This window comes from Halichoerus grypus, chromosome 14, assembly GCF_964656455.1.
Source record: "Halichoerus grypus chromosome 14, mHalGry1.hap1.1, whole genome shotgun sequence".
Classification (NCBI taxonomy): domain Eukaryota; kingdom Metazoa; phylum Chordata; class Mammalia; order Carnivora; family Phocidae; genus Halichoerus; species Halichoerus grypus.
In genome coordinates this window covers 60311378-60452844 of record NC_135725.1, presented here as the reverse complement: position 1 = coordinate 60452844, position 141467 = coordinate 60311378, and the positions used below count along the sequence as shown (strand labels likewise).

Below are 141467 nucleotides of genomic sequence, written 5' to 3'. Positions count from 1 at the left end.
CCCATCCTTCAGGTCTCAGCCTAAATGTCCCTTCCTCAGGGAAGCCTGCCCTGACCTCCCACTGTGCACACAGACACTCACCGTACCCAGCAGGCACGCTCTAGGACATCTTTTTTCTTAGTGATCTGTGTAAGGGCAGTCTCCTCTACTGTAAGGCAGCAAGTTCTCTAAGGCCAGAACCAAGTCTACGTGCTACATGAGTGTGGCCTCAGCACAGAGCACAGCCATACCTGGGACATAAGACATTGGCCCGGTGAGTCCCTGTGACTGAACCAGATGTCCTTCATTCATCAGACATTTATTGAGCACACACTGTATGCAGGAGCTGGGGATACGGCAATGCAAAACAGACGTGTGAAACAGCTGCCCTTGGGTTCCTGCTGTCAGGAACTGACATTTTAGGAGGGGAAAACAAACAAAAGCACACGCACACGCACATACACACAAAAGAAATGTATCGGGGTGATACGTGCTCTAGAGATTAAATAATTATATATTAACTTTATTTACATAAATATATATGTACGTGTTATATATAAATATAAATATGTAAACTATACATAATATAATTTATTATGTTAAAATAAGGTTATAGAGGGACTGTGTGGGTATTTAAGATTGTGTGGTCAGGGCAGGCCTTTCTGAGAAGGTGACATGTAAGCCAGACCTGAGTGACAGGACAAAGCCTCGGAAGAGAACCAGAATTCCCTGCAGGGCTGCATGTGGAACACCGTCGGCGTGCCTGGGGAGCAGGGAGATCGCTCACGTGACTGGGTATGGTGAAGGGAGGCAAGGGGTGGGATGCGGTCACAGGGGCAGGAAGGGACCAGTCACACAGGGTCCCCTGGGCCACTGCACTCCAGTCTCAAGAGCCTGAGAGTCTGCCTGGCCATGGTGCCGGGGGCATCAAGGTCCCAGCACAAACCCCCCCCCTTAGGACTCTTCGTTCCATTCCCAGAGAGGGATGGATGGGGAGAGGAAGGCTGTGGTCAGTCCAGAGCTGAGGCTGACAGGGACCAGCTTGTGCCTCCCCAGGCGGGTGGGGGAAATGGCTGGATTCTGCCTCAGCCCTCCCAGAAACAGCCCCCAGGACAGGCAACCCTGCCTGGCCTTGGTCCAGGGACTCTAAAGCAGTTCATTCTTAGTCATTGGTCCTGAAGGCCACTGGATACAATGGAGCCTAGAGATATGAGAGAGGACAAGATAGATACAAACCTTGCCCTTGAGGAAAGCCAACAGCACTCAGGTCCCTGAAAAGTCAAACACCAGGCAAGATTTGGGATGCTGACTGCTGACAGGGTGCAGCCTGGGTGTCCTGGTCCAGAGGGTCCTTTCTCTCAGGTGTCCCAGTCCTCATGGCCAGTGTGGGTGGCCCTTGGGGCTTGACCCTCTCTTCTGCCTCTCCATAGAAAACGTCATCCGTGAAAATCAGTGGGGAGGTGTAGACATCCGCCGTGGAGGCGTACCAGTCCTCAGGAGCAACCTTATCTGCTTTGGCTACTCAGACGGTGTGGTCGTGGGGGATGAAGGCAAAGGACTGATAGAAGGAAACACCATCTATGGTGAGGCGCATGTTCCTGGGGGAAGGGGTCTGGGATCTAGCCCCACCAGGGAGGCAGGAAGCCCAGGTTCCATCTCTAGCTGGTGGGTCCTGAGAAAGTCACTGCCTGTCCCTGGGCCTCAAAGACGCCCTGAAGAACAGCATCAGTCTCAGGCCACAGACACACGGCCCCTCTCTGAATACAGAAGCGTTTCCTAAGTCCCCTTGTAACCCACAGGGTCAGCAAAGCAGAGAGCTTCATCCCCATTTAAAATAGCAGAAGGCAGGAGTTGTGTAAGGACAGGGCCATTCAGGCTCTGACACGTGGGCATCTAACTCTTACCCTTTCTTCTGATCCAAAGAACTAGAAATCTAATGGGAGAACTAGGGTAGCCCTAGAAAGGAAACTGTTCTCACTCCTGCTGTGACTTTGAGCAAAGCCTTACTCTCTGGACTGCATCTCTAGTAATAATAATAATAGCAGCTAACGTGTTCTTTGTAGGTGGTTTATATGCTGTATCACATCCTCATGACTGCCTTCTGAGGTAGATATGGTTATTGACCCCATTTTAAAGATGAGAAAACTGAGACACAGAGAAGTTCAGTAACCCGCTCAAGGTCACACAGCTAGGAAGTGGTAGGGCTGGGACTCAGACGGAGGCCACTTCCATCTCTCTGCAGGACGGGGTTGGGCTGGATGAACTCTGAGGACCCCTTAGTGCTGTCCCTCTGGGCTTGTGTGCTTCCAACCTGGAAGTGTGACCTTCACAGTTCTCAGAGCACTTTTACACCCTATGGAATGATCCTGGTTGTGAGACTGACCTGACTGGTATCCCTCTGGTATGGAGGAGAAGCCTCCAGCCATAAAGGAACTTGTCCGAGGCCATTAGCACACCAGGGCCTCTGTCTCCCAGGCCAGTGCCATCTTTGCTGCCCCTCCTGGGGAGACACTGGGTGCTGCCTCACCCACTGCTCAGTGTCCGTGACAGCTCCTTCCCTGTCCCAGCTAATAAGGGCTGTGGTGTGTGGATGATGTCGTCCAGCCTGCCTCACGTCACCAGCAACCACGTCAGCTACAATGGCCTGTACGGAGTGGCAGTGTTTAGCCAGAAGGACGGTTCTGGGGGGTTCCCTGGAGGTCACGGGGCCCAGGAGAGCTTCAGCGAGGACGGAGATGCCATCCTTTGGGAGACCGAACTGGAGAAGGACGACGACCCACTGCGCCGGCCCGTCACCATAGCTCTTGTTGAGTCTAACAGTATTAATCACAATGGAGGTGAGTGTCTCCCTGCTCCAGAGCCTTCCGTGCTCACACCGCCTGCCTTGGGAGGCACCCTTCTCGCTTTGTTGGCCGCTTCTTTTGGCCACACACCCGATACTCCAGACCTCTGGACATCATCTTCCCTGAACTTAAATCCGTTCTGTCCTGCCCCTCAGCCCCGCCTAGCTCATGCTGTTTCTCTTGCCTGAAATTCCCTTTCCCCCATCCGCACATCCCAAACAACTTGAAGTTCAGAGCCCACTGTGAATGTGCCCTCCGTCCTTAACCTTCTCACCCCACTGGCACTTACAGGGCCTGGGACGGGATGTTTCTCTGGCTGTTTCATCAACTCTGATAGGCTATGAACGTGAGGCAAGGAGCCGAACCCCACTCCTGTCGGCGCCCCTGCCCCACCAGATCCCACACCTGTCATACACATTTCTTTTTTTTTTATTCATTTGATAGAGCATGAGCAGGGGGAGGTGCAGAGGGAGAAGCAAGCTCTCTGCTGAGCAGGGAGCCGGATGTGGGACTCGATCCCAGGACCCTGGGATCACAACCTGAGCTGAAGGCAGAGGCTTAACCATCTGAGCCACCCAGGCGCCCCCGGCATACACATTTCTAATCCATTCTGAGACACATTGTCCACATTTTAACATCTAAGGACATACATTTGCAGTTGATGGCATATCATGGTTTAATTGGCAATTTTTCTTTCTTATACAAAGAATAAGTGTGTTTTAAATCCACAAGTTATCTTAAACTGGATGAAAACTGATAGACATTCCAGTGTTTATTGAATTGAGGAAAAAAAACGTACAGAGTTGATCTAACTGCAGGGCTCCCAAACCTGGCTGATCATCAGGACCACTGTGGTGGGCTGATGGAGGCAGTCTTGTTAAAAGGAGGCTTCTGGGCACTGGCGAGCTCTTGCCCTGGGAATAGCAGAGGGCAGGGAGAGTGGGAGCTGACAGAAAATGAGTTCTGTCCCCTCCCAGTTCAGGGCTTTCTCCGTGTGGCCCTGCTGTCTGTAGGACAGGCAAAGCCACATAATTTCACAGATGCTTGATTTATATTTGCTCTTCCCCAGCAGGCCAGGAGAAGCAGCAGGTAGGTGGCACCAAGAGGTTGGAACTTGCAGGCTCATGGCTCCCATGTGACCCCATATTGTCCTCCGCACCGCCTCCTCCCAGCGCTGCCGATGTCTCTTGCTCTTGGGGTGGGTGGATGACACCACTGGGGAGTCCTCTCCTCTTCACCCCCAGGCCCCCCTGCCCCCCCGTCTCTTCCTGACCAAGTCATGCGGCTCTAAGCCTGCTAAGTTTTACGCTTTTTTTCTAAAAGCATATAGTGTCTCTAAGCAGATACAACCCCAAACACCATTTTCTTTCCAAAATTTCTAACACATTTTAGATATTTAGCTTACAAATTTTTCTATTCAAAAATTACAGAATTTCCCTTGTGAAGAAAATATCCCAAAACAAGAGAGAGGTAGATTCCAGCTCAGTACGGGAAGAGAAATGGAGCAGCTGTCCAGCTGGTAGCTCTGTGTGGAGGTGGAATGGGCAGCCGTAACAGGTGGTGAGCGCCCCGTCACAGGAGGTGCACACAGCAGTGGGATGGCAACACGGGAGGCATGCAAGCACAGGAGGAGAGCCTGGGTCTCATGAGCCACTGAGCCCAAGGAGTCTTGCATCACCTTTCCCTGTTTACCGAGCACTTAAGTTCAGAAGGAACAGAGTTTCCTTGATATTCCTGGTTTGTCATCCATCTTGAAAGATGTAACTCCCAGGGGCCGGTTCTGAGTGTGGCTGCCTCTCCCCCACCTCTCTGCCGGGGTGCACAATTCCGTGGAAGTTTTTCCTGACTGTGTTGTCAGGGCTGACCCTGCTCCCCAACCCCTCCACCCATAGCCTCAGGCCTCTACGTCCAGAGCAGTGAGGTGCTGCACGTCCTCACCAATGTGATCCACGCTAATGGGGACAGAGGGATCACCGTGGCCCAGAGCAGCCAGCTCACCCGCGTGGCCAACAACAGTATCTCCTGCAACCGCCAGAGTGGGGTCAAGGTCGAGGCCCAGTGCAAGGTGGAGCTCCGGGGCAATGGTATCTATGACAACAGAGGCCATGGCGTCATCACCAAGGGCGACAGCACCGTCGTCATCGAAAATGACATCATTGGCAACCGGGGCAGCGGGCTGCAGCTCTTGCCCAGGTCCGACACGAAGGTGTGTACGTGTACGTGTGTGTGACGCGTGGTGCCAGCACCGGGCTCAGCCCTGGGACAGCCCTCGTACTCACCACTGAGAAGCCCGAAGCACTCAGCACCACAAGGGACAGCATTCCTCCTGCCCAAACCCAGCCGGGGAGACGCAGGTGGGGCTTCCCATGGGAGGGGCACGTGAACTGAGCCCTGAAGGAGGGGCAGGAGTTACGAGCAGAGAGCCAGGGTGGGGGTGCCCCTGAGGGTATCTTTCTGGTCTCCAGGTCAAGCCCAGGGCTCTTTCAGCCCTCCCGCTAACAGAACAGTCTCCCACAGGACCTAGTATGCAGTAGGTGCTTAATGAGGAGGGCCTGTGTGCACACTGTTCCCTGAATACCCAGCACCCCCTTCTCCCCTTTCTGTGCCTCTTCAGGAAGCCTCCCCCGACCCCCCAGGCTGTCTGAGGTACCCCTTTTCTGGACATCGGGGTGCTTATGCCCACTGCTGCCTCACAGAGCACTTCCCACAGTGCTTTGCATCTGCTCCTCTGCCTCTGTGTCTCCCCCAGAAGTGAGCTCTCAGCTCCCTTTTGCTGCAAAGCACTGCGCTTGGGTGCTAGGGTTTCAGCGTTGAGCCCGTCCGACCCAGTCCCTGCACTTGTGAAATTACCATCCCAAAGCCTTTCTCTGGTTCTCCAGCTTCATGAGTAGTGTGACTTAGGCAAGCAGTAAATAATTCTTTAGCTCTACATCTGAATACTGTGGAAGCAGAGGAAGGGGGGCGGGGGGGACACGCTGTTGCCTCAGTCGAGCTGCCAATGGTCCTTGCTTCTGGTGCAACCTCCCCTCGCTGCCAGGCCTTTGCATGTTGTTCCTTCTTCCTGGAACAGCCGTCCCCTGCTCTGCATCTGGTAAGCTCCTACAGCTTACCCATCATCCCCTTCGGGAAGCCTTCCCTGGTTCTCCCTGCCTGATCTCGAACACCCTTCCCTGAGCTCCCATGGTGCAATGCTGCCCTACTGAGCACGCTCTTACCCCTCCATTTTATAACAGCTATGTCCCTTACCTGCGCCCCCCCCCCCCACCAGTCTGGGAGTCCCCGAGGTATGACAAGCTCTGACGGTCTCTCCCAGGTAATAAAGAACCGGATCCATTCATTCCGGGCCTACGGCATTGCAGTGCGGGGCCGCGCCAAGGCCCTGGTGCAGGAGAACATCATCTTCCAGGGCAAGACCAGCAAGACCATTTTTCAGCAGATCTCCAACAACCGAGAATGTGTCCTGCAAAACAATAAGTTCCTGGTGTTCAAGAAAAAGTAAGTGTCTGCAGTCTGCCTACACCAATCTCCCAGAACCACAGTGAGGTCACCGGAGAAGCCAGGCCCAGTGACTGTGGCTGCCCTTGTTCCCCACGGTCCCGCCAGCCCTTGGCCCTGGTCAGGTCATTCAGGCCGGTGCTGAGGCCCTGCGCCCGCCTCCCTGGGAGGGAACAGGCTTTAAGAGTCCAGGGTGTGTGATTGCAGATCTCAGCTCTGCCACTCACTGGCTGTGGAACCTCGGGCAAGTTACTCACCACCTGGAGCCTTAATAAAACCCAGTTACCGATGTCTGCATTGTAGCACCAATTTGGGATAAAATCAGGTCATGTGACCTAGCAGACTGGTATTCCCAAAATGTTAACTGCTGGTGCTGCAGCTGTCACTTGCTTTTAATACCTCTGCCTCTGTGTACCACAGTGGCTTCACACACTTCTGCTCCAAACCTTCCTGTCCTTCCCTGTCCCCCATTTCAGTGACCTCACCATCCCTCCACTCTGTTCTGGCAGCAAAACCTCTGCGACCAACTTCCCCCTAACATCACAGTTCAGTCAGTTACTAGGCCTTCTCGAGTCTGACCCCTCCTCTTCCCAGCCGCCATCACCCCTGTTCACGTCTCAGCACCCCTCACCCCGACCTGTGGCCCCGCTGCCAGGATGCTGGTGCACTTGTCTGTGGATGGACTCTGTTCTGCTTGCTTGGTGCTCTGCTCACTGGTTAGGAAGGTGGTGATCATACTGTCGTTGCTGTTGGCATCACTCACTCCTGCACCGCAAATAGCCCTGTCCTATGGCGGCAGCCTCCTACCTTGTGTCCCTGCCCGACCCCTGCAGGCTGTCCTAATGCATCCTGCCAGATTAATCTGTCTGAATCAGCTCTGGTCCTTCACGTCCATGGTCAGAAACCTCTGATGGAGCCCCTCTTTCTCTGTTCCTCTTTTAATTATACACACTCTCAGTAAAAATAGTTGTTGAGAAAACCTCATATATGCATGTTTTGTATATTCATAACTTATAAAGCTTAAAAAAATAGAAATTATAATCTTTTCTACCTACATCCTGGCAATCATATTGTGGACTCCCTGGGGTCTGCTTCCTCCTGCCCCTCTGGAGACCTCAGAATACAGGAATCGCAGACCCATCAGCCTGGCATTATCCACCATGCACTGTTGGGTCCTGATTTTCCTTTCCAGGCTCACTCTCTGCTGCCAAATTCAAATGCTGGCAATTCTTTGAACATACCTCCAGGCTTCTCACTCACCTTACAGTAGCCAGCTTCTAACTATCCACACCTTTACAGTCCTACTCATTGTAACATAATCATCCTAAAAAGGCACAGAAGACATTGTCACTGGCTTAAGCAATTTAGGATTTGGTGTTAAGAGGTGGCTCCTTGTAACTCAAATGACAGAAAGCCCTGAGCAAACCTTTCCCTGACCCTTCATAGTCTCCATAAGAACTCGAGGGACTGGAAACTCACCAACTTCTGTCCCCTACAGATTTGCAGTTTCCAGAATGTCATATAAAAAAAGAAATTGTACAGTATGTAGTCTTCCCAGTCTGGCTTCTCTCACTTAGCCTAGTATACCTGAGATTTGCCCATGGTGTCACATGTCATTCATTCTTTTTGTTGCGGAGTAGTGTTCCCTTATATGGATGTACCACACTGTTTATCCGTTCATCAGCTGAAGGGGTAAGTAGTTTCTAGTTTGGGGTGATTATGAATAAAGTTTCTATACACATGGATGTCATACACCTGGGGGAGAGGGGATGAAAGAGAAGAAAAAGTCACTGATGTTCTCCAGATCCTTATAGACATGGGGAAGCTGAGGCTTCTAGAGGGAACTATTGCAAGTGTAGCTGAACTAGAATACAGGACTTTTGTCCCTTATGTGTCCCACCTCCTTGAGCTTTCATGGACTTGGAGGCAAAACCTACACCTGGATCCAGTGATCCTGAACCAAAGGAAATTGTGCGGGGCATTCAGCAAAAGCTCCAGACTCTCAGTTCATGGACCGTCATTTTGCACCCCCAGATCTGATACGTGGCGCCTGGTGAACCCACCGGCACGGCCTCACCTTGAAAGCTCTCTCCGAGGCCCCTCTGCAGCCCACAGTGGGCAGAAGGTGACAGCCATGGCAACTAGGATCACAGCCCGCGTGGAGGGTGGTTACCACAGCAACCGCAGCGTCTTCTGCACCATTCTGTAAGGATGGGAGCCGCGGGGTGGGGCGGCTGGAGGGCTGTCCAGACTCCGGGAGCAGCAACCCCATACCCTGCACTCAGGCTTGTGGGTGTTCAGGTGAGCCAGGAGGTAAAGGCAATGTCAGGATGGAAGAAGCGGCATCTGAGGGGCTCTAGGCCCCTCTCGGTCCTCCTACTCACCGTACCCCAGAGAAAACAGGCTTCCACGCTTCCTGGGAACTGAGGGAAAAAAAAAAGATTGGTGGGCTTCCTGTCATTCAAGCTCTTATAGAGGTTATGGAGTTGGGGAAAATTGATACTAAAGCTTCAGTCAGGTCTTTCTGTGTGAATGACAGGGAAGTGGTGTTTTACACACACCAAACCCGGACTCTAGTCAGAGAAGAGCAGATTGACTCCTGAGGGAGGAGGTGATTCTAGTGAGGTAGAAAGAGCCCCAGAATTTTCCCCTTTCTTGGGCCTCTCGATCCCTGCAGGGATGCGGCCACGCCCTCCCGGCTATCTACAGAGGCTGGAGGAGTTGAGTTTGGTTCCCTTCAACTTGAACGTGGACTGTGAGGGGAACAGGGAGCCTCTCTGGACAGGCTGCCCCAGGGATGACAAGGGACATGCTGAAAACACAGGCCTCCTTTGAGCAGCCTGGTGCCAGGTTGGGCAAGGCAAGGACGCACGAGACTCCACTCCGCCCTCAGGGAGTTCCCAAACTCAGGAGAATGCTGCCTCAGGTCCTGCGCACACCCCCACCAGCTGCCCCTCCTGGGCACCAGACTGGTGGAGATGGAGGTGCCCAGGTCCCCTCGTCTGTGTCCGTGTTCTCTCATGGATAACTGCCTGCCTCTACTGACCCGACCACGGTTCCCCACTCTGTGCCTTGGCCCGTGCTCTGTCCTCCTCTTGGCATGCCCTTCTCACCATCTGCACATGTCACGTCCCACCTAGTCTTTGAGGTTTAGCTGAGACCCTGCCTTCTCCACAGAGCTCCCGTCCCTGCAGTGACCATGCTCTTCCCCCTCTGAGGCTCTGCTGCCCTTTCTCTGCCCCCTCTCAGGTACTGAGCACTTTCTGCCTTGCTTTGGAGTTTTCTAGGTCCATCCCTGTCCCACTCACCTGCCTGTGAGCTCCCGGACGGTAGGGCCAGGTCTCCCAGTCTGTCCCCAGTTCCTAGTCCAGGGTTGGGATAGGGTCAGTAGCCTGAGTGAGGGGAGGAAGGCCTCCCAAAGGGCTTTACTGTACCGTACTGTGAATGTGTCAAGGTTCCAGAGCCAGGTGGGCACAGATCCCACCTGCTTGAGGATGGGGGCTGAATGCAGGACTGGCTCAGCCAGAACACTCCCCCTCCCACTCGGCTTTTCATGCGGGGCCTTCACCAGCCTGTTGGGGGCGCTGTTGTGCACCTTACCAGTGGCTTCCCAGGCTGGTTCTGCCAGGCCCTCGGTGCTGCTCTCCTGGGCTGGGTGGAGGGGGTGGCTGGAAGGAGCCAGGAGCACTGGCTTCTCCCCAGGACTGTGGGCACATGAGCACCGGCCCCTCTCGTCCCCAGCACTGTCTTTTGCACTTCTCTGGTGGCCCCAGTGTGAGTCGCTGTACAAAATGCCGCCTTTGTTATTTTGTAATGACTCTTCTGTGAGCCAAATGCTTATGAAAATCTCTGCAACCAAAATAAAGTTCTATATTTTAAAAGAAGCCCTCTTGGAGGACTTTCTTGGCCTGGGTACATGCTAGAGCTCCCGGGCGGCCGGGTGCAGGCGCCTGCTTGGCCTTCCCGAGGCTGAAGGAGACAGAGGCCCAGACTGTCGTGTCCATTCGGCTCGTTCCCACGCTTCTGGGTCCCAGGGTCTGGATGGCTGCGTGCAGCCCCCCCTACTGCGGTGGGCTGTGTGGGGATGAGCAGTAACAGTACCTGGAGGAGAGGACTTCACAGTGTGCAGAACGTTCTGAGATCATGAACTCGTTTTTCCTGTATCTGCATGCCACCTGAGGAGAAAGGTAGTACTTATACTTTTCTTCAAATCCTCTTTTTAAATTAATTATTTTTAGAAGAGTTTTAGATTTACAGAACAATTGAGCAGAGTCCCCGTGTTTCCTGGCTCTACCATCTGACAGTCTGAGTGTGGTGCATCTGTCAGAATCAACCGATATGAACTCATTATTACCTGAAGTTAAAGAAGCTGTTCCCCAATGTCCTTTTCCCTTCCAGAATCGTAGCCAAGACATTTAATTTTGCAGAACTAAAAAATGTTTACGTCACTATTAAATACAAAGTTAGTGTTTTCTAATACACATCTAAAACTATTAAAATGAAAAGATAATACCACGAGCAAATAAACCTTTGTGGAAACCAGACATTTGGGGGAAATATGTTACTGCAGTTTATCCTAACCAGCAAAACCTCGTGTATTTTGATACACTGACATGGTCTTATGTTCCGTCAGCAGTATGCCAAATACTGACTTGGTGGGGTCACTGCCCTGTTTTTTTACAGAAGGAATTGAGGCTCTGAATGGTGATGCTTGTTAAGGCCCAGCAGTTGAAAGTTCACTGTCGAATGTTCAGAGCCTGTAGGCAGGAGAGGGCTGGGTAAGGCTGTTAGCTAAAGCTTTGGCAGCAGAAAAAGGAACAGCAGAGACACACACGGTGCCCATCTCCTGCCAAGTCACTTGGCGGTGGGACACCCATCCTTGCTCTTGCGGGGGGGGGGGGGTGCGGAGCCTGCCCTGCAGCAGCCTGCATGAGTGGGCAGGGCTAGCCGTCCCACACAGCAGGCCAGACCTGCCCGCCTACCCGAGAGAACCTGTTCTGATTTTTGTTTTTCCCCTCAAGGGAGCCAAAATCTATCTCTCTGGCTAAATCCTACCCATACTTCAGGATCTTCATTATCACTTCGTAGAACATCTTTCCTGATTCCCTCAAATCTCAGTAGTCCCCCTCCATGTTACCCCATGATGGCACTGAACCCTCCATATTGCAAAAATCTGTTGATTTGTCTGATCCCCTACCCCATGCCCTGTGAAATCCGGCCCTATTGATCCTCTATGCCCAACCAGACCAAGATCACTAAGTGTTGGATGCATGGGTAGATGGATGGATGAATGGAGGGATGGATGAAGAAATAAACCCACCCCCACTCCTAGCATCCCTGCCTTCTGGAGCCCCTGAAGGACACACCTTTTCTGTGACAACCCTCCAGAGATTTGCAGACAGCAGCCGTTTGCCTGTGGGGGCCGTCCTGCTCCTGGCCTCCTCTCGTACGTTCCACTTTGCAGACCATCTCACCCCCCTGGTCATTGCTCAAGACCCACTCCAGTGGTTTGTGTCAGGGGGAGCCCAAAGGCAGAGTGGAGGAGTCCTGTCCTGTATCTTAGGATCTCCCAGCTCTCTGGGTAGCAATTATACATCTTGGGTCCCTTGCTTTCAAACTGCGGTAGCTAAGGGTTCCCCTCTACTGGGTTGTCACAAGGTGAAGGCTTAACCCTGGTACAGCGTGCAACAGGTCTCAGCGGCCCCCCCACCCAAACAGCTTAAACTGTGGCCTCCCTGGCCTTTCCTGCTGGCCAGTCAGGCCCCAAACATTGATGCCTACTGATGCAAGTGTACAAGCACAACAAAGACCAACACAGCTTCATCCGGGTCTCCAAATTCTGTTGAGGCCACTGCCCGGGTATCCTGAGGAGGTCCTGAGTACAGGGAATGGTGGATATGGTGTGGCCAGACCAGACACAAGCTAGCATTGTGTCTTAGAACAGCATATGATCCTACCCGGTCCTCAGCAGCCTGGGGCCCATTCCTTCCAACAACACAAAGAAAGCCTCCTCTCTAAATGGTTCCTCATGGTAGGCTCCCATGGGACCTGATGGGCTTGTTCCAGCCCTAAGCAGTTTCTCCCGACTTGAACATGCTCATTCCATTAGCTCTTTCTCCCTTGTCCAGAATTTTGCATCGTGCAGTTATGGCCATGGGGCTCCAGAACCAATCTACCATGATTAGCATCCTTTTTAAGTGAAGTCGAGCCTAGCATGGCCCTCCTGGTGCAGTCTGAGCAACTCACAACACAGCTGTCAACATCTGCTTGGAACATTGTTCTTGCCTGAGCACAGCTAAAGATCCTGTCTAATTGTCAGGATGGTGTTTCACTCCTGGTTTTGGCCCATCGTTTATGTCATCTATTTGGGCTCCTTGGATAAAAGGCTGATTCTAGGGCTACAGCAGGGAAAATACAAGATGGCTGGAATATCTTGGGACAGAAAGGAAGCACCCTTAAAATGACGGGGATACAGGAGCTAGTGAAGGAACTAAGATTGGCCAAATGTGGTACAATCGGAACATCAAAATAAATAATAGTACCAATGTTCATAGAATAAAATGAGAATCTACAAGTCTATCCTATCACTAAATGAACGAAAACTATTTTAACAGGAGAGAAAAGAGGGCTTCCTCTGCATAAGAAATGATAGGGTTAGAAAATCATTTTGCAGCCATCTTGGTAATTGATTCACCAAGAACGCTCAATGAGGCTAAAACTCATGGTGACTTCATGAGGGAGCGAACACAACCTAACCAAGTAGTAAAAGTTAACATCACAAGTATAGGACAAACATCACATGCCTCTACCGTGATGCTCTTGGAACACAGCATCATGTCTGATTTTCCTGAATCTAAACACAAGGAAACCCCAGACAAACCCAACTTGAGGGACACCCCACATGATAACTGACCTTACTCTTCAAAACAACAAGGTCAAGAAAGCAAAGGCCAAGGAACTGTTTCGAGAGGTTAAACAAGAGAAGTGTGATGGGCAAGATCTGAAGACGAGCTGCGGGCTAGGCGCTTGTATGGTATCATTGTTCTGTTTCCCGCTATTGATGAAGGTGTCGTGGTCATGGAAGAGAAAGTCCTTGTTCTTAAGACACACACACACTGCAGTTCTGACAGGGAAAAGGGTAGGATGCTACTCTCAAATTTTCTCAAATGGCTCAAAAATAAATACATAAATGTATAAAGCAAATAATAAATGGGACAACATATCAACAGTGGGAAAATCTGGGTAAAAGATATACAGGTTTTTGTACCATTCTTGCAACTGTTTTCTAATTAGGACATTATGTAAAAATAAAAGTTTTTAAAAGGGGACACTTTGAAGAATTTTATCTAATTAGCTTTTTCCAGGTCGGGGTCCCCTGTAAGTGTATTAAATATAACTTCTCTGACCTCATCACTGTTAACAGCGTCCAGTGGGTCAGGGCCACAGGCGGGGACTTCCCTCCAGGGAACAGACTCATTCTGCTAATCAACACCCAGAAGTTGAGATGATCCCACAAACTCAAAATCTTACTAAAGGTACAAGCATGTAGCCCACAGTCTCCCTTTCTTCAAAAAGGACATCAGGAGACATTACAGCAAAAAACATTGTGGGATCAAGGTATCCTCTGTGAATGTATTAGTAAATAAGTGGTTTTTTTAGAGCTTGGAAAAAAAGCTAGTACGATTCCATTGTTCCACAAGTGTTGACCGCCTGACATCCCGGCTGTGGACAGAAGGTGCAGTTCACGGACTAGGACTCATTCAACAGACACCAACTGCTTATATGGAAAGCACAGGGCTAGGTTCCCTCTCGTAAGACTTATTCAGGTGGATCCACAAACCCCTTGATGTACAGACACGTGCTTTTCAGTCGTCCCCTGAGAACGCAGCCCTGCACTTGGCAAGGTGCACCTGTGTTGGCCCACACTAGGATTTGTTTGCTGTCCTGGACGTTTGCCCGCCAGTCCCGCACCTCCGTGTGAGTGTCTGAAGACAGGCCGCCTCCCCACCAGCACGGAGGGGCTTCAGAGTCCTGCGCACATGCTGTGATGCGAACAGCCCTGGAACTGAAGTCTCACAGTGTCACACCCATCAGAATCTGAAAGTGTTCATGGAAACACATTCTACCCTATGAGCCCACCAGGAGCTCTCTTCCCAGAGGCAGATCAGGATACTCTGTTTTCCGATGCAGACTCACATACTGGATTTTCACAGCAGCTTAACGGAAAACGAGGTATTTCGAGGTCCTGCTCACACCTCTGTTGGAGGCGGACAGAGGAGATGTTGATGCCACTACCCAGGACCAGACACAAATGGGACACCCCAGAGCACAGCCGGGAAACGCGCGGGAGGCAGGCCCGCGGCCCAGAGCGCAAAGACATACCAGGACGACCTGTCCCAAACGAGTCCTCCCAAGCCTCATTTCCACCATGTCTTCCTTCACGGTGGGCCCAGCTGCTGAGTGAACTTCCTCCCGTCGCATTTTCAGAGAGAACTGAATTTTACCTTCCCTCCTGCCCTGGTCCCGCCTCCCCAGTGCTGAGGACCACAGACCTCGGCCACTCCCACTGCCTCAAAAGCACCCTGAGATCTAACTCTGAGCGCTGGCCCCACACCTGTCTCTCCAGGTCTCGTTCCTGCTGCGCACAGCGCCCCTCCAGACACTGACTTCCCTGTCGCCCCGTGGCAGGTAAGGTTGGGTGACGGTCAGCATCCACTCCCATCTCCTGGGGGGCCTTCCTGGAACTAGAGGCTGGAGAACTGACACTGATTTCCAGCCTCCCTCGCTGCTAGGGTTCTAGGTGCAAATCAGGTTCCTACATGTATACAGTTGAGCCTTGAACAACCTGGGTTTGAGCTGCACGGGTCCACTCATACATGGTTTTTTCAATAAATATAGTGCAGTATTGTACTTTAATATGATTTTTTTTTAAAGATTTTATTTATTTGACAGAGAGAGACACAGCGAGAGAGGGAACACAAGCAGGGGGAGTGGGAGAGGGAGAAGCAGGCTTCCCGCAGAGCAGGGAGCCCGATGCGGGGCTCGATCCCAGGACCCTGGGATCATGACCTGAGCCGAAGGCAGATGCTTAATGACTGAGCCACCCAGGCGCCCAATATGATTTTCTTGATAACATTTTTTCTCTAGCTTTATTGTAAGAATACACTATATAATACATAGAACATACAAGATATGTGTTCATCAGCTGTTTGGGCTTCGAGTCAACAGTAGGCTATGAGAAGTTTGGGAGGTGTCGGATTCTTGACTACATGGGGGGTGGGCACCCCTAACTCCCTCGTTGTTCAAGGGTCAGGTGTACAGTCACGTGCACAGATGAGCCTCAAACACTTATGCTAAGTGAAAGAAGGCCCACACAGAGGGCGACATGATGTGTGATTCCATTTACATGAAATATCCAGGTAAGTCCATAGAGACAGAACACAGATGACTGGCTGCCAGGGACTCAGGGGAGGATGAAACAGGGTGCTTCTGTTTAATGGGTACATGGTTTCCTTTTGGGGGGCTGAAAAAGTTCAGGAACTAGATCATGGTGATGGTGGCACAACATTGTGAACGTACTTCATGCCACTGAATGGTGCATTTTTAAATGGTTTTTCAGAGGTTAAGTTTACGTGTATATATTTTACCAAAAGAATATGTGAGCAACCCATGCCAAACACAGCCAAGACAGACAAAAGATAGACTCTGGTGATAACAAGTCCCCTGCTGTCCCCTGCTGCCCACAGCCACAGAGGATTCAGGGCGGCCTTGAGGCCGGGAGGGCCTTTCCAGCTCGGACACCACCAGATCCCACCGGCCTTAGCGTGCCCTTGACATTCAGTATGAAGTTCCTTCCCTCCCTATAGACTTGGTTTTTGCAAATGCCCTCCTCTGGTTAAGAAAAATTCTCTTGACAACCACCTGGACGTAACTCACAAAAAGGTGGAACCTAAACTCAAAGCCCAGACTTGTCTTTCACTATCCACTGAGTCATCAAGTATGAGGACACGCCAACTAACTTTCAGGGGCTCCTGGGCATATTTGCTAGCACAGGCCCCCAAAACGAAACCCACAGCAAGTGCCGTGCCTGGGAAATGCAGACCGAGGGCTCCTGCAGCTGCCCCAAGGAAGGCGGGATCCCAAATCCATCAGCCGACACACAGTAACCACAGTGCAGCCCAGAAACACAATGGCTTCCGGAGCTGGGCCCCACCTGCTCCACAGAGCTCCAGCCTCTGTGACCTGGGACATGAGGCTCTGTCCTGGCCAGACAGGTCTCAAGTCCTCTCTGAAAGTCCTCATCCTCCCATAGAGCTGGCACTGGTGGTGGATTGGGGGCCCCAGTCCCTGCAGGGTTCAAGTCTAGTCCCTGGGTCTTCAGACTCCAGTCTGAAGGGACTGCACCATCTCCAGTCAAGGGATGGGATCCCAAATCAATGCCTTTCCTTCGACTCATCCAGCACCTCTTGCGGCTGAGCCTCGTGCTGGCCGTGGTCGAGGAGACAGGTTCATCAGACAGTCCCCAGGGTGACAGAGCCCAGGGGACCCCTAGATAAGTAACTCCTGGCCAGGACAAGGCAGGGTGTGGGGCCCATGAGACAGGGACATCTAAAATGCTCCGGGGCGCCCATGAGCTGGCTCCTGCCAGCCAGCGGGACGGCGTGTGTCCTGCGCGTCGCCGCCTGGGGCTTGGGAATGGCTGACGGCTGTCAAACATCCAAGAGCGTCAGGTGCCACCTGCCAATCGGGACCCCGGGTGAGGGTTCAAACCAACAGGCCACTCTGGCTGGCGTCATTAAGCCCTGATTAAGCATTCTGCCCAGAACCCTCTTCTCCCTCCTGCAGTTACCCACTTTGGAGCAAACCACGCAGGGAGTCGCATCAGCTGCTGGGGGAGGGCAGCTGTTGGCAGCGGGGCTGACGACAGTCAGTGAATGCCACCTGGGCTCAGAGGTAGGTCACTGCAACCACAGGGCCCAAAGCCAGAGATGCAGCCCTAAGGAAGCCTTCTAAGGTGTAAACCATAGGCGATAAAGCCGTATCTACGCTCTGGACACAACACTAAAGTGACGCTGGGCAGAGACAGGAGACGCAAAACAACTTTGATCTGCTGGATGCTGGGTATGGGCAGTAAACTGGACTCTTTTTTTAAAAAAATCCGATTACTGTTAGTGCACAATGACACCTGTCTTAGGATCAGAGCGATTGTCTCTGAGAATCAAAGCCCCGAGGACCGAACACAAGCTCCCAGGGGAATGGCCCTGGGTGAGCCCGCGCCCACCAGCAGCCCTGCCCCTTCCCCCTCCACTCCCGCCTGCAGACCTGGAAGGGGTGGAAGGTCTGCACCCGGACTCCGTGCTCCGTCTGGCAGAGAGCTCAGAGGTCTGGTCGGTTCTCCTGGGACAGCCACGAACCGGCCCACCTTGGGGCGCACCTGCGACACCGACATCAGGAGCACCACGAACACCCCACTCCCTGGGCCCGGAACTGGGGCGTTGTTGGTCTGAGAGCCTTTGTACCCCCCTCGGAACCCAACCACTCTCCAGGCCCTGCTGCTGTGACCCCCACACGTCTCCCGCATTTCCACCTCTTCCGCCTCCGCTGCCATCACACACGTCCAGGCTCTTACGTGGGTCATGCAGCACCCGCCCTCCCTGCTTCAGTCTTTCTCTCCTGCCAAGCCATCTCCACACCACAATCTCTTTTTCTTTTTTGTAAGATTTATTTCTTTATTTTAGAGAGAGCGCATGAACAGGGGGAGTGGCGGGGGGGGGGGAGAGAGAATCCTCAGGCAGACTCCTCACTGAGCGGGGAGCCAGATACGGGGCTCGATCCCAGGACCCTCAGCTCCCGACCTGAGCCGAAACCAAGAGCCGGCTGCTTAACCAACTGAGCCACCCAGGTGCCCCACAGCAGTTTTTCTAAGATGCAAATCTGACCCTGCATCAAACCCTATGATGTCACCCCATAACTTTTAGGAGAATTGATTAGGGTCCGCAGTGCAAACTCTGGAGCCAGTCCGCCTGGGCTCATAAATGGTAGCTACTATTTTCACAGATGTGTGCTTTTTATTGACCTTCAAGGCCCTCCCCCCCACCCCCGTTCAGGCCCCATTCAGCTCTCCAGCCTCTTTAAGGTCCTCCATCCACCTGTGCTCCACCTCCCAGGGAGTTCCAGCCCCACAGACCCTCTTCCCTTTTGCTCATGCCCGTCATTGCCGGTACGCTCTTCCCTCTGTGGCTTGTCCACTTGTCCATAGTTTCCGTCTCTCAAAACTATATTCGACTATTTGTGTATATCCCCTGCTGGAGTAGAAGATCCTTGGGAGCAGGGCCTCAGGGGTCTGAGTCACCATGATTCTTCAGTATTTAATAAATACTGGCGGGATGACTGAAACCAACGGTGCTAGCCAGCCAAAGCCCAGGCCCCAGAAATACAGCCCTTCTGAAAATAATCAACAGCAACAGAGTCTTCTCTATACGACAAATACTAGAAGTCCCGGCACATCTGTAACTTCAGGACATCCCAGTTTGCTACAACTATTCCCAGGGGAGCCACCACTGCAAGAAGGCAGAGCCTTGTGAAATGAGCGAGGTTCAGGTGCCTTAACAGAGTCAGTCCACCACTGAGAGGAAGAATGGCTTTGGGGGCAGAGGAAGAAGAAGAGCGAGCTACATTTCAGGTGCTTGCTGTTCAGATTTTATGTGAGCTGACATTACCAGGTCATTACTGGGTAAAATGAATACACATTCCTTTTGTTTAAAAGAAAATGTTAGAAAAGAAAAGGAAGAAAGAAGTTCTGGAAGTTTCCTATGAAGCCCTTCTGTTAAGCAATTTCTATTTTCTTGCAGTTTCCTCATTACGAAATTAGAACTGTGTTTCCCTGGACAATAATCTAGGCCCTGGAAGCTCATTTCAAAATCCAATGACCACCATAAGAAAAGCAATTACCTCCTAACTAAACATTAGATGATGGTTCAATGTATCAACATACTGCTGCAAAACAGTTACAAAATAAAAACAGATCCTCCCCATTTCCCCTTCACCCACTTCAGTCTACCTCATACTCTGATGGCAGATTAGTTTCACTAAAAGCACAGCTCTGCTCATGCCTTGCCCTCATTCAAAACCCTTCAATGGCTCCCCATTGCCTTCAGGATAAAGAACAAACTCCTAAGTGGGTGTTTGAAGATCCTTCTCCTTTTGGCACTGACCTACTTGAATAGCCTCATTTCCTTCTAATCACCTTCAAATAACCCCTGGTCCCAACAAAATGCACTGGAAGCCACTGCCATGCCTTTATCTTCTTCCCACCTCTGCCCAGAATGTTCTTTACCCACCCCCAAACTCCCCATGTCAAACCTCTGCCTCCTTGTGAGACTCACTCCAACGCTACCTCCTCCATGAAGTCTTCCATGATGTCCTCTTCCACAACACCTGCCCAAAATCTCCAGGCTTCCACAACCTTTTACTAGAGATGATTCTCATTATTTATCCCAGCTGGCTTGCCTTACAGTTTTTTTTTTTTAAGATTTTATTTATTTATTTGAGACACAGTGAGAGAGAGAGCACAAGCAGGGGGAGTGGGAGAGGGAGAAGCAGGCTCCCTGCTGAGCAGGGAGCCCGATCTGGGGCTCGATCCCAGGACCCTGAAATCATGACCTGAGCTGAAGGCAGACGCTTAACGACTGAGCCACCCAGGTGCCCCAAAGTTATTTCTGAACATACTCTCTACCTCCTGATAAACTATAAACCCAAATACATTTTCCCCTCACACTGAACATATGTCATGCAAACACAAGGTACTAAAAATTCCGAATGACTAAAGTAACAAATGGCAGAAACAGCACAATATGGTCAGCAGCAGCCGAATTTATCACGGCGCTTAGAGAGGGAGCAAGTCTGGAAACGTACGAACTCTATCCAGAGGCTGGGACATTTGGTCTACAAACCCGTTTCTACTGAAATCCCCTATTTGCTATCATTATCTACCCGTATCTTTCACTCCTGCGGGATGTGTGTGTGCATGTGCACATGGATTGTGCAGAAGGAAGGAAGCAGAGTGAAGGAGGGGGATGATCACCAAAAACTGGCGGCGGCAGCAACAGAGAAGCTCCTTCTTCAGTGAAGACAGCTCAGAACCCACAAGAGCCAAGCAGGTCACTGCACTAGCATCAAACACAGGGAGGGTGTGATTTAAGTCCTGCCAGGCGGTGGTTCTGACTTTACCGAGGAGCTGCGGAGCTTGGTACAACACAGGGGGGCCCTGTGCCCAGAGTTTGTGTGTCTGCAGGTTGGGGTGGGGCTCAGATTTTGCATTTCTAACAAGCCCCAGGTAACGCTGATAGGGACCACACTTTAAGGATCCTCCTTGTAGATGGGCAAATGAATCAAGGGGTTCAAGGTAGGAGGATCAGCTGTGGTCTACAACACAGGCATTCCTTTTTTTTTTTTTTTAAGATTTTATTTATTTGAGAGAGACCGCATGAACGGGGGCGGGGCTGGATCCCAGGACCCTAAGATCATGACCTGAACCAAAGGCAGATGCTTAACCAACTGAGCCACCCAGGTGCCCCTCGACACAGGCATTTCTAAAGCTAGAAAATTCGTTTTTAATCAGATTAAAGCACATGGAAAAACAAAATCATACCGCGACTTTTCCTTCTCCCTTGTAATTCAGACACTAAATCCTATAGGGTAGACTGGAGAGTTACTGACAAAGGAGTCAGGAGACCTGGGTTCGAGTCCTGATTCTGTCACTGGTTCGCTGGGTAACCTGAGAGCCCTCGCTGCCCTCTAAGGACATCACTGCCCCATCAGAGCCACAGAGATGCTCAGCCTGAACAATCTCCAGGGTCAGGTCTTACATCCTATGAGCTCACAAATTTGAAAGCCTGTTGGCAATTTAGTTCCAAAACTAAGTATTATCCCACCTCTGTAGAAAATGCTTAAAGATACTGCAGTTGGGAAATGGAAAACATGAGAAAAAATTAACAGTTAAATTGGAGAAGAACCCATAATAAATAATTGCAATTATGAAGACTGAAAGAGCCTTCACTTAAAGAGGTTTCCCGAAGAATAAGTGCTCGAGAATATACCATGGAAATAAATTTTAAAATATACAGGAAAAATACAATTAGGAATATTACTCGGCCACAAAAAAAAAAATGAAATCTTGTCACTTGCAATGATGTGGACGGAGCTAGAGTATAATGCTAAGTGAAATAAATCAGTCAGAGAAAGACAAATACCATACAATTCTACTCACATTTAAGAATTTAAGAAATTAAATAATTTAAGAAACAAAACAAATGAGCAAAGGCAAAAAGAAACCAAGAAACAGACTCTTAATTAGACAACAAAACGATGGTTACCAGAGGGTGGGGGGATGGGGGAACAGGTGATGGGGATTAAGGAGAGCACTTATCGTGATGAGCACAGGGCGCTGCAGAGAAGTGCTGAATCACTATACTGTACACCTGAAACTAATACAACACTGTATGCTAACTGGAATCACAAACTTCATTTAAAAAATGCTGCAATTTTAAAAACCCAGCTCCCTTTCTGCGAACCATTTAGAGAAAGCAGGACATATTCCAGAATGAGAACACAACTCACCAGTGGCGCCGAGCTGAGGGGAGTCGTCCAAGGAGAGCAATCGGCCCCTCTTCCCCGCACGGGCACCTCCCCTCCTCCCCACAGTGCTCCTGGGCCTCCCAGCTCGCAGCTCTTTTTAAAGAGAAAAGGCCACCTTCCCAAGATAGTGGCCACAAGAAGGGGAGTATCAAATGACCTTCCCATAGCTCGTCCATGAGCCCAAGTAAAGCGCATCGCTGGACCATGAGGGCCAAGTGGGACGGTCCCCCAGGGGCCCGGCGCCCGCTCTCGGGCGGATCCTGGGCAGCCTCAGCCATGCCCCCGACCCCAGGGGTCTGGCCTCTCCCCCTTCAGCAGCACAGGCCCAGAAGCCCTCCAGATGCCACTGTCCTCCCCCCACCTCAGCCACCGGAACCAGCCCAGGGAGGAGACCCGACAGGTTCTTGACGCCAACCCGGCTACCGCCGGGCCACGGGCAACAGAGAGCGTGCCGGCTGCCCTGCTGGGGCTGCCCAGCTGCCTCGGGTTAAAGCGAGCGGCTCGGCATTAAGTCGATAAGCCTCCCGGCCTCCTGGGGAGGTAGGTCACCTCAAACACATTATCCCCCCTCAACAGATGGGGGGACGACGCCACGGGAAGATTAAATGACCTGCCCGGCCTCACACAACCTGCCATAGGAGGGGGGACGGGATGGAACAGGGTGCGGGTGCTGAGACGACAGGACAGGCATGTAGGCAGCCAGGGTGCAGGCCCAGCGGGGTTCTATCGGTGCCCCCGGTCCTCTGCACCCCGCCCCCCCAGGGCTCTGCACAAACTGGTGAACGGTGGCCTGGAATGATGCCAGTTTCACTCCTTTATCCGATGAATACTTGCATATCTAACGGGGGCAAGTCACTGAAAGACACACAAAGATGAACCGCACTATCCCTGCAGTCACGAAATGTCAGTGAGCAGTGCACATAAATCACTAAAATACCAAGTAGTGGGGCGCCTGGGTGGCTCAGTCATTAAGCGTCTGCCTTAAGCTCAGGTCATGATTTCAGGGTCCTGGGATCGAGCCCATCAGGTTGCCTGCTCAGCGGGGAGTCTGCTTCTCCCTCTCCAGCTCCCCCTGCTTGTGTTCCCTCTCTCACAGTCTCTGATATTAATTAATAATAAATAACCAAGTAGAGATGAGTAAGGGCCCCAGCAGAGGGGCTGGGAATGTTTGGTGATGGGAGCTCACGTCCAGCCATGGCTACAGTAGGGGGGTATCAGGGCAGGCTTTGTGGGGCAGGGGACCAGGCCAGGAAGGAGAGCGACACCTGCAGGGCTGGGGGCGGAGGACACAGAAAGTGCACAGAAGGGGAGATGGCAGGAGGCGAACTTAAAAGACCAGGAAGAAGGATGCAGGGACCAAGGCTATGTGAAATAGGTTTGAGGGACTTAGGGTAGGACGGGCAGGTAGAAGCCCCATCACCAAAGGCCTAAAGCATAGGACTAAGGAGATAAACTTCGCCTCTAGCCACGGTGCTCAGCACGGCACCTTGCTCACACAGACCCTCATTAATGCCGTGGAGCAAAGTGCAGGAAGGCAAGTTCATGTGTGTGAAATGTACGACAATCGTAGAAGAATATGCCACAAAAAAGGCCTCGACTCTTTTTATCAGTTGGTATCTGGTCAGAACCACTCCTGAGTTCAGCTCCACTATCTGAAGCGTTTGCTACCTTCTGCCCCAAGTGGAGACCATAATACTTGCCATCGCTTCTCACCCAAGAACACTGTGAAAATTAGTGATGAGGTAATGTCTGAAACGCTCCGGGCTCTTTGGAGATGTGTGGCAAAAGGCATCACTATTATTAATATTTAAAGAGATTCTACCCAGCTCTGATCTCTTTTTCTGCAGACTAATGTTACGTCCACAGGATAAGGTGATGCCAGATCGGCCTCTACATAAACCTTTCCGACAGACAGCGCCCAGCGCCGGGGCCTCACCCTGAGCCCCTTACCTGGGGCTGATGGAGCCTCAATCCCAACGATGCCGGGCTGGTTTCTGACTGGTTCTCCGGGGTTGTCAGAGCACAGGGGTGAAATGAACCAGGCAGAAGAGCAAGATAGATTTCAGAGGGTGGTCTTCCTTGGGACCCCATTTTTTAAGCACTCGAGAGAGTCCAGTGAAGACTTCAAGGGGAGTCATTTTAGCAAAACCCACATCGTATGCCAGTTAACAGTTTTACGTCTAATGCAGTGCCCAAGAAGGAAGAAATAAGAATACCTTCATGGGCTCAAATACAAATGGAGTGGAAAGAATAATTTCAAAAGTTCAGGGGAAAAAAAAATCAATTTCCTTCCCCCAAAGCTTTCACATCTATAAATACACTCACACAAATAGACCCAAGACCACTCTTCCTTATGAAAACACTACCTGTCTGGCATTTGCAAGATAAACCATAGTCGAGTCGCCATCTTGCTTTCAACCTCTGAAGCTCAAACAGTGCTCTCCAGTAGCTTCTCTCTTCTTAAATAATACCCATTTACCCCTGCGGATTATAGAAGTAATACATGTGCCTGGCAGAAAATTATGAAATTATAGTTGACTCTTGAACAACATGGGTTTGAACTGTGTGGGCCCACTGAACATGTGAATTTTTTTTTCAATAAATAAAGTACTATATTTTCCTAACATCTTTTTTTTCTATCTTACTCTATTGTAAGAACATAGTATGTAATCTGTGTAACATACAAAGTATGTGTTAACTGACTGTTCACCAGTGAGGCTTACAAGGGAGCAGGCTATCAGTAAAGCTTGGGGGCGGGGGGGGGGGGGGGGGGGAGTCAAAATGACATATGGCTTTTTGACTGTGTGAGGGCTTGGCGCCCCTCACCCTGGGTTGTTCAAGGGTCAAATGGTCACAGAAGGAAGCAAGATGGAGGCCAGCATCTTGATCTTTTGGCTGTTTGTGCTGATCAGCAAAGGAGTGGAACCGCGGGCACCGCAAGCAGGGCTGGCCGCCCTCACCGGCTGCAGGGACCCAAGCAGCAGGGTCGGGCAGGAGGGGCATCTCCATGCCTGGCCTGAGGAGCAGCCTCCGCTGTGTGCTCTTGAACCTAGCAGTTCCAGGGCCCGCCTCCTGATTCCCACACGCGCAGCCCTTTCACAGTTCTACAGCTTTCTGTCCATGCATGAAATCCCCTTCTAAAGAGATCTAGAACAGTGTGTTTTCCGTCCTTCACTCTGACTGCTTCCTCTCTCCCAAGAATGAGCTTTCAAGCTGCTCCCTGCCCTGTGTGTGGCCCGAGCCAGGCAGAGCGACTGGGGGGCTAAGCACTTCCTTGGGTTTGGCTCCCCGGTGACGGCAGCCTCAGACTCATGGGCCTCCTCCGGCGGCCCAAGGGCACAGGCGACCCACAGCTAGCTACTGATCAAGCCCGAGGCCTCCTCTTCCAGCCCAGCCGGGCTGTATCCTCCTCACCACGGACTCCGATGGCTCTTCCAGGCTAAGCATGGCGCTTCATGTTTCTCTTTATTAACAATTATCCATTAGATCTGCCATGGGGTGCAGCCCATAAGATCTGTGGACTCTGACTTCCCCAGGCCCCACCCTCCCACAGGAACCAGCTGCCACTCATAATCACAGCAACACCAAAGAGAGGTCAAGTCCAACATGGCCATCACTTTATGTTTCCACTGAAGACCAGCACAACTTGAGATGCTGCCTTCTGGCTTCATACCCATGCCACAGCAAGGCTTCTTTTTCCTTCTCATTGTAAAAATAAAAATGGAAATGAACAGAAGTAGTGGCTGTGTGTGGCCAAAATGCTCTATGTGGAAAGCACGCGTCTAGGTGATTCTCCTCCGCTTCGACTGGTGTCCCGAGGTCTGGGCTGGAGGCAGCGGGATGGATAGAGTGCCCAGTTTGTGACCCTCCTCCCCGCCAGCTGCTAGAGACACCCTTCTTTTAGAGATCTGCAGCCTCAGGGCTTTCGCCATCTCAATCATCCTAAGGAGCAAACACAGAACAAATGGGGGAGAGTGTCCTCAGTAGGCCTGACATGAGGGAGCAGCACATTCACGCTCCTGGCCACGAAGACAGAACCCCCAACGTGGCCACCAGGAGCAAAGCAGAGAAGGAAACAAGACCCAGAGCCATCAAAGGCAATTTCATTTTAATGTCTTGCCATCAGAAAATATCCATATAAGTAATGGAAAACCAGGCTATCTCGACACTATTAGTAACTCTGCTTACTTCTGATAACCAGCACTGGGCACTTGCTGGCATTTTGGTAGAAGCTGTACGGGCTCCAAGTATCTTATTGCTCTTTTATTTTCAAACTCACTGCCTGTGAGAATACCTTCTGTGGACAGCTCTCAGGATAACCCCTCCCGGGACTGCTAGAAGAATCCAGACAAGGGTATTCTCACAGGCTCTCTTGGAACACCAGCAGCAGCCTTGGATACCAGATGCCCCAAATCACCAACAAATGCCAACATATCCCACAGTTCACGATCCTGGAAGTTCTGCTCCCTACTTAGTCTGAATCTCTCCTAGCAATCCTGGAAAGGGCCCAAGACCACAATTCTGCCATCTCTCCCAGGACCCTCCAAGTCTGTCCCTGCTGCTCAGCAGGGCTGCTGGGTCACAGAAGTCCCCATGTGACATCCCTGACAAATGGCAGCCCCACCTTGCTTCCAACACCTCACCTGGCAACCCCTTCTATCTGACTCAGAGAAAGTTCTTTTTGTTAAGCTGAGATTGGGGTGTCTTACAACTTCCAGCCCTGGGCTCCACCCCTCACGACCATACAGACCCCCTCTCCCCAGTGACAGCAATTCCGAGACTGCTTGGTTACAAAGGGACAGAATGCTATGGGAAGGCTCAGGCTTGAAGCCCAACTATTTCCCATCTTGGTTGTGTGAGCCTGGGAAAGTCAATGACTTCTCTGAACTGAGGGTTCTCCTGTTGTTTTGTAGGGAAATCACTGAGATCATCACAGACTTAAAACTGTGCCTCACAGAGACAAGGCACTCCATGTCTGGTTGCTCATCCTTTTACTCACTCATGCACTGACAACTGTCCCCCGGTCCCAAGTCTCATCCATACTACGTGTCCCCAGTTGCCCCTTGATGGTGCGTCCTGCTTTCCAGCAGTACTAGAAATACATCAAGCACCCTGCAGGGAGCTTGTTATTCTGTGGTGCTCACCTTCTCTCACTGAGCTTCAAGTCTCTCTGTAACACGGTCAGGTCAATCTGGAAGTCGCTTATGTGCAAGGCAAGTATGATTACATATGCAGTGATCTTCGCCTTCATAGAATCCGAAATTAAGTTCCGGAGGCTACAAAAGCAATGGCAGTGAAGGAGAGACAGCATTAAACTAAGATGATTATTCCGAAAGCGAAATAAAAACATCCAGGCCTGTTCTCATGCACACTCAATGTCTTCCCATCTTGGGGAGAAGAAAAGAAAGATGAGCACCATTCCTGGTCCTGTCAAGGTGCCCACACCTTCACACACAGTGGAGAAGTGAGCCAACCTCAGTGTTCCCTCCAAGTGGGTCAGAGAAACCCACACGTATACTTTCCCCAGGCCCAGTTTGAGCCTCGCAAACACAAGGACCCTCCGGGCCTGTCTGGGCTGCTGGGAGACCAGTCATCCCAAACCCAGTTGCTGAGGATGTTTCCAAGCACACTCAGAGCAGGAAACAGTCCAAGCAAAGGGCAAGAACGGCGGCCAGATGTGCCGCTGGGGGTCCTCTCCCCAAGCCCCTACGCTGGCCTGCCCTTTCCTGCTACACCGCCTTCCCTCGGCACACTGGCTCGGTGGGCTATGAGGAGGGGTTCCTGGAAAGAAGTCTCCATGGCAGGACTTCCCAGAGCCTCTAATGGGAGCTTCTCCAAGGGGGACAGAGCATGTAATATACAGGGTTTTCTCAACTGACTTGACCCCAGGCCCCTGCAAAGGGCCGTGAGTGCTCTCCTCAGAGGTGTCTGCGGACATGGAAGCCAATCCATGCTCTAGTCCCACCCTCCCTGCCCGCTTTCTCCTTTATAGGCAGAAGCCCCGAAGTCAGTCTCCGACCTGCCGTTGTTGTAGGTCAAGCAGGTGAAATGCTTCAGCAGTTTGGTGTTGATGATGTGGGGGACTCCAGGCCCCAGGGCACCTGCAACACAAAGGTGAGTTTGCTCATTTTGTTTCCAAACCCTTGGACCACACCTCCTCCGTGAGCTGGGACAAGAGGCCAACAGCTGTGCCACAAGAACAGAACCATGTGGTAAGAGAAGCAGGGGCCCGTGAAACAGGAGAGCCACTTCCCGATGCAAGCACGCTCGGGGGTGCTTCAGCCTGCAGGCCGCACGCCCCCGAGAGACGTCTGTGATGGGGCAGCGGTGAGAAGGAAAAACAGACTCCAATGAGGCCTAAAGCAGCAGAATTTGTAAGATGCAACACAGATTGTGGCGAAAGCCCAGGGAGAGGGAAAGGAGGGGAGCCTGGAATGTGAAAATGAGCAGCAAGCAAGTAATGACAACATTCAGACTCCCGGGAGCTCAAGCACCGTAACAAGACGGCACCACCTTGTGCCTAAAACCACAGGTGGGTTTCCAACTGCAGGAAGATAGGAGTGCAAGGCAACCCCCCTCCCCCCACCCGTGGCCCTCGCTGTAGGTGACACGGGTTACCAGGGGAAATGGACTCTCTTCTTTCTCAGTGGGAGATAAGCTGACACAACATAGCCCTGCCACCAGCCTTCACGTGAGCAAGGCCGATTTTTCTCCACACAGGACTGATGTTTGTCCGACCGTCCCTTAAAATTTTCATTTGATTTGACTGGATACTACATTTTGCCCAATGCAGAAGAGAAGCAGTGAATGTTAGCTCTGAACAAGCGTACGACGCGGCCTGTCCCCACTTTCAGATGGGGACAGGGCTGGGCCGATCCCTTCGGCATGTCGGCGGCGCCTACAGGAACCCCACTGTTACACGGAAATAAAGATCTAGACAAGTACATGCATTTTCTTCTCTCATTAGAGCTGGCCTAAGAGACAAATAACAGGCTGGAAATAACTAGAATAAAATGTCTATCATGGACTTACTTTTCCGCTTAATCACTTTCTGTGCTCGAAATTTGATGAGTGTGTCCAGAAACCATATGCATCGGGCCTGGCGGTCTCGGCTCTCCTCATCTGATGGCAAAGACTTCAACGCTTCTATGACAAAGGAGCAGTGGCTAAAACGGGGGGGGGGGGCGGGGGGCAAGGGAGGAATGTGTAAGACCAACTCTGTCAGGAGCACTTCCCACTCTCACAATGAAAACAGTGGGCATCCCCCACAGCTGATACACACTAGCAGTCGAGGAAGGGCCATCCTAATGCTCCTCATAACACAGCGAGCACGCTTCAGAGCTAAGGCGCTAAAGGGCTAGTCAGTAAATATTTCGGGCTTTGTGGCCCATCTGGTCTCTGCTGCAGGTACCCAAAGCCGCCAAAGTACTGCGAGAGCAGCATTATAATACACAAACGACCGGCCGCGGCTGTGTTCACAGCTTCAGTCACAGGCAGCAGACCGGAGCTGCCACACAGGCCGCAGGCTGCCCCATCCTGACGCAGTGGTCTGGGGCACAGGCTCGTGGGTCAGACTGCCTGGGTCTGAACCCCCTCTCTGCCATTCAGTGGCCTGGGCAAGTTTCTATCTTCTATACGTCTCTGTACATCATCTTCACCTAAAAATTTAGGACAAAGATAGTAGCCTCCCCCTAGAGGTTTTCTCTGCATTAAATGAGCCAATGCGAGGAAAGTGTAGAAACAGGCACATGTAAGAGCTCCATCAGCGTCAGCTGTGATCTTTATGTACTGTGCCACCACCATGAGGAGCCCGGACTCACAGAGGTAGGAAGGCTCTTCAAGACCAACTTATACAGCAGCCTCGTTTTACAGATTAGAAAACTGAGGCTCAGAGAGGGGAAGATCACACAGCACCTCAGGCAGAGCTCAGGGCCTCAGTTCTCCAGACTCTCAGCCCAGAGCCCATTCCTGCACCTGCTGCAGGGCCACAAGTACATGAAGACAACCCAGAACCAAGAATAAGCTTTTCTGGAAACGTATCTTTGGAACAACAACAAAAAAAGCACTTTCAAAAATCAGGGAACCAACCTAGGGTTGGCAATTTTTTATTTTCTCAAGAGGAAATTATTTAAAAGAAAAAACTCAAAAGCAAGAAAATTCCACTATCATCATAAAAGAAAAGCTGATTTAAGGGCCAAAGGAGACAGGGGAGATAATCTGAGTTCTTTAAAATATACAGTACTTAAACACGTAAATTTAACTTTTTTTTAAAGATTTATTTTATTATTATTTTTTTATTTTTTCTATTTGTTTTAAAGATTTTATTTATTTATTTGACAGAGAGAGACACAGCGAGAGAGGGAACACAAGCAGGGGGAGTGGGAGAGGGAGAAGCAGGCTTCCTGCCGAGCAGGGAGCCCGATGCAGGGCTCGATCCCAGGACCCTGGGATCATGACCTGAGCCGAAGGCAGACGCCCAATGACTGAGCCACCCAGGTGCCCCAGATTTATTTATTTTAGAGAGAAAGCATGCGCATGAGCAGAGGGAGGGGCAGAGGGAGAGAGAGGGAGAGAAGCAGACTCCCTGAGTGTGGAGCCCGAAGCGGGGCTCAACCTCGGGACCCTGAGATCATAACCTGAGCGGAAATCAAGAGTCAGACCCTTAACCGACTGAGCTCCCCAGGTGCCCCATAAATTTAACTTTGTGTATAAAAGCTCACTCAGCACACCATCACCCCCACTGGCACCTACTCGCAGGCTAGCACCTGGGCCCCACCAGGGACAATCACTATCAGCATAACACTGGGAACACGGGCCAGCCCCGGTTCCAAGCCCCCAACCACAAGGCCTCACCACCCTCTGCTCAGTCACAGGCTCCATGCAGAGGCCACCTCTCTCTCCCTTGACTGCCACCCACAGCCTTGGGACAAGAGGCCTGAAAGCCCAAACATTTTTTCTTCTTTTTTTTTTTTAAAGATTTTATTTATTTGACAGAGAGAGACACAGTGAGAGAGGGAACACAAGCAGGGGGAGTGGGAGAGGGAGAAGCAGGCTTCCCGCCGAGCAGGGAGCCCGATGCCGGGCTCGATCCCAGGGCCCTGGGATCATGACCTGAGCCGAAGGCAGACGCTTAACGACTGAGCCACCCAGGCGCCCCAAGCCCAAACATTTTCAAGAAAACACTGGCTTGTTCATGTTCAAATGTTGAAAAGACATGCCCTCACCGACGGACACCCCTTAAGGTCCACTTCGTGTCTGACTACTGTCGTGTTCTGACATCACTGCCCCAGACACTCCATCTACCCAAGGGGTGGGGGGGTGGGGGGGTACCTGTTCTCTTCAATCATCTTCAGTATTTCCTCTGATGAGACATTCCTGAAAGCTTCGGATGGGCTCTGAAGAGCTTCATACTCTGCAGTGGAGAGAACTAGTGACAGGTCAAGAACATAATCTGGCCAAAATGGAAACATCCAACTAGCTCGCTCATCTCAGAGTAGCCCCATGTTAGAGATGGGAAAACTGAGGCCCAGATGGGGGAAGATCACACAGAATGTATACACTGGGGCTGAGTGCAGGGACTCGGTTCTCCAGACTCCCAGCCCAGAGCCCATTCCCTGCCAAGGCTTTTCTGCCTCCTCAGCTTATCACAAAGCTACTACAGGCATTTTCCCTCTGACTAGACCCACAAGTAGGGAAATTCCACGCTCTACTTATTACAAATCAGTCTGCCCTAGACTTAGGGCTGACTTAAAAGTCTTATTTGACTACTCATAGTGACCCCCCACAGGGCTGCGCTTGAGGGCACGTGGCACTTGGCTGAGGAATGGGCTTGCGGCTCAGGGGCTGAGGGCCGCTCCCTCAGCCAGTGAGGAAGCCTAGCTGACCTCCCAGCAACAGCGCCGGGGCAAGTGCAGAGGTCCTGCTGTAGCTTCTGTGAGCATCATGGGACCAGCAACATCCTCAGAGAGCCTGTCTGCCCACTCATGTATGCATCTCCCAACTTGTGAAATAAAGCAGTATTTCTACTGCAACAAGGATACGGTCTTCAAATTTATACACGTCTTCAGGCTTGGCTGCATCAGCGTGGCAGGGAGGAAGGTAGAGGGAGTCATCTTGCAGGTCATCATGGATGGCGTCATTGACCAGAGCTTTTCAATAAAGGAAGAGACGGGGTCGGTATCATCCTGTTTGGGTTCAGGTTCCCCAATACTCTGCAACTCATGCACTCAAGATTAATTGGTCCAAAAACTCCTAATCTGAATGCTTCAGCCAATGCAGGCTGACCAGGCTGATGGGTCCAGGCCGATGTCCACTCACGACACAAACCTAACCAGGCACTGGAGAAGGTGCACGCAGCGTGGTCCCCTCAAGTAACCCGACAGTAGTTGGGTGGGACAGGTGTGCTAATAAATATTTACCATACAAGAGAAGCTAAAAGTGAGGAAGAGAGCCTTTCATAGCTTAACTTCCAGAAAACTTCTCCACAGTGAGTAAAAACAAAAAACTTGGGGCGCCTGGGTGGCTCAGTTGTTAAATGTCTGCCGGCTCAGGTCATGATCCCAGAGTCCTGGGATCAAGTCCCGCGTCGGGCTCCCTGCTCAGCATGAAGCCTGCTTCTCCCTCTCCCACTCTCCCTGCGTGTGTTCCCTCTCTAGCTGTCTCTGTCAAATAAATAAATAAAACCTTAAAAAAAAAAATCAGAATATAAAACTGTGAACAACCCAACAAGAAAAACAACATAAGAATTAAGAAAGCAGGGCGCCTGGGTGGCTCAGTTGGCTAAGCGACTGCCTTCAGCTCAGGTCATGATCCTGGAGTCCCGGGATCGAGTCCCGCATCGGGCTCCCTGCTCAGCAGGGAGTCTGCTTCTCCCTCTGACCCTCCCCCTCTCCTGCTCTCTGTCTCTCATTCTCTCTCAAATAAATAAATAAAATCTTTAAAAAAAAAAAAAAGAATTAAGAAAGCATATAGATGTGGACAGAGAGGAACACAGGAACATTCTAATAGTTCATCTGGTAAAATGATAGGAAATGAGTGAATTCTTTTTCTTTTAAGGTTTTTTTTTTAAGTTTTATTTTATTTATTTGAGAGAGAGAGAGAGAGAGCAAGCATGGGTGGGGGAAAGGGCAGAGGGAGAAGCAGACTTCCTGCTGAGCAGGGAGCCCAATGTGGGGCTCGATCCCAGGACCCTGAGATCATAATGAGCCTAAATCATGAGTCCGACACCTGACCAACTGAGCCACGCAGGCGCCCCTTTTTCTTTTCTTTTTAAATGTCCTTTGACAGCTGAGAGTAAACTGAACAAAAAAATTCAAAAATTTACTTATGCTTTCAAATAAATGGAGACACATATTTCTCTGTTCCTGGATAAGAAAACAATATTGTAAAGAAGATGTTGATTCTCTCCATTTTATTCTCAATGGGATTTTGAGGGAATTTCACAAAACAATTCTTAGGATCACCTGGGAAAAAAAGGCATGCTACTCTAACCAATGTTTGTGAAAAATAAGGAGGGAAGGAGGAATTTGCCCCATCAGAAAATAAGCTGGATGATGAGGCTACTGAAATCCAAAGAGCCTAGTGCTGCCACAGGAACAGAATGGACAACTGACCAGAAGACAGAGGAGAGAGAAGGAGGACTTTTTAAATCATCTTCTACAAAAAAAAGGATGGAGCTGGGGACAGCTGGCTAATCCTTTGGAAAATATAAAATTAGTCTGTACCATATGCCAAAAAAAAAATCTTCATTAAGATTTAAATATAAAAAGTAAAATTGTGAAAATACTGAAAGAAAGCACAGGAAAATATTTATATAATCATAGGGTTTGAAAAGATTTTCTAAAAATTACTAAAATCCCATTTTATTTTTTTAATTTACTTACTTATTTTTAGGTAGGCTCCACCCCCAGCATGGAGCCTAATGGGCGGCTTGAACTCAGGACCCTGAGATCAAGACCTGAGCTGAGATCAGGAGTCGGACACTTAACCAACTGAGCTACCCAGGCGTCCCTAAAAATCCCATTTTAATAGAAAAACTGCTCTTATGTAAACTTTCTCTTATGTTCTTATAATGCATTTTAGCATTAAACACGTTTTTAAATAATACAATTAAATGCTCAAGGTGCTGCTGAGTTTAAGAAGAGAAAAAGGTCCGCTGATCCCAAAGTGAAGCACTGTCCCTAGAGGTTCAGTTCATCATCATCACAGCAGGTTTCTTGCCCCAAACCTCCTTGTGACCCCCAGAGACTGAGGGCCTCTCCCTCTGCGCCCCGCCAGCTGGAACCCTGGCGGCCAGGACACGGCACACACACACCCGTCCACACGCCGGTCTCCTCTACTTGACTGGGAGCTCCCTGAGGGCAGACGTGTCTTACTGTTTCCAGACTCTGTTCCCCAAGGAGGCACTCAGTGAGAGGAAGGAATCCAGCCCTGATGCCCTTTACTTCCATCTGTGGGGCAGGTAAAAGATCTCAAGAGAAGAGGGAGCCGTGTCTATGAGCAGACTCTTACCCCAAGTCCCAGCTGCTTACCAGTCACACCCTTTGCATCAATAATATTCTCTGCAGCTTTAGCTACTGCACAATTCAGAGATTCACTGCCAACTCTGTTCATTCTTCTGGAGTTCAAAGCCCGCTTCTGTTTGGTGGTTCCAAAGGCTTCGATGCAAGAATCCATCTGTGCAGAGACAAATCTGGTTTGTCTAGGGATAGGCTGGGCACTACTACTCCTAGCTGTGGGACTTGGGGAAACTCGCAGCCTTTCTGAGCCAGGATTACCTCACCTGTAAACTGGGCTGAATCATACTTCTCTATCTCACAGGCTTGTTGTAGTAACGGATCTGAAGGACTCACTTTGTAAACTGTCATGGGCTGTTTACAAATCAGTGGTGTCCCCGTTTGCACAGTGAAAAGCCTGAACTAGAAAGAGGATTGGTAAATCCAGCACACAGCCTACCATTTTCCAGCCCTACACCCGCAGCAGACGTCGCTAATCCCTCACGCTCTCCCACTGAGCCTGAAGACGGCCTCACGCCGTTCTCAATACAGTGCCCAGCCAGTGCTGAAGACTCAATCGATTTGCCATCTGGGGTGAGATGAGCTTTGTAGGAACCGCCTACACTGAAAATCCTAAAGTTTACTTTGTTTTAATGTGAGAGCTTCCAGGCTACAACCAATATTTTCTGAAACTTGCATTAAATCCAAAACCACCTGTTATGCTACACCTATGTCAGCCCAGAGAACCAGCTCCAAACACCGGCACGGAGCTGTGTCTAGCTGCCCCGGACGGGAGGACGGCACCGTGTGAGGCCGAGAAGCCTCTCGCAGGTAGACTGTCCGGGGAACCACAGACTGAATGAGCTGGGAGCAGCCGTGTGTTCAGCCGGCTCATTTTACTAATGGAGAAATGCAAAGGCTAGAAGAAACCTGCTTCAGGTCCCATGTCTCAGTTTGGTCACACTTACCTTCTCTCTAAAAGTTTTGGTCTCACTCTCTTGTATCGATTCACTCTCAATTGATTCATCTATCAAAACACAAAACAAGCAAAAACAGAGAAGGGGGGAGAAAAGCAAGCTGTGAGGCCCACAGGTTTTAAGAGTGATTAATATTTATTTCAGGGTTAATCTAAGAAAAACAGATTTCTTTACTACAGGACTTCCCAGAGTTTAACATCATGGATCCTGTGAACATTTAGTCTGTGGCTTTAGTATACAGTTAGAGGATACGGAGAATAAATAAGGAGTCAAACGAAGGGGTCATCGGGTCCAACCTCTTCATTTTACAAATAAGGAAAAAGCCTCCCAAAGAAATGATGTGCCCCAGGTCAGTTCACCAGGCAGTGGCCGAGATGTGACTAGAAGCCAAGACCTCAGCTCTTTCCAGTAAATAGTTTTGCCCTCCTTATAAAAGACCTAAAGGCAGGCATAAATGTGAGGTATGTGTTACTTACATGAAGCTCTCTAATCTCCCATAAAGTATTCATATAGGGGCAGTACAATCTAGTGGACAGGAACATAAGCTCTAGAGTGACCTTGTCTGAGTTTCACTCCCAGCTCCTATACATATATGAGATGAGATATATATAACATAATAACTCAACATAACTAATATAATTTAATATAAGTTATGTTAACATTACTTATATAATTATAAGTGATAATATAATTATATATTAATATAATTATAATATAATTTATAATTATATATTAGTATAATTGTATAACTTATATCGTATATTATATTATAATATACATCTATATCAGCAGTATGTCCCCGTCAAAGTCTGTGCCAGTTTTGTCACTGATAAAACCACCAGAGGGTTGTTACATGAAGTAAATGATGTTGTGCGTTAAAAGAGCTTAGAACGGTGCCTAGCACATAGTAAGGAATCAATAAATGTTGCATGTGCGTGCATGTATAAATATATATATGCTGGCTAGAATAAACCATTACTTACAAATTTTTTACATGTAAAAACAAAAATTTGTTTAATCAACAGATTAATGAACAATTTCCTTTGCCTCCTTAGAAGTCAGAAAACCATTTGGAGGATAATTTTTTTTTTTTTTAAAGATTTTATTTATTTGAGAGAGAAAGCACGAGCAGGGGGAGGGGCAGGGGGAGAAGCAGGCTCCCCGCTGAGCAGGGAGCCCCAAGTGGGACTTGATCCCAGGACGCTGGGATCATGACCTGAGCTGAAGGCAGATGCTTAACTGACTGAGCCACCCAGGTGCCCCCAAATACAACTACATTTAAATTATCCTCCAAATGCTGGGTGCCTGGGTGGCTCAGTCAGTTAAGCGTCTGCCTTCAGCTCAGGTCATGATCCCAGAGTCCTGGGATCGAGCCCCAAATGGGCTCTCCGCTAGGCGGGAAGCCTGCTTCTCCCTCTCCAACTCCCCCTGCTTGTGTTCCCTCTCTCGCTGTCTCTCTGTCAAATAAATAAATAAAATCTTTAAACATAGTTGTATTTGTTCACAAAGCAAGGAATTCTTAACCTATAGACTCTGTACCCCTAGGAAAGTCACAGATAGGTTTCAGGACTCAAGAGCCCTTTACAATCATATGCAAAATCTCATATATATTCTTGTATATTACGTACGTTTCTGGGAAGTAGGTCCAGGTCCTTCAGATTCTTAAAAGGACTGGCACCACTGCTCTGAGGGAATCAAGCTGCACTACTGCCTCGGAAGGTATGAGGCAGATCCACCAAGATCCTAACAATCCTTCCTCATCTATACCCTCCCCCACTGTGGTTCTCCGTATTTAAGATTTAGGGAACAGGAGCCCCTTGAGTCTGACCCTCTCACCTATCATTCTGGAAGATCCCACTCTAGCCTTGAGCATTCTAAGATGCCAACACAGAGAAGCAGTACAAGCTCTCCCACTGGATTAGGGAAAAAATGGATCCCCTCCTAAATTAGAAAAGTGTAGAGACTTCTCCTCAACATGAAAATTACTGTCCGACCCATCAGTAACTCCCATCACCTGCCAGAGACCCTAAAACCTTTACTCCAACTAGAACAACGAAGAGTTAAGAAAGACCTCTGAATGAAAAAAATATCAGACGTGCCCTCCAATATTCTGCTCTGATCACTGTTCAAGTGGCTTTAACTAAGACTATTTTCTTTTTTATTATTATTCATTAAAATATTTATTGAGCAGCTAGGGAGATACAAAAGTGATTAAAACATCATCAAAGAGGTGAGGCAAATGCACACATCACAGAAAGCCAAGTGTCAGGGGCCACTGAATCACAGCAGCCAAAAGACAAGTGCTTTAGGAGATCAAGAATGAGAATGCTTCCAGAAGACTATTTTCTGACCTCAAATCTGTAAACACTCTAGGGACAGGACCTATGTCTGGTTTGCTGTATCTCCAACCCCTAACTTGTGCCTGGAGCATAGGAGGGCATCAATAAATATTTGCAGGAAGACGCCCTTTCAAAAATAACGACAAAATGTGTTTTACAAATCCAAAACCAACTCATCCAACAAGCCTAAAACATGCAGTGTTTTTGTGAGCCTTCATAACAGGGCCCTACCTGAAAACAGGGGCTGCATGTTGAACAACTCAGCATCATACACCTCCATCTGGCCAGAGGTCTTGTTCAGAATTCCCACAAAATGCCTGAATAAAGGAGGAATAATACCAATGACAACAGATTATTCAAAACATATTGTTTATACAACTTCCTTTTTCCTGCTTAAAAGTTCTCACTGGCCCTTCTGCCCCAATACACTTGAGGAACACAACATTGGCTGCTGAGTAACAGTAATCCCCTACAGCAGCCATTCTTAGCATAAGAGGGAAAGGAGGGAAGGAGGGAGGGAGTTCATGAGGTAGCTCTGGAAGGAAAAAAAAAAAAGCTACCAGGTGATTCTGGTAGCCAATTACATTTGTGCTTACTGCCCTAGTAGTGGGAAACCCTTTGGGGATATAAGAGTCTAGAATTACACTAGCATTTATTGCACACATAAATTTTATGGAGGCAAAGACAAGTAAAACTGTGGGAATTATGGGGAGAAGACCAGTCTGAACTAGAGAACTAGAGAACTTCATAAAGGCAGGCCGCGGTGTTAACAGTTTTAAGCATATAAAATTAATCTGACGTCTATCAGGGTGGTACCATGGGGGCTTTGAAAGGGCCTTTTTTGTGGTTCACTGTTAGATACTATCAGAGGAACACTGTCTGCATTCTGCCAGCGCCCGACAGTTACTCAGGCTGTTCCCGTGGACAGTCCTCATCGCACCGAGGGGGAGCCTGGGGGTTAGTGAAGGGCAGAGTTGCCAAAGCCAGTTGATCAATGGTAGAGCTGTATGGAAACCCGGGAGCTTCTGACACTACCCAATCCTTTTCTTGTTCCAGCAGAAACTTCTGGCAAGCTTTGGCCTATTGATCACACACTCCAAGTAAGTGGAGAAGGCCACCTTTTGGGAACAAGACAGTTATAAAGAATATTGCAAAGTAATGAAGGTGATCAGAAGGTACTTTCAGTTACAAAATAAGTAAGCCCTGGGCATGTAATGTGCAGCATGGTGACTGTAGTTAACAATACTGTGTATTTGAAAGTTGCTAAGAGAGTAAATCTTAAAAGTTCTCACCACAAGAAAAAAATTGTAACTCTGTGTGGTAATGGATGACTGCTTATTGTGGTGACCGTTTTGCAACATATACAAATATTTATCTAATGGTTATGCTGTACACCTGAAACTAATGTCATGTCATATCATATCTCAACTAAAAATTGTATTATTTAAGTAATCTCTACTCCCAATGTGGGGCTCAAACTCACAGCTACAAGATCAAGAGTCGCATGCCTCACTGAATGAGCTAGCCAGGCGCCCCTAAAAAATTATCTTAAAGAAAATTACAAATAAATGAGGTTTTAGGAAATCCAACAAATGTAACTCATTTTTTTCTTTTCCGGCATGTCCACATGCTGGTGTGAGGGTCCCTGGATCTGGGAACACAGGGACATGGTAAACCTCTCCAGATTTCCCCTACTGCCCCTAAAATAAAGACCAAAAACAGCAGTGCCAGGCTCACCATCACTATCCTCCCCTTCTCGCATCCCTTCCCCTACCCCTACCTGCACAGAGTGTTGCATTTGAGAGCTCCGGTCCCAAAATTGTTTCCCACATAGGAAAGTCTGTCTGTTTCAGCTGCCTAAAATGTAAAGGGAAAAAGCACCACTACAACCAATGTTGAAACGTATTAAGCATCTTGACCCCCTTTCCCACATTTGCAAAAGCTTTAGAATCCAAACCGCAGTGGATTAGAACTAGAGAACCTCTGGGAGATGATCCAGCCCCACTATCCAAGTGAATCCACGGTGTCCCTGGGAGAAAGGCAAGAGGACTTTTGAAAGGGAAGCCCCAGATAGTGCCAGCTTCTAGCTGGTCTGAAAAGTTCTTGGGGGAGCTGCACCACAGGCCTTGGGAGACAGGTCCTGGGCTCCCAGCACTTAGAGGCATGCAATAAAATGGTTCTGCCAGCAACCTTCAGGAAGGGCCCAAAGTCCAAGCCCTTCCTGAACTTCTTCGCCCATCTCTCCCATGACTACTCCTTATATGCTGGCAGGACTATGGAAAGGGCTTATTCACTCCTCAATCACAGCCAAGCTTTTCCTGCTTCCCTATGTTTGTCCCTGCTATCCTCTTCACTTGGAATATGAAACCTCAGCTGTCAAACTGTCCTCCATCCTTCAGAGCTCAGCTTGGCCAGCCGCACCCTCCCCCAGGAAGGCCTTCTGGCAAGAAGAGACTTCTCTGACTGAGCTCGCTCTCCCTCCCTCAGGCTCTGAGCTTGTCCGCTTGTATGAGTTACTGAACTCAAAACACCAGTTCTCACCTCTCTAAAGCAGTGGTTCTCAACCTGGCAAATCCCCTCGGGGGACATGTGGGAATGTCTGACATTCTGGGTGTCACAAAGAGGAGGTGCTACTGATATCTAGTGATTAGGGACCGGGGAAGCTGCTGAACATCCTGCGATGCACCGGTCTGGCCCACAACAAAGAATTATCTGGGTCAGAATGTCAGTAGTGCTGAGGCTGAGAAACCCTGCTCTAGAGTAGGAGCTCCCTCAGCGTGGGGCCAGGTCCGATTTAGCTGTTTCCCTTGCAGCTTACAACACCGGGCCACAGTGGGTGCTCAATAAACACTTGCTGAATGAACAAATCAAGGAAAGGCCATCACGTCACCAAAAGTACATAACTGAATGGAGCCTGTCCCCATACCCCAACCTGCTGGGACTCACAGGAGTTCTTCAAAGGCTCATTTGCTATCTCCCTTTTCTCCTCTCCCTCCCGCATCCACCCACACCCAAGGGCCTCTAAGGCCTCCAGAGACCTGCAAAGTGGAGGCAACTGGCCACTGCGGCACTTACTAGGATCCGCTGACTCTTCTTCCTGGGGTTTGTGGAGTCATTGCTCTTGTACAAAGTAAAACGCATGTTGCCTGGATTCTGCAGCTTCCCATTGGAGAACTGGACTGTAAGATTGCAGCCCAAGAATGAGATGAGAGTAGAAGGACCCACAGTGTATGGCAGGGAAGAACTGGACTGTTCGTTGGGAGGGAGTGATTAAAGGAATGGGAATGGTAAGGAAGCCCAGGTCCTGACCTAAAGGGGGACTGAAGGAGGTCCTGGTCCAGTTGGGAAGAGGAGATGGGGAAGTGAGGGCAGTGCTGGGGAGGGCTGCAACAGAAGGAAATAACTAGGGGAATAGAGCTGAGGCCCAGCCCAGACCTAGAGAGACGGGGAATCTCTACCCGGTGGAGAGAAGCGGGGCAGGCGTGAGTGGGTGAGGTCATGGATGACCGGTACAGCCCTGGGGGGAAGGGTGCCTGGGACGTCCTCATCCAGCTGGGAAGTGGTGACAGCAAGATGGTGGGATGATGACAAAGGCACCCTGGCCAAGCCCCAAGTAGTGGAGGAGACTGGAGGGGGTCTTGGCCCAGCTGGGAAAGGGGCCCGACAGGGGCAGGAGGACTGTAGAGGCATACAAACGGAACGAAGGGGAGGGAGCTACGGGGAACTCTGCTCCGGTTCCGCAGTCTTTACCCAGTACTGCTCTCTGGCTCTCGTCGGGCTCCCCACAGTACAGCCACCTCGCACTCGGCAACACCTCCGCCGCCATCTCGCCAGTCCGGACACCAAGGTTAAGAGTTCAGAGAAACCCGGCCCCGGCAGCGTGAGCAGTCCACACGCGGTGTCGGAGCTGCGGGGCGGAAGAGGCGTGGCCTCACCGGCACCGCCTCGCGCGTGCGGAGACGGCGTGGCTCCGCCCCACCCGACACCGCCCCCTATTCGCTCTTCCCCTGAGGGCGGAGGCGTGCCATCCCCGCCCACTCTTCGCCCCGCCCCTCCGCTTGGAGAGGCGGGGCTTCCGCCCACTCGGGACCACGGTCCTCTCCTCCGAGGCGCGGCACTCCGCCTGCACCTAAAGGGTTGTGTGGGACCAGGGCAGCTACCACAGCAGAAGGGCCAAAGCAGGACCTTTAAACGTGGACTCAAAGGAGGGTATTTTTGAAGGACAAGAACTCAAGTCGTCTCATCTCTGTTATCCACATTGCCTTCTTTCAAGACTCAACAAATGACGTCACCAATTGTCCCAATAAAGTTTTTATAGCAGAAAGAACCTGTTCCAAAACACAGGTTGTGTTTAGTTTTCATCGCTCTTCGGTTTCCTTCAAACCAGAACAGTTCCTCACTCTATTAGTTTAAAATTTTAAAGATTATAGGCCAGTTGTTTTGTAGAATGTCCCTCTGGATTTGTCTAACGTTTCCAAGTGATTAGTTTCAGGTTATGGGTCTTTGGCAGGAATATCACAGATATGATGCTCATTGTATCCTAGTAGGTGTACTGGTTATAGTAACTTTGACCACTTACATGCCTTACAGTTTTCTCAGCTGTAAAGTTACTCTTTTCCCTTTGTACCTTCCCCTTATTTTGTGGGCAGGTACTTAGAAACTAAACATTCTGTTCATCACACTAACAATTTATTCATTTATTTATATCACCCTAGGCTTGTAGATCCCTATTTTATTCAATAGATTAGAATCTGCTACTATCACTTATTTTCAAGTTCAAGTTTTATCAGATTGAGCCAGTGGGAACCCCATTAAGCTGGTTTCTGGGTTCTTTTAACATATCTACATCATTTTTTGGAACATGTCCTTACTTTCGGGCACAAGATAGTTCAGCTCGACTTGGAGTTTCCCTGCCCCAACCCTCGAATCACCCATTTCTCCAAGAAGTTCTGGTTTCTCTTGGTAGAGGATGGTATTTAAAAACAACAAGATCTGTGTAGTAGGTAGGGACTGCTTTGGGGATGCCATGGCTCCCAGGCCTGAATGAACTGAGTTAGGGAATACATGTAAGTAAACACACTTTTACAACTAACAGTGATTTATTTCTAAATCCAGGATTTCTAAATCCATTTATTTCTAAAATTTAGTATTTCTAAATCCACATTGAAATCCATGAGATCATACTGACCTCTAATTCCAATTGAGCACCACAGGGTTTATTCTGATTTTCTTTCCTCCCATATTTGTAACTTCCTTTGCTGACAGTGAGAAACCTGGCTTCCATTAGCCTTAATATACTTATTTGATCAGTCCTCCTGTAAGTAACACATCTCCCATCACTACCACCACCACCATCACCTGACATGGAGGCCTATTAGCCCATTCAGGCTCTAACACCTTAAACCAAGCCCTGGCCTTTACGTGAACACTGTATTAGTTTAGAGTTCTCCAGAGAAGCAGAACCAGTAGGAGATCTATTTATATATTTAGAGAGAGAGAGAGAGAGATTTGTTATTATGAGTAATTGGCTCACACAATTATGAAGGCTGAGAAGTTCCATAATTTGCCATGTGTACACTGGCAGGAAAGCTGGTGGTGTAAATCCGAAGGCCTGAGAACTAGGGAGGCCAATGGTGTAACTTCAAGCCCAATGACTGGAGGAGATGAGATGTCCCAACTCACAGATGGGGCAGGAAAAAAAATGGGAAAACTCCTTCTTCCTCCACCTTTTGTTCTATTCAGGACCTTGAGGGATTGGATGATGCTCATCCACATTGGTGAGGGCAGTCTACTTCACTGAGTCCACTAATTAAATTAAAAGCTAATTAAAATGCTAATCTCATCCACAAATACCCTCATAAACACACACAGAAATAATGTTTAATCTGGCACCTAGAAGCCAGTCAAGTTGACACATGAAATTAACCATCACAGATGCCCTCCTTACTCTGCTCAGACTCCGACAACCCTCACGAGGGTGTCCCCCTGCCCAGATGTCCTTCTCACCTTGCTTGGGCTCAGACAGTCTGTACCAGGCCACACTTTTCCACATGGATAACCTGCTCATCCTGCTTGGGCTCCAGCACCTGCCCTTGACCACTGCAGGCTCCCCTATTCCTCTGAGTGGAAAGCTACTTTGCTTGACCCCACTGAATGGCTTTGGGGTTGAGTTGTTCAGGGGGGAAAAAAGGAAAAAAGGGGAGGGGGGAAAGGAGCTTAATTGCCTACTTATTTACCTGTCTCCCCTATTGGAGACAGACTTACTTGAGGTTAACAATAAACAAGTTGGGAGTTAAGCAATAAACAGATTTATGTGGGGTTTTTTTTTTAAGATTTATTTATTTATTTGAGAGAAAAAGAGAGAGCACACAAGCAGGAGGGGCAGGAAGAAGGAGAGAGAATCTCAAGTAAATTCTGTGTTGAGCATAGAGCCAGACATGGGGCTCGATCCCATGACCCTGAGATCATGACACTGAGATCATGACCTGAGCCAAAACCAAGAGTCAGATGCCCAACCAACTGTGCCATCCAGGCACTCTGATTTATGGTTTTCTTTACTGCTCCATCTCCAGTTCCTGGAGCACTGCCTGGCACATAAGTAGATCCTCAATAAATGTTGAATGAATGAGTGACAGGGCAAGGAATGAATCTGAATCATCACTAATCCTAGGAACCTCAGGACTGGAGCTCAAAGATGCTTACTAATGGTGCTTAAAATTAACGGGTATTGGGTTTACACGGAGTAGATTCTCTATAAATGATTGGTTGAATGAAAACATCAGCAATTAAGTCAAAGTTAAAGGGTGACAAGACAGCATGGCTAAAAGGAGTCAATTGTAGTTCTTGAAAGGTGTCCTGACCCCTCCTGATATAGGGACATATATATGTATAGCCTTTCTACTCAAAGTGTGGCTTTTGGGCCAGCAGCATCAATGTTATCTGGAAACTCATTAGCAGTGCAGAATCTCCAGCCCTATCAGATCCTCTGAATCAGAATCTGCACTTGATAAGGTCCCTGAGTGATTAGTGTGCACTTCAAGGTTGAGAAGCACAGTCGTAAAAGATTGTTTCCCTTTTAGGCACATCTTTACCAGTCAGACAGAGTCTGTGAAAGTCCTGAGAATTGGCTGCTTTATGGCTGGGTGGAAGAATGAAGAAAGCACATATGGATTGAGAGCAAAGACTCCCAGAATTACAGCAGTTAAGAATTCAAAGTGACAGTGCTTCTATTTGAGGAAGCAAAGTGTTAATGGCAGGGTGACTGGGAAGAGGACTGTAGTATGCCCCTATGTTGTTTAATTATTTAACAATGATTCAAAACACATGTACACCATATATGTATAAATGCACGTGTATATAACTGGGATGAGGCAAGATGGAGGGAGCCATCTTCCGGCAGTGACCAAAATGCAAACACCTACAAAGGCCTCTTCTAAATTAGAATCAGGGGTAATCACAGGCTACATTTATCATAAAATGTTTGTTTATAAGCTTAGTTTGGAAATTCGGAGACTTCTGGAGTTCTCTCTTAGCTTCATTTTTCAGGAGAGGGAACCGATGTTTAGAGAGTAAGAAAGAATAAGGCTGGGGCGGGGTGCGCTGGTGGCGGGAGGCCGTCCTCTTTTCCTTGGGTGATATCTCCACCTGCTGGCCGTTCAGGATATGGCTAAGGAAGATCTGAAGCACTCGTAGCAACTCAGCGTGTACTCTCTCCCAAGCGTTTCTTCTGCCTCACCGTTTCTCTCCCTTTCTTCCACCTCTGCCTCTCTTTTTCCTTCCTTTCTTTTTCTGTTTGCCTCACTCTCCTGTTCTCCCTTCTGTCTTTCCTTTCTCTTCCCTCATATCCCTGATGCAGACTCCGCTTGTGTTCTGTAGACGTGGACAGCTCATTTCTTATGAGGCCGCCTTCAACGTGGATAGGTTTTTCCTTACACGAAGCTGAATCTACCTTCTTTTTTTTAAGATTTTATTTATTTATTTGACAGAGGAGACATAGCGAGAGAGGGAACACAAGCAGGGGGAGTGGGAGAGGGAGAAGCAGGCTTCCCGCAGAGCAGGGAGCCCGACGCAGGGCTCGATTCCAGGATGCTGGGATCATGACCTGAGCCGAAAACAGACGCTTAACGACTGAGCCACCCAGGCGCCCCTGAATCTACCTTCTGTAGCTTCCCCCTGCAATTCCAGTCCTGCTCTCCAGAGCCACACACAACACGACACATTTCCTCTGCCCTGAGCCCTCCAAAAGCTTGAACACTCTGATCACACTTTGCATTTATCTGCTCCTCTCCTTCTCAGCAGCTCCCTCCAGCCCCTCAGCTATGTCACACACCAAAGTTTCTAGGTCTCTCCTCATCCAGGTCACCACGGCTGGACACACGCCAATATATCGGGATCCCTCTACCACTGTGGGACCCCATATGGATCAATACTCCAGTTCCGGGCTGGGTAGCACAGAAAGGATCCATCACTTCCTTTATGGTATCTCCTAGCTGCCTTTCCTAATGAAACCAATATGTGCGTTTATTCTAAGCATCTTATAATGTTCAGTTAACTTATTTGGAGTTAACAATAAACAAAAATTCTTGATTTTGCTTCTGCTAAATCATATCATACCGAATTTTTTTTAAAGAGCAGATTCAGAGGGGGGTGCCTGGGTGGCTCAGTTGGTTAAGCGTCTGCCTTCAGCTCAGGTCTTGATCCCAGGGTCCTGGGATCAAGCCCCATATCAGGCTCCTTGCTCAGCAGGGAGCCTGCTTCTCCCTCTCCCTCTGTCTGCCGCTCCCCCCTGCTTGTGCTCGCTCTCTGTCAAATAAATAAAAATCTTTAAATTAAAAAAATAAAAAAACCAATTCAGAGCTTTATATGAAGTCTTGTTAAGTGTAATCATGTCAAATTTAGCCTGTTCAGTTATTAAAATTTTTCCCAACACTTTAGATTTTTAAAAAATTATCGAACCAAGACATATTTGATGTACAATATTTGGGGGGGAGGCAGATACAAAGAATGCAATTATAGTAACTCATGATCCCTTCCCCACCTAAAGGCAAACATCATTAACATTCTACTTTATTTCTTTCTAGATTTTTCTCTGTGCATATGTATGCTTATAATTGATATTGTATTCATTTTTTGATATTGTATTTTTTGTATCCTCCTTTAAAAATTTTTGAAACATTATCTTGTAAGCATTTTCTCAAATCTCACATGATAATCCATTGAATGTTGCCACAGAGTTTATACATCTAATCCTCTAGTTGAACATTTAACCTATTCCCAATTTTTTCAGTTACATGCAACATTTCAGTGAACTTCTATTTTTTTTTTACAATGATGAAGTTTTATTATGGGTTTGCACATAATGAAAAAAGAATAAACATTTTCAATTCCCATGGGGTTTAATATTTTCATTTTTAATTTTTTTAAATTGAAGTATAGTTTACATACAATGTAACATTAGCTGAACTGTTTAAGCATAAAATTGTCTTGCTTTTTTTGGATGTCTTTCTTTGGATGGAGTCCTAGGATTTGAATTAATAGATACACCCGCATGAGCGTTAAGAAAAAAAAAAGATCCTTAATACACACTGTCAGATTTTGCTCCAAACATTTTTCAGATCTTTTAAAATCTTCATCTGTCTTCAATACTATCCAAGGCACTTTGGGAGATAATAATGAAAAGACACGATTCTTGCCCTTAGGACTTAACTAGCTAGATGGAACACAAAAATGGAAAGAAAAGCATACTCAAGGGTGGATACTGTTAAAAGTCTTTGGAAATTCTCTTTTTAGTTCTGTCAGTTTTATTGCCTTTGTTATGAAGCTTTGTTACTAGCATCATATTCATTCAGTCTTGTTCTCTCTTCTTGATGAATTAACCCTTTTATCATTTGAATATGATAAATATCCTTCTTTATCTCTTATATCTTGTCATAGAGTCCACTTTAGCTGCCATTAATATAGTCATTCCAGCTTTCTTATGAGAGGTGTTTGTAGGATTTATTTTTTTCTATCCTTTTTACTCTTACCTATTTGTGTCTTTATATTTAAAACAGGTTTTTTTTTATAGACATGTTCCATGTTTTCTTCTTTTTTTTTTTTTTTAAGATTTTTTTTTTTTTTTTTAAGTAATCTATACACCCACTGTGGGGCTCGAACCTACAACCCTGAGATCAAGAGTTGCATGCTCCACCAACTGAGCCAGCCAGGTGCCCCTAGAGTTTAGTTTTTAAAATATACATTTTTTAAGATTTTATTTATTTATTTGACAGAGAGAGAGAGAGAGAGAGACAGTAAAAAAGGGAACACAAGCAGGGGGAGTGGGAGAGGGAGAAGCAGGCTTCCTGCTGGCTTCCCGCTGAGCAGGGAGCCTGATGAGGGGCTTGATCCCAGGACCCTGGGATCATGACCTGGGCCGAAGGCAGATGCTTAATGACTGAGCCACCCAGGCGCCCCTAATTTTTTTTTTAAGATTTTATTTATTTGACAGAGAGAGACATAGTGAGAGAGGGAACACAAGCAGGGGGAGTGGGAGAGGGAGAAGCAGGCTTCCCCGCAGAGCAGGGAGCCCGATGTGGGGCTCGATCCCAGGACCCTGGGATCATGACCTGAGCCGAAGGCAGACGCTTAACGACTGAGCCACCCAGGTGCCCCTAGTTTTTAAAATATTTTAATATTTGATTCATTTGACAATAAATTTGTTGTAAGAAGTCAAATAAATATCCAACATATTTTTCTAAGACTTCCAGTTTCAGTCTCTTTTAAAAATTAATCTATATTTCTTCCACTGCTTTGAAATATCAACTTATTCATACATCAAATTCTTTTCATATTTATGTCTATTCTGGACCTTCTGTTTTGATGCATTGATTTGTCTGTTTATTCATATGCCAGGACCAAATTAGATTTTGTATGTGTGGCAAAATACAACATAAAATTTACCATCATAATCATTTTTTAAAAAGATTTTATTTATTTATTTTGAGAGGGAGAGAGCCTGCATGCGAGAGCAAGTGAGCATGAGCGAGGGGGAGGGGCAGAGGCAGAGGCAGAGGGAGAAACAGGCTCCCTGCTCAGGGGCCCCAATCCCAGGACACTGGGATCATGACCTGAGCCAAAGGCAGAAGCTCAACGACTGAGCCATCCAGGCGCACCAATCATAATCATTTTTTAAAAGATTTTATTTCTTTACTTGAGAGAGAGAGGGAGCATGAGCTGGGGGAAGGGCAGAGAGAGAGGGAGAGGGAGAAACAGACTCCCCACTGAGCGTGGAGACCGATGTGGGGCTCCATCCCAGGATCCCGAGATCATGACCTGAGCCGAAGTCAGACACTTAACTGAGCCACCCAGGCACCCCCATCACAATCATTTTTAAGCGCACAGTTCAGTGGTATTAAACACTCATAATGTTGTGCAACCATCACCACCATCCATCTCCATTGCTCTTTTCATCTTGTAAAACTGAAACTCTATACCCATTAAACAGTAATTCTCCAATTGCCCCTCCTCTCAGACCCTGGCAAACACCATTCTACTTTTCATCTCTATGATTTTGACCATTCTAATTACCCCATGTAAGTAGAATCATACAGTATTTGTCTTCTTGTAACTGGCTTATTTTGCTTAGATAACGTTCTCCAGGCTTATCCATGTTGTAGCATGTGTCAGAATTTCCTTCCTTTTTAAGGTCGAATAATATTCTATTGCAAGTATATACCACATTTTGCTTATCTATTCATCCATTGGGTTGCTCCCATGTTTTAGTGATTGTGAATAGTGCTGTTATGAATACGGGTATACAAATGTCTCTGTAAGACTCTGTTTTCAATTCTTTGGGGTATATGCCCAGAAGCAGAATTGCTGGATCATATGGTAATTCTATTTTTGATTTTTCAAGAACTGCCATACTGTTTTCCATTTTGGCTGCAACAATTTACATTGCTACCAATAGGGTGCAAGGGTTCCAGTTTCTCCACATCCTTACTTGTTATTTTTTATTTTTTGGACAGTAGCCATCCTAATGGGTATGAAAGGGTATCTCATTGTAGCATTGCTTTGCATTTCTCTAACAAGCAGAGATGCTGATCATCTTTTCATGTGTTTATTGCCATTTGTATATTTTCTTTGGAGAAACGTCTATTCAAGTCTTTTGCCCACTTTCAAATTATATTTTTGGTTTTATTTTGTTTTGGGGTTGTTGAGTTTTACTTCTCTATATTCTGGACATTAGTCCTTTCTCAGATATAAGATTTGCAAATATTTTCTCCCATTCTGTGGGTTGCCTGTTTACTCTGTTGATATTGTATTTGATGCACAACATTTTAAAAATTTTCAAGTTCAATTTGTCTATTTTTTCTTTTGTTGTCTGGGCCTTTAGTGTTATATCCAAAATACTGTTGCCAAAATCCAATGTCATGAGGCTTTTGTCCTATTCCTATGTTTTCTACTGGCAGTTTTATAGTTTTAGGTCTTACATTTAGGTCTTAGATCAAGTTTGAGTTAATTTTTTTTTTAAGATTTTATTTATTTATTTGACAGAGAGAGCGAGCGAGCAAGCATGAGCGGGGGGGGTGGGTAGTGACAGGCAGAGGGAGAAAGAGAAGCAGGCCTCCCGCTGAGCACGGAGCCCAAGGTGGGGCTCGATCCCAGGACCCTGGGATCATGACCTGAGCCAAAGGCAGACGCTTAACCGACTGAGTCACCCAGGCACCCCGCTAGTTATAGGTCTATTCAGACTTTTCTATTTCTTTGTGATTTAGTCTTGGTAGGTTTTGCATTTCTAGGAGTTTGTCTGTTTCATCTAGTTTAATTTGATGGCAAAGAATTGTTCATAGTACTCTCTTATAATCCTTTTTATTTCTGCAGAATTTGTAGTGATGTCCTCATTTTCATTTCTGATTTTAGTAATTTTAGTCTCTTCTTTTTTCTTAGTTCATTTAGCTGAAAGTTTGTCAGTTTTGTTGATCCTTTCAAATAACCAATTTTTGGTTTCATTAATTTTCTCTATTGTTTTTCTATTCTTTATTTCATTTACCTTTATTAGTTTTTTCTTTCTGTAGTTCCGAGTTTATTTTATTTTATTTTTTTTAACTAGGTCTTAAGTTGTAAAGCTTGTTAATTTGAAATCTTTCTTGGTTTTTTATTTTTTATTTTTAGAGAGAGGAGAAGGGCAGAGAGAGAGGGAGAGAGAGAATGTTAAGCAGGCTCCACACACAGCGCAGAGGCTGACACAGGGCTCAATCTCACAACACTGAGATCACGGCCTGAGCCAAAATCAAGACTTGGACACTTGACCGACTGAGCCACCCAGGTGCCTCTTAAATCTCTCTTGTTTTTTAATGTAAGCATTTTTAGCTATAAATTTCCCTCTTTAGGACTGTTTTTGCTGTGTCCCAAAGCTTTTGGTCTGTTATGTTTTTATTTTCATTCATCTCTAAGTATTTTTTTTTTAAGATTTTATTTATTTATTTGAGAGCGAGAGAGCACGAGTGGGGGGCAGGGCAGAGGGAGAGAGAGAAGCAGACTCCCCACTCAGCAGGGAGCCTGATGAGGGGTTCAATCCCAGGACCTTGGGATCATGACCTGAGCTGAGGGCAGACACTTAACCGACTGAGCCACCCACATGCCCCTCTTTTTTATTTTATTTTATTTATTTGTGAGAGACAGGGTGCATGAGCAGGGGGAAGGGCAGAGGGAAAGGGAGAGAATCCCAAGCAGACTCTCTGCTGAGCTCAATGCAGGACTTGATCCCACAACTCCAAGATCATGACCTGAGCCAAAACCAAGAGTCAGACACTTAACTAACTGAGCCACCCAGGCACCCCATCTCTAAGTATTTTCTAATTTCCACTGGAATTTCTAAATTGATCCATCGGTTATTTAAGAGTATGTTGTTTAATTTCCACAAATATTTTACATTGTCCAGTTTTATTTCTGTTATTGATTTCTAACATTATCCCCTTGTGGTCAGAAGAGATACTTTGTATAAAATTTATCTTTTAAAATCTACTGAGACTTTATGGGGTGCCTGGGTGGCTCAGTCCGTTAAGTGTCTGTCTTTGGCTCAGGTCATGATCTCAAGGTCCTGGGATCAAGCCCCATGTGAGGCTCCCTGCTCAGTGGAGAACATGCTCCTCCCTCTACCTCTGACCGTCCCCCCCCCCGCCCCCGCTTATGCTCTCTCTCTCTCTGTCGCTCTTGCTCTATCTCAGATAAATAAATAAAATCTTAAAAAAAAAAGAAGAAGAAGAAGAAGAAAATCTACTGAGACTTAACTTGTAGCCTAACATATATTCTATCCTGGAAAATGTCCCAGGTGCACTAGAGAAGAATGTGTGTGTTTTTGTTGGGTAGTGTTCTGGACATGGCTATTAGATGTGGTTGGTTAATTGTGTTAATTCTTCTATTTCCTTAACTTCTGTCTGGTCATCCTATCCATTATTGAGAATGGGATACTGTAATCTCCAACTATTACTGTGGAACTGTTTCTCCCTCCAATTCTGTCAGTTTTTGCTTCAAATCCCCTGGAAATTGCTCTAGCTGGAGGGGATAAGGCTTGCAACAATGGGGGAGGAGGGTTATGGTGCAACAACAGGCGCCCGTCTCTTCCTCTGCACCTCTGTACCAAAAGCAGCAATCAGCAATCCCAAATATTTGGAGGACAGAGTCCTTTTTTGCCCATCTTGGCTCCCACAAGCTGATGCAAGGGGTTCCAGGAACCAGTGCATAGCTGCCCGCCACGTGGCTGAGGGGTGAAGGATGGGTAGCTTCTACTGTGCTAACAGCTAAAACTGACCAAAATTTACTGCGATTTATCATCCAAGCCCTCCCCTAGAGGTTGCCGTCAATAGACTCCAGAGTTCCAAAACAGTTACATCAGACAGATTCTGCCAGTGCAATTATTATGTGGGTGAGGAGACAGATTCTTGGTGCTTCCTTCTCTGCCATCTTCCCGGAATCCTCTCTCCAAGTTTTTTTTTCTTACACAATAAAGCAGTATGAAATACATTTGTAACTATTAGGGCTATAGCTGCCTTGTAAATTTCTTACAGAATTTTCGTGACTCATCTTGCAATATTATCTTCCCTTATGAGTCTTAGAATCAAGTGTCTAGTTTCAAAAAGAATCTGGTATTTTCATTGAAAAATTTATATCTTAATTTAGGAAGAATATTGTCAATGATTTAAAAACCAGAACAACCTAAAATTCCTGGTTTTCATAAATACTATTAAAATAATAAAGATTATTATAAAACTTAAATTAATACAGGCGCGCCTGGGTGGCTCAGTTAAGCATCTGACTCTTGATTTCGGCTCAGGTCTTTATCTCAGGGTTGTGAGTTCAAGCCCAGCATGGACCCTACTTAAAAAAAAAAATTATGGGGCGTTTGGGTGGCTCAGTCGTTAAGCGTCTGCCTTCGGCTCAGGTCATGATCCCAGGGTCCCTGGGATCGAGCCCCACATCGAGCCCCATATCAGGCTCCCTGCTCAGCAGGAAGCCTGCTTCTCCCTCTCCCACTTCCCCTACTTGTGTTCCCTCTCTCGCTTTGTCTCTGTCAAATAAATAAATAAAAATCTAAAAAATAAATACATAAATAAATCAGGGCGCCTGGGTGGCTCAGTCAGTTAAGCGTCTGCCTTTGACTCAGGTCATGATCCCAGGGTCCTGGGATGGAGTCCTGCTCCCTGCTCAGCAGGGAGCCTGCTTGTCCCTCTCCCTCTGCCGCTCCCCCTCCTTAGGCTCTCTCATTCTCTGTCAAAATAAATAAATAAAATCTTTGATTTTATTTATTTATTTTGACAGAGAGAGAGGGAGACACAGCGAGAGAGGGAACACAAGCGGGAGTGCGAGAGGGAGAAGCAGGCTTCCCGCCAAGCAGGGAGCCCGACGTGGGGCTCGATCCCGGGACCCTGGGATCATGACCTGAGCTGAAGGCAGATGCTTAATGACTGAGCCACCCAGGTGCCCCAATAAATAAATCTTTAAAAAATTAAATTAATACAGAAGTATATAAGGACTAAAAATTAAATTCTTAAACATTTCCTTATCACCTCCCCCTTCACTGAGGTAACTAGTGTGAAGAGTTTGATTGTATCCTTTGATACTTAGCCATATCTTTACAAACTTTTATGTGTACCTCCACATGCAGGTTTTTGTTTTGTTTTATATGTATTGGGATCATTAGAGATGAAGGAGCAATAATATGTACATATCATTTTTTTTGTAATCCTCTGTAGACGCACATTCAGACTGTTACCTTTTTTCTCCTACTAACAGCTGTGATCAAAAGCCTCTTGTATATACTTCCACATTTGTGTATTTCAGAATACATTTCTAGAAGGAATTGCTAGTTAAAAGGGAATGAACGCATATTTTAAATTTTGAGAGATACGACCAAGTTATCTTCAAGGAAAGCATCAATGATACTCCCACCAACAACATAGGAGGGGCCTTTCACACTTTCCTAAGTAATAAATATATAGATCTTTTTAACTTTTTCCAGTTTGTAAATCAGAGATATCTAGCTCACAGCATTTTTGTAAGGATTACGTATATGAAAGGACCTCTCACATTGCCTAGGTTATTGTCAGAATCCATGTTTATAATTTTACTGCCCAATCTGCAGTAAAAACGTGTAAGGGCTCTAAAATGTCAGGCAATCTTAATGAACAGAATTTACCATCAGACTTCATTGAGGCCTGAAATAAATCCAAAGGGCAACTTTTCCAACCTGTAACGTCTGAATGAATGGATCAGCTATAATGGTATTTAGGTATAAAGTTCTGAAGAAGTGGGGTGTTCCATTTTTAAAAGTCTCCCCCTACCCCCGACCCACCCCACCCCGAAAAGAACCCGCGGCGATCGCCAGCCTGCCTTTGTCTCCCGAGCCACGCACAGCTCCCGGACGGCTCCCGCCGGAAGGCCCCTCACGGAATTGCTTCTCTCCTCTTCACCGGAGGAAGGAGGGCTTCCTCCCCGCCCAGGGCCCGGCGTCCCCGGGAGGCTGCTCGGGCTCTGCATCCGAGCGTGCACCTCGGCGCTCGGGAGCCGCCCCGGAGCCTGCTCTATTCTGACAGCGTCCGCGAGCCTTCCACGTCGGTTCTGGAGCCGGCAGGCGGATCCGACCTGCAGCACGGAATGCGGAGAGAAAGGCGGGTCGGGGCCGGGACGCCCGCCGGACTCCTCGGGTACCCGCGCTGGGAGATGCCGCCGCCGGGACTGGACGTGCGGCGGCATCGCACCCAAGTGCTGTCAGACAGACCGTATTTTTGGTTCAGCGATTTTAGCCTGGATTTTGGCCCAATTCAACTACACAGCGTCTCGGAATTTTATTTTCTTTTTCCCAAAGTCTACGGGATGGGAGGAACTCAGCCTCCAGCCCGCCGCGGCTGTGGGCTCCGCAAGGGTCCCCGGCTTCAGAGAGCGAGCAGGTGGTCACGAAAGGGCCGGACGCCGCGAGAGTGGGGAAATCCATCAGGTCCAGCCAATGGTGGGACTCACTCCCCGGCGGATTGGCCTGGCCGCTCGCGCAGACCTCAGACAGCCGCGACTGCGATTGGCACAATTAAGCGGAAAACCCGCTTACCTCAACCATAACGGCTATTGATTGGCTGCAGCACACAGTCTCTTTTCTACAGACCAAACCTAGAGCCACTTAGTGATAAATCCCGCCTTAAAAGGCGTTTGATAAGTTTTACGTGTTGTAAGGCAAATGGTGATTGGTCACAGCGCTCACGGATTCGGTCTGTAGTAAACACAGCGAGCTCCTGGGGCCGTCGATTGGTCGGCGTTCCGGGGGGCAGAGTAAATTCCTCCAGATTCCGCGCGCCGGCTGGCTGCCCTTCTGCCCCGGCCCCGCCCCCTCACCTTCTCATTGGTTGCAGCTCGGCCGGAGGGAGGAGGAATGGAGCGGAGTGAGCTCTCTCGCGGGCGTCACTTCCGTTTACTGTCGGCCGCCGCCGCGGTGTTCTCAGAGTGCGGCGGCGAACGGGCCGAAGAAGCTGGGGGACGAGAGGCGGGGTGGGCGGAAGGGGGAGGAAATCCCATCGCGGAGACGCCGGCCTGGACGTTCCCGCCTCCTCCGACACTGTCAGGCCGGATCGGAGAGGGGTCACCGCCTCCTCCAGCGAGCAGGGGGGCGGAGCCCGGCTCAGGTGAGGCGACCCTGTCAGCCCCGGCGGTGGTGGAGCGCGCGGGCGCGCTCACGTGGAGACCGTTGAGCTCCGGGAGAGCTGGGCGGGCGGCGCGAGCCGGCTCGCGCCTAGGCGTCGGGGCGCGCGCAGACGCGTACCGGTGACCCCCGCCTACCCTGCTGGTCTTTCTGAAGGGGTATTGTTACCCTTCGGAGCCGAGGGGCCAGGCGCGTTCTTCTGCGCAGGCGTCCCCCAGGTTCCGACGCCAGAATGTCTGCTGGGTGGGGCGGGGGCTCTTGCCCCCACGGGTCCGCGGGCGGGCGACGTTGGTTCCTGGGATGGCGTGGGAAAGGCCCAGGACCTACAGGCTGGCGGGTTAACAGAGGATCTGCCGCCCTACGGGTTGGGGTCGGCTGGCTTCGTTGCCCTCTTCCTGGCTCTGAGCGTCGGGGTTTCCTTTCAGCCGAGCAAGGCCGAGGCGGTCTGGAATTGGGGACCGGCGGTTGACCCTGGAGGGGTGGAGCCAGTCTTTTGGAATGCCCCAGCTTGTTATCTGAGGACTGTTTCTGGGCATTTATTAAATGTCCACTTTTTCCAGGCTTCGTGCTAGGAGCTGTGGGAGTTGCAGTGGTAAGAACAGCCGTTCCCCCTCTTACCCTTGTTTGGAGGACAGATTTGTACATAAATGTTAACATCAGGCAGTGAATTAAGGGGGAGTGGAAGGTCAGTTTTTTCCCTTACAAAAAAGAAAAAAGAAGAAAGAAAAGGTTGTTACAAAGTCAGTCTGCATTCTGTCCTGGTGGAGGGTGCTGTAGGAAGCGAAGTTCTTTATAGGAGACAAATCCTAAATGTTTATTCGGAGGAAAATTTTTACGGAAAAGAACAGTAAAAAGTCTTGATTACTAATATGCTCCGGTTCTCGTAATTTGAATGACTAGAAGTAACCCTTCACCTTCAAGATTTGAAACAGAACTTTTCGCAAAATACATTCATATACTTTTCAGTTGTAGTTAAGTAGAAGATACTGGGATCTTTAGAGGTTGAAGAGAATGCTGTGCCTTAGTCGATGATTTGCTATCCTTGTACGGACACTTGTGCCTTAGATAATTAAAAAGGTGTGCTGGCCACCTAGTTACCTTCTGGAGAACTTGCTTTTCATTTGCTAAAGTCTTGGCGATTTCTGAGATGAGGGTGGTTGGCAGCAAGCTGAAAAAGCGGAGGTGGAGGGAAGAGACCAGGTGCGGAGAGAAGAAAGAGTTTTATTAGAGAACGGCCCCTAAACGAAGGGAAGGCCTGCTGCTACTATTGCTTTAACCCCCGCTGGAAATTCCAGCAAACTTGGGAGGATTGGCCTGGCCACCACAGCCAGCTTGGTGACCTGCCAGGTAAGACTGACTGGTTGGGGACCTGTTCTGGGCCCTTGTGTTTTGCTGAGTAAGTGAACCATTTAGAGTTCTGAAGTCAACTTGTTTTTTGTTCTAAAAATTGTGTCAAAACGTAGTTAGCTGGGGATCCTGGCACGCTGTATTCTGGTTAAGTGAGGTATCTCTAGCAAAATTCTGAATGTGATAAGATTTGGAAGAAAAGCACCTTAGAGTAGGATGTCTTCCTAAATTTAGAGGTCAGTGCTGTCGAAAGAGACTTTGTTGAAAGACTGTCACAAGAAGTTGAAGTCATTTTAAAAAATCGCTTTGATTCAAAATGCATGCAGATGTTTTAATATTTAAAGTACTTAGCATTGGAGCACCTGGGTGGCTCAGTTAAGTGTCCAGCTCTTGATGTCGGCTCAGGTCGTGATCTCCGGGTGGTGAGATTTGGCCCTGGGTGGGGCTCTGTGCTGAGCGTGGAGTCTGCTTAAGATTCTCTCTCTCCCTCTCCCTCACCCCTTCCCTCCCCTAAAAAATAATAAAATTAAAAATATTTTAAAAAATAAAGTACTTAACATGAATTATATTGAATTGGAATTCTTCGGTGGGAGTAAGACTTAAAAATATCTTACGTACAGTGAGACAAAAGCTTGCTGTAGTGCCAACACAGAATCTTGAATCTGCCTCAATCTCTCCTTGGAAAGGGAAAAGAAAAATTTAAGATATTGAGTCTGTGTTAGCTTTCAACTTATATTTTTTAAATGTAAATTTTTTATGAACAAATACTTTTCTCCTGTGTCAGTTTTAAACATATATTTCTCTTTTACTGTACTTAACACTTCTCAGATATGGACATTGAATAGTAGGAGCCAAATTTTGTTAGTGTAGCCGGTGGGCTGGAATGTAACACTACACTGCACCTTTTGTCTGAGTATGAAGTGAACTTCTCATATGCTAAAGACCAGCTGTTTCTGAGTGAACTGCTGCTCTTACAGTTGTTTTCATCATTTTCATCACTGAATAGTGGCTTTTCATCTCAAGATTCAGTTTTGGGGGGTGCCTTTCATCTGATTAGTTATACATATATTTGCTAAAAGCTTTGATTTAGCTTTCTGACAGCTCCAACAGATTAGGAATTGTGTTGGAGTACTGATTTTTTGTAATGTAACAGGCATATTGTACTGTACCCTGGAAGGAAGTCACTATGCACAGCTCACATCAAGGAGTGGGGAGAGTTATGTTCCATCTCTTTGAGGGTAGAGTATCTACATAATTTACTTGGAATTTTTCTGCACAGGAGATTTCTCTCCCATTTATTTATGTAAGCAATCTATATCAGTACGGATCTGTGAATATTTATTTTATATACTTGGGGTATAATCCAATAGTATTTTTTTTTTAAGATTTTATTTATTTATTTATTTGACAGAGAGACAGCGAGAGAGGGAACATAAGCAGGGGGAGTGGGAGAGGGAGAAGCAGGCTTCCTGCGGAGCAGGGAACCAGATGCGGGGCTCGATCCCAGGACCCCGGGATCATGACCTGAGCCAAAGGCAGACGCTTAACGACTGAGCCACCCAGGCGCCCCCCCAATAGTATTTTATTTATCTTTTTGCTCAGATTTTTCCAGTCTTGGCCTTTGGGAGCTCTTTCTCCTGTTGGGTCCCATTCCCTTTCACATATTCCCATTTTCATGTATGTTTGTTTGTTTGAAGCATTTCCTTACTTCCTGACACTGTAAGATACTGCAGGCTTATCTTGTATATTTTCAGCCCCAGTCCTAGCATCAGCCATTTCTCCGAAGAGCACTAGTTCCTTTTGTTAGAAAATGGTATTTGAAACCAAGATCTGGGCACCAGGATGCTCAGAGTGGTACTGATTTACATTTCTTTGAAATTCTCTTCAGTGTCTAGTTTAATAGAAGACAGGTGGATTCTCATACCTGCTTTTGTATTCAATTTGTTGTGCTATAACCTTGATTAAAGTATACCAAGAAAAATCCACCATCACACAAATATGTACTTGGCAAAGGGAAGAGTATTTTAGTAGCTTTTTCAAATAACTTTGGATATTCTTTTCTGATACGGTAACAGAGCTCAGCAAACGGTATTTTCTTAAGTGGTTGGTTAGTTGCAATGTGTAATCTGAAACCATGTCAACAAACTTTTCATATTCTGTTACATTGAAATACATTAGTATGTATCTTGCACTTTGAATTTTTTTATCCATAACTTATTTTTTAACATCACACTTTATAACATTGGTCATTTGGAACATACTGATTCACTGGGTTATGCAGATCTTCCAAATGTTAATGCATTTATAATAAAAAAAAAATCACATTCCATTAATATCACCAGTCATCTCATTGGGTTTGAGCACTGGGAAGCTGTGAAACTCACAGTGACATGTACAAATTTCCCAAAATTCCAATTTTTACCTGAAAGCTCAAATTTTATCATAGGCAACAAATACTATAAGTTGTTTTCCTTGAAATGACAAGCTCATTTCATTCATCTTCAAGAGATGTCTGGCAAATACTCAAGTCTGAATAACCATAATTTGTCATTGTTCTTCCAAGTTATAATGGTGTTCCATGATAAAGCAGTTAGTTCAGCTTACAACTCAAAAATTGCACAAGAATTTTTCCTTACATTGCATTTTAGTATGCAGCACAATTACTTCAAGTGTACTTTCCATTTCATCTCACATAATATTAAAAAAGACATGTAGGGGCGCCTGGGTGGCTCAGTCATTAAGCGTCTGCCTTCGGCTCAGGTCATGATCCCAGGGTCCTGGGATCGAGCCCCGCATCGGGCTCCCTGCTCAGTGGGGAGCCTGCTTCTCCCTCTCCCACTCCCCCTGCTTGTGTTCCCTCTCTCGCTGTGTCTCTCTCTGTCAAATAAAATCTTTAAAAAAATAACATAAAATAAAAAAATAAAAAAGACATGTATTCAAGAATTGAAACTAACAATAATGAAGGGAACAGCATTCTTGTAGAAGTGGCTGTGTCCAGCACACAGACAGCAAGCATTCTGGCCAGATTGTCAGGCTCAGGTGTCCAGTCTTCCCATCAATTCTTTCAGCAGTTTCTGTGCTTAGGTTAGCTAGAAACAGTTTCTGTTGCTGCAACCGAGAACCCTGACTGATACTGCGCTCAAGCTTTAAAAAATGGAATTAGGGACGCCTGGGTGGCTCAGTCGGTTAAGGGTCTGCCTTCGGCCCGGGACCATGACCCGGTCCTGGGATCGAGTCCCGCATCGGGCTCCTTGCTCCGTGGGGAGCCTCCTTCTCCCTCTGCCTGCCGCTCCCCCTGCTTGTGCTCTCTCTCTCTGACAAAAAATGGAATTAAAATATTTTTTTACAAAAGTTACGTGAAAAGTGATGATAGTCTTTAGATGAAAATTATATGCCTCTTTGTTAACTTTTCTGACGATGCCTGGTGATCATTATCAGTTAAGAGCATTTGCTCTCCAATACCTGCCTTTCTAGCCTTACCTGCTCTCCAGCCAGAAGAGATACACTGCCTCCCCCACCTCAGACCTCTCCCCACTTTTACCTCTGCGTGGAATGTATTTTACGTCTCATTTTATCCAAGTGCAAACTTGTACCCAGCTCTGTCGTCAGGGCCACCAAGAAGCTGGAAATAACGTTTGCCTTATCTGAGCCCCTGAGCACACTTCATCTCTTGGGTGGCACTTAGTGCTCTCCATTTGGTCATAATTTGTATATGTCGTGTTTCCGCTAAGCACCCGTGACAGTTAGGACTATGCCACATCAATCTCTGTTCCATAGCACTTAACCTTGAATGAAGCAAGCACTTCCAAACATTGGATGAATGAATCTGTATACCAAATACACAAGCGCCTTTATGGGCTGTTGCAACTTCTGGGTTGTATAGCTCTCTAGGACATGGCTCCCACGTTGCTGGGCCTCTTTTCTCCCTTAGTGGATCAGCTGTCTTTATTTATTTATTTATTTATTTTTGCAGCTGTCAACATGCAGCCGCCTCTTGCCCCCATTCTAGAATTGCTGTTGCTCATCTTCAGTCAGTTAGGAAACTAGAAAAACTTGGAATTTTGTTTGTTTAAAACAAAAGATTATGTGAGCGCTTGAGGGACTTTCCTATGAGGAAATCTTTCAGATGTAGGCTTTGATCTTTATTTTGGATATTCTGAGACTTTCTGGGTTTTGGCTGATTTTAGAGATAGTTGGGACTTTCAGGAAAATGACTGTTGGGTAATATGCTGTTGTAGGTCATCTGTATACAGTCAGTGCTCATTCAACAAATAATTTACTGAGCTGTGTATCAGGCACTTAGGGAGGGAGAAAGAAAATGCAGTCCCTGCCCTCAAAAACTGTTTTAGTAGAAACAGCATTTTGAGTTTGCACTAGGAATATAAGTAAGGCACTAATACCTTTTCTTATTCAAACGGAATCATGAAGTTCTAGGTCAGGTAATCCGTAGGAATTTTGAACTGGAAAACAAGGTGGCAGAGCAGGGAGAGTTGAGGGTAGGGGGAGATGGTAAGGGATCTGGCTCTAGCTTGAGTTCCCCAGTCATGCTCACTTTTTAGTCATTGATAGAGTCCCTTTTTACTAGACCTGATCTGTCCAGTTTCTGAGCCAGCCCTGACAGAGCAGAAACAGAGAGATTATAAAATTAGTAAACACTGACGGATCGAGATCTGGGGTTGACGCTGGGCACCTGTGTGCCCACCTAGTCCTAGCCGTTCCCTACTTCCACTTAGTCAAATCAGAACAATGGGCGAACATTCTAGGACACCATGACTTGGAGCTCTGTCAGAATCCTACACTGCTTCTCTGGAGCCTTGCCTAGTTTTGTTTGCTTACACTTATTTTTGTCTGTATCATCTCTAAAAATGGAGAAAAAGTTCTGTTTGGTTATTTTTTCTGCTAGGGTCTTAACTAGATTAAGGATACTGAATGTTAAGAATTCCTTAGACTGTTAAGACACTTCCTGCAGGTGGCAACTTTGCAGGTCCTGCCCGGCACACAGGCAGCAAATCACTCGATACGGCGTTAGATGGTATTTGAGTATGGGTGTGCTTTTCCTTATGAAGTCAGTTATTGAAAAGCATGTGGGTAGGTCAATATATAAGTCAAATAGTTTAAAATGTGCTATTAATTGGTTTGTTCTCCTAGAACACAAATGAACTTTTTTATTAGTCTAAGTAAAGCATTATTAGGAAAGTAAATCTGTTGAGAAAACAGCCAGCTCTTGATTATTCATGTTAATATAATGAGCAGTGGTATAAGTGTATTTTCTTAATTATATTTAGTTTGGAAATTACTAAAAATCTGTTCCTGCAGATAACAAATATTGTAGTATACACTTGCTATGAGTCAGATAGTTACAAAATGGTAGATTACTTGCTGTATCTCCTCCAACTATTTAGATTCATATTGTCACATTTTGAAATCTTTTAAAGAGACCTGAAGCTTTTTTCCTTGGTTTGAAGGCTTTAGACGTCAGCTTTTGGTAAAACACTTACCTTTTCAGCATGAGCTCTTTTTATCGCTTTTACATTGGACCTCCAAGTTTGCCACAGTTGCTTGGTAGTTTTGAATAACCATGATCTTGATTCATGATTCTCTTCCATCAGAGCTGAGAGTAACAAATTTTATATCTCCTAAACTAACTGAATTTTTTTTAAATACGCCTTCTAGATCCACAAAGGTTTTAGGATAGCCATGTTATTTGGGTTTTTCTGAAATTATGTTTTAAACCTTATGTTTGTGTGACAGATCCAACATAAACCAGTTTAAGATAAAAGCAGAATTCATTGGCTCATGAAATAGGAAATCCTAGGGTGATGCCACCTGTAGTCATGACTGGATCCCAGGGTCTTGCTGTCATCAGCACATTTTTGGCGGGGAGGTAGGGGGAGGCGGGTACTGCTTTCTTTTGTGTTGGCTTCCTTCTCAGACAGGCAGAAACGGCCACCATCAGTGCTAGACTTAATCTACCTTATAACTTGCAAGCTGGGTGAAGAGAATCCCAGGGCAGACTCTAACTGGCGTGGCGTGGGTCACATACCCATGTCTGAAACAATCACTGGAGTCATGGGGCCAGATCTGCCTGGATTATTTGTCCACTCCTGGAACTCAGAGGTTTAGGGCAGTCTGATCTGCAGCACAAGCACTAAGAATGGGTGAAAAGTGATTTCCCCCAAAGACTTAGTAGGCAGGCCCCCCCCCCAAAAAGTGTCCCTTGGAGATAATATTTGAATGTTGATTTGTGAGGAAATGTTAACAAGTTTCACGTTGTTCCAGTTATTTGTTGCTATGTAACAAGTCACTTGCAAACTTAATGGCTTGAAACAACAAAAATCATTTTATTATTACCTCTAATAGTTCTAGGGGTTGACTGGGCTCAGCTAGATGATTCTCTCAGGGTCTCTCATGGGGTTGAAGTCAGACCATGACTGCGGCTGAAGTCACCTTGAAGGCATACTCATGCCTGGGAGAGTGCTGACTGTCAGCTAGACTTCAGCTAGCCCTCCTCACGGCATGGTGCCTGGGTTCCAGGAGCAAGCCAGAAGGAGCAGGCAAAAGCTCGGTTGCCTTTTATGACCCAGCTCCCAAGTCAGTGGGAGTGGAAGAAAAACTGTAATTTCTGCCATAGTCATAGATTTGCCTGGCTTCAAGGGGAATGAACACGGACTCCACCTTGATGAGAGGGGAGTCAGTGTCACATTGTAAGAAAGCATGCAGGATGGGCGATCTTAATGATGCCAGCCATCTTGGAAAATATAATCTGCTTTAAACATTGCCTTATTTCGAGTGACTAGTTTTTATAAAGAACATGAGATGTAAATGAGGTGTGGGTTGTACTTATATTGACCAGCTCACTTTGTTGCCTTGTGTATCACGTGGTATCGCTGGCTCTCTGGCTGTCTTTCTCCTTTTCTAATAGCACTCTGATTTCCTGTTTGTGAATTCTCTCCACCCACTTTCTGTACTGATCTGTCCCTCTCACTCTTAAGGTTGCTAAAAGACTAGAATTTCATGGAGCTTATTCACTGTCCTTAGGGAATGCAGAATTCTACTTCACTTCTATGGGATAGCTGTTCCACCACTTACACGTTGGTCTTTTCTAACATGGGTCCCTAAGTGTTAAAAGTGGGTCCTATGAAGGGAAGCCCATAAAGAGCCAGTAGCTGATGCCACATGTGTACATGCTTCTAGAATTGTTAGCCGAATTCGCATTTGTTCCTTATTTGACAGGTTTTTAGTCTGTGTGCCCATCATGAGAAATATCAACAGCTTTAAAAGGTCCAAGCTTGGCTGTCCACATCTCTTTTCATCGCACCCTCTGTGCTCTCATTTTGACTCCAGCTTTTCTAAGTCTTAACACTTTCTTTCTTTGTTTTTTCTATAGGATCATGGATTTTCCTGGACACTTTGAACAGATCTTCCAGCAGCTGAACTACCAGAGACTTCACGGGCAGCTCTGTGATTGTGTCATTGTCGTGGGGAACAGACATTTTAAAGCCCACCGCTCGGTCCTGGCAGCATGCAGCACGCATTTCCGAGCCCTGTTCTCAGTGGCAGAGGGAGATCAGACCATGAACATGATCCAGCTGGATAGCGAGGTAGTGACAGCAGAGGCCTTTGCCGCACTGATTGACATGATGTACACCTCCACCCTCATGCTGGGGGAGAGCAATGTTATGGATGTCTTATTGGCAGCCTCTCACCTGCATTTGAACTCTGTTGTTAAGGCGTGTAAACATTACTTAACGACAAGGACGCTGCCCATGTCTCCCCCCAGTGAGCGCGTCCAGGAGCAGAGCGCCCGCATGCAGCGCTCCTTTATGCTGCAGCAGCTGGGGCTGAGCATCGTGAGCTCAGCCCTCAATTCCAGCCAGAGTGGCGAGGAGCAGCCAGCCCCCATGAGCTCCTCAATGCGCAGTAACCTGGACCAGCGGACACCCTTCCCCATGAGACGCCTTCATAAGCGCAAGCAGTCTGCAGAGGAGCGGGCCAGACAGCGCCTCCGGCCCACCATGGACGAGTCTGCCATTGCTGATGTTACACCGGAGAACGGGCCGTCAGGGGTTCATTCTCGGGAGGAGTTCTTCTCACCTGATTCCCTGAAAATCGTGGATAACCCTAAGGCTGACGGGATGGCTGACAACCAGGAAGACAGTGCCATCATGTTCGACCAGTCTTTTGGTGCTCAAGAAGACGCCCAGGTGCCCAGCCAGTCCGACAATACTGCTGGCAGCATGGCCCAGTTGTCTATGGCCTCCCGCGCGACTCAGGTTGAGACGAGTTTTGAGCAGGAAGCTGCAGCCGAGAAAAGTGGTTTTCAGTGTGAAAATCCCGAGGTTGGCCTTGGAGAGAAGGAACACATGAGAGTGGTGGTTAAATCTGAGCCCCTGAGCTCTCCTGAGCCTCAGGATGAAGTGAGCGATGTGACCTCCCAAGCAGAAGGCAGCGAATCCGTGGAAGTGGAAGGGGTTGTGGTCAGTGCCGAGAAGATAGACCTCAGCCCTGAAAGCAGTGATCGGAGTTTTTCAGATCCCCAGTCTAGCACTGACAGGGTAGGTGACATCCATATTTTGGAAGTCACAAATAACCTAGAACATAAATCCACTTTCAGCATTTCAAATTTTCTTAACAAGGGCAGAGGGAGTAACTTTAGTGCAAATCAGAACAATGATGATAATATCCCAAACACTACTAGTGACTGTAGGCTGGAGGGGGAGGCCCCTTATTTGTTGAGTCCAGAGGCTGGGCCTGCGGGCGGGCCCTCCTCGGCCCCTGGCTCTCATGTGGAGAACCCGTTCAGTGAGCCTGCAGACTCCCATTTCGTCAGGCCTATGCAAGAGGTGATGGGCCTGCCATGCGTGCAGACCTCAGGCTACCAAGGAGGAGAACAGTTTGGGATGGACTTTTCCAGGTCTGGTTTGGGCCTCCACTCCTCCTTCTCCAGGGTCATGATGGGTTCCCCGAGAGGAGGAGCCAGTAACTTTCCATACTACCGACGCATAGCTCCCAAAATGCCAGTTGTAACTTCTGTCAGGAGCTCACAGATCCCAGAAAACTCTGCCAGTTCCCAGCTAATGATGAATGCGGCCACGTCCTCATTTGAAAACGGCCATCCTTCGCAGCCCGGCCCTCCGCAGTTGACCAGGGCATCTGCTGATGTCCTGTCCAAGTGCAAGAAGGCCTTATCAGAGCACAACGTCTTGGTTGTAGAGGGGGCTCGCAAGTATGCCTGCAAAATCTGCTGCAAGACTTTTCTGACCTTGACAGATTGCAAGAAGCACATCCGAGTTCACACAGGTGAAAAACCCTACGCCTGCCTCAAGTGCGGCAAGAGGTTCAGTCAGTCCAGCCACCTGTATAAACATTCAAAGACCACGTGCCTGCGCTGGCAGGGCAGCAGTCTCCCCAGCACTCTGCTCTAGCCCGGCGGCTCGGCAGCAGGCCGGCGCCAGTCGTCGCACCGAAGCGGACGGCTCTTGTGGTTGGTGGTAGAGGCCAGTGGGCTGGAGGCCTCGGGCCCCCGATGGCTGGGGCAAGTGCCGGTGACTAGCAGCTGGAGAGTACATGCGCGGGGCCCTTGGGCTGCGGCCGCATCTCTCGGTGAGATGCACACTTCCGGAGAGGGACGCGATCCCTGAAACCGAGTTCTTCCTTAGGGTTGAGTAATGCGGTCAGAAAGTAGTTTGTAATTGATGGCGTTAAAAGTGGCACATTTAAAAATTAAAAATCGAAGTGCAAAAAAATTTTTTTTAGCAATTTTTGTAAAACTCTGTGAAGCATTTAAGTAAATTTCCTATATCCTCCGAAGGGAGTATTATATACCCGTACAGCGCTGCACACCGTACTTACGTGTAGCCGGTGGCGATCTTGTGCCTGTCTGAAAGGAAGGCCCTTGGGGACATGCCTGTCCGCCACAAATGCTTTAAAGTGTATCAGGAGCTAGTCCGAGGCCTCAGCAAGTACTGTATTTTTAATTTTTGTCTCAACTGCAGTCACAGACACTGCACTTTGATGGTGCTGACACTGGGTCCAGAGCGAGCATTCTCCGGACTGTTAGGTGTACATACTTTTGAAAACATCACTGCTGGATAGATGTTTTAACAATTTTTCCTGGTTTTAAAAACACAGTTGTAAATGGAGTATGTACCGTAGGGAGTGGCAAGTAAGGTGTTGTTTCTGTACGTGCTGTTTTAGCAGTATTTTACCCAACCTGTATTACATATGTTACAGTTCCATGTTTGGAAGTCAGAAAAGAGCTAGTGTTTGTCTTTGTTAAATGATGTGGAGTCCTGTTTTGTGGGATCTTTCATGGTGCATTCACCCTTTGCTCCATCCAGGCTTTGGGGGCCCGTCCAGCCTGACACATCTCACCAGTGACAGGCCCGCTCTCTGCTTTGCTTCTGCGCACTCTCCTGCCCCACGTGGCATCTTCCCGCGTGGCATCTTGTCCAGGCCTGCATTACTGTTTTGTTGCGGACTCACCAAAAATGATGCTAACCCGTCTCCACCGTGGGTTGATCACTTTTATATACTATAGTTTTAAAGTCTAGACCCTGAGCTTTTAGCGTTGTTGCCCCAACCCAAGACTGAATGTCTCAAATTGTTTAAAATCCAAACATAGTAGCGGTGTTCCCAGGTAAATATTTTCCAGACTTTGTAAGAGAGTTGGGCAGCCCGGAGCACAGAAGTCACCGAGTAGCACCGGAGACTGCTGGAGGACACAGTTGGGCCACTGCCCGGGGCCTCCGTGGGCCCCCCTGCCTCGCTTCGCCAGCCCCACCTGCGCCGTCAGGGCTGTCGGCACCTGTACAAGGCCGAGCCCGGGCTCGTGTGCATCCAGGGCGACAGGTCTTTGGAGAGCTCATGAAGTCAGTTTAATTCATGCATGAACATGAGTTCATTTTTTATACAGCTCTTTCAGAGACACCAAACCATTGTGCGTAAATCGAAAGAAGTCCTTCGGTTCTTATTTAGAACTGTTTAGAAAGCTAAGTACGTGTAGCCTAAAACAATCAGCATGTGTTTTCTCCCCTTACTCTAGTGTGTGCAGTTACACATCTGTCTGTGGATAAACTCACATTGTTCATAGTCAGGCTTAGCATCTCCTATGAACTGATTCCCAGGGAGGAAAGCCAAAAAGGAAACTTCTGTGATTCCTCTCCTTTCCAGCACACGTGGGAAAGAGACCGTTGGAGGATATGGGATCACGTGTGAAATGCAGTCGTGCATGCGGCTGTTGCTGGAGTCGTGTTCTGACTGGATGTGAGGGGGCTCTTCGTCTACCCCTCTGCTTGATGTGGGGACCAGTGTCTTGTGGGGAGATTAACCTTGGGAGGCAGGTGGGTCAAGGCGGAGCACAAGAGAGGGCCTGCCTGGGCCCGGGGAGAGGAGCCAGCAGCAAGGGGAAGAGCGGGGGTAGCCCTCTTCCCTTCCATCTTGAGGGGGAGGGGCCGGGAGGCTGCGCCTCACCTCAGCTCAGCCTTAAGTGGACTTTGCTTTAGGGCCTGTCTCTGATAGAGCGCCCGGAGCCTTGCCTCTCCACGGCTAGATGGAATCTGGAATCTCTCATCTACCTCTTAGTCGGTTTCTACATGTGAGAAGCAAGCTTTGGGGCCAGTGTCCTCATACATGCTATAGAACTTAAAAATAATTCAGAGGTTCCCTGCAAAACTAGTCTCAGGGTTCCTGTGATCCGTAGCTTCTACCTGAATTAGAACTGGTTTTGGGTACCTGAATTTTGATTGGTTAGCCTTAATTATAGCCTGGCATAATCATTTCTGGTGATCAAATCATAAAGTTCTATCAGGGCACCTACGTCAGTGGTGCTATGCTGGTCAAAATTTGAGATTTTGAAATAAAAAATTTGTCACATTCATGCCTCTAACTAAGTATGCGTTCTTTTTTCTTCGCTTAGGTTATTAAGGTTGAAAGAAAAAAGGGAAGTAGTATGGCTTTCTCTCCTAACCCTGCTTTGACCGGTACTTTTTTAAAAAACCCAAATCTCCTCCAAAATACTCTTAATGCTGTCAATCACAGTTATGGTCATTGCCCTCAATTCAGCCCCTCCACTCTCCCTGCACTCTGTCTTTGAGGCAAAGATGTGTGTGAGGTTCTGTTCTCAGCACACCCAGTCCTCCTGACAGCCCGCTTCAGCCTGCGCTTTCTGCTGCTCCCTTACCTGCCTGCCGGGGTGAAAGCTCCATCTGCCGGCTGGGCTTGGCTGTGGGGAAGAGCCGGAACCGGATTCCCTCGGCAGGAGCGGGGCTTTGGCAATGCAGGAGGCCTGGCCTCGGGAGGAGTAAGCGAGGTGGTGATCAGAGCAAGGGCATCCACCTGGGGGGCGGGGGTGGCGGAGGAGGGGACAAAGGAGCAAAGTGTGAGGGTGCTGAAATGGATTTTAAAATAAAAATTAAGAAACTCACCTACCTCCAGTTATTCTTGACCAAAACAATAAGAGTACTGTGACCTTACCTGGTTCTCTTTGCCGTGTATATTTAATTAGATGGTCTAGGTAGCAGATTTAAGTGCCATGGTCGTCCCATCCCCGGTGAGGGACAAGTGAAGGAGTTGAGATGAGCGGTAAGGTGGTTTGGACGGGTTCTAAAAGTTCACGTGCTGGGGGGGCCGGGGGAGGGCTGGGGGAGAGCAGAACCCACAGGGCACCAGATGCCCTGATTTTAGAAAGGTAAGCAGATGCCCTTGTTAGCTTCTCCCAGTTACAGGCCCACACAGTCTCTCAGAGAATTATTTAATAAGATCACATACTTTTGGCTCAGAGTTTCCAACCACAAAAGCGGCAAGCGTGTATCAGCACCAGTCTTCCTTCTGCAGGATCAGAACAGATGAGACTTTTTTCCTTGGCTCCCGTCCTGTGGGTCCAAGTCCAGCCTGTGCTCACTGACAGACCCCAGGGGCACAGTGGGCCTCCTGGCCCTCAGCGCCTCCTGTCTGGCTACAGCTGGAGTTCACTGGGCATCGGCTCCCCTCGCAGGCCAGCCAGCAGGTTGTTAGCTGCCAACAAGGACATGGTGTTTCGGGTTCCGTACGTGGCGCTGCCAATGTGGGGCAGGATCACTGGAAAGGGGAGGAGAGGGAGGTAAGGGTGTTTCAAGAGCCTTAAAGTGGGCCCTGTTTTCCTGACTAGGGGCTGCAGGGAGAAGAATAAAGAGAACCTGCCTTAGTATTCTTTGATTCGCCTTCCTGTCATTTGTCTTTGATTTGCCTACTGTCCTTACGTGCTCCACTCCTGTGGGGCTGAGGGTTAGGGGAACGGTACAGGGACTCAGGGCTGCTGGAACCCAGATGCAAGGGTGGCAAGAGATTCGGATCCTAAATACAAGGATGTCGAGCCCAGAAGGGGTCTTTGAGCCTATCTAGACACAGCCCTTCAGATATCAGACGGTGAAACCAGGTGCCAGTTCAGCTTAGAAGTTGCAGCACTGATCGTCCACACCACACCCATGCCCCTGAAAGTGGTGCCACAGGGCGTCTGATCTACACAAATAACTACAAGATGAAAGGGCGGACAGACCAGCTCCCTCTGGCCACACTGCAGAGCAAGTAAGGTCACTTGTCCCCAAAGAAGGGCTTTCGAAAGCAGCATCCAGGGCACTGAGCTGCACTGCCAGGCCTGCGGGGATGGGACCGTTCTCCCAGCTGTGGGCAACAGCCCAGACGGGACAGCCAACGCTCCTCCTTTCAGCCTGGTGCGGACGGTGGGCACAGTGGAGTTTCCAAGGGCTACAATAATGGGGGCCTTCCCTGTGGGGTTCCATCCCAGAATGTACATAAAGGACAGGGACTGGCTCAGCCCCTGCAGTTATGTAAGAGCCTGGAGACAGAAAGCACACCAGCTACCTGGACAGACAGAACTTCATATAAAGAGCTGTTAACCAGGCACAAAGTAACTGGGGAGGCTAAGAAGCAACCACCCGAGGCAGCGCTTCTCCAAGTGCAGCCCTCGGCCCCGCAGCATCGGTGCTCAGGACGTCACCAACAGCCTCAACAAGCACGTCCCAGGTGTGCCCCCCTGTGCTCGGCACTGCTCAGGGTAGCTCTGCACCCAGCACCTCCAGACCACCTCTAACTCCCGCGGGCCCAGGTGACTCTGCATCGGAAAGTCAGTTCTCACCACAGTTCTTCAGGGTCAGGAGAGGGTGGTCTGTAGGCAGCGGTTCCGGGGTCGTCACATCCAGTCCAGCAGCTGCAATCTGCCCGCTAGTCAAGGCCTGGTACAGGTCGTCCTGGTTCACCACGTCTCCCCTGGGAAGGACAGTGATGCCGTGGATGCCCCCACGCTCCCTCCACCCAGGCCTCCTCCCACGGAATGGATTTCCCCGCGGACCAGGCACACTCGGCACTGACTTTGAAAGCAGTAAGGCTGATAAGCTACTTCTTTACAGTAAGTCTGTGCAGTAACACTGGGAACCCCAGCCCCACCACTCCGTAGCTGTGTGACCTTGGGCAGGTGTGTCACCTTCCTCCGTAAGACGGGGAGAATACACCCCACTCCCAGGCGTGCTTACTGACCCACGATCCGCATCTGTGTGGGGCTCCATCCAGGTGTGTCTGCCCGAGAACATGCTGAGAACCACGGCATCATGCTGTGGGGCGCGGGCCCAACACAAGGATACACCTAACCACATCCACCCGAGTGAGCAGCCCTCCCTCCTGTGACTGAGCCACTGAAGGAAAGAAAGGACTGGCTCGAGACTTCATCCTGCACCCGAAGTAATACTCGTTGCGGCAGGCAACAATGCGCAGTACCCGGCCCAGTCCTGGGTCCGTGAGGGGGCTCCGTACGCCGAGGCTGAGCCACCGTCGGCCGTCAGCGCCAGCCCTGCGCTCCCGCCCGATCCACTTCCCCTCCAGGGCACCTCCTTTGCGGCTAAACATTAATAATGACGGGGGCCTCTGGAGTGGAGAGACCTGAGGCGGACCCCATGGAATCCCTTCCTTTGCCTTTACTTGCCTCCAAACTGGTTTAAGCAGGTTCAAAGGGCACCATCCAGGCAGGGATTGGAGTGGCAGAGAGGGAAGGTCTGCCCCCATAATATGCCCAGTGGCCTGAAGGCACCCTGGGGACACTGTGATAAACCGAGATAAGTTGGGTTGGGGCCTATCTTTCCAGAAGCACCACGGTTCAAGCTGTCACTAACTCAGACAGATAGACCCAGGCTCAGTGTTACGGGAGGTCAGCCTCTGAAGGGCTGTTAAGATCGTTACACCCAACTCTTTGCAGCAGAGAAGAACATGGGCTGCCCAAGGTTACCTGGTCACGCTGCTATCACGCCTCCACTCCCCAAGCCAACTCTGCCCCGTGCCCAGCCCTGAGCATGGCTCAGGGAACTGCTGGGAATCAGACAGGCCAGGCCTGCTCTGAGGGCTCCTCCTCCCAGCCTGGGGCACTCTCTTGTAGCCTTTACTGTACTTCGGAGCTGGGGCTGGCTGGTGGTTGGTTTAGGGAGCAGTAGGCTCTGCCCAAGGTCTCAGGGACAAGCCATGGGGATCCCGGCAGCAGGGACAGCCCCTCTCTAGACATTCTCGGTGCCCCAGGGAGCTTGGGCGGCCCCAGCGTACCTGCTGATGTTGACAAACACAGCCGTGTTTTTCATCTGCTGGAAGAAGTCCTTGTTGCAGAGCCCCTTGGTTGCAGGGGTTAAGGAGCAGGCCACGATGATGAAATCAGACTCAGCAGCCAGCTTGGGGGTGGACACTGGGGGAGGGCAGGGTTCCATGAGATGCTGAGTCCCAGGCTGGAGACAGCAAAAGGATGGGAGACCAAAGCCTTGCCTCCTCCTGCCAAACTGGAAACTCCCAAGATGCTTCCTGAAGGCCTCGTGTCCAGCCAAACACCTCTGATAACTGACAGCTACTGGTGGGGTCCTGGTGTACTACATCGTTTATCCAGCCCCCTGGTCTCACAGATGGGGAAACTAAGGCCAGAGAGGGGCAGGAGCTTGGTTCAAGGTCACCACCTTCAGGGTCCAATGTGCCAAAGGGGTGAGGAATGGCTAAGATCTAGGTGTCCTGTGCTCACGACACTGTGCACCCTCCAGGGGGCTGGATCCACTGGACACAAGGCTGGGGGACAGTGCTCACCAGTTTATTAGGGAAACCGGGTGTCCAAGTTCCCAGCAATTCCTTACATCTGTCACCATCCCTGCTGCTCTGCCCAGGCACAGAGGGCGGTGACAAGGAACTCTGAGAGACAGGAAGCCTGGAGAGCTCTGAGGCATGAAGAGAACTCACCGTGTGGCCTGGGTACGTCCCTGTGCTCTCCGACTGGGCCCCTGCCTCCAGGGGCAGGTGGGCTAGCCAGGACCTGAGGGACGCCACAGGCCCCAGGCGCACCTGCCTGAAATGCTGCCACTACAGAAATATGGAGGCGCCTCTAACCAGGCACAGAGGGGGCTCCTGCGGAAATCAAGGTTTTACTTACCAAACTCTGCCTGGAATTCTGCAGCTTCCTGAGGCTTGGGCTGGCGCCCCGTGTACAGAAATCTCTGGACACCGAATGGCTTCAGACGCTGAGCAATGGCCTGGCCTGGAGGCAAAGAGAGGCCTGGCTCGTCTCCAGCCCCTCAGAGGGCAGGAGCAGCACCCAGCAGCTCCAGGGACAGGGAGCCCCTGGGGGGGCGGGGGTTGGGAAGCATACTTCTGACTGTAACTGGTCCTGCCCCAGTAGAACCAGCCCCCCACAGGCCCATACCACCCTTAGGGGACCATATGACAGCCCTTCAGGGACCCAGAGGCAGCACCACCACTCCTCGGCAGTGGTGACTGGCTTCTGCTGTCCTCACACGTCCTGGGCACCTTGAGGGCCGTTTGCTAACCATCCCTGAGAACTGGGTCTGGCATCCCAGAAGCGGTCTGACCAAGCAGTCCCCTCCCTCCTTCTGGACCCTCTGCTTTTATTGACGCAGCCCAAGACCTCTTAGGACTTTTCGGTGGCCTGGCCAAACTGCCAACTCGCCCCAAATCTTTCAAGACATTCACACGTGCTGCTCAGGAGACAGACTTGGGTTGCTGGATTTCCAGAATTGGAATGTGCCCCAAAGCTGGCGGGTTCCTCCAAGCAACTCTCCGGTGTGAAGCCCTGCTGGCCGGCCAGACTGTCCATACTCCCCCGCCTCATCCTCCCCTCTGGACCAGGCTGATGCCAGAGAGCCACGGACGGCTGCCCGGCTGAGCTCAAGCCTTTAGGCCAGACTTCTCCAAGCCGGGGCCCCTGGGAGAAAACTAGCTCTGCCCCGTCGGCAGAATCACAGGTAAGCTCTGCTCCCTGGACCCGCTGGTTCCTGAGTTAAAGCTTTACATTTCGGCAGGCCTGGGGGAGCACGGGCTGTCCCACAGGAAGCCCCTCCTCAAGGCCCCAACCCAGCCATCGCCGCTTTCATCCGTTCTGTATGGAGCTGTAACCATAAAGAATCCCGACTTTTCAACTTGCTTCTGTCACCTAGCAAGTTCTTAAGGAACTCCTATTTTCATTTCTTTTATTTTTTGTTTCTGCCTGTGTTTTATGAAGCTGGGTCTGGACAGCTACTGCATGCAAAGTGCACTGGGAACTTGGCCAGTGGTGGCCACTCTTTCCAAAGGATGGCCAACACCCAGACACCGGGTACCAGAGACTCAGACGAAGCCAAGGTTGCTGGGGCGGGCCAGAGGGAAGGTGGGGGCCTCACCTATGCGCCCCAGCCCGATGATGCCCACGGTGCTCCGTGTGAGTCCATAGCCACACATCCACAGGGGTTTCCATGAGGTCCAGCCACCGCTGTGGGGAGGGGAGGGGTGGGTAAGAGCCCCGGCCTCGGGCAAAGGTGAGGGCTCTCTGTGAACGAACAGACCCAGGACCCCCAGACAGGGGCTGTGGTCTAAGGGGTAGAAGATCCTCCTCTCCAGCTCACAGGACAGTCCGTAGCATGAGTTACACCATAGCCACTGAGCGCTGTGGATGAGCAGCTACAATGACTCTTCCTTTAAAGCCACTGGACGACAGACTCCGAGGGCTGGGAGGGGCCTTAGAAGTTCTCATCCCATTTTGCAGATGGGGAAACTGAGACCAGAAAGGGTGCCCTGCCTGAGGCCACATCCAGCCAGGGCAGAGGTGGGAGCAGCAGGTTGCAAACTCGGGATTTGGGATTCCAAAACCAGTATTCCCAGTGCCCCAGGGAAGCAGCACAAAGTAAAGCCATAGGCCCAGCCATTGCCCTGGGTGGACAGGGGGACGGAGGCTGCCTTGAGCCACCTCCGAGAAGGGTGCCGACTCCCCGGGCAGGAGGGTGAGCGGGACGTGCGGCACTGTGTCTCCTCAGCCCAGTGCTGCCCTCGGTGTCTGCCTCGGCCCCAGGCCCACCCCGGGGCCCCAGCTCCTGGTCCACAAACCCCGAGGGCCTGCACAGGCCCATCTGCCGGCCTCCCTACAGCCGCAGTGCCTTCCCGAACCCTCTATAACACACAGACCCAAAGCCCTGATCTGAAACCCTCGGGCCAGGGTTTTCAATTTTCCGATTTTAGAAAGGTCGTCTGGTGCATATTCTCTAGTCTATATGACAACACCCTCAGCAGTGTCTAGGGAGGTACCTCTTGTCAAACACACCAGTTATCTGCAGCAAAACATGAATATTCACACAGAGTGGGAAAAATAAAGATCATAAATAGCCTCCTGTCATTTCCAGTCAGGTTTTGCCACCAAAAGATTTATGAAACCACCTTCAGTTTTCCGAGCTTCTGGGATTTCTGCATCACGAGCAAGGACGGAGGACCTATCTCCTCAACGTGCTCAAGAGGATGCCCACCTGCTACTTCTCGTGGGAAGCCTCTGATCCATACTCCTGCCCCTACTCCCTCACCAACCAGGCAGGGCTGATCTGTCCCTCCCTATCCTCCTCTCTCACAATTTCCCCTCAAAGCCACGATTCCCCCACATTTCTCTTCAGCTCTGCCCTGTCCCTCAGTAGTCTGGCTGAGTCTGTCCCTGCTCACTAGATGAGGCACCCCCGGGGACAGGGATCACATCCGGGCCAGGGGGACACTGGGGGCTCAGGAACCAGCTGCCGAGCACAGCCAACTTTCCTGTCAGGGGTTCACTCACTTCTTCACCTCCTCGATGGCTTCTGGCAAGCGGCGACAGGTGGTGAGCAGCAGGGACATGGCGAGTTCTGCCGTGGCGTCTGTCAGGACATCTGGGGTGTAGCCCACACGGATGCCGCTACGAAGCCAAGATCTGGTGGTCACCCAGGCCTCAGGCACCTTCACCAATTTCTAGCTCTGGGACATCTCCAAGCTGCTGCTCTGCTCCCTCTTTGCACTGCCCACCGGGAAGCTCCGAGTGGTAAAGGAGCAACTCAGGGACGGTCAGCCTTCTTCCTGGTTCGCTTCTCTCCCGCGTGGCGAAGGACGCGAAGATGAAAGGTCACGGCCCCAAGTCTGGGGCAAATAACTACTCGACCTTTCTGAATCTCCAAAATCTAATGAGGGAAGTAATACTACTAGTAGCCTTTCCTACTTCAAGGGGTTGTGGTGAGGGTCAACAACCAGGCTGAACAGGAAAGGGTGCCACCTGGCAGATGCAGTTACCCACAGCTCCTGACGGTTCGGGGCCTGTCGTACCTGCCCTGTGCTCACGCGGACGGACTGCACGCTCAGCCCCCTCCCAGTCTCACTGAAGGGCGGAGGGGGCTATGAGCAAATAGAGACCCAGCTCCCTCTCCCGCTCTGGGAGCCAGCCCTCACCCCAAGCCCCTTCCAGAGCGCAAGCTGCTTTTACCGCTTCTTGATTTCCTCCAAAGCCAAGTGGTCAACGCCCACAGACATGGTGCTGATGACTTTGAGATTGGCTCCTGTTGTGCAGAAAAAGCACTGTTTGTATCTTTCCTTGTGGGGTTCCAACCCACACCACTGGGGATACCATGGGGCCAGCTGCTTGTTATTATTTTCTGAGAGTAAGAGAAAGGCCGACATCTCTGTTCCTCGCTAGAATCCTGAACAACCCTACCTGACAGACTCGACCATCCGACTTGACTCCTCCATGTGCAGACGCTATGGCTCAGGGAGGTGGAGTGGCCGGCCCCAGTCACAAGCTGCCGAGTGGCAGAGCTGGGCTTCGCCCTGGGGCCTCTGACACCAAGGCCTCCACTCCTACCCACAGGAATGTTCCCTCAACAAAGCCTCCAGTCTCCTTTGACCGCACCTGGGGCCCTGCTGTGGACACACTGGGGTGTCCACTGAGAAGCGGCCAGGGTGCGACCCCCTCACACCCTCTCTACGGGGCAGGGCACCAGAAAGCTTCAGGGCCAAGGCTGGGGCAGGGATTGGCTCAGCACTGACTCATGAGGGTTCTCCCATCCGGTAGCCTCTAAGTCTGAATCTTTCCTCAAAACGACTTTCTACGGTGACATTTACCCTGGCCCAGGGCTGGGCCCCGTGGCTGGCGCTAACACACCCCGGGTGCCTCCTGCTGCTTGGCACTGAGACGGGCCCTCCTGCAGGAGACAAATGAGCCCAGGAGGGACAGGGCCTTTCTCGAGGTCATAAGGCAAGGCTGTGGCAGGGCTGGATAAGGGCCCAGGGACTCGGGTGCTCCCTCCACACCACCCTTTGCCCTGCTGGCTCCCTGCAGGGATTCGCAGCCAGGAGAGGAGCAATGCCCGTGACAGAACTCAGAGAGGTCACTGCGGGCCCGTCGGGGGAGCCAGCCACAGCAGACTGATGTGCCCTACGGGGCCAAGACACCCTTGGAATCCTCCCCAGCCCTGCCCAGCGCACACACCTGCAGCATCCAGGAGCCTCTTGTCCACTCGGTCAGAGAGGAGGCAAAGTAGGCCGTGGGCCCCCGCCACACCTCGCTCCAGCTCCTTGGCAGGGATTGGCTCATCTGAGTCCCAGTGCTCCACCTCACAGCTAAAGACCAAAGAAAGACCACTCAGAAGCAGCGGAGCCACAGATGCCCCCAGGCTCCCGAAGGCCCCCTGGGACTGCACCTCCCTAAGTGAGAAACACTGCCTTCTGCTTGCTTCAGCCTCAGGCTGCCTGGGGCTGGCTGAGGAGTCAGGGTCAGGCTCGGGCGGCCTCAGAACTGTCCCAAGAGGGTGGCTGAGGGTAAAGGGCTGGCACAGAGTGGAGGTCACCAAGGCCTGACAAGAGCCTAGTCTAAAAGGAGAAAGTCATGGGGACAGCTCTCAGCTCAAAGCAAGGAAGAACTTTATCACCCTCACAGGAGGCCTCATGGCCAGTGGGGGGCGGTGGCTTGAGGTGGGCAGTCCCTGCACCAGTTGAGGCTTGACTGTCCTGTCCTGGGAGTCCATGCCACGGGAAAGTCTCCTACTTGCACTCTGCCGGGAAGGATAAGATCAAAGCAATGCACCGTGGAGGAGTCTGAGGGCACACTTCCACCACAGCTCGGGAGCAGTGGAGGCGTTCCCGGGGTGCTGCCCAGCCTCCCAGTCCTTGCCATTTAATTCAGTGCCCCCATCACATATAGCAAGACACAGGGCGGCGGCCGGCACCTCCCAGAACACCCTGCTGCAGCACCTGGCTGACCAAGGGCCTGGCACAGGCCACCCTGCACCCTCCTTTCCACGGGCATGGCACTCAGAGCTAGAGCTGCTCGAGCCCCGGCCACGACTGCTCCCCCCCTCCCCCGCCGCCCCCAGTGCTTGCAACCTGGCAGGTCCTTGACAAAGGTTTTGTTGCACTGAACAAAACAAACAAATCTCATTTGTGCATGGCCCTGGTTTCTGAGCCTGGGTTCCACCTTCTCCCTGCCAGACACTGGCTGCACAGACCTGGGTAACACAGTGTTCCCGCTGCAGTCAGACAGGCTGAGGTCAAATCCCAGCTCTGCCACACTGCAGCTGTGACTTTGGGCAAGGCACTTAACCTCTCCCAGTTTGCTCATCTGTAAAATGGGAATTATAATACCAACTTCAGAGTGTTGAAAGGATTAAGCATTTATGTCTACAAAGAACCTGGAAAACTGGCATGTTAATTGTCATGAGAGGCCCCTGCCAACTATCCAAAGGGACCAGGCCAGTGACTGCGAAGGTCCCTGACCCTGCCAAAAGTGACCTCAAGGGTAAAGGATTAACAGCCTGGATCTTGCGTCACCGGCGGCGTCCCGTCTCCCCAGGCCTTTCCCTTCACCCGCATTGCACGTGCCAGGGGAGCTGCGGGTCCCGGCGTCACTGCAACAGGCTTGGACAAGGCTAGGCCGCAGAGAACTTTTTTTAAGCCTCCCAAAACTCCATGACCGTCCAGGCCGGGCACAGGTTGGCAAGGCCGGCCAAGACGCAAGCGCAGGATCCCGGCTCCCTCTGGGCCCTCCCCACCAAAAATAAGTGGGGTTCAGGAGGCCGCCCCCAGCCCGCCCCGGCCCGCCTGGAGACGCTGAGTCACCCAGTGTGCGGGGTGTCGGAGATCCAGGGGAGGGCCCGGGCTCCGCAGCCCCTTCCCCGACACCACCCCCAGCCCCAGCCCCGGCCCGGGGACTCGGCGTGCGGCGGGGGCGCGGCGCCCTTACTCTGCGGCCCGGGCGAGCGCGGCCCAGCCCTCGGGGGGGATCCTGCGGGTGACGAACACCTTCATGAGTCTCACTGGCCTCATCCACCTTCAGCTGCGGAACACTGACCCGGACCTCCAGACGGAAGCGGGACGCGACGGGAGGCGGGGCGGGGCCTCGGAAGGGGCGGGGCCGGAGCTGAGCGGGCGGGGCCGGAGCTGGGCGGGCGGGGGCGGGGAGGGAGCGGGGTGGGGGGAGGAGGGTAGAGAGGGGGAAAGGTTGGGGGGGAGTGGAGGTGGGGGAGAGGGAGCCTGTGGGCCTCGAGGAGCGGGGACTGTGTGTATTCAGGGAGTGGCAGTGACAGTGTGACTCTGTGGGGTGTAACTGTGGCGCCCCTAGGTGTGTGTCTCGTGAAGCTGTGTGCATGATCAAGCCCTCATGGAACTGGGACTTGTTCTGGGGGCCTTGGTCCTTGGCCCCCAGGGCCCCCCTCAGGGACTGGCAGGTGTGTCTGGAGTTGGAGTTGGGGTGGGTAAAGGGGCATCCAGGAGAGTCCTGTGTATGTGTGGACGTCTGTCAGGATGTCTATAGCTGTCGAAGTGTGTCTGTGTCTGGAGAGGGGAGATGCAGTCAGGGACCATCCTAATTCCCAGGGCCTGAGCACCCTAGTGGTCCTTGCTAGGTCTGTTCCATTATGGTCACACTGTTCCCGGCAGGGGCCTTTGGTCACAGACTGGGCTCTGAGCCAGGCCTCTGCCTTATATACTCAGGAGGCTGGACTGGGGCAGTCTGAACCCAGGCATGGCCCCTTTAGTATCTGGTGCAATTCCCCCATATGAAACCCACAGCTGTGGGGGGCAGTTTAATTGGTTGTGGGCCACTTGGCATGCTGGACAGCTGCTGGCCGGCTGGAGGCAGGTCATGCAGAGAGCCAGGGTGCTGGATAGGGCCATGTGGAGTCACGGGCAGACCTGGGCTTTGCAATCCTATGTACCTGGGTCTGAATCTCAGCTCTGCCACTTACAAGCTGTGTCCTCTTGGTCAGTTCACATCACCTTTCTAAGCCTCAGTTTTTAGCTACAAAATGGGGTAAGGAGCACTTACCTTTCAGGGTTATTGTGATGATTAAACCAGCAATGTTTGCACAGGCCCTGGGCCATGGTAGGTGCTCATCAAGCTCAGGCTCTGGAGCCATTGTGCATGGGCTTAAATCCCAGCTCTGCCACCCACTGACCAGAAGTCAGTAAACTTCTGTGTGCCTCAGTTTTCTCATCTGTGAAATGGGAATAATAGTAACACCTGAATCATGGTTTGTTGAAAGGATGAACTATGTATCGTCCTGTGTGTTACCACAGCATATAACACATGGGGTGCTTGCCTGACAAAGGGTGACACAGCCAAGGAGACCCACACCCTGGTGCCCTGAGGCTGGCAGTTGGTCAGAAATGGAGATGCCGAAGTCCAACTGAGGATAACTGGGAGGGGCCCGGGCCTAGGAGCACCCAGAGGACAAAAGCCCTGCCTGGCAGTCTCTTCCCCGCCAGTCTTACCAGAATCCATTTCTGCCCCCTCAGGGCCCAGAAAGGAACCAGAGACAGGCACAGGGAGGTAACACGTCCAGTTTGGGTTCACACAGCAAGTCACTGGAAAGGCCAGAGCCGGCGCTCTGGGTCGTCTGCACCCCTGGCCAGTGCTGCACTCTGCCATCTCCCCAAGTCACACATTAATAAATGCCTAACCCACAGATGGTGATCTGCACTGCAGGGCCATCTCAGGGACAATTTCTGAAATACTTCAAACATTGACACAACGAGGTGTTTTTCTGTCTCCAGCAAGGTCCTTGGGGGGAATGACACAGCTGGGTGGCTCCAAACTCTGTTACTCAATGGTGAGACCTGAGCGCAACTCCTCCCACACGCCAGGACAGGCGAGGACACGGGGTAAGCCTGTCCACCGGGGGCGGGAGGGGGCATGACACATTAATGGGCCCCCTCCCCTGAGGCAGAGCACCCAGCTGGTGCTCAATAGGTGCTACTGGGCAGGAGGTGTGAGCCGGAACAGAGAGCCAGCTGAAGGTCCCTGAGGAGGGAAACTGTGAAGTGGTAGGGAGAGAGGATCTGAGCTGGAGAGGGGTTCACTGGGTAGAACTAACCGTGGAACGAGTCGCTAATATTGATGGAGCTCTTACTAAGTTCCAGGCACTGGACATGGGAACTCATGAATTTAAACATCTCAACCCCTTGAGAGCTGTGCTGTTATTCTGCCCACTTCACACATGAGGAAACTGAAGGCAAGCATGGTGAAGTTCGGGGAGCCTGGCTGGCTGGATCGGTGGAGCATGCGACTCTTGGTCTCGGTGTTGTGGGTTCGAGCCCTATGTTGGGTGTAGAGATTACTTAAAAATAAAATCTTAAAAAAAAAAAAGAGTGCTGAAGTTATTTGCTTAAGGTCATACAGCTGCTAGGAGGCAGAGCTTGGATTCAAGTCCCAGCACCCCAACTCCAGACCCAGCACCCTGACTCCAGACCCAGGCTCTTAACCACTGCAAGTCTGTGGGAGTGGACAGGATGTGTTAATCCGTTAGGGCTGCTATAACAAAATGTCATATATTGGATGGCTTTTTCTTTTTTTGACAGAGAGAGAGAGAGCACGACCAGGGGGAGCAGCAGAGGGAGAGGGAGAAGCAGGCTCCCCGCAGAGCAGGGAGCCTGATGCGGGGCTTGATCCCAGGACCCTGGGATCATGACCTGAGCCGAAGGCAGACGCCTAACCAACTGAGCCACCCAGACACCCCTACTGGGTGGCTTAAACAACAAACATTTATTTAACACAGTTCTAGAGGCTGGAAGCTCAAGGTCAAGGCACAGGCAGATTTGCTGTCTGGTGAGGTCTTCCTAATTCATAGATGGCTGTCTTCTGGCTGTGTCCTCACAGGGTGGAAGAGGCAAGGGAGCTCTCTGGGGTCTTTCTTAAAAGGACACTAATCCCACTGGTGAGGGCTCCACTCTCATGACCTCACCTCCTTTTTTTTTTTTTAAAGATTTTTATGTATTCATGTATTTATTTATTTATTTTTATTTTTTTATTTTTTTAAAGATTTTATTCATTTATTTGACAGAGAGAGACACAGCGAGAGAGGGAACACAAGCAGGGGGAGTGGGAGAGAGAGAAGCAGGCTTCCCGCCGAGCAGGGAGCCCGATGCGGGGCTCGATCCCAGGACCCTGGGATCATGACCTGAGCCGAAGGCAGACGCTTAACGACTGAGCCACCCAGGCGCCCCAATTTTTATGTATTTATTTGACAGAGAGAGACACGGCACGAGAGGGAACACAAGCAGGGGGAGTGGGAGAGGGAGAAGCAGGCTTCCCGCCAAGCAGGGAGCCTGATGTGGGGCTCGATCCCAGGACCCTGGGATCATGACCTGAGCTGAAGGCAGAGGCCTAATGACTGAGCCACCCAGGCGCCCTATGGCCTCACCTCTTAATTCCGTCACACTGGGCATGAGGATTTCAAAATATGAATGGGGTGGGGAGACACAAACATTCGGTCAGTAACAGAAGTAAAAGGGGCAAGTGAGGAGCTACATCTAAGGTATTGCCTTAGGAGGACTCTTGGAGCTGGCTGTCACTTTGTCACTCGGATGGATATCCAGGAGGAGGTGCAGGGTTTGGGGAGGCTGAGTTCAGCTTGGCAAGGAATGAGTTCAGGATGCTTGCGAGATGTTCTGAGTTTCTGGTGGAAAAGCCCAGGAGGGAGGTGGGGTCTGAAGGTCAGGGACAGGTGGGGGCTGGGGCCATAGTCCCAGAGTCAGCAGCATGCAATGGGCAGCCTAGGAGACACCCGGACAACTGAGAGCCAGGGCCCTAGTTCTGGCAGGGAGATCGAGACTCAGAGCACACAGAAGTTCAAAATGACAGTATGAAAAGGAGTTTTTGTAGGGCTTTTCTAATTTCACTTTGCATATAATTTCACATCTCCACTGAATCCCTTTGGAACACTGTGTGTCTATGGTTTGAGGAGGTGCTTGCCTGAATGTTCTCAGATGGCTACCCAGTTATTCAAGTACTATTTTTAAACAAATGTTTTCTTTAATTTGGGAATAATTCATAAATGCACAAGATGCAAATTCCCAAAGGCACACAAGGGTATAAGGTGGAATTGTTTCTCTTCTCCCCGGTCCCCCCACTCAGATCCTCTCCCCAGAAACAGTGGCATCTTGCCAGAGGGGCTTGATATTTACAAGAATATGCACACACTTTCACCGAAATGGTAGCATGTACACACACTTTGCATCACCCGGTTCTTTACTGAACGGTGTATCTCGGTGGCCACTCCACATCAGTACACAGCATTCTTTTTATGGATGCAGAGTATTGCACTGTAGGAGTGAACCATAAACAATGAATAATTCCCTACTAAGGGACATTTAGATTGTTTCCCCATCTTTTACTATGACGGTGCCCCAGTGAAGAACCTTTGGCAGATGTCACTGTGTGCGGGTATAAATGCAGCTGTAGGATAAATTCCCAGAAACGAAATTGCTGGGTCAGAAAATACATGCACTAGAAATTTTGACAGATTCTGATAAAATGTTTTTCACAGTTGTTCTATATCCTCTTATGGGTAATGTATGAAAGCACCTATTTTTCTATAAACTATCCATTGGTATGCTTTGCCTGTGCAGATAAGCTGGGCATCTTTGTCTTAGTGATTCGCAGGCATTATTTGTACAATAAGGAAATTAGCCCTCTGTAGTTGCAAATATGGTCTTTCCCCCAGTTTGTGTTAGTCCTGTGATTTTGTTAATTATTTTTAATGCAGACATTTTTGATTCTTTATGACTTCTACGTTTTGTCACACATAGTGTTATCAGGTGTCTGTTGCCGTGTAATGAATTATTTCAAAACAATGGCAGTGATTTTACTATCATTTCTTGTGGTTCTGGACATTGGCTGGACTCAGCTAGAGCTTCTTTTCAGGCTCTTGCATGTGGTCAGAGGCTGGTTGGGCTGGAGTCACTCCTATGTCTGCTTATCAGTGCTGGCTGTCAGCTGGGCCCTCGGCTAGGCTGTTGGTCTGGATGTCTACACAGGACCTCTGCCTGTGGCCTGGACTTCCTGCCAGCCTGGAGCCTGGGCTCCAAGCCTAGGCCATTCCAAGAAAACAGAAAGGGGAAAGCTCTCAGCCTCTTAAGGTCTGAGCCTGGAAATAGTACTACATCTCTTCTGCCAAATTCCATTGGTCATGCAGTCATGGAGTCTTTTTTTTTTTTCTTTCTTTCTTTCTTTTTTTAAGATTTTATTTATTTGTTTGAGAGAGAGGGAGGGAGGGAAAGGGGCAACAGGGGAAAGGGGCAGAGGAAGAGAGAGAAGCAGACTCCCCTCTGAGCAGGGAGCCTGATGCGGGCCTTGATCCCAGGACTCTGGGACCCTGGGACCATGGGACCATGACCTGAGCCGAAGGCAGATGCTTAACGACTGAGCCACCCAGGCGCCCCCTTTCTAGCTAGTCTTACGTGACTGGTCATATGTGAGGTAGTAAAGGGCTGTTGTTTTGTGGTTATTTGTTATGCAGCAGTACACTAATATAGGTAAGGACATATCTCAGGGCCCCTTAGGGCCCCTTTAGGAGCAGAGTTAGGTGCTTGTGGCCTGTTTCATTTCCGAGGCTTTGTGAGAACAGGGTTGGCTCAGAATATCTGCCTCAACCACAAACTAGCCAGATGGCATCAGGCAAAGCATTTCTGATGGATCCTTGGTTTTCAAACCACAGAATGGGGGACCAATCATTGGATGTCATGGTGGTCGGTATGCACTAAGCCCAGGACCAGAGCCTGGGAAGTCCACAGGAAATGCTGACTGAATGGGATTGACTTTGATCCTCACCTCTTTGGTCAGGGGAAGGTAATGGGCCCAAGTCATGCCCATGTCCACGTCAGGCACTCCCTGCCTCCCTGGCTTCACGCCCACCGCTATGGCACTTGCCCCCTACAATCCCCTCCCCTGCTCTAGGCTCTGGACCCCTCCTGCCCTTGGTCAAGGGGTGTAGAGGACTCAGGGCTCTCGGCCCTTGGGATCTTTCCTAACCATCTGGCTTCTACCCCATCTCTAAGATTTGTCCCCATTCCAACTTCTGGAATCTTGGACCTTGAACCTGAGCCAACCTAGTAACCCTCCTGAGCCCCGACCAGCTGTCCTGGGGGTCTGCTTGACTCTCTGCTCCTCTGTTGCTCCCAGCCCTGGCTAGAATCCAGCCTTGGTCCCCTGGGTTGGGGGCCCCACGGCAGCACCCCAGGGCTGACCTTGCTAACTAGCCCGCTCTCCCTACCCACTCAGGCATAGAGTGACTCAGCCTGGGCATGCATCCCAGCCACACCTGAAGGTGGAACTGCCGTGGAGTAGCTGCAGGCTGGGAGGCAGGGAGTATGGCTGCCTCCTAGGCCATGGTGAAGGGCTGCAAGAGGCAACATATAGAAAAGTGCCTGCAAGTAGGGGGCACAATGCAGGTGCCCATAAATGCTGGTCAGATCTCTGATTCAGAGTTATGTGTTGCCCAGCTGTTCATGTAAAAAATGATTGGTCATATTATTCCAACATGTTAGTAGAGCTAACACTTCCTGTGTGCCAATGGTGTCTGTGGCTGTCCTTCAGGTCACCGCATGTTGTCTTCACAGCGACTCTCTATGGTGGGTGCTCTTAGTATTCCCATTTTGCAGATGAGGAAACTGAGGCCCGGAAAGGTTAAGAAACTTGTCCAAGGTCTCACAGCTGGTAAGTGGCTGAGCTGATATTTAAACCTAAGTATTGAGATTACTCTCGAGCCTGACGATGATGGTCATCATAGATGGGGCCAAGCAGGGGGAGCCGCTCTGAGCTGCATCCCCAGCCACAGCCCAGGCCTGGACCTCTGTGCTCTCTGCCACCATCTCTCAGTGCCTGCACGCCTGCCAACACCAACACCCCCAAACTCATAATGGAGATGTCAGGGAAGTACTTGGTGACTTGAGATAGGTGCTCAACTGCCGGCCCAGCTCAAAGCCTCAGAGCACCCCACAGGGTCCAGGAACCCCTCACTTTGTGGGTGGGCTAGGGGCAGGAAAGACTCCTTCCTGTTTCCTGGGCTGACCCCCCTGAAACCCTCTCCTCCCTTCAGGAGCTCAGGGACCCCACTTTCTCAGGAAAAAGCCTAGTATCAGTCATGCACACTCTAGTAAAAGGAACCTGGTTCTCCTTTGGATACCCTCGTCTCATTCTAGACTCCAAACTGGCTTCTTTTGACATGGAAATCTCATTGAAATGTCTTGAGTATATCATAAATCTTAGACAAGAAACTTTTCAACAAGGCTATCACTCCAAACACAGAAAAGGTGAAGGTAGTTCAACTGCCCAAACCAGAGGCTCTGCAAACAGGGCCTTGAGTGGCATATGGAAATGTGAGCAGGGCTCCTATAAGGCCTCGATAAGATCCTCTTCTCTCTAAGGCCCAATTTCTCATCTGAGGAGGATGCACTAGGCCAGGGATCGGGAAACTTTTTCTGCAAAGAGCCCAGTAGAGCTGGACTGGAGCAGAGCTTCTCACTTTCACGTGCGCACAAAAATTACCTGGGGATCTTCTTAAAATGCAGATTCTAATTCAGTAGACTTGGGTGAGACCTGAGACTCTGCATTTCCTATAAGCTCCCACCTGTTGCTGCTGCTGATCCATGGAGTGCATTTTGAGTAGCAAGAGGCTAGGGAAACTTCCAGCTCGGCTGCTCTCCGAGATCCTAAGTGACACTCTGATGACAGATCCTGCTGTTCACTGAAGAAATGCTCACTCGGGTCTGAATGCAAGTAAGCCCCAGCACTTTCTGTGCAACCTAGGCCTCTGTCCCATGGTTATCTTGCTTTCTTTCTGTATTTGCTGTGTTTTTTCTCTTACCTCCTGCCATTAGAGCATAAGCTTCTTGAGAGCAGGGCCTTTGTTGCTTTGTTTGCCACTGTCATCCTGCAGTCTTGCTCATGCCAGGTGCTCAGAAAACATTTGTTGAGGGAATGAATAAATGATGCTGGTGGGCGGCGCCTGAGTGGCCTCCCTCCTGGCTCATCCCCGCGGGGCCATCGTCGTTTTATCACCACCTAGTGGGCACTTCTGTGTACTGCGGGGTGGGGGAGAAAAAGGCTCCGTGTGTTTGATTTTGACCCAGGCAGAAGGTAGAGGCCACTGTGGGCAGCGAGTTGCCCCTTCTGGTGCCCATATTATCTGTGTTCTAGTCTGCTGGCACAGGAGGAGAGCCTTCCTGGGGGCGATGGCATTTGAGCTGAACAGTGAAGGCAACAAGATGTGGGAATGAGAGAGGGAACAATGGCATTCCTGGCAGAACAGACACCCTGACTGGATGTCCCGAGGCTCGAAAGCATGGGCATCTGGCAAAAGGGAAGAGAAGCAGAAGCCGCTGAGATAAGCAGTGGAAGATGAGACAGGTGATGATATAGGAGGAGGAGAAGAGACCCCAAGGAAAGGGAGCTTCCCCTTAGTGAGTGTTGGATCCGTGCCAGGCATTTCCTGCACACAAGTTCACTTAATCCCTGTGAAGGCCAATGAAGCAGATTTTAGGACCCCCATTTTACAGATGAGGCAACTGAGGCAGAGATCAGAGAAGTGACTTGCCCAAGGTCACACAGCTGGTAAGGGGCAGAACCAGGTTTGAATTGAGATCATCTGCTTATCTCCTCCCTGATGGAGTGCCTTCCCCTGGCTTGTGCTTGGAGGGGGGTGCATGTTGATGGGGCACATGCAGGAAGCCAAGGGGCTGGGGTTCAAGACACCCAGAGATGTTTGCTCCTCTTCATGGGCTCAGGGCCTGACAGCACATCACCCAGAAGTCTCCCTCTGCTCACCTGCATGGTCCTAGACCTCCTGGCCTGGGTGGCAGGACACCTGGATTCTAGTCTGTGCTCCCCTCACCTCTCTGGCCACAGAGGACAATAGTTATAATGACTTGGAAGAGGACCTCAGGGAACTCTTGCTCACCCATTATACAGATATGAAAACTGAGGCCCAGAGAAGAAAAAGAACTTCCCTAATGATGCGCACCAAACTAGACTCAAGACAGCTTTCATCCTGGCCCCTGCCTGGGCTCCCATCTGGTGGCTGGAAACCGATGCTACCATACAGAGGGCCTGAGCCCTGGCCACAGAGGGTGGCGAGAGTCCAGCAGGGCCCCCTTGGCCAGCCAGGGCCTTTGGGAAATGTGTTTGAATTTCATTTCCCAGCGAGGCATGTCCCCAGGGAGAGGGTGAGCGTGTGGCGCTGCCGGCTGGGGGGGCTACGGCCTCTTTAAGGAAGGAAAGGAGGCTTAGCAGGACTTGTCCCACAGGCTTTCAGGAGACCCACCAGGGCAGAGGGAAGAATGAGGGGTCACCCAGTTCTGGAAGCAGACCTGGATCCCCCCTGGACTTTCAGCTCTGCTGCAGCCCTACATCTGGCTCAGGAAGTCACCTGCCCCTTTCTCAGCCCCTGGGCCAGCTCTTCCGGAAAGCAGAGGACCCTGGCCTGGGGGACTTGTGCATGGGGGAGCCACCTCCACCCAGGACTGAGCCCAGCTCTGTCAGGCTTCAAACTATGGGATCTTCACCACCACATAGGCCTGACCATGGGCACTGTTACTATTCCTCAAAAAAACGGAGAAACAGAGAGACAGAAGGACTTGCCCAAGGTCACCAAGTTTGGGGCAGGCTTCAAGCCCAGGATGCAGTGACACCAAAGCCTTTGACCACAACACCCACGACTGCCCTGACCCAAGCCCCCGGCCAGCCCCAGCGGCTCCTTCTGTCACCTCCCCAGGGATTAACTCATCCATGGCCTCAGGGCATCTCTTGGAGCTTCTGCTTCTGTCCAGAGCCCCGCGCTACAGCCTGGGATGCTGGCTGGAAGCCTCTGGCTTTGTGTTAGTGACCCCCACCATACACAGCCCACTCCTCTGACCCTCACCACTTACCTGGTCCTCTTCCTCGAGAACCAGGAGCTCCACCAGTGCCAGTACCCAGTGTCCAGGCTGTGGTGGACAGCAGTGCCCAGCTGGGGTGGACAGTCCATAGACATGTTCTCTGTGAGGGGGTCCCTCCAAGGGTGGACACCCCATTCTTCAAATGGGAAAACGGAGTGTTAGCAGGGGATAGTGACCTGCCTGGATCACCAGCAGGCTCCAGGCAGAGCAGTGGCCTGCCCAGGCCTCTTGATGTCCAGGCTCAGGTTCCCTCCACGGGACGATTTGGCTTAACAAAGCTCCCCCAGCCGCTGTGCTGCCCGAAGTCTCCACGTGGATGCAAAAGTTGGCATCTGGGCCACTGTTCTGCCTGCCGGGCAGAGGCCTGTCACCCAGATGCTGCCCACCCCAGCTGGTGCACAGACGCCAGGAATGCGCTTCACTGGGAACAGAACTGGAAAAGGTTGCTGAAGATTACTGTAGTCGATTTCTAGGACTCCCTGCAGTGGGAACGACTATTTCTGCTGGGGATTTTTTTTTTTTTTTCCAGAGTCATTTCCTTAATCCTCTTCAGGGCATGGCTGAGACTTAGTAACAAGCAGTAACAGCTGGAGTACTTGGTTCTGGGAGCAGGGAAGGACGGTTCATTCTTAAATGAGCTTTCTTGATGGCTGAGCTCAGCTACGGCAAAGGGGTTGGGGGTGGGGAGCAGGGATCCAGGGCCTGAACAACAACAGTGCTAGCATAGGACCAGAGGCCAGCACCCCCATTAAACAGATGGAGCCACGGAGGCCTGGGGAGGCTGTGGGGTAGGGGGAGTGGCACAATTCCATGTGCCGACTGGACTGTGGGTTCAACGGGGTGGAGCCACGGAGATGGGGCCATCTCCCCGGAGCCTGGGTTGGCCATCAGGCACCTCAGGACCTCGGGGCAGGGCCATCCCGCTGGAAGGTTCCCTGCAGGAGGAGAGGTTGTGTGGGACCTGGCAGGCATTGGTCTACTTTGTAAGGAAGCTGCCGAGAGTGATGATGTAAGAGAAGGAAATAGCAGGAGGAAAAGCTTGGAAGCTTTTTCAGTCAGTTTTCCAGAAGCAGGCTCTTAGCCGAGGACTGGACCCTGTGCAAGTGATTTATCCAGCAAGTGTTCCCAGAATGAGCCTGGGAAGGAGACGGACACAGGAGAAGGGATGGGAGGAAGGTAAAGGGTGCCATTTCTGGCCTCGTCCCGCCCAGGGCTTGGGTGGGGTGGTTTGTTTCTGGAGTGTAAGTTACATCTCAGGGTTGTTGAAACTCCAGGCCAGGGAACTGGTCTTCCATACTCTCTGCACACCATCAGTCAGCACCATCCAAGGAGATCTGGGCTGAGTATAGCTTCCTGGAGGAGGCGAGGAGGAGGCCTCGCCATGTGATGGGCAACAGGACAAGCAGGTTCTACTGAGGGCAAGGGTTTGAGCAGGACCTGAGGGAGGAGCTCGGGTCCACCGCTGGAAGGCCAAGGTTGCCATGATCCATGTGGGTGAGCACCAAGGCCCCATCCCTGATTTAAGACAGGCCAAGGGGGAGCATGGAGCTCGGAGGATGAGCCAGCTCCCTACAGGCTGTGTGTGAAGATCACTCAACTGTCTCAGCAAAAGTCCCACAAACCACCTCTGGAAGTCCCTCTCTCACCTGCCGCTGTTTGGGCTGCAAACCCTGATCTGGGACGAGGAGGGACAAATGGCTCAGGAGAAGTGGAACCACGGTATACTGGCCTGACTTGCGCCCCAAGAGCCTGCAGGCTGCACGCAGAGAGGAGCCCAGGGCCTGACTGGCATCAGGTCTGGGCCCAAAGGGCAGAGCCACGATTGACTAGGGGCAGCCCAGGGGTGGGTGTATTAGTGGCAACTCCTACCCCTCGAGCTGACCCCCCCTTCCCTTCCTTCCTCCCCTCCTTCAGGGCCCCATCTGGACCTCCTAGCCTCCAGCCTCACCTCCTCCAATCGAATTTCCTAAATTTGCCAGAGGGTCTCCCCTGGAAAGCAAATCTGGCCCTGTCCCTTCCCTGCCTGCCGCCTTCCGTGGCTCCCTATTGCCCTCAGGAGAAAGACCAAAGCCCCAGTGTTCTCCCATGTTCTCCCTGGTGATGAAGATGCTTACCCCCGCAGGGGCTGAGAGCATAACCCTCGGCCAGAAACCAGGAGTCCCAGAGGCCCCCAGCCCGCAGGCAGCCGCCCAGCTGTCCCAGAATAGGGATGAGCTGCCCCAGGACCTCCCTCCCGGCTTTGCCTCTGTGATTAATTTACGGAAAGCATCTAAACTGGAGTCAACCCAGTCCTGCGTATCTCATGTAATCCTGCCTCCAACGGAGGGAGCAGGGCCCTGGGGGTGGATCTTCTCTTCCAGTGATTACATTTAGTTTTATTTGGGGGTGGGGGGGGTGGGGGACCCAAAGTGAAGCATTTAAAATCTCATTTCTGCAATCACCTGAGGAGTGAGGAGACTCCCAGGTGGCACTTGGTGAGGCCACAGGGAAAGCGGCCATCCTGCAGCCCCAACAGGGGCTTGGAGGGCAGAGTCTGGCTCAGCAAAAACTTCTCTTGGCTCTACCTTTATGCACACCTAGTTCTCCCCTCCGTTGCCTGCACCCTGGTCCAAGCGCCACCATCTCTGCAGTAGCCTCCGGACAGGCCCTGCTTCTGCTTGGCCCCGCGGGGTGGCCTCTTCCAGGCAGCTGGAGCCTGGTGGTACTCCTGTGAGCAGCAGTCCAGGGCTCTTATCTCCCTGGGGCGAAGGCCGGAGCCCCACCCCGGCGCACACAGCCCGCACTCCCTCTTTTCTCCCACTCCCTTGGGGTCCTCGCCGTCTTAGACTCTGTCAGGTCTCAGGGCTCCTGCTCGCGCTGGACCCCCGCCTGGAACTCCCTTCCCTACAGATCTCACTCTCCAGTCAGCCCTTCACGGACTTCCCTGATGGCACCCCACCATCCATTCTCTACGCCCCCAGGCTGCCTTATTTCTCATCACTAATCTGATATATCCTAGTTTTTGTTTATTGTCCAGTTTCCCTCTATTCTCCACCAGAATGTAAGCTCTGCGTGCGGGGGATTTGCTTGTTCACGGATGCATCACCACCACCAAGAGCAATGCCGGCACGTAGCAGATGCTCAGTACATATTTATCACATGAATGAGTGATGTGCCTCTGTCCTTGGGCAGAAAGGGCGGGCAGAGCTTCCCAAGATGCGCTGCAAGCGTGGAGCCGGCCTACTGCTCGCTGCGCGCTGGTCTCCCGGCCGGCTTCTCAGTGGAAGTTCCGGCTGCAGACAGCAGCTCGGGTCACTCAGGAGAACTGGCGCCAACTCTGGCTGTGCCAGTGGCCTCCCAGCACCCTCCACAGCCCTCAGGGCAAGCTTGCCCTGGCCCCTCCCAGCCGGACACCTTCTGGCGTGTTTGGGTGTGGGTGTGAGGCCCAACTCCCCGGCGCACCTGAGTCATAGCCAGAGAGCACCTGCAGCCCCTCTCGTGGGGCCTCAGTCCCACCCTCTCCTAATTTAAGCCTCACAGCAACGCGCTCAGCTAGTCATCATCATCCCCATTTTACAGATGAGGGAATTGTGGTCAGAGGTCAGAGGTCAGAGGCCGCAGAGGTGACTTACCCAAGCCCAGGCTGGTGTCACGAGGCCGAGAGCAGCAGTCTCCTGGGCTCCAAGCCCAGCACTGCCAGAGTTCAGTTCCTGCTCAAAAAGTGTTCGGAGAATGAAGAAAAGGGCAAATTTGAATTCCAGGGCTCCCGAGTGAGTGATGAAGACCCTGTAAACAGCGCATGTGCCAACCCATTGCTAGTTGATCGGGGTGGCCCATCCATGCTTGGCCGAACGAGGCCCAAGAATGTGACTGCCCCGGGATTCTGTAAGGAGAAAGAAAAGGCAATATCTGTCCTCCCAAGGATCCAGGGAGGAACCCGAATGACGGTGCCCATCCTCGGCCTTTGGCTTCTCCCTGGGCAGAGACAAGGTCCAGAAGGACCGAAGGATAAGCTAGAGGCAGGGATAGAGCTGGGAGCAAGGCTCCTGCCTCTGGACACCAGTCCCATCTTTGTTCTCTGAGCCTACCCACTACGTCCATAGTGACTATATCCCCAGGACCTGCACCTCTGTTTCCTTATGGTAAAGCGAGGCAATTGTACCAATCTAATAGAATCAACAATGAAATGAAAGAACACAAGAAAGTGCCTGGCAGAAAGCAAATTCTAATAAGTGAAGCATATGACTATGAGCTGGATCCAAGAGAGGCTCAGACATCACACTGCCTCCTTCCCTGAATTACAGATGGGTCTCACAGGCCTGGAGCTGCGGACTTGATAGTTAGAACAACAATTACTTGTTTAAGGGGGAAAAAAACCAAAAGTGCCCGAATGGTAGAGATGATGGGGCAAAACTAGCCCAGCATGGGAGCATTTTGTAAGCATTTTAAATGCACAAGGTAAATACCTTATGAAATGTTAAATATTAATAAAGGCTCATTTTGTCTGAATTCTCCCACCTTTAAAAATGTTTGTCAAGAAACAAATAATTTCAAAGCTGTCCAGTTAAGTGAGCTGTAAACTGGATTTACAATATTGCCAAGTAGGGTATTTTTCAAACTGGAAAACAAATATAAATGTTTCTTCTCATCTTTTGTCAGGATTAGCCTTGAGTTTGGCGCATTTTGAATTACACCATGACAGGAGGGACCCTTCTTGGCATAAGATGCAGTGGTCCTATACACACCTCTATGTCCCCAGGGCCCCCCACTTGGGAAACAGCACTTTGACAAAACCTATCAAGAACTGTAAGGACCATTTATACACTTTGACTAGTTATTTCCTCTGGAATTTATCCTAATGAAATAATTCCAAAAAAGCAAAGCAAAACTTTAAGCACATAAGGATGTTAATTACAGGATTGTTTATAGTGCGGGAAAATGGTAAACACACTCAACTTAGAACAATAGAGGGATGTTAGTAAATACACTTGAGTCCTTAATGATTCTTCAGCCAATAAAGTGATCATTTTGAAGACTATGTAACATCAGGATGATGTTTATGTCCCAAGGTTTCATATCAAAGGAGAAAATGTGAAACTGCATTGAGACTCTGGTCTCTGACTCAGGGCAGTTTTCTTTGCTCCATATTTGATCCTCACATCAGCCCTGAGGGAGACAAAACAGGGTCGTTATTTATTCTCCCATTATCCTGGGGAGGAGAGGAGACTGAGCAGGGAGAAGCCACAGAGACCCAGATTCGGAGCTGGGACAACTCCCTGGTTTCCTAACACAGAACCCAGTGCTGCCTCAGAGGACCATCCCCGACAGGGTCACCCCGCAGCAAGTCTCCAGTCTCGGGGGAGAGGAAGTGAGTCCCCCTTTTGCTGGGGCAGTCCCCAACTCCCAAGTGAGGACAGTGCAAGACAATGCCCCGTTCTCACGCACCCTGCCCCCTCTCATCCAGGAGCTGTGGCCCCTGGGCTGCCCCTTCCTCTGTCTCTGGCTGGGGTTTCCCCCTAGGCAGATCTGGAAGAAACCCCACTCCCAGGCCCCACCCTGTTCTGAGCTGGCTTATAGGAAGCCCCTTCTGCATTCTTGACCCATGAGATCATGTGGGAAAACCCTTAGAAACTCTAAGACCCACTGCAGGTGCTTGTTGTTCCTATAACTAAAAAAAAGTTGTAAGGTGAATTTTTTTCCATCATGCAAAAATTGTCGATCATCATATAACAAACACTCCCATCTCTGCTGCCCAGCTTAGAAGATAAAACCTTACAGGGACACTTGAAGTTTCCTGGCATCCCTTCCTGATCCAATGCCCTACCTCGGTCACAAGGGTAAACCGAACCAGAACTGTTTATCCACAAATGTTAAGTAGAATTGTTTTGCATGCTTTTCAACTTTCAGTATGTGGTTTCCTACCATCTAGTATTCACTCAGCAAATTCACTCAACAAATACTTATTGAGTGTCTGCTGTATGTTAGGTACCATTCGAAGTCCTGGGAATGTCAGTGAACAAAACAGACAAGATCACTGTTTTCATACTAGGTACATTCCTGTGGGGTAAACCAAACAGTAAACAAAATTTATGAATTATAGATAAAATTTGTTTTTTGATAAATTATATGATATGTTAGAATGCGAGAGGTGCAAAGGAGAAAAATAAAGTCAGAGAGGTGGGGGTGGAATGTTGCAATTTTAAGTAGAATCCTATCCTTCTATATCTTGTTTATTTACTCAGTATTATATTTTTCCTTTTTCTGAATGCACCAACTTTATTCATTCTCTTGTCAATAAACACTTAAGATTTGTTTGTCATTATAGGGACACCTGGGTGGCTCAGTCGGTTAAGCGTCTGCCTTCGACTCAGGTCATGATCCCAGGGTACTGGGATGGAGTCCCGAGTTGGGCTCCTTGCTCAGCGGGGAGCCTGCTTCTCCCTCTGCCTGCCGCTCCCCCTGCTTGTGCTCTCTCTCTGACAAATAAATAAATACAATCTTTAAAAAAAAATGTATACCATGTATTTATTTTTTTAAGTTTTATTGATTTATTTAAAAACTTTTTTAAAAAAGAAAATGTATTATCTTTTCCCTCCAGCTGTTTTTTTTTTTTAAGATTTTTATTTACTTATTTGAACAAAAGAGAGCAGAGCTAGAGAGAGAGAGAGACAGCATGAGCAGGGGTAAAGGGCAGAGGGAGAGGGAGAAGCAGGCTCCCCGCTGAGCAGGGAGCCCGATGTGGGGCTCCATCCCAGGACCCTGGGATCATGACCTGAGCCAAACGTAGACGCTTAGCCAACTGAGCCACCCAGGCACCTTGATAAAGTATTTTTAAATTAAGTTATGTACATTGAGTTTTTTTTAGATGTAATGCTATTGCACACTTAATAGACTGCAGTGTAGTGTAAACACAACTTCTATATGCACTGGGAAACAAAATAATTAATTTGACCCATTTTATTGTGATATTCACTTTATTATGGTGGTCTGGAACCAAACCCACAATATCTCCCAAGTATATCTTTATATACTTTTGTCAAATGCCTTTCTGCATCTACTTAGGTGATCATATGGTTTTTTTTCTTTCATCTATTAATATGGTGTAATGGTAAATTACCATTATCGATGTTCTAATTTTTTTTAAAGATTTTATTTATTTGTGACAGAGAGAGAGCACAAGCAGGGGGAGTGGCAGAGGGAGAAGCAGGCTCCCCACTGAGCAAGAAGCCTGATCTGGGGCTCGATCCCAGGACCCTGGGATCATGACCTGAGCTGAAAGCAGACGCTTAACTCACTGAGCCACCCAGGCATCCCTACATGTTCTAATATTAACCCATCTTTTTTTATTCCTGGTATAAATTCAACTTGGTTATGGTAGGTTATCTTTTTCATACACCACTGGATTATTTTAATAATGTTATTTAGGATTATTATGTCTATATTCATGAGTTAAATGGGCCAACAATTTTCTTTTCTCATGCTTTAGTTGTCTAATTTTGGTATTAAGATCATACTGACCTCAAAGAATGAATTTGGAGTATTCTTATTTTTCTATTTCCTGAAAGAATTCATATACAATTGGGATTATCTATTCCTAGAAATATTGGTAGAATTCACCTATAAAACTATCTAGGCTTTGAGTGTTCTTTGTGGAAAGTTTTCAATTATCGCTTCAATTTCTTTCATAGTTTTAGGATTATTGAGAATATTTTTTCCCAGTTTTGGTAGGAATTTGTCTATTTCTACTATGACTTCAAATTTGTTGGCATGAAGTGGTTGAGAACATTCTCTTATCTTCTTTATTTTAATAATAATCTTATTTGCAAATACAGCTACATGCAAAAGCAAAATCTTCAGATATTTGGCTGTCTTGATCTTATTTTTAAACCTCCGTTTTAACTATAATTGTGTTATTCTTTTCATTTATGATGTTACTTACTGTAGCTTTCTTTTCTTTGATCAGTCTTCCCCAAGATGTGTCTGCTTTGTCTATTGAGAGAATCAACTCTTGGCTTTGTTGGTCTCCATTGCATTTTTGTGTTTTATTTTGTTGATTTTGTTTTGTATCATCTTCCTTATATTGTTTTGGGGTTTATTGTATTTTTACAAAACTTCTTAGGTTGGACACTTTAGTCATTAATGTGCTCTGAGGGTATTTGCCTCCCAGCTGAACTCCAGCTGGTTTTAAAGGAACTGTGGGATGGGGACTCCCCTCCGCCCCCGCCCCAAAGCAGGACTCCAAAGACCTAAGTTTGGTGCAATTTTGCTTTCTCCCCAAACTATAGTAGCATGATATAAAAAGGAAAAAAAAAAAAAAAAAACGCAAAGAGGAAGAGAACAATAGAGGAATCATCAGCCACAGCACTTTGCAAGCTGGAAAGTTGATGGATTTAACAGGCCCAAGAAAGCCAAATCCCAAACTTGAAAAAGAAGCTGATGTATAGCACAGAATCATGAAGAGGCCCCAGAAGCAGGCACACCAATTATCTCAGAGCTGGGAACGGGCCTTAATAAGGCCTTAATAGGGCCTTAATTGGGGGGACAGAAGAAAGATCCTACAGGTTTGCAGAGAAAAAGTAGATTTGACGGAAAGGATTATGGCTCAAAATGCAATGGATATTTCCAATTGCATCAGTGGAAGCCAGAACACGATGGAATAGTAATATGTTCAACATTTTCATCGGAAAATTTTGTGGTTAGATTGGTGATAAATATTAGCAAACTAAGTCAATGACAAGAAGAAGTTAACTATTAACTCCAGGGAAAACAAAATGTTATACAGGGGGAAAAAAAGGTAGTATCCTATATGGCTCATTTGACAACAGATTTATAGTCATAAGAAGGTGAATAACGAATATTAATCTAATCAGAATTACAAATAACTATATTGGGAGGCTGATGATGGAGGCGAGGAGAGGTATGTGCATGTTCTGTGGGGTGTGTAAGAGCGGGGGTTGGAGAGAGACAAAATCCTCCCTTTCCATGATGGGAAATCATTACATAATGCCAAAACCTGAAAAATCACGAAGTAGCAAATAAACATGTTATTTAGAGAAAACACAGTAAATACCAAAAGACCGAAGGCAGCATCTCTGGGACTGAGAAAGAGGGGGAATGGGGTGGGGCAGGTAGGGTGGGGGAGGGGCTTCAAGGAATTGCTAATTTTCCTAATAAACCATGTAGAATTTTTCAACTCTGAAAATTATATGCATGTATAACTTTGATAAAAACTAAATTTTAAAACCCCCTGTGATTAGCAGCCTCTTATGTATATCTTTAAGATATCTTCATTTTTTCCCCTGGGATAGATTCCAGAAGTGAGGCTGCTGGGTCAACGGGCATGCATGGACTTAAGATCTTATCCACAGTGCTGAAGAGCGCACCAGTCTCATCCCTGTCAGAAGGGTAATGGTCTCTATTTTCCAGGCTTTGCAAACACCGTTATCAATTTTCAGATCTCTGTCCATTTGGTGGTTAAAAAAAAAAAAAAGGTATCATACTGGAATTTCAATTTGCATTTCTTTGACTACCAAATGGTTTTATATTTAACATATTTAACCATTTTTAGTTCTTCTTTAATTTCCTGTTACAGTTCTTTGTCCATTTTTATCTTGGAGTGTTCATCTTTTTCACTATTGATTTGTAAGGGCTCTTAAAATAGTGAGCCTACTAATTCTTTATCACACATATTACAAATATCCGCTCCCCCCTCTGTCGGTCCTTCTGCTTTTAATTTTCTTTTTTGATGTGAGGGAGTTTTCATTTTTATGTAATTAAGTCTCTCTTTTATGCTTTTTGCCTTTGGGATCACGGCTGGACAGTCCTTGCTCATCCTTGGGCTATGACAAATACAGCATTTCGTATAAGTTCATCTAGTATTCATATTTCATTGCCTCTAAGTTTTTCACATTTAAATCTCTGAAATTGGGACATCTTTATAATCACTGGTGCTCAGGGGGCAGTCACTGCCTGCCAGCCACCCACCAAAATGTGGAAATGTGCAGAGAGTATCAGTGACTTGTGTAACAGTCCTGGAGACAAGAGGGGAGCCCTCTTAGCTGTATTATCACCTGTTTCCTTTTCCTGCTGGGCACAGAACTACACTGTACCTCCCAGGCCCCCTCGCAGTTAGGTGTGGTCTATGACTGGGTTCTAGCCATTGGATTGGGGGTGAGAGTGATGTATTGGGCTTCCCTGCTGGGCCCATAAAATTTCCCATGGGATTCTTTCCTCTCTTTCTAATGTCTGTGCATAGAGGATGTAGCAGGGGTTCTAGGCAATGGCAGATCCAGAAGGCAGAGAACAGTTTCGGTTACCAAAAGGCAACATGGGAGGTGCCCACTGACCAGGAATCCTCATCCTTCTTCTTGTGAATAAGTAATAAACTGTTATTGTGGCAAGCCTTTGAGATTTGGGTGTCTGTTTGTTATAGCAACTAGCATTGCTGATACCTGACAACCCTTGTCTTAATTCTGACTCGAATCCGAATCCCTCCAGACTAGAGCTTTATGTCTTTTCATTGAGTATGAGTATGATGTTGGCTCTTGATTTTAGATAAATGCACTTTATCTCGTGTTCTTCTTCTTTTTTAATCAAGCCTTGGTACTGGAGTTATTCTAAGTGTGTAAAATTAATTGAAAAAATTTTAATTTTTTTCTGAGCTCTGGAAAAGCATGGGCACTAACTGTTACATGAAACTCTGACAAGATCCATCCTGAGAACTGCCTGCAAGAGAAATGCTTTTATAAGCTTTACTTTCATTTCTTTTTCAAATTAATTTTTTAAGACTTCATTATTTTTTTTGAACAGTTTTAGGTTTACAACAAAATTGAGAAGGTAGAGAGTTCCCATATACCTCTTGCCCCCACACATACAAGCCTCCCTCGTTATCAACATCACTCACTAGTATGGCTCACTCTCAACCAAGGGTGGACCTGCGGCTGACACATCATTATCCCCCAGAGTCCATAGTGCACATCAGGGTTCGCTCTTGGTGTTGCACATTCTCTGGGTTTGGACAAATGTATAATGACATGCATCTACCATTACAGCTCATACAGAGTATCTTCATTGCCTTAAAAGTCCTCTGTGCTCTGCCTATTCATCCCTCCCTGCCCCCACCCCCACAACCACTCATCTTTCTACTGTCTCCATAGTTTTGCCTTTACCAGAATGTCATATTGTTGGAATCGTACAGTATGTAGCCTTTCAGACTGGCTTCTTTCACTTACTGATATGCATTCAAGTTTCCTCCATGTCTTTTCATGGCTCGATAGCTCATTTCTTTTCAGTGCTGAATAACATTCCATCGTCTGGATGTGCCACAGTTTACTTATCCGTTCACCTCCCCGAGGACCTCTGGGTTGCTTTCAAATTTGAGCAATTATGAATAAAGCTGCTACAAACATCCATGTGCAGCTGTTTTGTGTGGACATAAGTTTTCAACTCCTTTGGGTTAATACCAAGGAGCTCGAATGCAGGATCGTATGGTAAGAGTATGTTTGGTTTTGTAAGAAACTGCCAAACTGTCTTCCGAAGTGGGCTGCACCATTTTGCACTCCCACCAGCAGTGTGTGAGTGTTCGTGCTGCACCACATCCTCGCCAGCATTTGTTGTTGTCAGTGTTGCAGATTTTGGCCATTTTAATAGGTGTTTAGTGGTACCTTATTGTTGTTTGAATTTGCATTTCCCTGATGACATATGGTATGGAGCATCTTTTCATGTGCTTATTTGCCATTTGTGTATCTTCTTTGGTGATAAGGTCTTTGGGTCATTTTTTCATTGGTTTGCTTGTTTTCTTATTGCTGAGTTTATAGAGTTGGGTATTTTGGATACAAGTCCTTTATCAGATGTGTCTTTTGCAAATAGTTTCTCCTAGTCAGTGCTTGTCCTCTAACTCTCTTGATATTATCTTCCCTAGAGCAGAAGTTCTTAATTTTAATAAAGACCAGCTTGTCAATTCTTTCTTTCATGGATTGTGTTTTTGGTGTTGTATCTAAAAAGGTATCACAATATCCAAGGTCATCTAGGTTTTCTTTTCCAATTATTTTTTTTCCCTTAGTGGTAAAATATAAATAATGGGAAAAGAAAGTCATACATAATTCTACTTCCTAGGGATGAATATTGATAGAATTTTGTTGTATATCCTTTCAAATATGCACTCACATTCACACACTTACATAAATGGGGCCATTGTCCCCATTTTACCAGTTTGCAATCTGCTTTTTATACTTAAAAAATATGTCATACATATTTTCCATAATAATATATTTACTTAATGTTTATATATTTGTTTTTCAGGTTCCAAAAGTAAATATATTCATTATATAGTTCAAATATTACAGGAATATACAATGCAGAAAGTGAAAGTTTTCCAATTTCTTTAATGGCATCTTTATGCTTTCCATCTCTTTTCGAGTTGATCTTGTAAATATTTATTTTCATAGGAAATTATCCATTTTGTAAACCTTTCAAATCTATTAACTTAATCTCAAAATCTATTAACTTAGTCTTTTTTTTTAAGATTTATTTATTTATTTGAGAGACAGAGCATGAGAGTGGGGAGGGTCAGAGGGAGAAGCAGATTCCCTGCTGAGCAGGGAGCCCGATGCCGGACACGATCCCAGGACTCCAGGATTATGACCTGAGCTGAAGGCAGTCGTCCAACTGACTGAGCTACTCAGGCGTCCTCTGTTAACTTAGTCTTAAACATAAATCCCTACCGTACTTAAAATTTATCACCTTTCTTTGGGTCCATCTGAGGAATTCTTCACACAGTTCTCTCCACCTTCTCCATCTTCCAACATCAACATTTTCTTCGAGGTCCTGCTAGAACGTGGCCTCCAGGTTCCTTGGACAGACTAAGTCTCCCCCATCTCTGCCTGACACACCCCTTCCTACAGCGGGAAGTTTGCTCCTCTCACGAAAGCCCCAAGGCACACAGAGGCAGCTGCGGGGAGTAGAAAGAATGCGGCCAGAGCTGGCCTTGAGTCTGAGTCTTGCCGCTTTCCCGCTGGGGACCTTAGGCCCTTATTTCACCCGAGCTTCAGGGCTCTCATCTGTAAAATGGGAAGATGATCATACCTACCTCCCAGGGTGAATGTAAGAATTAAATGACACACTCATGAAAGGTCCCTGGTGCTCATTATTCTATGTGATGTGCGAATACAGCCCTTGTCAGCTCCCAAGGGCAGAGTCCGGAGCCTGGGTCTCAGGAGCTCCAGGAAACACTGACTTGAAAGCCACAATGGAAGCCCTGAGAGGCCACGTACAGAACCTGGCAGGTGGGTGGAAACCCCCGCACAGCTGGTTTTCCCTTCTGTTGGACAAGCCCTAAGGTGCCCCGCGGGCCCAGGATACTGGGTGAGGGTTGTTTTCCCAAACTGTGTGTGCTGCCTGGCTTGGCCTCCGGCCTGAGGAGTGGCAGAAGACCCAAAAAGTTGAAAGCAGGGACTCGAAGAGATATTTCTATTCATAGCAGCAGTATTCACAATAGCCAGAATATGGAATTAACCCAAACGTCCTCCATGGATGAATGGATAAATGAAGTGTGGTATATACATACAATGGAATATTATTCAACCTTAAAAAGGAAGGGAATTCTGACACGTACTCTAAGTTGGATGAACCTTGAGAACATTATGCTAAGTAAGATAAGTCAGTCACAAAATACAAATACTATATGATTCCACTTATATGAAGTACCTAGAGTAGTTAAATTCATAAAGACAGAAAGTAGGATGGTGGTTGCCAGGGTTTGAGAGGAGGGTTACTAGGGAAGTATTGCTTAATGGGTATAGAATTTCAATTTTGCAAGATGGAAAGAGTTCTGGAGATGAATGGTGGTGATGGTTTCACAATAATGTGAAAGTACTTAACGCCACTGAACTATACACCTAAAAATAGTTAAAATGGTAAATTTTCTGGTATGTGTATTTTACCACAATTTAAAAAATGTTTTGGGGGCCTTCTAGTTGCCCAAGCTGGGGATTTCCAAGCCACCACCTAGAAAACCATGTCCAGTGGGCACCAAGGGCACAGAGGTCTGATGACTGAATCCTGAGCCTGCCCCCTACTACCTTCTCCACATGGCAAATGCCGAGGAGATAGGAGCCTGTGATGTCCTAGCTTTCTCCCGGCTCTGATGAACTAAGATGAGAACTAGAGAGAATGGAAACATGGGCTTTGAAAAAGTAGATAGAGAATTAAAAATACAATTGAAAATCACGCTCACTATTCCAAGATTAAAAACATTCTTTAGAAACTGGGCTTTATTAGCCGACATGCTTCCTGCATCGTGCGGGAGGGAGGGGGCCGGGTCACCGGTGCTCTCTGTAGGGGGCAAGCAGGTGAAATGATTATGAAATATGTCAAATAAATGGTCCTTTTTTCTCCCCAGGAGATAAGGAAAGGTAATTTGGTCTGTCAGTCTCGCACACAGAAGACGTCATGGTCAACTGCATTAATACTGAATACTTTGTCCAGAGTCACAGAGCTAAAAGAAATTACAGAATCTTTCTCCTGTGAATTCTGGCATGACTCTCAGCAGACCTTTCCCTACCTGAATTCACAAGAGAGATGAATAATAAAAGGCAGGGCCTACAGTGGGACCTAGAGCCCGCTGCCGGCTGTCTGCTGGCTGTCTGGGCATGGTAGCCAGAGCCAAGCTGCTTTCCTCTGCACCTGAGACCCCGTCTCCCAGCTGGCCCCTCCAGCCTCCCAGGTCACCACACCCTTCCTGGGTCCTGTTTCAGCCAGACCAAAGCCCAGCCATTTCCTGCGGATCGCCAGTTAGGTCTCAGCCCTGTTCCCCCCTTATCTGCACTGTGAAAGCTCATCATCCCAGCCACTCCCAGAGCACCCCCTCCTCTGACACCACTTCCCGCCTGCAAATGCTCACTTCTTTCTGCAGTTGTTAGGGGGATGTTGTGTCCAGATCTTCTTTCCCTAAACACCCCAGACCTCCTGGAGGAAAGACAGCCAGGCAGCCTCCCCTCCTTTTCTAGCCCAGGGTCTGGCACTTCCCAGTAGAAGGGATGAGTTCATGAGGTCTCTGCAAGTTTTCTCTTTTATAATATAACAAAAGTATGTATAGGGTGTGTTTTTTCTTTTCTTTCTTTCTTTCTTTGGAATTGGTGGTGGCCTGAAGGGGTGTGCTGGCCAGGCTGGGGGGGACACTGGGAGGCTCTCTAAATCCACTGTCAAGTTGCCCTGCAGCAGTGGGGTCAGGGAGCCCAAGCCCAGACCCTTACCCAGCGGCTGGACAAAGTCCCTGCCCTTTCTGCTTTTGCAGATTTGTCAGTCTGGGGAACAGGGAAACCTCTTTTGACACAGTTATATTCCCTCATGTAATAAGGTACTGCATTATTTTTAGAATGTTTTACCCAATTAGTTTTATTATCAGTTAATTATGTATTAACATTTTAAGAAAATGAATATTTGCCCAGCTACTTAAGCTAAATCATTAAATATGTATTTATTCCTTTTTTTTTAAATGCATGTCTGTTATCTTCTGCAGATGTAGAAGACATGTTTGGAGCCATCTGGGCCTCTGAAACAGACCCTGTACAAAAGTGCCTTCTTGGCTGCAAGAGGAGGGTTGTGGGGGGCTGGGAAAGACCTGGAACGTGAGGCCCACAGCATGTAACAGAGACCAGGGCCTCAATGGTGAGTGGGGAGGGCCACCATCACACTGTCGCAGCTTGGTAAAATTTGGGATGAGGGGAGGTGGGTGCAGCTGAGAGTCACATGTGTGAGGGTACGTGAATGTGAAACCATCACCTGGAGGGCTATGGCTTTAAGAAATAAAACTCAACTGGGCGCCTGGGTGGCTCAGTGGGTTAAGCATCCAACTCTTGATCTCAGCTCAGGTCTTGATCTCAGGGTCATGAGTTCAAGCCCCATGTTGGGCTCCAAGCTGGGCATGAAGCCTCCTTAGGAAGGAAGGAAGGAAGGAAGGAAGGAAGGAAGGAAGGAAGGAAGGAAGGAAGGAAGGAAGGAAGGAAGGAAGGAAACCTCCTCTTGCCACATCTGGGTGGTTTGGTGAAACCTCCCAGAGGACAGTAAACCTAGCCCCATGGGACCCAGACTCACCAAGGTGTTTGTCCTTGGACCAGTTGGCAGGCTTAAGCGGATCAGTTCCCTGGGTTTATAGTAAGGAGGTGGTGCTGTGGTCACCCAAGGCCCTTCCTGCCCTGCCCTTGCCCTCACTGCCAGCCTGTGAATCACACAGAGGTTGCCCCAAATCTCCAACCCACATAGTGAGGGGAGGTGAGAGCCATTCCAGCTCCAGGACACACAGTCAAGGGAGAGATGCCAACTCCCTCCCAGTGTTCCCTGCAGATGGAGATGCCCAGTAACCGTCTACACCAGGAATCAGCAAACTCAGGCCTGTGGGCCAAATCCTGCCAGGTACCTATTTTTGTATGGTTTGAGGGCTAAGAATGAGTTTTACATTTTGAATGGTTGGAAAAAATAAAAAAAGAATAATATTTTGTGACACATGAATATTATATAACATTACAGTGTCTATAAATAAAGTTTTATTGGAACACATTCAAGTTCATTCATTTACACATTGTCTGTGGCACTTTTGTGCTACAGTGGCAGAGTAGTTGTGATAGAGACTACATGGCCTTAAAGGCTAAAATATTTACTCTCTGGCTCTTTACAGAAAAAGTTTGTCAGCTCCTTCCTGATCTACAGTACTTTTCTGCGGGAGTTACAAGGGAAATCTTCTTTTTCTTTTTTTAAAGATTTTATTTATTTATTTGAAAGAGAGAAAGTGAATGAGAGAGCATGAGCAGGGAGAGAGGGAGAAGCAGACTCCCTGGCTGAGCCGGGAGCCCAACGTGGGGCTCGATCCCAGGACCCTGGTATCATGACCTGAGCCGAAGGCAGATGCTTAACAGACTGAGCCACTCAGGCGTCCCAAGGGGAATTTTCTTTTAACAGACTAGATAGGATTTCCCAGTTGTTTGTTGTAGTGAGATTTGGATATAAATCACTTAATAAACACCTAAGCGCTTTCTTGGTTGGATCACTAAGTAAACAGAGATAAATCAGATCTAGTCCCTACCCTGAAGACAGGCAGGTGTGTATGTATGTAAATTGCAGTATAGAGGGATTAGCTCCACAGTGTGTATTTTTTACAAGATACTTGGAAGCATAAAGGAGGGAGTGACTAACTCTGCCTGGGGAAATCAAGGAGGGCTTCTGAGAGGAAGTGATGAGTGAGCATCATTACTGCATTTAGCTGAACAGACTGTGTATTACATAAGTCAAGGGCACCCCCTACACAGTATAAACCTGACTGGTCTTGAAGGACTCTTGATTGAAAGTGAGAGATATTTAACTCACTCAAGCCTATCAAGGAATTCAGTGGTAATTCCTTTCTACCTGAAAGGTAGAAGTCTGGGTACAACCAGGAAAGACTTGATGTGGGGGTTCAGGCACTGCTGTAGGGCCCAATCTCCCAATTTCTTGGAGGAACCCCCCTTTGTCCCAGGGACTATAGAACAATCCCAGAAAAGGATACTGATTGGCTGCTTGATCACATGCCCACTCCTGAACCGATCACTGCACTGAGGAGGCAGGGCAGAGTGATCCTTGAGACCATCTACCTCAAAGGGCCAGAGTTGGAGGATGGAGCCATCACGATGGACAGCCTCACGGAGTTGGGGAGGAGTGGTTCTCTCAAGGAAACTTGCAAACAAAATCACACATCCAGCACAAAGAGTCAGAAAGACCTCTTCCAGAAGACCGGACAGGAAAAGTCTGTAACCAGGGCATTGCCAGTTCTTGCCAGTTCTATCCCTAGGGCCTCTGCAATGCACGAGACCATCACCAGCAGTGGCACTTGAGATGTACCGTGGACAGCTCTGCCCGTTCCAGCTCATGAGGACTGGTGACCTCTGAACACAGCGGGGGAAGAGAAAGCAGGCACTCCTTTCCCCACCTTCTCTGGGCTGTTAGAGCTCAAAGAGTGCTTGGAGTCTTTATTTGATCCACAGAGCACTTTATTTTTATTTATTTATAATTTTATTTCATTATTAGAGAGAGAGTGCACACGAGAGGGGGGAGGGGCAGAGGGAGAAGCAGGCTCCCCGCTGAGCCCAGGACCCTGAGATCATGACCTGAGCCAAAGACAGATGCTTAACTGACTAAGCCACCCAGGTGTCCCCAGGGAGCACTTTAAAATGACAAAACCAGCCACTGACTAGGAGAAACTATTTGCAAAAGACACATCTGATAAAGGACTTGTATCCAAAATACCCAAACCACTCTTTAAACTCAGCAATAAGAAAACAAACAATCCAATGAAAAACAGCCCAAAGACCTTAACAGACACCTCACCAGAGAAGATACACAGATGGCAAATAAGCACATGAAAAGATGCTCCATACCATATGTCATCAGGGAAATGCAAATTCAAACAACAATAAGGTACCACTAAACACCTATTAAAATGGCCAAAATCTGCAACACTGACAACAACAAATGCTGGCGAGGATGTGGTGCAGCACGAACACTCACACACTGCTGGTGGGAGTGCAAAATGGTGCAGCCCACTTCGGAAGACAGTTTGGCAGTTTCTTACAAAACCAAACATACTCTTACCATACGATCCTGCATTCGAGCTCCTTGGTATTAACCCAAAGGAGTTGAAAACTTATGTCCACACAAAACAGCTGCACATGGATGTTTGTAGCAGCTTTATTCATAATTGCTCAAATTTGAAAGCAACCCAGAGGTCCTCGGGGAGGTGAACGGATAAGTAAACTGTGGCACATCCAGACGATGGAATGTTATTCAGCACTGAAAAGAAATGAGCTATCGAGCCATGAAAAGACATGGAGGAAACTTGAATGCATATCAGTAAGTGAAAGAAGCCAGTCTGAAAGGCTACATACTGTACGATTCCAACAATATGACATTCTGGTAAAGGCAAAACTATGGAGACAGTAGAAAGATGAGTGGTTGTGGGGGTGGGGGCAGGGAGGGATGAATAGGCAGAGCACAGAGGACTTTTAAGGCAATGAAGATACTCTGTATGAGCTGTAATGGTAGATGCATGTCATTATACATTTGTCCAAACCCAGAGAATGTGCAACACCAAGAGCGAACCCTGATGTGCACTATGGACTCTGGGGGATAATGATGTGTCAGCCGCAGGTCCACCCTTGGTTGACAGTGAACCATTCTGGTGCAGGGTGTTGATAATGAGGGGGGCTGTGCATTTGTTGGAAAGGGGGTATATGGGAACTCTCTGTACCTTCCTCTCAATTTTGCTAAGTTGAATCTAAAACTGAAATGATCTAAAACTGCCCTAAGAAAATAAAGTCTTTAAAAATGATAACAAGAGCTCATGAGCTAGAATGCACACTGCTTTCTTTTAAAAGCTTCTCTGCTCAGCCGCAAACCACAGGAATTAAATTTTATAGTGCATTTTACAGACAATGAACATGGAGCAAGGTCACAAATACATGTTGAGATTACAAGACAAGACACTGAACAGAGACCAGCAATCATCGGCAGCCCTGTGATGGCCGCATGGCCTGGAGACACACATCTAGCATCACCCTCACCCCCACCAGCCGGCCCCTCTCTTGCTGCCCCCTCTGCTCTGCACCCACCATTTCTTAAAGGTGGGTCACTGCAAGGAAGGGAGAATGATGCAGGTGTGCTTTGCATGTTTCTTGTGTATTTAAAAGTACGCGTAAGAAGGATGTCACAGATACCTCTTTGGCTTTTTGACCTGAGTGACATTTTTGGCCAAACACAGTTTTTGTCCAACCCCCCAACCATTTAGTCCAACCCTCTAGTTTTATAGATGGGAAAGCAAGGCCCAGTGATGGAAAGGGACTCTTGCAAATGGTTTCAACAGCTGGTACTTGTTCTGAGAATAGACACATTTGAATTTAGTCGGATGAAGAACATAGGAAGGTCTGCAGGTGGTGTTGCTTGTACGGGGCCTGGGGAAGACTTTGGCTCCATCTTCTCATTTAACCTTGGGTTTTTTTTTAAATAATTTTTTTTTAGTAATCTCTATACCCAACGTGGGGCTCGAATTCACAAGCTTGTGATCAAGAGTCACATGCTCTTCCAACTGAGCCAGCCAGGTACCCCATAACCTTGGGGTTTTTTTATTAAGGGTGGGAAATATTGCTTTTCTTGACCTCAAAGATGAAGGCTGTAACACATGGATCACTTAGGTGTTATTAGAGAAGACATTAAACAAATTAAATGTGGTACATCCCCATGTAATGATACATCTATGAAAAGTGGTACGTCTATGAGAAACTCTACTGCTGTCAAACATGGCAGCTATGAAAATGAGGACCGTGATAGCTTGATGGCAATCATTGATACTGCAGTTACTGGCATCCTTATATCCATGTCCTTGACCCTAAAATTTGTAGTCCCTCTCACTCTGACTTTGGATGCTCACAAGACCTGCTTTGACCAACAGAGTGTGATGGCGGGTAAGATCTAGGGTGTGGTCACCCTTGCTGCCCAGGCAGTGGCTGGCCAGCCATTAGACGTGTGAGTGAGGCTATCTTAGACCAATCCGCTGAGCCACCAGCTGGGCACAGATGCATCAACAACCCCAGTCAAGACTAACTAAGCCTGTTCAGACCAGCAGAATGGCCCATTTGATCCACAGACTCAAGAGAAATTATAAATCTTGTTTTAACCATGAATTTTGAGTTGGGTTGTTATTCAGCAGTAGCTGATGGGTACAGAGGTATCACTGAGAGGAGACAGGGAAGTAGCTGGAAAAAGCTGGATAAAAATGTGCATGAAATACGATCTCTACCATGTGATAAGATACACAGCAGTAGCCCATGCCCACACACACTTATGGAAAATTCTAAATGGAAACACACCCAGTATCTCAGGGGTGGTATTAAGGGATGTATGGGAGTAATTTTATTTTTCCCCTTTTCTCTTTTTCAAATTTCCTGTGATGGTCTTACCTTACTTTTCTAAACATGCCTTTTCATAAAATAAAGTGCAGACTGGTCCCACTCAAGGCTCTCATGTTGGAGGTGGCAATGGGCCCATCAACTTCTTTTTTGGAGGATTCGACCCAAACATTTGTGCCACCATCAGAACAAGCCCCTATTGTGGCCAAAGACCTCTATTGACATGAGGCAAAAAAATCCTTTCTTCACACTTTGATGCCACAAATGAGCAAAGCCCAAACAACTGTCTTCCCTGCTCCAGACTACTGGGGCACCAATGAACTTCATGTGTTTTCTCCTTTGTATTTCCCCCTGAACCATTTGCTGTCCTGGCTAAGGGATGCTGAGTCTCCCACCCCATCCTCCTCTGCAGTAATTCTACTCCCTTCTGTCTCAACATATGCATATCCTCCAAAGATTACAGGCTCAGCTCTAGTCCTGCCTCCTCTAGGGAGCAGCTCTGGTCTCCTCAGCTGCAGAAGACCCTCCATTCTGAGCTTCTGGAACACTTCCTTGGACCGCACAAGTCTCCTCACCATGTAGTATTAATACCCATATTCACCTCTTTATCCAAACTTTGAGCTCAGTGAGGACAGGGTCACCGTATGACCCTATGGATTTTGGCTTTCCCTACTCCAGAGGCTGCAAGGCCAGGAATAAAGGAAAAATCGTACACAGAGAGAAATTTGGAAATGATCATTCTAACGCTCTTGGTTTATAAATGGGGAAAGTGAGGACAAGAGTCGAGGTGTGCCTCATCCACACATCCACACATGGTGGCAAAGACAGAACTTGAACTCACATCTATTGAGCTGTGTCCAGTATCCTTCCTACTGGGCGCTCAGCCTCCAGCAAGGTGGTGGACCAGGGCCAGGGACATTCAGGGGCCAGAGATGAAGGAGGCACTCCCTCCCACGGCAGAGTCTGCATTCCCCCAGCCAGGAGAGCGCGTTCCCCACTTGCCCCACCCTGGGCCCCAGACTCCAGTGGGCTGAGCGCCTGCTTGGCAACAGCCTTGCTGCTCTTTTGGTCCACAGCCCTGGGCCTGGACTGGCTTCACTATTTTGCAGTAGAAAGACCATCACAGCACCCTGCTCATGGGCACAGCAGGTGAGAATACACGTGGGCTTGACATTTAGGGCAGCTGTCTTGAGAGCTACCATTGCAGGAGCTGAGGTCACCACCTCGTCACCATTGAAGTATTCTTTTGTTTTATTCTATTTGATTTGTGATTGTTGTTCTCGATGATGCTATAACTCCTCCCACCACACACGCACTATCCCACTGGGGTGGCCTTAATAAGGTGAAAATGTGTCAAGGACAGTGAAATCAGGAACCTTCTGGAACGATGAAGAGATAGGCTTAGTCCCTTCAAAAACTGAAGTTAGGTATTTTAAAGATTTTTGAGTATTAGAGGAACTTTCAGTCTCATCTAGGAAAATGATAGAGCAGAATAAAATTTAAATTTTAAATTTACGTTACCTCTTCAGGGTACCTGGCTGGCTCAGTCAGAAGAGCATGTGACTCTCGACCTCCAGGTAGTGAGTTCAAGCCCCACACCGGGTGTATAGATTACTAAAACAAACAAACAAACAAACAAACAAACTTAAATCTCTGTTGGGGCGCCTGGGTGGCTCAGTCGTTAAGCATCTGCCTTCGGCTCAGGTCATGATCCCAGGGTCCTGGGATTGAGCCCCGCATCGGGCTCCCTGCTCAGCGGGAAGCCTGCTTCTCTCTCTCCCACTCCCCCTGCTTGTGTTCCCTCTCTCACTGTGTCTCTCTGTCAAATGAATAAATAAAATCTTTAAAAAAAAACAAAACAAAACACTTAAATCTCTGTTACCTCTTCAAACAGGTAAAATGTCTTCAGGATTTTTTAGGATACATTTGTACCTCTGTTCACAGATCCTTTTCTTTGTTAGGGGTGATGCACTTAGGAGACTCAGAAAAGCAGGGAGAGAGGTCAGGGGTGATTCGGTCAAGGTCATGCCCTAGAGCAGAGGGGAGTAAGTCCCCAAGGGCAGGGGCCCTGTCCAGGGCCACACCCAGAGCTCAGACTCCCAGGCCAGGAACAGAGAGCAGGGCCTGTGGGCGGGCAGACACTGGTTCCTGGCATTGTCCATTCCTTCCACAGCTGCCTTTGGGTATCTCCCCTGTGCCAGGCACAATTCCAGGCACCAGGATGCAGCTGTGAATGAGCCGGGGCCTGGCCTGGTGGACTTAGGTGCTGGAGGACAGTGGTGAGCTCGGTGAAGGAAGTCGAGCAAGGTGAGGTGACAGGGTCCGGGTGGAGGCCCATCATTCCAGGAGGTCAGCGAAGGTCTCCCTGAGAAGGTGATGTCTGAGCAGGGACCTGTGTGGTAGGAATGAGGCGGGCTCTGCGCTGGGAGGAGGGCAGACAGAGGCTGGTGTGGCTGGAGGGGAGTGAGGGAGAGGAAGTCAGGAGGTGATAGGGAGAGAAGGAGCTGGAAGGTGGGGTGGGCTAAGTTGGGACTGAATTTCATTCCAAGTGCTATGGCCAGCTCATTCCCAATGCTGAGACTGCTTCTCCCCTCAACAGGGTGGCCTGGAGTTTCCCAAATGGGGGTGCTTCTCAAGAGAAAATGTGCTTCTGTGCAGGATCCAGTTAGAGGGGGGCCCTGGGAGTATGTGTGTGGGGAGAGCGGAGCTTGGGGGTATGGGAACTGGGGGAGATCTGCCCAGAGCAGAGAGAGCCCAGGGGGGCCAACCAGGGCACAGTGGGCAGATGAAGGACACGTGACTCTGGAGGTAAAGCCAGAGCCAGTGCAGGAAGTCATGGGGAGGCAGAGTCAAGCACAACCTGAAAGAGTTTTCTCGTGGTCAGAGCCGTTCAACAAAGATGGGGTCGCTGCAGTGGGAAAGAGTGTGGGGCTTTCTCAAAAACTTAAACATAGAATTCCCATATGATCTAGCAGTCCCATGGCTGGGTATATAACACAAAGAATCGAAAGCAGGAACTCAAAGAGATATTGCACATTCATGGCAGCATTATTCACAATAGCTAAAAGGTGGATGCGACCCAACTGTCTATCCACAAATGAATGGATAAACCAAATGTGCTATGCACGGATAATGGAATATTATCCAGCCTTCAAAAGGAAGGAAATTCCAGCATACGCTCTGTCATTGAAAACATTATGAAAACCTTGAAAACATTATGTTAATTAAAATAAGCCAGTCACCAAAGGACAAATACAGTATGATTGTGTGTATATGAATTCTCTAGAGTAGTCAAATTAATGAAGACAGAAAGTCAATGGTAGTTGCCAGGGGGTGGAGAGGGGAAATGGAATGGAGGGTCAGCTTGGGAAGATAAAAATGTTCTGGAGATGGATGGTGGTAAGAGTTGCATAACAGTATGAATGTGATTAATGCTACTAAACTATACACTTATGGATGGTTAAAATGGTATGTTTTATGTTGTGTACACTCACCACAATAAAGACAAAAAAGTTGTTGCACAGGGACTTGGGCTGACTTGGGAAGTAGCGGTCTGTCCTTTAGTGGAGATGTGCGAGAGAGGCTGGGCAGCTTCTGGATGCCGGGGAGCAGGGGCAAGGCTGAGGGAGCGGAGTGGCGAGAGCATCCTGTGCTTTGGGTCAGGGTGGAAATAACACAGGGGCTGACGTGTTTTGAGCCCTTACCATGTGCCAGCCCTGAGCTTAGGCTTTCCATATATTTTCTCGTTCTCCCCTGGGGCCTTGAGGCAAGGTCAGTATTTCTGCCTGCCCCGATCCCCTGCATGCTGGGCACGTGTTCTGCCCTTCAGGATGTCTCCACTGCACAGACTCACCCAGCCCAAGGCCACACCCCTTCGCCGGGCAGCCCATATCTGGGGATCCACCTATGTGAGGTGCCAAAGGCCTGGCCGACTCAGCTCCCTGAAACTGGGGACACCTTGACAGTCCGTTTTAGCCTCAGGGGCCCCCAACTTGTTAAGCCTGCCTGGCAGCTCGGCTTTCCCTCTGTCCACGCCAGTTTTCCCCCTCCCTTCCTCAGCTGTTGATCCTCAGGACCCCTTGTTTGCTGCACTCCAGTCAAGGTCTGCGCTAAGAACCCCACCTGGAGGGTTTGTCAAGGTCAGTCAGCTGGATGACAGGGGGCTGGGGCCAATTCAGAGTGGGACAGAAGAAAGCTTACCAACTCTCAGGAGGGCACATCAGAGCAACTTGGATGCCCCCCCACACACAGGTCCTCAGCACCCAGCCCACCTGAGGACCCAGGCTTTAGAGACTGGGGGTCCTCGAGGCAGCTTGGCCTACTGTGCCTCATGCCTCCCAGGCCCCTGGCCTCATAGCAGAACCACAGCACAAATGACCCGAGCTAAATTCTAATAGCCAGCCTGGCCTGTTAATGGCCTCTTACACATTTAAATTGGGCGTGATCCCTTCAGGAACTGTAATTTTATTCATGAAGATTGTGCCATCTCATTTGAATACAGAAAACTGTACTTAAGAGATAGGGTGGCTCCCGTGGTTTCTTCTTTCCGTCCACCAGCCTGGCTTTGCTGCCCCGGGCCTGGCCCAGGGTAAACGCTGTGGCACTGCCAGCTCAGCTCTTTTTGTCCCCACCGAGTAGAGAGCAGAATGGGATGCTGAAGGTAGGGGAAGCTGACAGAAATCAGACCACAGTCTGAATTCCACGCAGTGCGACTCTGAGCTGCGGTTTCCTCATCTCTAAGTGAGGAGAACACTTAGCTCCTAGGGTTGTAGGAGAGCTATGCACCAGCGAGTACACAAAACACCCCGCACGGAGCCTTGCTGCCCTGCTTCCACATCCTGGGCCATCCAGCAGCAGGTCTGACAGAGCTCTGAGGAGCCCCAGCCATGGCTGGAAAGGCAGGGGGACAGCTGGGCCCCCTCTTGGACACACTGGGGGCCTTTGGCTCTCCTGCTCAGCCTCTGAGGCTGTCCAAGGTGGGAGGGGTTTGCTCAAACATTCCATGCAGGCATCTCAACCCGCTGCTTCTGCTGCCACCCCAGCCAGGGAGCAGGGCTTTTCTGCTCTCAGAAGCCCCAGCTCATGGGGCTATTGGGCTCCCACCTTCAGCCCAAACCAGGGCTGAGGGGCTGAGGGGCCAGGGACAAGGCCCGTTCTCAGAAGCCCCACCAGCCTCCTGCTTCTCCTCCATTCCTCTTCTTTCTCTAGCCTGGAGGAACTTTACAAGTCTTAGGAGCTGGGGGAAGGTGGAGAAAAGCTGGCTCTTTCTGAGCAGAAGCCTTCAGATCTAGTGCTGATGGCACAGCTGAGGCCTGGAGGCCTCCAGAGTTTCAGGCTTTTGGGATGGGTGGCGAATTTCACACATTCAGAGCTTTGGGTTTCGAATCCTAAAATATAATATTGTTGGTTTTTTGTTTGGTTTTGGTTTGGTTGTTAAGTTTCTTGTATCACCTGCTCCTGAAGCATCAAATATTTGAAGTACTGCAAAAATTCACATCAGTATTTTGTTTGGACAACTTCGACCCTCATTTTTTTAAACTGTAAGTAACAAGAGGAAGATAGGCAGGAAGGTACTTTTTCTTTTTTTCCCCCAAGAATGGGATTATATGTATTGTGATTTTAATTTTCACTTAGCAACATATACTCAAACATCTTTCCATGTAAATAAATATTATCGAATAAATCATTCACATCAGTTGCTACATCAAAAATATTATCCACCCTTCTCTCCCCACCCAGTGCAAACACTGACCTTCTTCTTTGGGGCTGAGTTTTGTGTAAAAACAGTCAGCCCCGCACATGCTGATATGGCTTTTTCCCAAATTGTTCCCCAGGCCTCCTGGAGGTCCCCTGGGGAAGACGCTGGGGGACAGGAGACCAGTGGGAGCCCAAGGGGTCTGCTGTCACCTGCCCAGAGCTGGAGCTCTGTGGTGGACGCAGCTGATCCACCTTAGCTTGGGGAAGAGGTTTCTGGGCTGTGCGTTTTGTTGTTGTTTTTTGGTAAATCTAATCAAGTTCATATATGATCACCAGTGTATGGATTTAAAGGAGTGTCTTCACGAAGCTTTCTCAACACACCGGTATAAATGCACCCTCCTTTAGACTTGTAATGAAAATGGAGCATCAGGGAGAAGGAAAAGGCATTGGTGGGAGATGTCCCCAGGAGCTCCATCTGTGGGTAGAGGGTTTAACCAGATGAGTTTGAAATGTTGGGTATCAGGAGATATTGGGGGGGTGGGAATCGGTCCAGCTGGGCTGTGCTGCCAGGCTACTTTACACTTGATTTGAATGCCTGGGCAGTGATTGAGCTCAGCAGTAGACACCACTCAGGAGGACCCAAGGTGCATCTGTCCTGAGGAAACAGAGAGCTTCCTATGAGGGCTGATGTGGCAAAGGGGCTGTGGGCTAGGGAGTGAGCACTCTGGCTACAGGCAGGGGAGCATTTGCCCAACGACAATACCTCGGGATGTTTCTCATCTCTGTGGTCTTTTAAGATTCAGTGCTCCAGCTCCGGAAAGCCCCTGGCTGGGAGCTGTCTGCTCCTAAACACATGAGCAGGCTTACACAAGCTGCTCCTGAATGAGGCTTCAGAACTCAGCCCGAGCTTCTTCTGATGGGGGCGAACCTCCACCTCAGCAGCACACAGAGCTCCCAGAAAGAGGGAGTTGGCTGCTGGACCAGTTCCCCTATAAAATAAACCTGGCTTTAGAGCTAGGTAGCTCTGGATGACTGTGACAGAATCACAAAACAGCCTCTGAGCCGAAAACAGTCCTATACACCTAATCTCACTGCTCCCTGTACAGAGAGGGATCCGAAGGCCCAGAGCAGGTGTGACTTGCCCAGGGACACACAGCCAGGTCAGAACTTGAGTCTCCTGATTCTGGCCTGGGCCCTTCTCTGTACCAGCTGCCTTTTCTAGCACCTGGTAGCTCTTAGGAGGTACCCCCTTGTTAGTTCAAAGCGGAAGAGAGGAGATGCAGGACAAGGTGGGTAGAGGAGAGAACAGGCCACCAGTCTCACTTGGCTCTCAGGTCAGAGGCGACCCATGAGGGGCTTGGCTGGGGCATCCCTCCACCCACATGGGGAGCACGCCAACAGGCTTCCTCCTGTCACTGCCTCCTCGTTTCTTGGATGGGATAAACTGTTTGGCCTTTGGACAAGATTATTTTTGCATGAAACAGGATTGTTATCACTTAATTGAAAATAATTATCCAATGCAAATTGAGTTCAATTTGTCTAGTTGGAAATAAAGAAGTGAGTATTTTGGGCAGTTTCATTGCTGCGAAGCAAGTATTTTAAGTAAATGAAAGTAATGAGAATAGACTTCTGTCTTTGCAGGAAGCCCTGGGAAGTCAGCAGGGTCTTTCTTGAGTGGCCTCCATGGCCGGGAAGTCTGGTTCAACACCCTGTCCAGATCAGGGCTTGTCCTGATGGGTCTGTAATGGAGGAGATGTTCTCGCAGAGCCAGAGGCCATGGGGGCGCTGAGGATGGCAGGGATATGTCATCCTGCTCAGTAGTTCAGCAACCCCCCCGGGGCTCATCCTGACAGCCATAGGCCCTCGTCTCCTTGGGAAACAAGGAGAAAGAGGAAGTCAGAGGAAAGGCGAGAGAGCCAGGGTGTAAGTCTAATGTAGGAGGTCAATTCCTATCCTTCTCCTCTTCCTGTGCTCTCCATCCCAGGCCTGGGACCTTCAACCCCGAGTCCTCTGACACTCCATCAGTTACCCTCAGTCACAGTCAGTTACACCTAGGTGACCACCAACTCCACCTGCTTTCCTAACTACTTCTTGGCTTTGCTTACTTCTTTCCATCGCCACTGTGTCGGCTCCCCATTGCTGCAGCAATGCTGCCTAATGAGCAATCACAAGATCTCAGTGGCCTGCAATAGCAGGCAGTCCCTTCACATGGCCTTGCTGCTCTATTGACTTCAGCTGGGCTCACTTGTGGGGCTGCAAGTGGTTGTGGCGGCTCAGCTCCACATGTCTCTCATCCTCCAGGATCAGCAGGCTAGCTGGACACGTCCTTCTCCTGGTGATGGCAGATGCATAAGAGGGCAAGTGGAACATGGGAGGCCTCTTAAGGTCAAGGCTCAGAACTGGTATCTGGTCACTTCTGCCCCATTCCATGGACCAAAGGAAGTCACAAGACCAAGTCCAAAGTCCAGGGCTAGGAGCGTATGCTCCTCCCACAAGGAGGTGTGGATGAGGGAGGACAGAGGATGCTGCTCTAGTCTTAACCTTCCCACTAGACTCCTCAATTTTGGTCTAATCCCCTGTAATCTATTCTCCATGGAGTAGTTTGTTCCTTCAAACATGCAAACAGGAGCATGTCCCTTTTCAGCTTAGATTCCTCCGAATCCTTCCTTAGCTTGATGGTCTTATTCCTCTTTTTTGAGTTATGAGAATAATTGAAATTCACTCATAAAAGTTCTGCATTTAACAATATCCTAAGGGTCCTATGAAATATGTCCCCAGTACGATTGTTATCATGGCCCCTGATAATTGAGTTGCTCTGTTCTCCTCCCTTCTAGGGGCAGCCCTGGCTGTTCATGCTTGTATACGGCGGAGTACGGGGCATCTATAACCTGCATACACCCGCGCACCCTGGCAGAACACAAAGCAAATGCTCAGAAGCACAGGAGTAGTGGTGAGATAGGGTGTCCTTTGTACGTTGTTGCAAGGGGAGGCCTTGGCCCAGCACCAGGCTCATAGGAGGGACTGTTTTTCTCTTCCGAAACCCAACCACGCCAATTCACCAAGATGTAAACTTGTCCACAATAAACAATGTATGCTTTTTTTTTTTCCACAGCAAGACTTTCTCAATGCAGAAAGCAGTGTGCTGCTTTACTCTCTAGTACAAGCTCCTTATCTTGTGCAGACTGTTAAGTAAGTTTACCGCCCAGCTAAGAGATTTGAGATTTGAGATTGTTCATCTCTCCTCTGCTTCTGGGGACACAGACTGGTGGTACCCAAGAATCTCTGAACGGTTCCCCAGAGTAAAATTATGAAGACAGTGGGCAAAAGCTAGTAAATAAAAAAATTAATACAGTGCTATAATATAAAAAGGACATTAGCTCAATATAATAACAGATGATTGGCTAAATAAATTATATATGTCCTCTTAATGGAGTTGATTCCACTCATAAAATAATAGCTTGGGGACTTTATAATGGGATTAAAAGAAGTCTTAGAGTATAACAGTAAGTTTAAAAAAAAAAAAAACATGATGCAAAATTGTGTGAGCAGTCCACTATGTAAAATGTAGTTAAGATAGATGGGCACACGGGGTGCCTGGGTGACTGTCGGTTAAGCGTCCAACTCTTGATTTAGGCTCAGGTCATGATCTCAGAGTCATGATAACGAGCCCTGCATGAGGCTCTGCGCTCAGCACAGAGTCTGCTTGAAATTCTCTCTCTCCCTCTCCCCTGCCCCTCCCCCACTCCAACATTCTTTCTCTCCCTAAAATAAATAAATATTAAAAAAAACAAAAAGGATAGGGGCGCCTGGGTGGCTCAGTCGTGAAGCGTCTGCCTTCGGCTCAGGTCATGATCTCAGGGTCCTGGGATCGAGCCCCGCATCGGGCTCCCTGCTCTGCAGGGAGTCTGCTTCTCCCTCTCCCACTCCCCCTGCTTGTGTTCCCTCTCTCGCTGTGTCTCTCTCTGTCAAATAAATAAATAAAATCTTTAAAAAAAAAAAAAAAAAAAAAAAAAAAGGATAGATGGTCACACACTCACATACCCTGAAGGAACTGCAGAAAAATACAGAGTGGTTGCTTTAGGGTGGCGTGATTATACCTTTTTCTTCTTTTTTTTTTTTTTTAAAGATTTTTTATTTATTTGACAGAGAGAGACACAGAGAGAGAGGGAACACAAGCAGGGGGAGTGGGAGAGGGAGAAGCAGGCTTCCCGCGGAGCAGGGAGCCCGATGCGGGGCTTGATCCCAGGACCCTGGGATCATGACCTGAGCCGAAGGCAGACGCTTAACAACTGAGCCACCCAGGCGCCCCCTTTTTCTTCTTTTTTTTTTTTTTTAAAGATTTATTTATTTATTTATTTGACAGAGAGAGACACAGCGAGAGAGGGAATACAAGCAGGGGGAGCGGGAGAGGGAGAAGCAGGCTTCCCGCGGAGCAGGGAGCCCGATGCGGGGCTCGATCCCAGGACCCTGGGATCATGACCTGAGCCGAAGGCAGACGCTTAACGACTGAGCCACCCAGGCGCCCCTCTTCTTTTATTTATTTTTCAAACTTCTGAAATTCAGTTCTGCTACTTTATAATGAAAAAAAAATTAAGCCTAGAATAACACATTTCTAAGTCCTGTTCAGTTGGTACCCTCTAATTCAGGGTCTCCTTAGATTCCTAATGTTAATACATTAAAAAAACATTAATTCAGACCCACAAATTCAGAATCTGTGATCATTCAGACTGGGCATTCATTCATTTATTCATTCAACAAACATTTAGTGAGAACCCCCCGAGTGTGCTTCCAGGCCCTATGATGCAACAGTGAACAGCATCACTGCCTCATGGAGGGATGGCCAGGGCTGACCCTTTCACCCTGTGGGATTCACCTAAAATGCTTGCCCACTTCATGCTCTGCCTGGACTGGGGGACAGAAGTAGGTCCAGCCAGGAAGAAGACAAACGCAAACCCAGGAAATTTCTCTTTGTCAGAAACATCAGCTAAAAGCTTAAAAGCATAATACATGCTCATAATACATTCAAACAATACTTGATATGACAGCAGACCCACTTCCCAGAGGTAAGGAAGAGGAATGGTTTGATATGCATACTTCAATTTTTTTTATGAATCTACAAAAAGACATATTCCTCTATGTATATGCACACATTCCCAAATATCCACATGCGTATCTATATAAACGGTAGTTCTATTTTCATTTAAAAAAAATGGGACTTAGAAAGCATTTAGTTCTGCAACTTCAATGCTTACTGTTCTGAGGCCAAGCATACAAATGTGCAAAGTGCTGGGGGACCGCAGAGGCTGTGAGGCTGGCGCAAGAATGAGATGGGCCTGGTGGTGGCTGGGACTGTGGAATTTTTGCAGCAATCCTGAGAGGTCTGTGCTGCCCACTCACCTGGCCATGGCATGACTGAGCTGGCTGCTGAGCATGGTAGGATTCTGCTGGATAAGGAGGCGGGAGGGAGTAGCAGAGGTCAAGGTCTGGAGGTGGAAGACCAGGGCGTCTGCTCTGTGGGGCGTCCCTCCAGGTTGGAGACCCTGACCAAATGATGGTCGAGCGGCTGAACAGACTCACATCTTGATTCACGGCACATCTTTGTTCCCTGTCTTCCTTCCAAAGCCCCGCCCCGACCCCAGTGGTCTCAAACTTGCCTGTCCAGTCCCTTCAGCATCAAGAACCAGGGTGTGGCTCCGCTAGAGAAAAGGGCTGGTTATTGGGGTCCCAGGTCATCATGGAAGCAGATGTACTTACACATGAAAGAGAGAGTTGCATTTACAAAGCCCCTGTTGTTTACACAGTAAGGAGGAATTAATTCATGGGAAGGTGGAGGGTGGAGTTTGGGGGGACCCCCGTTGGCTTCTGCCCATTAAGCACCCCAGCTAGTGGGCAAGCCCGACATAAGCCCACTTCCACTTTGACAGCTGCTCTTATTAAGTGGGAGCTCTTTAAACACGGGAATCCACTGAACACTAATCTGGATAATTGAAAAAAAAAAAACCAAAAACCCAACCAAAATACCCCACAGAAATTCAGCAGGAACTGCTGCTGATCGCTGTAAATACACCAGGCGCATTTCTGGGTTTTACCCTGGTCACACTCCCGCAATGACTGGCTCAGGGGCTTCTCAGGGTGGCAAGGTGCCGTCTGAGGGCCTCCCAGTCCAGGCTGCTCTGAAGTGAGCCCGAGGGGGTCTGCTGGCCCCAAGCCAAGCTTTGGACCGCTGACAGACTGCTTACATGCTTGGTTCACATCACTTAACCCTCTCACATTCCCCTTCCTCTTCAGCTCTCTTCCCTTCTCTGGGCCTCAGTGTTTCCCTCTGTAAATTGGGGTGAGGGTGTCGGGGGGGAGAATGAAAGGTCATTGTGAAACAAAATAAAGCAAAATGAGGAGGGGAATCTCTGAGTCCTTCTTAGTCTGATCTTATGAAAACAAAGGGAAAACAGATCAGCTAAGAACCTCTGCGCTGGCCTGGGTTTAAGGCCACAAACCAAGACCTTGTCCTGAAATCCCCTCACCCCACCTTAGGACACTGTGTCTATCTTCATTAGTTCCCAAAGTTTAAGCTCCCTATTAGTACTCACCTTCCCCCCCTCCCTTCCCCCACAGTGTAGTAGTCTAGCCTGCGCCTGGCCCATCCATCTGTATCCCAAAGTACAGTGACTTGGGACCTCCTATTTCATGTGAACTCGAGAGCCACCCCCATCCCACTTGCTCTCCCCTGCACGCCACAGCTGGCAAGGCCACCTGACCCTTCTCTGAGATCATGGACAACACAGGCTACCCTTGACCTGCTGTGCTAGGATCCTTAATGAAATCATTACAACTCCATCTGCAGCCCGGTGGCCCCATCCCATCCCATCCCTTGTGTTGTCCCACCACACGCTACACCCCAGTCCTGGACAGTGCCCTCCACTTTCTCCACCTGGATGCATCTTCTACTGGCCTGCCTCTGAGCCTTTGAATGAGCATGTCTGAGATGTTCTTTCTCCACCATTCATTCTTCCTTCACCTTTGAGCCTTAGTTCAAGAGCCATCTCTCAGGGAAAGCCTTTTCTGATTCCATGCTTCCAACTCAAGTCAGAACCAAGCCTCCTGCCCAGCCCCTCCTAGCTCCACAAACCATGTCCCAATTGCCTGTGTATGTGTCATATTAACTTCCAGCCTTTCTACACCACATTTTAAAATACTTCAAGAAACTGATGTATAACTTACATACAGTGAAGTGCAGCTACAGCTCATCGTATGTTTCCATATTTATACATCTGTGTATGAGTCTGGGATACAGATGGGTAGGTTGAGGCATAAACTGGGAAGCTAGAAGACCCTTTGTGGGTCTGTGTGTGTTGGGGAGGGGCTGGTTACCTGTGGGTAACTTGGGATTTGGAGATCAGAGAAAATAGACACATGCCTCGAATCCTTGGGTGGCATTAGGAGATCTCAGGATGAGGTTCTTGGATCAAGATCAGTGCATTTTTGCATAGGTGTGAGGTCATGCTGAATGTGCAACTTTAGAAATCTTGATAACGTAATGGCTTCTTCATGCTCAGCTGAATTGATTGCTATCATTTACTTCTCCAGGGTTCCACTGTTGATGATCTGCAATATCCACAGTTATAAAGAATGTTCTATGGACATCTTAGCAGATAATTCTTTAAGGGCATTTCTGGTTCCTTTTAGGGCAGAGTCCTAGAAAGTGGAGATACTGGGTCAGAGGAGTGAAGCTTGTGAGACTTTTTACGTATGGCCAAAGAGCTGAAATGGAACTTGTATGAGTTTGCTAGGGCTGCCATAACATGATACCACAGACTGGGGGGCTTAAACAACATTGCATTTTCTCAGAGTTCTGGAAGCTGGAAGTGCAAGATCAAGGCGCTGGCAGGATTTCTCGGAGGCCTCTCTCCTTGGCTTGTGGATGGTTGCCCTCTGGGTGCCTCTTTGCAGGGTTGTCCCTCTGTGTATGTGCCCTTTGGTGTCTCTTGGTCCCATTTCCTTTTATTTTATAAGGACACCAGTCAGATTGGATTAAGCCCATCCCAATGGCCTCGTTTTACTGTAATTATCTCTTAAAAGACCCTGTCCCCGAATAGTCACCTTCTGAGGTACTGGGGCAGGGGGTTTAAGACTTCACCATATGACTTTTGGAGAACAGTTCAGCTCATAACAGAACTCTTCCTTATAGGTTGGAAATGTCCCTTGGTGTCACCTGGCTTGGTTGCTGGCCCCCTTGGTTCCTTCCAAAGCTAACTTCTGATGTGAAGACCTCTCTGTCTCTCAGCTTCATCCTTGTTTCCCTCTCTTCCCATCCCTCATGCCATCACTGTCAACAGCTGTCAATCCATCTAAAGTAGAGATTCTCAGCCTCCAATGCACCTCCGATTGGAATTGCCTGAGAGCTTAGAAAACTATCCTGGTGTCTGGTTCCCAGCCCAACAGATTCTAATGTCCTTGCAGCCTGGGCACGGGAACATTAAAGCTCTTCAGGCAGCTCCAGGGATTGGCCAAGGCCTCCCTTTCTTGCCTTTGCAAAGCATGAGATGGGGCACAGGGGCTGTTTCACTACCATTTTCCAAAGTTAATTAAAGCTCCATATTCTAAAGCCTGTTTTTAAGTCCCCTAAACAAGTTCATTTTAAAGCGTGGTGGTAATTTGGCTCCTTTGTTAAAATTAAGTCCTTAAAGTAGAAATTAAAAGACGAAATGAAAAACCACTGGGCATAGAAAATCCACCCTGGGTTTAATAGAGTCTCTTAAACCGGGAACTGGAGTGAGACCCTTGCTGCTCAATGTGGGTGGGGGGCCCACTTCACTATATGTTGTGGTCCTTGAGGCTTATGTTCTGTGTAAGCTTTTGAAGGAAGAGGATAAAAGCTAATTTTCACGAGAGCTCTGCTTCTGTGGTGGGGCGATTAGGAAACCGTTGTGTTAAGTTTGGGCTCCTCCAAGTTTAGTGCCCCAACCCTCAATGTTTGAAACAAAGCTTGACAAGATTCTACCCCTGGGTGAATCTCACAGACAGGTTGAGCTAAAGAAGCCAGAGGTAAAAAGAGTTCCTACTGGATGATTCCATTCAGATGAAGTTCAAGTACAGGTGAAACTAATCTACAGTGACGGCAATCAGAACCTGGGTGCCTCTGAGTGTGTTTGTGGGAGACGCCAATGCTGAATAAATGGAGAGGGGCACATACATAGCTCAGCTGGTTCGGGGGCAGATGTCTGCGATACGGCTCCCCTTCAAACTGTGGCCTTCATAAGTGGTCCGGGGGCCCCCTCGTCGGCAGGAGGGAGTCACGGCCCAGCCCCTGGGCCCTGCCTCAGGCTGGCCTCTGCTTGCTCTCTCCATGCTGCTTCTCCACCTACAGCCCTACACCCAGCGCTAGCGCCACCTGGGCTCCCTCCCCCCTCCGCCCTTGCCTGTGCTGTGCCTCCTGCTGAGATGACCTCCCCAGTCTTGTTCGCCTGGCATTTGGTCATCCTTCCTATCATGGCCGGGAAGTTGTTCCTTTGCCTCCAGGGATGGCATTAATCACATCCTTCACTCCTCACTTTATGTCTCTGCTTTCACCATTAGGCTGGGTGTGATTTTGGGGGCAGTGCCGTCTCTGTATCTGCATTGCCTGGCACAGTGCCCAGGCACTGAGTAGGGACCTAAAAACGGTGTTTGTCATTGAACTGTTGTTAGTTTAGGATGGGAAATGGAGAGCTGTAGACAATTGTCCTTTGTCACAGCCATCCATTTATGTATAACAATATTGGAAACATGATGGAGAAACATGTCATTCGAATGGCTCTTGGGGAGACTATTTGGTGAGTTGAGATCTGCAGGGAGGGGTGTAGACTGTCTCCAGCTCCAGAGCAGGTGGCAGAATGGCTGTACAAGACAAAGGGACAAAAGTTTGACACTGGGGTGGAGCAGTGCTGGAGGAATGGAGGGAAGAGATGGGGAGGAGATGAGAGAGTGGGTAGAGGGAACCATAAGGACAGTCAGAAGATATGCTCTGTGTAGTGGAACATCTCCCTTTGGCCCCCAAATCTTCACTGAGTTTCCAGAAACTCACAAAATGTTTAATGGGAGTGTATTTATTTGTGTGTGTAACTGTGTGCATAGGTGAGTGGGTGTGTAAATTTGTACACACGTATGAGCACATGTGGGTGTGTATATATACATGAGTGTGTGAGCATGTGTAGTGCAAGTGTGTACACGTGTGCAAGCATACGTGAGTGTGTTTGTGGGTGAATATGTACGTATGTGTATGCATGAGGACTGAGAAAGGTTCTGCATTCCTGGCCTGTATTGTTTCGGAGTGAGGCCGAGGCAGCATGAGGGCAGCATGAGAAAGTCGGCTTTGACATCTCTCAGCAGTAACGGAAAGCACAGACCAGGGGTTGGAGCCAAATCTCTGAGAGGCCAGTAGCCCCTAGCTGAGATCTGAGCCACTATGTATTGCCCCATCGCAGGGATGGTCACCAGTCTTGTCAAGAGAGCCCATGTTGGTTGCACAGGCAGGGCCTGTGTCGATGAGAGAAGCCTTCTGAGATGCCAAGGGGAAGGTAATTGTGATTGATTAGCAATGTCTGCCCTGGGCTCTGACTGGGATGGCAGTGGCATGCATGCCAGACGTTTGCCATCACTGGTCTCAATGGGGCCGAGCAAAGGGCTTGGCTTTTGGGATACAAAGATGAACCCGACACAGTACTCACTCTTGAGGGGCTCTCAGGATGAGCAAATTCTCACAGGAGTGAAAGGTTTCTTGGTGTGGGGGATAAGAACAAAAGAGGGAGTGGAAGGAGAGGAGCAGGACAGTGAATCTGGAGCTGACTGTGGACGACCCGGAGTGCTGTCCTTAGGGGGATGGTCCCTGGCAGGGTCATCTCAGCCAGGTGCAAAGGACAACTGCTGTCAGCTCAGCAGACCCTACAGATGGAGCTTGGGCATCCTGGCACATCCCAGCACATCCCTCCCAGAGCCAGGGAGGCCTCCCTGCTCCTGTTCTCTGGAGCACAGACCGTGGGAACTCAAGCCCCATCTGATCGCTGTGTTGTGTATGTTGTGAGCTGTGCAGGTGCAGGACTGAAGGTCACAGGTCATTTGCATGGAATGGAGACCACATTTCAGTTTCCCCTCACAAACGGCAGATTTCACTTTCACAGTCCTCCTTTCCCCATCACGGCCACACCAGTTTCTCCACTGCAACTCAGGAGTCTGGTGTTAAGACACCCCAGCTTTCCTCTGTGGTGTCTGTGCCTTGCCAGCCTCTCGGGCTCCAAAAGGCTCAACACCCCACCAGGCTTCCTGCTTCCTCCAAACTCTGCCCCCATGCCCCATTCCCAGCTCATGGGGAGTCCCACACTGGGAGGCAGGCACCTGTCCCGGCCATGCCCCTAACTCACTATGGGATTTGAGGCTGTTGGGGCTTCAGTTTTCCCATATGTACCATGGAGGGTTCTAGACTTGATACTTTCTGAATGTCCTCTAAGTTGTAGAATGGTGACTCTCTGATCTTAAGAGTTTTTTCGTTGTGGGAACCCTGAGACAATATTTTATAGCAAGGGTTGGGACTTGTGTTGGCCCCTGAGGGTCCAGGAACTTGAGGGCTTGCAGGTGTCTCCTCCCATTCCCTGGATCTCCTACTGCTCCCCACATCCTTCCCAATTTTCTCCCCGTCCTCATGTCTGGTTCCTGTATCTTTGCATTCATTTGCTCCCTGGCTCTTCGTGGTGACTCTGTGGGGGACGTGTTACTTTTGAGGTACCCAGTCCACCATGCCAGAGAGCACCTGGCTGGGAGGAATGTCTCTTCTCCCTTCGGCCCTCTGGCTCCCAGGCCACAGCCCAGCTCATGGCTATGCCCAGAGCTTCTTGTAAACAGCTGCCCTCTGAGCAGACGGTGCCTGGAGGGAACAAGGCTGTCAAGACTCAATTTTTGAACACTGAGCACATTTTCCACTCACTCCTAACTTGACGTTTGCAGAGAAGCTGTTTTTTGTTGACAAAGTGTAGCAGAGGGAGATAGAGAGCACGGAGGGAGAGGGCCCCATGGTTTAGGCCTGGCTCTTTCTCCAACTTGAGATATGCCCATGGGTAAGCCTATTCCTTGTTCAGGGCTCAGTGTGAAAAGAGAGTGCAGTAGTAGGGTGGGCCAGAGTGTGCTAGACTATCTTTTAGGCCATTTGTGGCTCTGAGACCCACCAGAACGTCACAATTTCTTCCACAGCCAGTCTCCCCATCCCTTGCAGGATGGTGCTGTATGCATAAATCTGGCTTGCTGATGGGAAGGGGAGGCTCGTGAAGAGACAAGGACCCCCTTGGAGCATAGACAGGCAGGTTTCAGAGGCTAGGTCTGCGGTGGGGTGGCAGGGGAATCCAGAGTGGCCCAGGAGACTGAGGTTAATTGAGGCAATGAAGCCAGAAAACTCCCCTGAGCAGCCAAGTGCAGGAGGGTTGCCATGCAAATCACCAGGAAGAGATGATTACTGGGTGGAGGCACAGAAGAGAGGTGGCTGGTGACCCATGACTTGTCCAGGCCGATGGTGGATCCCCTGGGACCCCGAGGCTCTGCTTGGGGTGGGTGTGGAGGAGGAGATGGAGTGTGAACAGAGGCTGAGACAGAGGCGGGTCTGACAAGCTCCCCTCCCAGAAAGGTTACCCAGGCAAGGCTGGCCACGCAGAAGGGGCTGGTGGAGGAAGGGTGAGAAAGGCACACAGATGGTTTCCATTTCAGGGTTCTGCGTTCTGCCCCAACCTCTGATGCCTCACTTGGGGGTGGCAGAGGGGTGTGAAGAGGAGGAAGAAGCAGGGACCATTCTGAGGGCACTGTTCATTGTCAGCAGGGTTTCTAGTATGTAGGGTGATCAGAACACAGAGACCCTCTGGGCAGCATCCTCCTGGTCCTTGGTCCCACTCTCAGCAGGCACCTGCATTTCTTCTAAGCTGTGGTCACTCACCTCCAGGGACCGCAAGTCTGCTGCATCCCAGGTGGCCTGTCCCATTGGAAACTTCAGTCAGGAAGGGCTTCTTGGTACCAAGCCAAAGCCTGCATCTCCAGCTTCATCGGTGTTTGGTGTAATATGCCCCAGGGATGTTCAGCTTGGTTTTGCTCTGTGGGGAATTTTATGTAGGAAGCAGGAATAAAATAAAATTACCAAGGTTCCAAACTTACTTGGCAGGCCTGGTGCCATATTTTAGGGATTAGGATTTAATCAAATTTCTGCCTCAGTTTGCCATTCTCTGACCCAGTTTTCATATTTGATAAAGACCACTATGATGGTTAATCTTATGTGTCAACTTGGCTAGGCCATGGTGCTCCACTGTTTAATCAAGCACCAGTCTAGATGTTGCTAAGGTGTTTTGCAGATGTCATTAACATCTACAACAAATTGGGGTGCCTGGGTGGCTCAGTCGTTAAGCATCTGCCTTCAGCTCAAGTCATGATCCCAGCGTCCTGGGATCAAGCCCCTCATCGGGCTCTCTGTTCAGCGGGGAGCCTGCTTCTCCCTCTCCCTCTGCCTGCCACTTCCCCTGCTTGTACTCTCTCTGTCTCTGTCAAATAAATAAATCTTTAAAAAAAACAAAAACATCTACAACAAATTGACTTTTAGTCAAGGAGATTACCCTCTAAATGTGGGTGGGCCTCATCCAAATAGCTGAAGGTTTAAGGGCAAGGATTGAAGTTTCCTGAAGAAGGAATTCTGCGTCAAAACTCTAAGATAGAGGGACCCCCTGGATGGCTCAGTCGGTTAAGCGTCTGCCTTCGGCTCAGGTCATGATTCCAGGGTCCTGGGATCCCCTGCTCGGCAGGGAGCCTGCTTCTCCCCCTCCCTCTACCTGCTTCTCCCTCTCCCTCTGCCTGCTGCTCCCCCTGCTTGTGCTCTCTATCTCCGTGTTAAGTGAATAAATAAAATCTTTAAAACAAACAAAAAAACCCTATAAGACAGAAATATGGCCTGCTGATCTGCCTTATAGATTTTGGACTTGCCAGCCTCCACAACTGCGTGAGCTTACATAAATCTCTATATGCATATTCTATTGGTTTTGTTTCTTTGGAGAACCCTCACTGATACAACTGCTTACCACCTCTCTGTGCAAAGGCAGATAAAGGACACTCAATCCTTAGGAGAAAAGCAATGTATAAGAGGACTAACATTATGAAAGTGCTAATTGGTGCAGTGCTGTGTGAATCTAAAACCCATCCCCAAGAGTGTCATCCATCTCTCTACTCAAAATCCATGATTGTTCCCTATTGCTTCCACTGCCATGGTATCAGCTGCTCTTTATGAGTCGTTTCCATGAGTGGCAGACACTCTGCAAGTAATATATAGAGTTCATATATATATTTGATGCTTTAATTCCTGCAGGAGAGAGGATATGGTCTCCACTTTATAGATGAGGAAAATGAAACACGGAGGACCACACTCCTCAGCCTGGAATTCAGAGCCTCCAGTAATCCTGCTCCAATTTATCTCCCTCCACCCTCATGTCATCCATAGTGAAGGCCAATGGACTAGGTGTGCCCTAGATTTTCCTATAGTCAGTCTGTTGCCCATCCCTGGCTTTCTCCTGAAATGCACTTCCTCTTATCCTGTATCTCAAGGTCTTCCCTATGCTCCAAGGGCATATTCCGATGCCACCTCCTCTGTGACGTTCTCCTGGGTTCCCACCACCACAAACACTGGAAGTAACCTCTTCCCGTACAGCCCCACATCCAGGCCTCTAACTTGAGTTACTGCCCTCCATTTCAAGGCTTCTCTCTCCCATTTAACATGGAAGCTCTCTGAGGGCAGAAACATGTATAATGAGTTATGACAGATGACAGTACTAAAACCCATAGGCTTTCTCTAAAGCAGTGAACTTTGATTAGAAAAAAAATTAGTCTTCCTGGACTAAACTTCTCTAAGGAAGTATACATGTGGCTGTTTTCTGAAAGATGAGGGTTGTCTTTGCTCCAGCATTGTTAGTGGACTTCCATTTTCTTTGCTTTTATCTTCCATTTGAACGACAGGCCTCACACTGATAATTTAGAAAGTTTAGTCGTGTTTTGTCTTTCTGAAGCTTGATGGAGCAATACCAGCAAGCTCTGCAATGCCAAAGCCTACAACGTGAGCTCATATTCACCCTCTCCAGCCTTGAAGCCACCTTCCTGACAGAGCCACCGTGGACCTTTCCGTTTAGAAGTGAAACCTTCCAGTCCAGTGAACTGAAGCTTTAGTCATCCCTGCTTTGGTAACACCATGTACAGAATGGGGTTGGGGACTAGTGAATTAAATTCATTGACTGAGGTCTAACTGTAGCAGTTTCCATGCTGGGCCCTGTGAGAAAAGATCAAGATGAGATGGTCTTTATCTCTTGATTTTATCAACAGGTAATGTGAGCCCCTCCTCCACACCAGGAACCGTGCTCTCTGTAGCACTCAATCACTTGCACAGCGTCCGTTTTCTCTGTGGGCTATGAGTCCCACGAGGGCATGCATCATATCTGTCTGGACCATCACTGTATCTTGGCTTCAGTGCAGTGCCTGGCACATAACAGCTATCCTATAAATATTCGTTGTAGAACTGAGTTGGGTGTGCATCTGTCTCATCCACTAGAGAGAGAGCTCCTCAAGGGGAGGGAGCCCTCGATGTCTGCACAGGACCTGGCTCAGGTGAGATGCTCAAGAAGTGTTAACTGAGTTGGGTGGTCCTAGTTCAGTGGAGGTCCAGTGGGCCACACCTGACCAGGGCATGGGTTGGGGTGTAAATTCTGGGCTCTTTATGGGTTCCTATCTGCCTCTGCTGTGGGAACTGTGGCTCCTGTTTTCTTACATGACGTCTTGTCCTTACTTGTGACTTTAGGGACTGAACTATTAGTCGTGGGTAAGCTAAAAACAGAGAACTGCCTCCAGAAGCTGCTACAGAACAGCCAGTTCTAAGCACTTAAGGCCAGCTATGTGCTCAAAAAGGTGCTGTGATGGGTATGAATCATGCTGAAACTGGGTTTCCCATTGAAGCAGTATCTACTGGAGGGATTATGTTCCTTATCAAGGGATAACAAACTTTTCCTAAAAATGACCACAAGTGTGACATTTCAGCAATGATCACGGCACACTTATAAAGTCCCCAGGCTCTGTACCAGCCACATCTAAGGGATTGCTGGGTGAGGCAGGAATGAGGGAGTGGCTTGTGGGGCGAGGAGGAATCAGAAGACTCCTGGGAGAGCAGCTAGAAAGATGGACAGAGAAGGGGAATGTGCAGAGCAAGAAGGTCCACAGAGGCTAGGTCATGGAAGACAGTTAGGGTGATGCTTACTGCAAGGGCCATGAGTTGCTAACCTGGCGGGCAGAGTCGGGCAGGCTGGGGACTTGTGTTGCTCTTAGACCAAGGGATGTCCATAGGGAGGCAGTGTTGCACACTGGTCATCAAGAGTGATTCTGATTTGGTGAAGCCAAGGGCTACTAATGGCCATCACACCACAGGATACCAGAGCAGAGTACTGAGAACTCATCCAGGCTGATCCCATTGCTTCCAATTCTGTAACGAGGAAACGGAGGCCCAGAGAGGTCACACCTTATCATAGGTCAAAATTTCACATTTCCTTGTGATAGCATCTGACTAGCAATGTGTTTACACTGGTTTGTCATGGATAAGAGGCTGAGTTGTTTGGTAGCCATAGGGGCAGGGGGGCATATGTGGAAATGTAAAAGGACTACTCACTACCATATATACAGGACTGAACTCTTTGATATTAAAAGTGAAGTAGATAACTCAGAAAGAAGGAAGTGACAGTCTGATTTTTCCACAGGAAATCCTTCGAGTGTGTACCCACCTCCTCCCTTCACTTGGGCAGCCACAGGGCATTTTTAGAGAGAACCATTCCTCATGTGAATACAAGACTCCTGGTCTCCGACCCGCCCTGGGTCCCCAGCACCATTGCAGTGACCCCCAGAGACCTCCCCATTTCCCCTTCCCTTTGCTGGTCCTTTCATACCTCCCCACTCCCTTCTCTAGTCCCTTATTCTCTGTCAAAAGGGAGACACGAGGATACCATTTCCTCACCTTGTTCCTCTGTCTGCATACCTGCTTCCAGCTCCTTTTGCTCAGCCCTCTGGATCCTTTCTTCAGTTCTCCAACATCCCCTTCTCTTTCAGCACCTTCATGTCAATGGCAACCTGACTGCAGCCAGAATCCTCTGTCCTGTTAACCTTTCCTAGCCAAGGATTTAAAAAGAGGCATACATTCTCTCCTCTTCCTGGCTGCTCATTCCGCGTATTCCAAGGAGCCACATGCCCCCAAATCTGATAGATGCTTTTCAGTTCATATGTTTATTTGCCCATATTTCACAAAGGAATTGAGGTATAAGGACATATGCAAGATGAGAGATTATGAATAATTAAAAGTTTTAGGGAAAGTATTAAATCAGAATGGAAAATTAGAAAAATAACGGATGAAATACTGTATCCCCCAATAAAAACTCAGGGAAAAAAAAAGTACAACTTGGTAGAAACAATTTTTCTTACAGTTCTTCGTGTGTGTAATGGGTTGGATAGTGTTCCCCAAAAATACATATCCAAGTCTTTACCCTGGTACCTGTGAATGCAAACTTACTTGGAGATGAAATCTTTGCAGACATAATTAAGGATCTTGGGATGATAGCATCTTGGACTTAGGGTGAGCCCTAAAGCTAACATACACAGAGACTGAGAAGGTGGAGGCAGAGACTGGAGTTATATGTCTATAAGCCAAGGAATGCCAAGGACTGTCAACTGCCACCAGGATGTAAGAGAGAGGCATGGAGTGGATTATCTCCCAGAACATTAAGAAGGAACCAACCCCCAGGGTGCCTAGGTGGCTCAGTCAGTAAGCGTCTGCCTTTGGCTCAGGTAATGATCCTGGAGTCCCGGGATCGAGTCCCGCATCGGGTTCCCTGCTCAGCAGGGAGTCTGCTTCTCCCTCTCCCCCTCCACCAGCTTGTGCTCTCTCTCTCAAATAAATAAAATCTTAAAAAAAAAAAAGAAAAAAAGGAACCAACACTACTGCTATCTTGATTTTGGACTTCTGGTTTCCAGAAGTGTGAGAGAACAAATTTTTATGGCTTTAAGCCATCTAGTTTGTGGTGATTTGTTCCCATAGCCCCAAGAAATAGGGGGTGCATCCTTGCTGTTTCAGAGCTCCATGCTTTTACCAACATGGTTCCTTTTCCTGGAAGGGCTCTTCCCCCTTCTGTTAGCCAGAAAATTTTTATTCTGCTATGAAGACTCTTTGGAGGTCCTGGGCAGAAGAGATGAGCCCAGACTCCCTGGACTCTTCCTAGAAGGCCAATCTATATCCATCCCTGTACTCACCTGTATGACAGTCTTCGTTTTTGCGTTTGTCTCTTTAATTGCTTGTCAGCCCCTGAGGCTTGGGATTTCTATCAAGTCAACCTCAAGCAAGAACACTACCAGGAACAGAAAAGGTCAACAGCAAATATTTGTTGAATAATAATTCAGGAGGCAATAGGAATACCAAAGAGAGGAGGATTAATGTTGTCTGGGGTGGTCATAAAAGTGGAATGGGATATTCTATGCAGAATCAACAAAATAGGTAAAGTATGACCTGTCCAGGGCCAGATGATCCATCTAATGGGACCGAAGGGTGAAGGGAGCAGAGGAGAAAGAAAAGGAGTGAAGTCTGCAGAAGATGAGGCTGGAAAGGCTTTGAATGTTAGGCCAGGAAGTTAGACTTGAGCCTCTGGGCTATGGTTCCTAAAGCTAGTTCAACTACCACCTTCCCCCAGGCCTTTATGGTTGGACACTTGCCTTGTGATCAGTCTTCTTCTTAGCCCTCCAGGAGCAAAGCAGGAAACAAAACAAGATGGTCTGTGGACTAGAGATCATTGGCCTTGCCCAGTTATTTCACAATATTTCCAATTCCGAGAAAAATTACTAAAATATTCCCAGTAGATTATGAATGAAACTAGTTCTTGCTTTGACATATGTATACACTTATGAAACTGTCGCCACAATCAAGATAATGAACACCTCACTACCCCCAAGTTTCCTTGTGCCCCTTTGTGATCTTTACTTCCCACCCTTCCCAAGTATCCCCACCCCCAGGCAACCAGGGATCTGCTGTCACTAGATTAATTTGCATTCTTCACAGTATTCCACCATGAATTTTACATTATTGAATACTATAGATTCTTGTATTCCTATAAATATTCTTGAGCTTTATTCTTGGAATTGGTTGTTACTGGCAACAGTTTGATTCTTTCAGGTCTTGCTTTTAAGTGAGTTAGGCAGAACCAGAAGAAGTTTAGACCAGGGTGAATTTTCCCCATCACCAAGGCAAAGACCCTTCTCAGTACAGTAGTCAGTGCCACACCAACCATGAGATTTTCCATTCTGACTGGTGAGAACAGAAACGAATTCGGGGCCCTTTATGAGCTCCAGAAAGTTACCTCTAATCCTTTCGGTTGTTTTCCTCACACATGTGTGCTAACCAGTACTCAGCCCAAGACTTGAGGGGGACCCTCTATAGATCTCTGGGTTCTCTCTGTGCAGCTCTTCCCTCTTTGGTAACCAGAGCTGCAAAGTCAAGCCACTTTGGCTTTTCCAGACTCTGAGCTCAGTTTCCCTACCTCAGGGAGACCACCAGGCTATTCTTGGGTTTCCCTCCCTGCTCCACAATCGGGAAACCCCTCGGCAGTCAGCTGGGGCAACCATATGGCACACCTCACTTATCTGCCATCTCTCAATGTTCACTGTCCTTCCTTGTCAGATGTTCGGTGTCTTGAAAACGGCTTCATGTATTTTTTATGTGGTTTCAGGATGGAGGGTAAATTTGGTCCTATTACTCTAATCTTGGCTGGAAGTAGAAATTCCTGAAACTGCTTTTGATGACTATGACAAATACAATATATTTGATCTCCTGCTCTTTTATGCTGTACAGTCATACATGGGTACTCAAGCTGATAAACTGTTATTGAGAAAATGGGTAAATATAATATACATAAAGTTGTCTTCTTCTGCATTCAAATTTAAGAAATTATTTTGGTCAATACTGGGGCACCTGGGTGGTTCAGTGGGTTAAGTATCTGCCTTCAGCTCAGGTCATGATCTCAGGGTCCTGGAATTGAGTCCCGTGTCGGGCTCCCTGCTCAGTGGGGAGTCTGCTTCTCCCTCTCCCTCTGCCCCTCTACCTGACTTGGGCTCTCTCACTTGCTCTCTCTCAAATAAATAAAATCTTTTAAAAAATTATTTTGGTGAATACTGGTAGGTATCTTTTTGTGGGAAGGACTGTTCTGAGATTATGGTTATAGCAGATGACATTGTTTTGTTCATATCCCTGTGTCTCTGACAGGTGCTGCCTAGTAGCTGCCAAGCCCACTTTGCCTGGGTGCATAGAGAGCCAGGGTCACTATAGATTAAGAGAAAGGCTCCTGAGGGCCGCTCTTAACAATGACTGATTTAAAACAAAACGAAAATCTCACGCACGCACACACACACACACACACACACACACACACACACACACACACACACGGGTCAGCTCTTTTGCCCTTGATCAGGGCAGCTTGAGGTGTGCCCTACGCTGTCTCTAGTGCTCCCTTTGATTTGAATGCTCCTGGGTGGGACTTGACTTGATAAGGCCTGCGGCTTGGATTCCTTCTTTTTCCTGCCTCACTTCCCCATTCCCTTACTGGGTTTAACTGGACACATTTTCCAGTAGATAGATTTAAGTGATTTATTTCACAACTGTTAGGATGGGTAGGTACAATGTCCATAGTAAACATTACATATGCATGAAATGCACCAGCAACTTAAGTTGTTCTCTCTGGAAAGAGCAACAGTGAGATGGCTTCCTCACATGAAGTGATTCTTTGCATGGCATGAATAGATCGTGTCTTCCAACGGATGATACTTCTCTGAATGTTAACCCCAAGTGTAAAACCTAAGGGCCTATGCTGGGCCAGGGTCCTAGTGATGAGTCCTATAACCTGACATTCTTGACCAACTGAATGTCCCACTAGGTAATCCCCAACTCTTTCCTTCCCCACCAACTGACTCCCTTAGTTCTCACACCATGATTATTTATCTCGATGGAGATTATACCCTTCCTGGTGCCCTAGTGCTTCTGCTTCCCAGTTAGACCAGTAATTCCCCTCAGCTGGCTAAGTCTCCAGGGGCCCTGTCCTTCCACAAAGTGGTCCAGGAGTTCTGTAGACCTTCATGCCATGGAGCTGGTGTCCTTATTTTAGATGAACGGGACATGCACCAAACTCTCAAATATCAGCACAGTCTGATGAAAGAGTAAGCCTTGTAAGAGAAGGATACATTCGGCTCTTACTTTCAGATGTAGCAGGACACCAGAGCTCCCCTTCTCATTGGCAGAATTACTTCTGAGATGAGACATCTGGGGCTGGGTATTTCTTTGTTGTGGGGAGCTGTCCTGTGTAATGCAGGATTCTTAGCAGCACCCCGGGCCTCTAGTCACAAGATGCAGTAGTACCTTCTAAATTGTGAAAACCAAAAATGGTACCAACAGGGGATCAAGACAGCTATGAAGGAATGAAAGTCTCTTATTTTGTATGTAATCTTTTGTTGGCAGAAGACTTTTCGGTTGTTTCCTATGAGAAGCTTCTCTCCATATCTTTTATCAACAGATTGATATATAGTTAATCCTGCCTCTTTACACAAACACAGCACACATTACTCTTTTCACTGTAGCACTAACAAATAGTGTTTCATTGCCCATCAGAGAGGCCAAGAGAAAAAGGAATGACAATATCCCATTAATGGGGTAGTGGGGAGACGAACTCTCTCACACACTACCAGGAATGTATAAATGACTGGGGAGGAATAGGACTTTTTGGGAATGGAATTTGGTAATATATACTAATAGATGCATGAAATATGCATATTTTTTAGACCCACAAATTCTACTTTATCACAATAATCAGAGGAGATATGATGTGCACAGAATTTTTAAGATGATGAAAATTAGAAACAACCAAAATGTTCAACAGGAAGCTGATTAAATAAGTTATGGTATAGCCATATAACAGCATGTCATGGAGCCATGAAAAATAATGATGTAGACACATAATGGATTAGAAAAAAGATTTTTACAATGCATTAAGTGAAAAAACAGGTTACAAAACAATGTATATACGTATAGAAAAAAGTCAGGAAGGTCGACACTAAGAATTTTAACCGTATCTTTGGGTGAAAGAATCAGGTATGATTTTTTAAATTTTTTTCCCTTAAAATGAACATGCAATCCTTGTCTAACAAAAATAAAGATCGAATAATAGGTACTGCAAATAGCATGGACCACGAAAGCAAGACCTTTCCATTGAGAGAATGGGAGACAGTTTCTCCCCACTCTCTTCTAAGAATGGCAAACACGAAGCAAGCTATCGCCCAGGAAAGGAGCCATTTAGGCTGCCTGTAATCAAAGTGGGGCCAGAGGCAAAAGATGTTTGTTTAGCCTTCTCAAACTTAGCAACTAAACAGATTCTTATTGTTTGGGACATCTGCTTTTCTTCTCAATTCTTTTTACCCATTTAAAGTATTACTTGCTTAACTGTGGAATCTCTAATATATTTTAAACTCCCCGTTTTTGTATGGAAAATTGGTGTGTGATTCCCTGATGGACTGACTTTAACTGAACACTTGGTGAAAGACTCAGGTGCCAGGCAACGAAGAGGAAATGGAGCAAAAGCTCCTCTGTGTTTCTGCTCTTTCCTAACCACCCTAATGCCCACAAGTAAAGTAGCTCAGCTGCTTTCCTATCTGCATTTAAATGCGTGGACCTGAAGGGTAAATTATATCCCAGAACAAAATGCTTGTCTAATAAAAAAAAAATGGGAGGGGGGGCAATAGGATAATGCGCAGAAGCGAATTAAAAAAAAAAAAAAGCGAGCCTCTTTTCTTCCTTTCTCCAAACAATCTGCTAAGTATGAAAGACCCTAAGGAATCTGCTCTGCCCTGAAAGGAGATGCCCTTGCATCGGAAGCAATGCTAGTCACACCACACCAATAATAAGCCATGCTTGTCCCACATCTTAATGAGGAATAACACCAATTATTTCAGGACTTACCACTCTGTGAAGCCATTTCTCATGGCTGTCACTTTTAGCAGGGCTTTCAAAGACTCTGGCCACTTACCTTAGGGTCAAAACAAGCCCAGCTGAGGTTAGGAAGCCATGAAGCAACACACGAAGAACACTTACACTTAGCTGAGAGCAGGACAACCACAGGGAGGGAGGGCAGTGGACTAAAGACTTCAGTTGACGCTGAAGCTGTTTTAGGAGGAGAGACTCTCCCTTTCCCCCCAGAAGGTAAGAGAGCTGATCCTACCAGATACACAGCAGTTCATGTACTTCACAAAGAGTAAAACACAAATGTGAGAAGCTAACATTATAAAACTGCCCTAATTAACTGACTCCATCTCATTCTCTTCTGGCATAGAGCTAGTTCTTGGCCAACAAGGGCCTTGTGAGCCCAGTTCGTGGAGATTTTACAACTTTAGTCACTTGTCCAACCCAACCATGCCCTTTGTCACCCAAACTCTCATTGCCTTGTTACATAATTGACAAGCTTATTTACTCTATTTCAGGCATTTTATTTTTCTGATTCTAACATTAGGCTTCAATAAGTACAAAAAATTCACAGGTACAAAAATTTCTGTATAGCCTTGTGGTAGTTAAAAAACCCGTGAAAACAAAACAATGTTTTAAGTTGGGCAGTATCCAGCTCTATACATCTGAGTGACAGTCTCCTTGAAGTGTGGCTGTAAAAATGGTGAGAACTATTGCATTGTGATGACATTACAATTTTTTACGACTCTTTTTCACTTGTCCCAGGAAATCTATCTCATGCCATCTGCACTGGATGGGTTCCTTACTTCTATTTTGCTATAGACCAATTCTCCACCTCCTTGGGGCTTCAGTGATGACACCTTCATCTTTCAGCCTCACGTTCTGACCGTTGGAAGATTCTGACACCAGCCTCAACAGCAAGAACAGCTGGATTGAGATTTATAGCTATTACCCTTCCTGATGTTAAGAAAGAAAAAAGCAATGCTGAAAAAGATTGATGAATTTTTCATATTAGCATTAATTTCTCTTCCTGCAAGGATTTAATTTTCATACTTCCACCGCAGATGAATTATATTCGATGAGCTTTTATTTTTTCAGAGTATTTAAAAAAATTGTTCTTGAAAAGATTGCTTCTTCTTATCCCTAGGATTCTGAGTAAAAATGACATATGGGAACAGGGGAAGTCTGAGTATATCTGTTTGTTTTTTTTTCCCCCCTACATCTAATAACCTGTTGGACACAGAGACTGGAGATCTCCATGGTCTTTGTTCAGCAGCTCCAGGTATGGCTGAGATGATGAACAAAATCAAAAAATTCACTTTATTTAATCATAGATAATAAAGATCTTGCCGGGATGTTCTAGGCACGAAGACCAGACAAACACCAGAAAGCTGAATCGGAAGCTGTCTCACAGCTTAGACTTTTTTTTCCTCTGCTTAATAAGAAATAAATTATCATTGCCATCGGCCTCCAAGTAGCTCTCCTTTTTCTTATGCTTGCTCCGCTTGCCCTCTCTGGGCAGCTTGTCTTCTCTTGGCTTGTGGGAATGTGATGAGTGGTGGAAGGACTTGGGAGCCTTCTGGGTTTTGAAAGGGCCAGGAGAAGAGTGGAGTTTTGGGCCCCTGGGGAAGTCCTCATCCACTTCATGACACCTGTCAGCCTTCCTGTGTTTCTCACGCTCTTTATTGCTCCTGCTTGCTTCTTTTTGGGTTTCCTTCTTTTCTTGAGGCCACCTGTTGTTTCTACAGGAGGCATGGCTCTTCCTCCTGTTATGGTGGGGCCTCTTATCTGCTGCTTCCATGTGAGGTCTCTTGAACTGCCTTGGAAAATCCCCATTTTTCTGGAGTTCTGGAAAATAGAAAAGTATTTCTGCATATTCAGCAGCCAGATAGTCCATGCACAGCTTTCATAGATCTGTAAATAACTCAGCAGAGAGGGAAACCAGATAATGCAATGTGTTAGTAATATAACATTCTAAATAGCCATCACTAAGGTAAAAATCACTCACTAAAAATTGCATGGTTATCATTCTGTATCTG

General features: G+C 48.5%; 5 protein-coding genes and 1 long non-coding RNA gene across 10 annotated transcripts in view; 2 read left to right on the top strand and 4 right to left on the bottom strand.

The window, feature by feature from the left end:
* The window catches only part of FBXO10 (F-box protein 10), a 51338-nt gene extending 41137 nt beyond the window's left edge, over nt 1–10201 (top strand). The window contains exons 7-11 of the mRNA XM_078062208.1: nt 1410–1562; nt 2547–2816; nt 4715–5028; nt 6136–6317; nt 8352–10201. Coding sequence (XP_077918334.1) covers nt 1410–1562; nt 2547–2816; nt 4715–5028; nt 6136–6317; nt 8352–8526 — 1094 coding nt within the window. The 3' untranslated portion in view covers nt 8527–10201. The remainder of the gene's footprint in view (nt 1–1409; nt 1563–2546; nt 2817–4714; nt 5029–6135; nt 6318–8351) is intronic.
* A 15347-nt stretch (nt 10202–25548) lies between these two features.
* Nucleotides 25549–41708, bottom strand: POLR1E (RNA polymerase I subunit E). The gene is made up of 12 exons (XM_036100457.2): nt 41514–41708; nt 40839–40942; nt 39544–39620; nt 37995–38080; nt 35416–35474; nt 34484–34628; nt 31994–32101; nt 31284–31380; nt 28986–29119; nt 27973–28054; nt 27098–27229; nt 25549–25895 (listed from the first exon to the last, which is right to left on the bottom strand). The coding sequence occupies exons 1-12, from the start codon at nt 41587–41589 to the stop codon at nt 25736–25738; spliced, it is 1260 nt and encodes a 419-aa protein (XP_035956350.1). The 5' UTR covers nt 41590–41708; the 3' UTR covers nt 25549–25735.
* Nucleotides 41709–55714: 14006 nt separating this feature from the next.
* Nucleotides 55715–69700, top strand: ZBTB5 (zinc finger and BTB domain containing 5). Of its 2 annotated transcripts, none has more exons than XM_036100455.2 (2): nt 55715–55912; nt 64664–69700. In XM_036100455.2, the coding sequence occupies exon 2, from the start codon at nt 64668–64670 to the stop codon at nt 66699–66701; it is 2034 nt and encodes a 677-aa protein (XP_035956348.1). In that variant the 5' UTR covers nt 55715–55912; nt 64664–64667; the 3' UTR covers nt 66702–69700. The 2 variants fall into 2 exon arrangements, with proteins under 2 accessions (XP_035956348.1, XP_035956349.1); XM_036100456.2 differs by lacking the exon at nt 55715–55912 and adding an exon at nt 56273–56521.
* A 313-nt stretch (nt 69701–70013) lies between these two features.
* GRHPR (glyoxylate and hydroxypyruvate reductase) lies at nt 70014–79950 on the bottom strand. Of its 2 annotated transcripts, none has more exons than XM_036100458.2 (9): nt 79799–79950; nt 78050–78180; nt 77048–77120; nt 76373–76489; nt 74964–75052; nt 73721–73825; nt 72859–72994; nt 71411–71541; nt 70014–70353 (listed from the first exon to the last, which is right to left on the bottom strand). In XM_036100458.2, the coding sequence occupies exons 1-9, from the start codon at nt 79879–79881 to the stop codon at nt 70232–70234; spliced, it is 987 nt and encodes a 328-aa protein (XP_035956351.1). In that variant the 5' UTR covers nt 79882–79950; the 3' UTR covers nt 70014–70231. The 2 variants fall into 2 exon arrangements, with proteins under 2 accessions (XP_035956351.1, XP_035956352.1); XM_036100459.2 differs by having other exon boundaries at nt 77014–77120; nt 79799–79938.
* A 43703-nt stretch (nt 79951–123653) lies between these two features.
* Nucleotides 123654–135380, bottom strand: LOC118541053 (uncharacterized). Its single transcript, XR_013443755.1, has 4 exons — nt 133402–135380; nt 132678–132876; nt 129316–129469; nt 123654–124061 (listed from the first exon to the last, which is right to left on the bottom strand). It is a non-coding gene; the product is annotated as an uncharacterized LOC118541053 (long non-coding RNA).
* Nucleotides 135381–138431: 3051 nt separating this feature from the next.
* ZCCHC7 (zinc finger CCHC-type containing 7) overlaps nt 138432–141467 on the bottom strand; it is a 248564-nt gene continuing 245528 nt past the window's right edge. For all 3 annotated transcript variants that reach the window (XM_036100451.2, XM_036100450.2, XM_078061464.1), the window contains one exon: nt 138432–141276. In XM_036100451.2, coding sequence (XP_035956344.1) covers nt 140837–141276 — 440 coding nt within the window. In that variant the 3' untranslated portion in view covers nt 138432–140836. The remainder of the gene's footprint in view (nt 141277–141467) is intronic.

Excerpts from the sequence above, each read along its gene's own strand:
- POLR1E (XM_036100457.2), bottom strand. The coding sequence starts at position 41,589 with ATGGCGGCGGAGGTGTTGCCGAGTGCGAGGTGGCTGTACTGTGGGGAG. Across the intron at positions 38,081-39,543 it reads AAATGCAACACTCTGTGCAG|GCATTTTGTGGGAATTCTGA; the intron begins GTAGGGGTAGGG and ends TCCTTTATTCAG. Across the intron at positions 31,381-31,993 it reads CGTGTATAAATTTGAAGACC|TTCTCTCCACTGCAGAGTAT; the intron begins GTATCCTTGTTG and ends ACCTGTCACTAG.
- ZBTB5 (XM_036100455.2), top strand. The coding sequence starts at position 64,668 with ATGGATTTTCCTGGACACTTTGAACAGATCTTCCAGCAGCTGAACTAC.
- GRHPR (XM_036100458.2), bottom strand. The coding sequence starts at position 79,881 with ATGAGGCCAGTGAGACTCATGAAGGTGTTCGTCACCCGCAGGATCCCC. Across the intron at positions 76,490-77,047 it reads TTGGAGGAAATCAAGAAGCG|CGGCATCCGTGTGGGCTACA; the intron begins GTAAAAGCAGCT and ends TTGGCTTCGTAG. Across the intron at positions 70,354-71,410 it reads CCTGACCCTGAAGAACTGTG|TGATCCTGCCCCACATTGGC; the intron begins GTGAGAACTGAC and ends TCCCCTTTCCAG.